The sequence below is a fragment of the Dermacentor andersoni genome, chromosome 1 (genome assembly GCF_023375885.2).
Source record: "Dermacentor andersoni chromosome 1, qqDerAnde1_hic_scaffold, whole genome shotgun sequence".
Taxonomy (NCBI): domain Eukaryota; kingdom Metazoa; phylum Arthropoda; class Arachnida; order Ixodida; family Ixodidae; genus Dermacentor; species Dermacentor andersoni.
Window position 1 is genome coordinate 356,232,759 of NC_092814.1, and position 142,075 is coordinate 356,374,833.

A 142,075-nucleotide genomic window follows, 5' to 3' on the forward strand; every position below is an offset into this window, starting at 1 on the left:
TCTGGAAGAAGGTCTCAGCCACCGCAATCAAAACCGAATGGGGGAACCCCGCCGCCACAAGTCGGCTGGCCTGATTCTCAAAACTTGTCTGCATCAGGTGCGGGCACGACTTCTGAAGGGACGATTCCAAACAGTGCGACGCTATAGCTCTTTTTACAGTTTTGGAATGCGCTGAATCATATGGCAGCAAGTCCTTTTTTGCGCGAGGGAAGTAGCCCCAGCAAACGTGCTCTTCATCAAAGGTTAGTCTCAGGTCTAAAAACTGTAAGGCGTTCGCATCAGGTAGTTCGTGGGTAAAATTTAGCCCAAGTGCATGCTTGTCAAATGCGTTTAAAACTTCACCTACTGTAGAGAGGTAGGTGAAGGCCGTCTGCTTTTTTAAAAGCACTAAAAAGTCATCTACGTATCTAAAAACCTTTAAAACGAACCCCCCCAAAAAAGATCTATCTAAAAATCTATCTACCTTTGCTAAAAAAAAAATGTCGCAAAGAATTGGAGCCACGCAGGACCCAATGCAGATACCGTTGCGCTGCAAAAAAGGCAGGTTGTCATAAACAATAAAAGTAGATTTGAGGTAAAACTGCAATAACGATATAAAATTATCTACTGACAAGCCTGTTGAATTCCGGAATGACACTTCGCCGTTTGCTTCTACGCATTCTCTAACAGCCAACAAAAGCTGATCTTGAGGCACAGAATAAAACAAGTCTTGTACATCTACGGAAAAACCAAAGCCAATGTTGTCTGTGCTCTCAAGAAACAGCGCGACATCCGTAGATTTCTTTGTTAAGAACGGATCATCCAAAGCAAGCGTTTTGAGATGCTTTTGCAGAAAGCGACTAACGTTTATTTGCCACGAACCTTCTTCACTAACGATAGTCCGGAATGGTATATCTGGTTTGTGGGTCTTGGCTGTAAAAAATGCGTTTAGGCTACTACCTCTGCTATTAGTAGTAGCCTAAACGCATTTATAGTAGCCTAAACGCATTTTTTACAGCCAAGACCCACAAACCAGATATATCATTCCGGACTATCGTTAGTGAAGAAGGTTCGTGGCAAATAAACGTTAGTCGCTTTCTGCAAAAGCATCTCAAAACGCTTGCTTTGGATGATCCGTTCTTAACAAAGAAATCTACGGATGTCGCGCTGTTTCTTGAGAGCACAGACAACATTGGCTTTGGGTTTTCCGTAGATGTACAAGACTTGTTTTATTCTGTGCCTCAAGATCATCTTTTGTTGGCTGTTAGAGAATGCGTAGAAGCAAACGGCGAAGTGTCATTCCGGAATTCAACAGGCTTGTCAGTAGATAATTTTATATCGTTATTGCAGTTTTACCTCAAATCTACTTTTATTGTTTATGACAACCTGCCTTTTTTGCAGCGCAACGGTATCTGCATTGGGTCCTGCGTGGCTCCAATTCTTTGCGATATTTTTTTTTTAGCAAAGGTAGATAGATTTTTAGATAGATCTTTTTTGGGGGGGTTCGTTTTAAAGGTTTTTAGATACGTAGATGACTTTTAGTGCTTATAAAAAAGCAGACGGCCTTCACCTACCTCTCTACAGTAGGTGAAGTTTTAAACGCATTTGACAAGCATGCACTTGGGCTAAATTTTACCCACGAACTACCTGACGCGAACGCCTTACAGTTTTTAGACCTGAGACTAACCTTTGATGAAGAGCACGTTTGCTGGGGCTACTTCCCTCGCGCAAAAAAGGACTTGCTGCCATATGATTCAGCCCATTCCAAAACTGTAAAAAGAGCTATAGCGTCGCACTGTTTGGAATCGTCTCTTCAGAAGTCGTGCCCGCACCTGATGCAGACAAGTTTTGAGAATCAGGCCAGCCGACTTGTGGCGGCGGGGTTCCCCCATTCGGTTTTGATTGCGGTGGCTGAGACCCTCTTCCAGAAGCTAAAACTGGGAACACGAGTAAAAGATGACCGTCGGAAGACCGACAAGCCTTTGGTTGTGCCGTACCTGCACAAGACTTCGCACAGTCTTAAGAAGGTAGCCAACAGGCATGGTGTTTCCGTTGTTTTTTCGGCACCCAACAAGCTGGCACAGTTATGCCCACGCATCTGCAACTCTAAAAAAAGAGGTTGCCAGCTAAAACACGACAAGCCGTTCATCAAGTGTGCCACAGGAGTGGTCTACGCCATTCCCTTGAAGTGTGGAAAGGCTTATGTCGGCCAAACCGGCCGCTGCATTAATGAACGCTTGGGGGAACATGCCCGAAATTTAAGCAACTTAAAGGACAAGCACGCACATTTGGTCGCGCATGTTATTGGATGCACAGGATGCGAGGCTCGTTTGGGAGAGACAAAGATTCTTGGCAAAAGTGCCGACGCGACGGCGCGCGTCAGTTTGGAAGCGTTCCACATACACAAATATGGCAGCAAGTGCGTAAGCACCCCTTCTGTATCGCTTTTTGCGGCAGAGCTTCATTTTTTGGAAGCGGCTGCTTACTGATTTCATTGTATCTTAGTATCCCTCGCCTTTTGTTAGTGTTTGTCTCCTTTTTTCGTTTTCTTGTTTCTTCGCGTCTGAATGCGTTGACTGCTGGCACGTTCGTTCATCGATGCGCATCGTCATTTTCCCCGATTGTATCACTCCCTTCCCCCTTCACTTCTGCCTTTCCCCTTATATAAGGCACCCGTCTTCCGTTAATAAAGGTTAGTTGACAGTCAGCGCTTGTGTCCTGTCCCTTATACTTTGTGGTTGCATGTGTTTGCGCTGTAAACAGTTTTCATGTCAAGTATGCACCAACTCGCCCAGATAGAAGTTTTAATGATGGTGCAAAGGTTCACGTATAACTACTATACGGTAGTGAGCCACGCCTTAGGGACTTGGTCAGGGTGCGTGCTGTTCGTGAGGAAGCTCCCTGGTCTTGTCATAGATGGTTACTTCTCCTGTACTTCTGGTCGACTTGTCTTTTGTGACTTCAGCTATTGTAATGTCCAATGGCGCGTGTTTTGCATTTATGCGCCTAATACTGTGCAAGAGAGGGCAAATTTCTTTTTGAGTTTAAAGCATCATTTACATGTTCAAAAAATGATAGCCTGTGTAGGCGACTTCAACTGCGTATTGAAAGCTGAGGATAGGTCTACGCGTCACGTGGTTTGTGACAAAAGTAGTGATATCCTGGCGCAGATTACACATGAATTCGAATTAGAAAATATCGCAGAGTGTTTTTGCGGTTACGGAGACGTAAGCTACACTCATTTTCAGGGCACAAGTCACGCACACTTAGACCGTATCTATCTTTCATATGATTTAGCTGAAAAATGCCAGTGCTACACAGTTACGGCCATATCATATTCTGACCACTGCCTGGTAAAATGCACGGTAGGCAGAAAGAAAGAACGAAACAAGTTCGTCTGGGAACTATGGAAATCGAATGCAGAGCTGTTACGGGATGAAACGTTTAACGAAAATGTAGTGGCTGCTCTGAATTCTTTTGGAACAGACAGTTCTATGAAATTTGGTGAGGAATGGGAGTTGCTGAAGCAAAGCATTAAATTGAAGGCAATCGAAAGAAGTAGCGTACTGCGATATGAACAAAAGGCCAGTGAAAAGGATTTAACAACATTGCTAGAAAAATTTGCGAAGCTTGAATGCATGCAACCTGGCGCCTATCAACAAGATATGCGCGCCGTTAAGAAGAAGCTCGAGGTATTCGACGAAGAGCGCTTCCGAGGTGCGCTAGTGCGCGCCAGAGCAGAAAGGTTATCATGCGGGGAAACGCCAACGAAAAGAGCACTGGGGCTAGAAAAAAAGCACTCGAGACGTAAGCAGATTGAGGCTATCGAATACGAAGGGGTGGTATTAACGGATAACAATAATATAGGACGTGCTTTGTTTGAGCATTACAAAGAACTTTTTGCATTCAGGCCTGTCAACATGCACGATTTCAAGAAATAATTTTTGCAACGAATCCCACAGCTGTCGAGTGAGGTTAAAGAAACCTTAGAACGACCATTAACAGAACATGAAGTGATGAAAGCCATCGAAGACCTTAATCCTGGTAAGCCGCCAGGTCCAGACGGTCTTTGTGCCGCTTACTACAAATCGTTCAAAAGCCACCTGGCTCCTATCTTAACAGCAGTTTTCAATGAAGCATATGAACTGAAAATACTTCCACCATCCTTTGGCCAGTCCCATACAGTACTAATACCGAAAACAGAAGAGACCGAAAAGCTCAAGCAACTTTCCTCCTACAGACCCATAGCGCTTACTAACTGCGACTACAAAATATTGATGAAGGTGTTGGCACGATGGGTCCAGTCAGTTATTCAGGAAGTAGTCGGCCCACGCTAGACGTGTGGTATTCGTGGAAGAACCATTTTCACTAACATCCATAAAATGAAGTGTGTGCTGGAGTGTTGTGACGCCATGTGCGATGCAGTAGCCATCCTCCAGCTAGACTTGGAGAAGGCGTTTGATTGTGTTTCTCACGACATATTGCTTACCATCCTTGAACACGTTAATTTTGGCCACATAATCGCTGAAGGGGTGACCATGGCGTACCGGAGCTGCTATACCAGACTTATAATTGATCAGATGTTGGGGGTCCCCATTAACGTGAAGCGCTCCGTTCGCCAGGGTTGTCCACTCAGTCCACTCCTGTTTTGTGTCTACATAGAAACGCTATGTCTGGCCATCATCGAAAATGAATGTATTAAGGGGTTTAGTCTTCAATCAGCAGAAGTGAAGCTACTGGCATACGCTGACGATGTGGCTGTGTGCTGTAAAGACAAACAGTCTATTGAATACTGTTAATATTGTCAAAAAGTTTGGTAACGCCACTAACAGCTACGTTAACTGGCAGAAATGTTTGGGGTTTTGACATCGAAGATGGGCGTCTACACCAGACCACTTTTCGAACGTAAACTGGGTCACGACGCCAGTTAAGTACCTTGGAGCACCCCTTGATGCCTACAGGGACAGTAGCGAGTACTGGAAGGAGCGGACAAAAGAACTAAAAGAAAAAGCCGACCGATGGAACGCCGTTCACTTGTCAATGTTCGCGAGAGCTACAGCGTGCAACATGTTTCTCGTGTCAAAGATCTGGTACGTAATGCAGGTACTACAGTGCTCTCGTATTAATGTGCAGAAACTGCACCGCGTGTTCGCTGTATTCGTGTGGGCATCGAGCTGGGAGCGATGCAACCGAGATAATCTCTTCCGACGTGTGAAGGATGGTGGTCTGAGGTTGGCGCACCTTTTCTTGCGTCAATTGGTGAATAGATTCTTCTTCTTTCGAGATACAAACGACCCATTTCTGTGCACGGTGATCCAAATGAGGCTGTCAAGATCACTTCCCGAATTCGTTGTAGGTACGGAAATAATGCCAGGACCAGTCCGTGGTTTCTTTCGGGAAATAGTTCAGCGCGTTTCTTTTTTGCGTGTTCATTTTTCAAGTGCATATTTGTGGAGTGTAAAACGGAAAAAGTTATATCGTGATTTATGTGACAGTGTTTTGCTGGTACCTATGTACAGAGCCCCGTACAGTGCCCCTAGATGTATTGAAAAGGGTGAAGAAGATGCCAGTTCAACCTGCCACTAAATCGTTCTTTTTTCAATTACACACCGGTACTCTACCTGTTAAAATCTTCCTTGAACAACGTGGGTTCTACATGCCATGGGGAACCCACTGCCTTATATGTAAAAAAAAACAGAAAGCATAGATCATGTCTTCATCCACTGTTGGGAAGGGGTCTTTTTCTGGGACGTGTTACAAAGGACTCTAAAAAAGGAGCTACCTATAGATCCCCACGGAATCAGGTTTCTGCCAGTATATGACAACGATGGTTTCCCGTACGACCTGATCATGCTTACGGGCCTCCACTGTTTATGGCGCGCAAGAATGGCGGGTTACCATTGTGACCCGGATGCCCGACCGGCGCGTCTGTACTTTTGTGAATCCATGCAACGGTATGTGGAAGTGATGAAGTTGCAGCAGCCTGTTCCTGAGTGGCTGTCGAGGGTTCAACCCCTTACAGCACTAAAGGAATTTTAATCCGACAACGCCGTGCCACAGTAGCGGACGGCAGCGAATGTAAATATTATTGTTCTTTGTTCCGTTTGTGTATTCATCCCTTTTTGCTTCTTTGGTCTTTGTTTATATCATTTAGGAATTTGTGGTGTGATATGTCGAGGACTGGCAATAGAAATAAAAAACTTGTGGCTGAGTGGTAGCGTCTCCGTCTCACACTCCGGAGACCCTGGTTCGATTCCCACCCAGCCCATCTTGCAAGTTGTTTTTTATTCATGAAGTGCCTGCCGGGATTTATCGCTCACGGCCAACGCCGCCGACACCGACACCGACGACACCGGCTTTTCTGCGACACGAGCTCCTTAACGCTGTCGCGTTAACAAGTGGGCCAGTCCTAATCTTCCATCTTTCACCCTTCTGAACATATTGTTGCGGCTGCATCTCTCCCATCCAGAACCCCACACAAAGACGGCAAAAACTCTGTACAATTTCTGTACATTGGCTCTGTTACAAAAAATGAATTGCATAACGTACCATAGCTTAGCTACGAAAAACAAGTTGCACACAGTAGCCCTGGCAAATACTGAAAGGTGTTTGGCTTTCCACGCCTCAGCCTTCTCTTTAACCCTTTTAAGTTTGCACTGGCAGTATTCGTCGCTCTGTTTATAAGCTTCAAGTGGTACACCCAGGTATTTTGCTGGCGTTGTCGACCACGTGACATTCGCAAAGATAGCGGGGGTCTTAGGCCACTCCCCATGCCAAATACCGTGGCACTTGCTCCAGTTTACTCTACTTCCAGTGATTTCGCCAAAATTTTTTAACAACATTTATCGTTTGCAAACGCCCTCCTTGTCTTTGCAACACACGGCTACGTCATCAGCATAGGCCAGGAGCTTAACTTCTGACGCTTGCATTGTAAACCCATGAATACATTTGTTCTCAATCACTGCCAAACACAGAGTCTCTAGATAAATACAGAACAGGAGTGGGCTGGCTGGGCAGCCCTGACGCACGGAACGTTGATTGCTGATGGGGGCCCCCAGTGACTTGTTAATTATAAGCTTAGTACTCCCGTTCCGGTACGCCATGGCCACCCCGTGAGTAATTATGGACCCGACATTTATATGCTTTAGAATTGCAATTAAAATAACATGAGCAACCCAGTCAAAAGCTTTCTCTAAATCAAGTTGGAGAATAGCAACTTTCAACCTTAAGGCGTCACAACATTCTAGAATTGATCTCATTATGTGTATGTTTGTGCTAATGGTACGTCCCTTGATGCCGCATGTTTGGTGACTACCTACTATGGTTTCCATTACTGATTGTAACCTGCCAGCGATTATCTTCATCAATACTTTGTAATCATTGTTGGTAAGTGATATTGGTCTGTACGACGTTACATGTTTCAGTTTCGTAGGCTCGCCAGTCTTAGGGATGAGCACAGTGTGCGCTTCCCCGAAAGAATATGACAATGAGTTTACTTCATACGCTTCGTTAAAGACGTCAGCGAGAAGAGGCGACAAGTCTGATTTAAACTGTTTATAAAAAGCGGCGCAAAGGCCATCCGGACCCGGCGATTTTCCAGTGTTTAAATTATCAATTGCCTTTTCCACTTCATGTGCTGATATCGGTGTCTCTAGCCTGTTCTTCGTGTCGTCGCTGAGTTGCGGCATGCGTCCCAAAAACGCGGCTCTCAAGGCATCTACGTCAAGAGGACTCGATGCAAAAAGCTGTTGAAAGTGCTGGAAAAACACTTGTGCTATGTGCTCACAGTCGGTTACTTCGTGATTATCTACTTCAAGTACATCGACGTGGTTACGTCGTGCATGCCTCTTTTCAAGACCGAGCGCGCGTTTAGTTGGAGCCTCATCTGCTGTCAATGCCTCTGCCCTTGCGCGTTTAATCGCTCCCCGATATCGCTCTTCATCGCATAGCTCCAATTTCGATTTGATGCTACGCAGATCGTCTTTGTATGCGCCCTGTTGGCTGCACTCTAAGGCCGTTAACTTTTCCAACACCACCCTTAGTTCTTTCTCTTTAACTCTTCGTACTTTATTTTGCAGGAGCGATCGATGGCGGCTAGTTTAATTCATTGTTTAAAATCTTCCCACCTTCCGGTGACTCGCAGCATGTTGTTATTTTCCACTCCTTTCAAATATTCCTGTACTTCGCTTATAAAAAGGTCGTCAGTTATCAATTTGGAATTCATTTTCCACATCTTCAACGTCAAAGTGTGGTGTTTTGCTTTGCGTCCAACATACGTCTTGATCAAACAGCGATCAGTGAATGAAAGAGGCGTGACACCATAGCTGTTACACAGGGGTATTACGTCTAGTGACACGTACATTCTGTCTAGACGAGCGTGACTATTGCCCTGGAAGTGTGTGTAATGAACCTCGCGTGTTCCAACCAGACAGTCAGCCACGTCGTCTAGGTCGAACTCGGCTAATAATTCAATAAGGACATGGCAGCTTTTGTCATTTGTTCTTCGGCCTGTTCTGTCCCGATCTCGGAGTACACAATTAAAATCCCCCAGAATTATCACTTTTCTGTTCGTGCAAATGTGCGTCCTCAAGGATGAAAAAAACAGAATGTGCTCTTCACAAACATTCGGTGCATATACACACAGAACACGCCACGATTCGTTACCAACATTAAAGTCAACGTACACTAATCTGCCTGAAGGGCATGAAAAATAATTTTCGATAGATAAGCCGGGAAGTTTCCTGAGAAATGAAATAACACCCGCCGACGCACCTTTAGCATGGCTCACTACCGCGTAATACAAAGACGTAAACCTTAGCACCATGCCCCGGGTCTCCTCCTCGCCCACAACCTTTGTCTCTTGCACGGCCAGAACGTCGAGGTCTTGGTCCACCATCATCCGGTACACTTGGCTTTGTTTACGCTTGGCGGCCAGACCTCTCACGTTTAGCGTGCCTAAGCTAAGCGTTGGGTTGGTTGCCATTGCTAATACTGGAAAGTGAGAGAGGCCCGGAGCACGGAGCTCACCACAACGTCTAGCCAGCGGCTAGACGCCCCTGGGGCCGTCCGGTGGTCTGGTGTGGTCCACGGACGGCTGTGGCTTGTCGCCGGCCTTCCTATCCCGATGAATGTTTGGAGAGGGTTTGAAGCTGCTCCTTCTCGTCAAAGTTGTCTTTGCAGGTGGCCCGTCGGCATGGTTCTTTGCAGCTGTTTTCCCGTCGGTAGCGTCTAGCGGCCTCTTAAAGGTAGCGTTGCCGCTCGTATCCATAGGGTCACTGGTTGGGGGCGGATCTCCACCTTCTGTCTCGCATGCGGCTTCATCAACTACAAGGCAGTTTTCCTTGCTTTTCTCCCGCTCTTCTGCAGGACCCGTTGTCGTCCCATCGTTCTTTTCGATGGTAACAAATACATCTTCCGTATCTTTCGCTGCCTTCGATGTCGCCTCTGCATTGCTGGCGCTCTCCTTGTCACCAGCCCCCTTGGCAGCGTCCTCGGCTTCAGCAGCATCCATCCTCATCTGCGCGACGACCTCGCTCGCTGGTGGCCCCACAGCTGCAGCGTACGTGCGCACACACTGATCTTCGGAGTGTCCAAAGCTGCGACATCGAGCGCAACGCGGTACCTTGCACTCGCGGCGGACGTGTCCGACACCCTTGCATCGTAGGCACTGCATTGGCCGTCCAGGCGCTACGACAAGGGCCAGTTCACTGGCAACTCGGATTTGGTGCGGCAGGTCATCGACTTTCATACCGCTCTTCAACTTCAACAGAACGGTCCGCGACGTTGAGTCCTTGTTGCCTACGCCTCTGACACGCCATCGTTCTCTCGTCACTTCCACGACCTTGCCAAAGGCTGCTAGCGCTGCCTTTATATCTACGTCCGCCACCCAATACAGCAGCCAATGAAGGCGGAGGCGTACCTGTTGGTCTTGAGGGTCGACGATTACGCAGCGACGCCCCTTCACGTTGAGCTCTTTCAACGCCAGCATCCTTTTCGTTGCCTCGTCACTCAAGCAGGTGACTGCCCATACGTGATTGATCTGGTAGGCTCCAAGGGCCATGACCTCCTGCAGCAATCCAGTCGGGGCGAATGTATCTCGGAAGTCTTCGACCGTATAGGGCCTTGCTCGCATGTCGCCATGCAAAAACACGCTGTTTTTCACGACAGGTGCCTTGGGCAGTGGTGGCAAAATAAACTGGCAGCTCGCTTCCTCGTTATCATCGATAAGCCTGTTATAAGCCTATGATTCACACGTCCGTACAGCTCGGCTGCCGGAAGCAGAATCTCCACTCGGCCACGACTGCGCATATGCACCGCAGCGCTACTGCGCCACATTGATACGCGTTTACGAAGGGCTGGCCAAAGCAAAAGAAACCGCTACGCAGCCGACAGGATTCAAACCTGTGCGGGGAAACCCCAATGTATTTCGAGTACATCGCCTTAACCACTCGGCCACGACTTTTTTTTTTAACTTTTATTCAGAAAAGGCATGTACATACATAAAACCCACCTTGGTCTGCTTAACCAGTGTGGTTAATTAAAAATTATTCATTCGTACCAACTCATCAAGTACCAAAATCCATTCTGGTGGCTCGGTTAAAGTACGATATACCTCGCGCATATAGGTTATGCTCTCTATAAAGTTTTCTCTGGCTGACTTTGCTTTGGGGTCTGCGTGCCTGACTCCCATTCTTGTGATCCAAAGGCTATGTAGCCCCAGTATCATGATCATGTCATAGGGGAAGCTGTTTTCATTCTGCGCTGAGATATATCGAATTCCGTGTGGTGTTATTAGTAACTCTTTCTTCAGGGTTCCTTGCAAAACATCCCAAAAAAAGACTGGATCCAAACAATCAATGAACGTGCGTTCGATTGTTTCTGGTTTCTTGCACAAGAGGTAGTTTGTTGTCCACGGTACAAATATTCCCTTTTCATCGAGCCATGTTTTTACAGGGAGTGTTTTTGTGTGTAATTTGAAAAAGAATGTTTTAACAGCTCCTCTAACAATAATTTTTCGAACTCTTTTTAATACATCTAGCCCTGGGCCTGCAATGTTTGGCGATCTGTATAATGGTACTGGCATCATTACATCGATTAAATCTTTATATAGTTTCTTTCTCGGTACAAGGCTTAGGTACTCGAATGAGAAGCGTGTTTTATGTATCCTAAACGACGTGACTGAAGTAACCTGATGTAACCTTTTACACCAGTCGATTGCAGCCGCACTAGACACAACAAATTCAGGCAATACATTCTTAAGGCGCATTTGCATCATCGCTCTCAAAAAGGGGTCTCTCTTGTCCCGCAGGAACATAAAACGCGACACAATTTGTCGGATGAACAGATGAGAAGGGCCGAGGCCTCCGTCTTTCACTGGGCGAAACAGATTAGTGCGGCTGATTCTCTCCCAATTTGAGCCCCAAATAAAAACCGCAAATATTTGGTGCAGTTTCTGCACGTTGACGCGTGACATTGACAAAAACTGCAGCACCTACCACACTTTGGCACTCAAAAAAAGCATTCCACGCACTGGCCCTAGCAAACATCGATGATTCGCGGCCTTGCCATCCTCCAACTTTTTCCTTCACCCTTGGCGTCAGGTCATCCCAGTAATCTGCAGTTTGTTTATATTGCTCGAGAGGCACGCCTAAATACGTAGAAGGACTTCTTGCCCACGTGATGGTCGCAAATCTTTCTGGTGTAAAGTCCCATATACTGTGCCAGAAACCGACACTTTTTTCCCAGTTTATCGCGGAACCTTTCTGTTTGCAAAAATCTTTGGTGACGCTTATGTCTTCTTCCATGCTACTGCGGTCAGTGCAAAAGATTCCTATATCATCAGCGTAGGCAAGGATTTTCACATGATGCGTCTGAGGCCTTAAACCATGTACTTTTTCATTAATAATAAGCCTGAGGCAGAAGGGTTCAAGATAAAGAGCGAAAAGCAGCGATGACAACGCACATACTTGTTTTATAGATGACCGGACGTCAATACTCTGGGTGAGGTTCTTGTTAACTATGATGCGTACAGTACACTCATTATAAGCCATGTTTAAACCTTCCAATAACACTTTGCCAATATTGACATGTTCAAGCACAGAGAAAAGAACATCGTGTGCGACACGGTCGAAAGCCTTGGCGAGATCGAGTTGTAACATAGCAACTCGTCCCGAGATGGCATCACAACATACTAGAACGCTGCGGGCTACATGCACATTTGTACATATCGAACGTCCTTTTATTCCACATGTCTGGTGCGGTCCAACGAGAAGCATAAGAACGCTTTGCAAACGTTTAGCTAAAATTTTGGTATAGATGTTATAGTCCACATTAGTAACAGTTACAGGGCGATAGGCCCCTACTGATAACAGTCTAGTTGGATCATCTGTCTTCGGTATCAAAACAATATGGGCAGCGTGGAAGGAAGGCGGTAACCGTTTTTCCTCATAGGCTTTGCTAGTAACGTTATGCGAAATTGGGCTGATTTCTTCATTGAATATTTTGTAAAAGGCTGCTCCTATTCCATCCGGCCCAGGTGTTTTTCCTGGAGTTAATTCTTTTATGGCACTTTTCACTTCCTCTATACTTATTGGCTGTTCTAATCGCGTCTTACATTCTTCATCGAGCTTAGGCATTAGATTAATAACCTCGGTCCTCAGCCCAGTTCTATCGCCTTTTTTATTCGCAAATAATTCGCTGTAATGTTCCGCAAATGCCTGCTCAATTTTACTCCTGTCTGATGCCTGTTCGTTAAGGCCGATCCACACGACGGACCAAATTGCTCTTTTGGACTGCGGTCCGCGCATCACGTGATAGGACGTCACCAGTTCTTGCGTACCGCCGTTGGCCCGCTCAAGACCGCGGCCCTCGCGGTCCAACAAATCGCCGAGGCTTTTCCCGCTTCAGTTTTGGCGGCGGACCGCATGCAAACAGCAGCGATTTTGGCTTAGCCAACGAATGTTGTCCGGCAACAAAGTGTCTTCAGCCAAATCCAATCTAGTTTTCGGCTCAGCAAAAGCCAGTCAAGCCAGTCGTTCAATGCCCGCCGTGCCGCCTACACGTGCGTGCAGCAGATATATTTTTTCAACGCCGTGTCTTCCTGGAGGGACGACGAGGTTTTTTCTTTTGTATCCATCGTTGAGCAGTTCCCGGCTTTGTGGGACTCGAGCCGGAATGATAACAATGATAACACTCTGGCCGAGAGTGTAGCTGGTTGGTCTGCTCTGCCGTCTGCTATGGCGGTCCGCCGTGTGGATGTGCTCTGCGCCGGACCGGACCGCGGCGGGCCGTGACGTCGCATCACGTGACTGATCGGCCCGCAGACTTGGTCCGTCGTGTGGATCGGCCTTTACGGTAGTTGATCTGTCGTATTTCGTTTTGAGCCGCGTATTTTCTTTCGTCACACATCGCTCGCTTGTTGGGCGTTTCACCCAACCATATCTTTTCGGCTCGCGCCCTCATCACTGCTGCTCTGTACTTTTCGGTTGCAATTACTTCTAGTTTGCTTTTCACTTCGCGAATTGCTTTTATATACATGCCGGGATTACCACTTTCCATACATATAAGAAAATCGAGTTGGCACTGGAGTTCTTTTAGAGCGCAGCTCTTTGGCGTCCGTTCCTGGGTTTCGCGTCGTCGTCGGCGTTGTCGTCGGCCTCGTAACCAGCTCCGCCCCCCTTTCATCCCCCCAGCGCTAGCAGCGACCGACTGATACCGCTGGATGCCGCTGACGCCGCTAGAGAGTCAAGATAACGTGACTGCATAGAACACCGTCGCCGCCATGCAGAAAGAGGAGGAAAGGGTCCCCCCCCCCTGTTCTTGTGTGGCGGATAGGGTGCTCTTCAGTTGCCGACGCGCCGGTTATTTCACGTAGGCCCCGGCACGTCGACGAATACGTGACCACCTTCCCACGGCTAGACCTGGTTCTTAGCGCTGCGGAAGCGAGGGTATCATATTGTTTGTGTCGGCATCGGCGGCGTTGTCCCTGAAACCAACTCCGCAGCTGGGGGTGACTCACTATCGGCGTCAGCGGCATCAGTCAGTCGCTGCTATCTCTTCCCTCCTCCCTTTATCGTGTTGTCCGCTTGCTGCGCGCGCTTCTGCCCCCATCGTTTGCCGCTGGGTGTACACGCCGCCCCCCTCCCCCCTCTTCCTGCGAGTCTCCGGTTGTCAAAGCGCCGGCTCGAACTTAATTCCTTTCTTCGCTCCTCCTCCAATGCAACCCCTGTGCGGTGGCAATCAGAGAGCCAGATCGGTGGCGGCGGATCTGTATATGTGCACCGCCCGAGCCGAAATTGCCGCTGCCGTTCGCCCTGTGCGGTGGCAATCAGAGAGCCAGATCGGTGGCGGCTTGACATAAAGACAAACAGCAATTTCCTAACACTTATGCGGGAGAACATCCCGTTCCTCTCGCTCGTAACGCGTCCCACGGCTGTGACAACCTCGCGAGGCACTTGTATAGATCTCGTCTTTGAGAATCAAGCATTGGTGTACCAAGTCGAACATATATCAGTCTATTTCTCCGACCACAAAGCTTCCTTCATGACTGTCAAGAACTGTTAGTGGAGTCTTTGTTAAAGGAATACGTGTGAAAAATAAAAAAAAAAATTCTGTGATAGCGCATACATGTGTTGCTCGATTTCTTTGCCTCAATCTATCGAAAAGGTGAAACAGCTTATTTCCTGCGCTCAAATTTCGCATTAGGAAGTAACGTAATCGTCGGTAATGTTTTTTCATTACACTTTTGCTTTTGACTAATAATGGTTCCCCTTTCAATCGCAATAATCTTGAGGTCCGTCATAAAGTTTTCCCACTCAGCTGCCCACCCATGTGGCCCTTTGGATGTCATTTGTTTAAGTCTTTTTGTTACACACTCCATAAATTTTTCATCTTGCAAAAGTCGAACGTTGAACTTCCACAAAGCCCAATTAAAACGGCTTTTTCTGAGGTTGCATCCTAGTGTAGTCATGACAAGGCTATGGTCGCTGAAAGACACATGTTTCACTTCCTAGTGGCCACAATCTCTTGCAAGGTCAACTGTGACATAGATTCTATCCAGCCGAGCACTCCTTCCGCGCAGGTAATGGGTATAGATAGGGCTACTTCCTCTTAACACAAAATGACCGAGGTCTTCTAAATAATATTCCTGGAGCAGTTAAACAAGCACTCGCGAACTTTTATCTCGCACAGGGGTGTTCTTGGCTCGATCTTCAGCCAAACATACGCAATTAAAATCACCAAGCACAATTAAGTATTTATCACTTTTTAAAAAATTTTCTAAGTCTTCAAACAAAACAACACGCTCATAATCGATGTTTGGCGCATATATACAGGTAACACGCCATTGCCTTGCGCACTACGAAAAGTCAACAACAAGCAACCGTCCCGCCTCTGACGCAACTACTTTTTCACCTTCAATGTCCACGTTGTTCCTTATATAAACTGCACAACCACCAGAGGTGCCTATCGCATGGCTAACACAAACATTGAAGTGCCTTCGAAAAGTTCCCACCATTCGATCCGTCTGCTCCCCACTATCTATCTTTGTTTCTTGCACGGCTACTATGTATAAGTTATTTTCCAGAAAAAGTCGGTTACGTTGATTTTGCCGTTTCTTAGTCGCCAATCCCCGTACATTCATAGTGGCAACACGTAAGGGAAGAGCGAGTTTTTCGTCCTTAATTTGTGAAGAGCACTCGGATCGGGCAGTGTTTACCCCAGAAGTCAAGGATGCAGTGGAGTCTTCACTCAGTTGTGGCAGTAGTGGGCCAGAATGAACTCGCTACCCGTCGCCTGCTTCCTCAACCGAAGTTCGGTAGCTGGACGGGACAGCATCGTCTAGGCGGCGTCGCTTATTCGGTCCCATCTTGCTCAGTCGCCAAGGGGAAGCGAATCCCCGCCTTTATTTCAGCGGTTTATCCACCGGGCGTCTATCAGGAGGAATGTTCTGTTTCGGCTTTAACGACGTTCGTCGCGTGAACGCCGTTTTCAAAGGCGGCGCCCCGCCACCTGCACCACCCAGATGGTCCGGTTCACCGACAGTGTCGCTGTGCATGCGCTTTGCCGACGCCTCTACAACGCCTTCCATTGTTTGACACTGCACTATCGGTGTTTCATTTGGCAACGTCACCATAGCTTCACTAGATTTCCCTTGACACTTTCCATTCGTTTTGTTGTGCACGTCGTCACTGTTTGCACCGGCCAGATTTTGTCCCACGTTATTGTTTCAATAGCTGGCTCACGTTGTTCTGCCGCTGCCAGAGGCGTTTCCACAGGTTTTTGTTCCTTCGTCACCGTGGCAGCTGCTTCTTCAGCTTCAGCCTCGTCCATCATATTATCCAATATGTCAGCGTCCGTTCTGTGGCCCATTATATTTGCGTACGTGGGCACGCACTCGCTTTCGTCATGGCCGAAGCGTCGGCACCGTGAGCAGCGCGGGATCCGGCAGTCGCGACGGATATGCCCTTTACCCTGGCAGCGCAAGCAAAGTGGGGCCTTGCCTGGAATAGCTACGAGAGAAGGCTCCCCAGCGACACGTACTTCATATGGAATATCTTCAGTCGTGACCCCGGCCTTCAGCTTGAGGTTCCGCACGCGCGTTGTCGTACCTTTTTCAGAAATGCCAAGGACACGCCAGCGCTCCTTTGTCGTTTCCATAACCTCGCCGTATGGCTCAAAGGCCACACGCATGTCGTCGTTCGTCACATTAGGGAGGACCCAGTGGATTTTCACTCGGACATCTTGGTTGTTCGGGTCTACTACCAGACATTTTCTGCCTTTCACAGTAATATTCCCCGCAGTCAACAACTTCTTCATGCTTTCATGGCTCTTGAACGCAACAGCCCACACATGATTCATCTGAAATGCTCCTAAGGCGTCAACCTCAGGCAGCTGTTCCAAACGTTCAAGGACATCCCGGTAGTCTTCAACTCTGTACGGCCTTGCTCGTAGGTCACCGTGCAAAAAAAGTGTATTCAAAACAATACGACCTTTTTGCAAATGAGGCAGGAGCACTTGGTAGTCCTGGTTGTCTTCCATGTCGTCCCTGGTTCCGCGGCTAAACTGGGCCGCTAACACCGCCCCGTTGGAGCACAAGAAAAACACGTCCGTAGGCTTTCGCGGCCGGAAGTGTAATCCAACCACTCGGCCACGACTGCGCATATGCACCGCGGCGCTACTGCGCCACATTGATACGCGTTCACGAAGGGCTGGCAGAAGCAAAAGAATCCGCTACGCAGCCGACAGGATTCGAACCTGTGCGGGGAAGCCCCAATTGATTTCAAGTCCATCGCCTTAACCACTCGGCCACGACTGCGCATACACCCAGCAGCGCTACTGCGCCACATTGATACGCGTTCACGAAGGGCTGGCAGAAGCAAAAGAATACGCCACGCAGCCGACAGGATTCGAACCTGTGCGGGGAAACCCCAATGGATTTCGAGTACATCGCCTTAACCACTCGGCCACGACTGCGCTTTTTTTTTTATTTATTGCCGGTCTTCGACATTGTACAGAGCACATAATACAGAACAAAATTACAATGCGCAATTAACAAATACAAAACATTTTGAAAGAACATACATGCCATCAGTCCTATAAGGACTGGCGTTGTCTAATTAAAATTCTTTCAGTGCTGTCAGAGGTTCTATCCTCGACAGCCATTCGGGTACACATTCTTGTATTTTCTTTATTTCAATGAAACGAGACATGCTTTCGCGGAAATACGTACGCGCAGGCCTAGCGTCCGGGTCGCAGTAGTACCCAGACATCCTTGCACGCCATAAACTATGAAGGCCCTTGAGCATTATTAGGTCGAAGGGAACCCCGTCGTCATTCGTTACCACTAAGTACCTGATGCCATGCGGATTTAACGGTAACTCCTTCTTCATTGTTCTTTGTAGGACATCCCAGAAGAACACTCCGGCCCAGCAATGCAAAAAGACATGGTCTATTGTTTCTGGTTGCTTGCAAATCAAGCAGTGGGAGCCCCAGGGTACAAGAAAGCCACGTTCTTCCATGAATGTCTTCACTGAGAGTGTTCCTGTGTGTAATTTAAAAAAGAATGTCTTTACCCCAGTAGGCACCTCCATATCTTTCACTCGCTTAAGGACATCCAGTCCTGATCTTCCACTGTATAGCGCTCTGTACAATGGCACTGGAAATACAATATCGCAAATATCTTTATACAATGTTTACCTTTTAACGTTACATAAATACTCAAAAGAAAAACGCGCAGAAAGAAAGCGCACACTATCTGCAACTTCTTTAAGATAGCCACGAAGCGTTCCGGGCATACTATCTGTACTAACAATAAGTGCCGGCAAAGCACCTCTCAACCTGAGTTGGCATACAGTGCGCAGAAACGGATCACGCACATCCCGAAAAAACAAAAACCTGTTCACAAGCTGGCGTACAAAAAGATGCGCCAAGCCCAGCCCCCCTTTCTTCACGTGCCGGAACAGATTGGTTCGGCTACTCCTTTCCCAGGTAGAGCCCCAGATAAAAACCGCGAACACTCTGTGCAACCTTTGCACGTTTACCCTTGAACAGTACAACGTTTGCATGACGTACCACAACTTCGTAATAAAAAACATGTTACACACAGTTGCTTTTGCGAAAATCGACAGGTTGATGCCTTTCCACCTGTCTGCTTTTTCTCTTGTTTCTTTTGCTTGGTTCGTCCAGTATTCGTCGCTATTTTTGTAACTGCCCATGGGGACACCTAAGTACTTGGTCGGGGTTTTTATCCAGCTCACATTTGCAAAATGGTCCGGGGCCGAAGACCACTCTCCGTGCCACAAACCGAGGGACTTTCCCCAGTTCACTCTACTGCCCGTCACATCACAAAAATTTTTCACTACCCTTATTGTTTCCGTCACACTTTCTTTGCTTGTACAACACACCGCGATGTCATCTGCATATGCCAAGAGCTTGATTTGTGTGGCTGCCAAGCTATACCCACGTATTTGCTCATTCTCAGTTATTGCCAAACACATAGTTTCTATGTAAATGTCAAACAAAAGAGGACTGAGAGGGCAGCCCTGACGCACAGAACGCATGACGTTAATGGGGGCCCCCAATGATTTATTCACAATTAAGCGTGTTGTGCAGTTCTGGTACGCCAACGCCACTCCCTCAGTGATGATGGAACCAACATTAACGTAATCCAAAATGGCAAACAAAATATCATGAGAGACACAATCAAACGCTTTCTCGAGGTCCAGCTGGAGCACCGCGACTCCACCCGAGGTGGCGTCACAGCACTCCAGCACGCACCGCATCGTGTGAATATTCGAAAAAATGGACCTTCCTTTGATACCACACGTTTGGTGATCTGCCACTATGTCATTTATGACGCTTTGAAGTCTGGCAGCCAAAACTTTCATAAAAACCTTATAATCAACATTGGTTAAAGATATTGGCCTGTAAGATGTTACTAGCCTAAGTTTCTCCACTTGGTCACTCTTAGGGATGAGTATGGTATGAGCTTTTCCAAAAGAAGGCGGCAAAGTTTTGTTATCATACGCATCAATAAACAGCTCTGTTAGTAACGGCGACAGTTCTTTCTTAAAAGCTTTATATAAACACGCGCCCAGACCGTCCGGTCCAGGTGATCTGCCTTGGTTCAAATCATCAATCGCTTTTTCAACTTCACGTTCTGTTATTTTCCATTCCAATCGTTGTTTTGTATCGTCACTCACTCGCGGCATCCGAGATAGAAAGGCCCTTCTGAACTCGTCTATATTCACTTCTTGAAACGCAAAGAGTGACTGATAATACTCTAGAAACGCTCGGCCTATGCTCTTACTATCGTCGGCAACTGTGCCGTTCCATAAAATTCTGTCGACATGATTCCGTCGAGCTTGCGCTTTTTCGAGTCCCAGCGCCCGTTAAGTGGGCGTCTCTCCAGCTACTAATGCATTTGCTCTTGCTCGCACAATCGCACCTTGATACCGTTCCTTGTCAAGCTGCTCGATTTTTTCTTTAATGGCTCCTACATCTTGCTTATACGTCCCAGGCTCTTCGCACTCCAGCGGTATCAGCTGCTTAAGTGTCTTTCGTAAGCCCCTTTCTTTCATTTCCTTCTCAAATCGTAAGCAGCTCGATCTTTCTAAAGCTTTCATTTTTACGTTTTGTTTGAAGTATTCCCATTTCTCTGCTATTGTTTCACTGTTTTCTTCACTTACTTTCCTGACGGCCTCACGTACTGCCTCTACAAATGGCTCGTCTTTTAGTAGTAAGGCATTCATTTTCCATAGTTCCCAATTAAAATCTTGTTTCTTCCTCTCCGTGCCTATATGACATTTCACAATGCAGTGATCTGAAAACGATACTGGTGCCACCGAATAACTATGGCACTTTGGAATTATGTCTTGCGATACGTATATGCGTTCTAACCGCGCATGACTACTACCTTGGAATCGTGTGTACATGACTTCCCGCTCCCCCTCCAGGCACTCACAGACATCGTCCAGTTCATTATCACTAATTAGCTTAGTCAAAACACTACTGCTTTTATCGCGAATACCAGCATTATTGACTCTATCCCGAGCCCTCAAAACACAATTGAAATCACCCAACAAAACCATGCACTTATCAGTGCTAATATACTGAAAAAGGTTCGCAAAAAATGAAGCGCGTTCTTCCACAGCATTCGGTGCATATATGCACATGACTCTGAATTCCAATTCACGAAAAACAAAATCACAAAAAACGATCCTTCCGGTTTGACATGAAAATACATTTTTAACAACAAGGCCAGGCAACTTCTTAACAAACAGGACACAACCGGCGGACGTCCCTACCTCATGGCTCACGACCGCATAATATCTAGTCATGAAACGCCGCACCATGCTCCCGGTCTCCTCCTCTCCGTCAACCTTTGTCTCCTGGACAGCTAGAACGTCTAGGTCTTGGTCAGCGGCCAACCGTAGGACTCTCGGCCACGACTGCGCATACACCCAGCAGCGCCACTGCGCCACATTGATACGCGTTCACAAAGGGCTGGCAGAAGCAAAAGAATCCGCTACGCAGCCGACAGGATTCGAACCTGTGCGGGGAAACCCCAATGGATTTCAAGTCCATCGCCTTAACCACTCGGCCACGACTGCGCATACACCCAGCAGCGCTACTGTGCCACATTGATACGCGTTCACGAAGGGCTGGCAGAAGCAAAAGAATCCGCTACGCAGCCGACAGGATTCGAACCTGTGCGGGGAAACCCCAATGGATTTCAAGTCCATCGCCTTAACCACTCGGCCACGACTGCGCATACAACCAGCAGCGCTACTGCGCCACATTGATACGCGTTAACGAAGGGCTGGCAGAAGCAAAAGAATCCGCTACGCAGCCGACAGGATTCGAACCTGTGCGGGGAAACCCCAATGGATTTCATGTCCATCGCCTTAACCACTCGGCCCCGACTGTTTTTTTTTTTTTTTTCTTTATTGCCTGTTTTATAACAAATACACGATTCACAGCTATTCTCCGCTGCGATTACAAAACAAAAAGGACAGTTCAATGTGCGGGTGTACCTTGTCGTTTAATTTTGGTTTAAAAAGGCTGAATGTTTGCAAGCTGTTCAAATGCTGTTAACCACTCAGGTGGTTCGCTGAGCGCTTTAAACGCTTCGCGAATGTACAATACATTTTCAGCAAAATATTCTTTGGCCGGTTTTGCGTCAACATCCTCATTACGCACCGCCATTCGTGTTTTCCACACGCTGTGCATGCAGAGTAACATCACCATATCACATGGCACGCCTTCTGTCTCTTCAAACGGTAAAAAACGGATTCCAAAAGGTGTTAAAGGAAATTCTTTTTTTAGTGTCCTTTGTAGAATGTCCCAAAGGAAGACTGAGTCCCTGCACTCCAGAAAAATATGCTCCATTGTCTCCGGTTTCTGACATATCTGGCAATTCACACTCCAGGGTACAAAGATCCCCTTCTCCTGCAGCCATGGCTTGACAGGAAGCGTGCCAGTGTGTAGCATGAAAAAAAAAAGTTTTTGTTGTTGCTCTTACAGGCATTTTCTTAACTCTTTTTAAGACATTCTGCTCACGCCCCAGTGCATATACTGCACGGTATATTGGTACTGGACACATGATATTAACTAAATCTCGGTATAATCGCTTTCTTGCGACTGTGTTCAGGTATTCCAAAGAAAAGTGTACTTTTAGAAAACGGAAAGAGCTTATAACTTCAAACAAAAAACCTCGGACAACCACTTGACGTATGCCATACGACGTCACAACATATTCTGGCAGTGCGTCACCTAATCGCGTCTGGATAACGCACCGCAAAAAACAATCGCTTTCGTCGCGCAAGAACATGAAACGCGACACTACTTGTTTCAAAAATAAATGCGACAAACCCAACCCTCCCTTCTGCACAGCGTGAAACAGATTCAGACGACTCGTGCGCTCCCATCCTGATCCCCACACGAACATAGCAAAAACCCTGTGCAACTTTTGTACACAAACTCGGGATATACATAAAACTTGCAACATATAAAACACTTTAGCGACAAGAAATAAATTGCAGACAGTGGCTCTCGTGAATATTGACAGATTCTTGCCTCCCCACTTCGTTGTTTGTGCTTTAGCCCGCTCAGTTTGTTCAGTCCATTGCGTCGTGGTATCGCGATAGTATTCCAAAGGAACACCAAGATAACTGGTTGGCGTATCTGTGAACGGTACTGTTTCTAACACTGTAGGCCGGCTGTCCCATTCACCGTGCCAGAAGCCTAAGCTTTTTGGCCAGCTTATGGCACTCCCCGTTAGACTGCAAAACTCTCTTGCATCCTTGACTGCCTCCCGAATGCTCTCTTGGTCAATGCAAAAAAGTGCGATGTCATCTGCGTAAGCTAGTATTTTTACTTCCTGAGTTAAAAGACGGTAGCCGCGAATGTTTTCGTTTTCTCGTACCTTCAAACAGAAAGGTTCAAGAAAAATCGCAAAAAGTAAGGGCGACAAAGGGCACCCCTGGCGCACACTGGATAATAATGGTATATTTTCGCTGAGCCTTTTATTGATTATAAGGTGAGCGGAACAGTTCTCATAAGCCATGGCTACTCCGTCCTGAATCACTTCGCCTACATTAATGTGTTTTAGCAGGGCAAAAAGTATGCTGTAAGCAACCCTGTCAAAAGCTTTTTCTAGGTCTAACTGAACCATTGCTACACATTCGAGGTTCGCATCACAGCATTCCAATATACTCCTAGCGATGTGAATATTCGACAATATTGTTCTATTCCTAATACCGCATGTTTGGTGTGGGCCTACTATGGATTTAATAACTGACTGCATCCTTTTTCCGAGCACCTTCATGTAGATTTTATAATCCGAATTCGTAAGACTTATGGGCCTGTATCCAGCGACAGATTTCAGCTTTACCGTATCGGTGGTTTTCGGTATAAGCACAACATGACTTTTTCTGAATGATGGCGGCAAGTGCTTAGTTTCATGAGCTTCTGATATTACACAGTGCAGTATCTCGCTTATTTCGGCCTTGAAAGTTTTATAGAAAGCTGCTCGTAGGCCGTCTGGTCCAGGCGCCTTTCCTTTACCCAAGTCTTCTATGGCTTCTGTAATTTCTTTCGCAGAGATCGGTCTCTCGAGTCCATCTTTTATTTCGTCTTGTAATTTTGGCAGAAGTGTTAGAAAGGTGTTCACAAACTCTTCTGTTACGGGCACCTGCCTACCGAGCAACGCTCGGTAGTGTTCAACGAAAGCTTTTTCAATTACTTCTGGGTCTTTTGACATTGTGTTGTTAAAACAAATTTCTTTTATTATGTTTTTGGATGCGTAACCCTTTTCGTCACTGAGCGCGCGCTTAGTTGGCGCCTCTCCCAGCCACAGCCTCTCGGATCGTGCTCTTATCGCGGCTCCTTGGTAAATTTGAGCGTCCACCCTTTCAAGTTCGCGTTTAATTTCTCTAATCTGTTTCGAAAACAATCCCGGTATTGTGCACTCCGCGTTTAGAAAATAATCGAGCATGCTTTGCAGTTCTTTCTCTCTTTGTTTAGCTTTATGACGCATCACACAAGCCCTCTCGATCGCACTCATTTTCACTTCAATTTTAAACTGCTCCCACAGCTCAGCCCAATTTGTTGTAGCATCTATTTGCATTACGTCCATTTTTCCTTTTACCGTTTTGACAAACCATTCATCACTTAAGATCGTTTCGTTCATTTTCCACAGTTCCCAGTTAAAGTGAGACCCTCTATGTTTCGTGCCCAATGTACACGTTACTAGGCTGTGATCACTGAAGCTCACGTGCTTTACTGCGTAGCTATTGACCGTTCGCGCAAGGTTTGCTGATACGTACAAACGATCTAGTCGAGCGTGACTCTGCCCTTGGAAATGAGTAAAAACAACACTGTTACCGCTTAATATGCTTCCAACGTCTACTAAATCATAGTCTGCCACGATTGCGCAGAGTTGATGCGCACTTGTATCCCGTATTATTTTACTGGGCACCCTATCTTCGGACATGCAAACACAATTGAAGTCACCAAGAAGAACAACATTTCTTTCACACGTCAGGTGTGACTCAACAAAGTTAAAAAAAGATTTCCTATCACTAATTTTGTTTGGAGCGTACACACAGACAACTCGCCAATCAATATTATTGAAAGAGAAATCACATAGGACCAATCGCCCATCTTGGGCCGACGTTACACTCTGCGCAACAATACCTATTGAATTACGCAAAAATAAAAGACAGCCACCGGCCTTACCTACTCCATGACAAACACAAGTGTTGTAACGGGATTTAAAAACCTGAACCATTTTGTCCGTTTGCTCTTCGCTTTCAATTTTAGTTTCTTGAACAGCAAGAATATCTATGTCGTTTTCCAGCATCAGGCGACTTAATTGTGCTTGTCGCCGTCTAGCCGTTAGCCCTCGTACGTTAAGCGTGCCAATACGTATTGCTATTCCATGATTATTTGCCATTGAAAGAGAAGAGCAAGCACAAACTACAATACATTTCGGAGATCAAAGACCGCCAAACTTACAAAAAACAAAACCCTACACCATCATAAGCTCCGTCTCGTACGGCGAAGGCATGACGTTACCAAATGCGCTACTCATCATTCACTTAAAGGTTCCGCAGCACCTAGTCCTTACTGAGCCTTCTACTGAACAGAACCCCGCTACCGCGGGGGAACTGTCGGCGTTGTCCGCTTATCTGGTGGGACAGTCGGCGTCTGTCGCCCGTCTGGTGGGACGGTCGGCGTCTGCCGACCACCTGGCGGATTGGTCGGCGTCTGGCGCCCCTCAGGTGGATGTTCTCGCGTCGGCCTCCTCTCGAGCGGAACGTTCGGCTTGGGTTTGAGTGTAGACCGCCGGAAAGAGGAAGCCTTCGTGGGTGGCCCTTCGCTGCTGTCACCGTCGTCTTGCTCAAGTCTGACATCTTGATCGGGTATTTCGCGAGGTCTCTTTGAGACGGCGCTGGCCTGGTCCATTCTCTCGCCGGATTCTTCGATGAAGGCAGCGCCAGAGTTGCCCTGTCGCAGAACGCCCTCGGCAGCCTCCGCGTCCCCCTCACTTTCACGCACCGTAGAATTTTCTGCAGACGGTTCACTTTGCACTTCATTCTTGGCCACTGCCTCGCTACTGCCCTTTCTGGGTTGGCACTTGACGCTTGCCATGACCACTGGCTTCTCTTCCGTGCCTCGTGGGTCTCCGCCCGCTCCAGCAGTCTCTTCCGCGTCCGCTTGATCCATCAAGTGCTCGTCTAACGCGTCGCTCCGGCCAGACCCGGTCACGTTAGCGTAGCTTTTCACGCACTGGGTCTCGTCGTGGCCGAAACGACGACAGAGTCCACAGCGTGGCACACGGCACTCGCGCCGTATATGGCCGGTGCCGCGGCACCGGAGGCAGAGCGGAGCTCTGCCTGGAACAATCACGAGCGCATGGTCCTCTGATACTCGTAGCTGATGCGGGATGTCTTCCATGGTCATACCAGCCTTCAGCCGTAACGATACCAGACGCGTGTGAGAACCTTTGTCGCCGCACCCTGGTACTCGCCACCGCTCCCTGGAAATTTCGGTCACCGTTCCGAACGGCGCCAAGGCTGCTCTGACGTCCTCGTCGGGAGTCGTGTGAAGCAGCCAGAACAGCTTCATTCTAATATCCTGGTTGCAAGGGTCAATGGCGACGCAGCGGTGTTCTTTGACACTAAAGGCCTTCGCTGACAGCAGCTTCTTTTTTCCGACTTCGTCCTTGAATGTTATAGCCCAGACATGGTTCATCTGGTAGGCCCCGAAGGCCGCCACCTCCGGCAACAGCTTATGACGGTCAAGCGCATCGCGAAAATGTTCGACTCGATAGGGCCTGGCCTTCAAATCACCGTGCAAAAACACGGTATTACACACGGTCATACCTGATGGCAGATGCGGCAAAACAAGCTGGTAATCCTGTGAAGACGTTTCCGCAAGCCTGATACCGCGGCCCGGCTGGGCCGCATGAACCGCCCCTACGGAGCACAACATTCCGTGACCGTCCGCTGTGGTGGCCGGAAGTGGAATCCCCACTCGGCCCCGACTGCGCATACACCCAGCAGCGCTACTGCGCCACATTGATACGCGTTCACGAAGGGCTGGCAGAAGCAAAAGAATCCGCTACGCAGCCGACAGGATTCGAACCTGTGCGGGGAAACAACAATGGATTTCAAGTCCATCGCCTTAACCACTCGGCCACGACTGCGCAACACCCAGCAGCGCTACTGCGCCACATTGATACGCGTTCACGAAGGGCTGGCAGAAGCAAAAGAATCCGCTACGCAGCCGACAGGATTCGAACCTGTGCGGGGAAACCCCAATGGATTTCAAGTCCATCGCCTTAACCACTCGGCCACGACTGCGCTTTTTTTTGCTTATTGCCGCCCTTCGACGTTACTAAGACCATACAGTTAGCAGACACTAATGTATCACAAATTCGAACCACTGGAGGAGAAAAAAACAACAACGGAAGGTACGTAAAGAAAGAAACCGTACAATAGAGCCGTCTGTCCATATTGGACAGGCGTTGTCAAACTAAATTTCCTTCATGGCTGTCAGGGGTTCCAGCCTCGACAGCCAATCCGGTACACATTCTTCTATTTTCTGAATTTCAATAAATCGCGAGATACATTCTTTGAAATAAGCACGAGCTGGCCTAGCGTCAGGATCGCAATGGTACCCTGCCATACGAGCCCGCCATATACAGTGGAGAGCATTCAACATAACAAAGTCATAGGGAACCTCGTCCTCATCTTTAATGGCCAGATACCTGATACCTTGGGGGTCCACCGATAGCTCTTTCTTCAGGGTTCGCTTTAAGACGTCCCAGAAGAAAACTGCCGCCCAGCAATGTAGGAAAACGTGATCTATATGTTCGGGCTTCTTGCATATCAAGCAGTGCGACCCCCAAGGTACGAGACAGCCCCTTTCCTCTAGAAACGTCTTCACGGAGAGCGTTCCGGTGTGTAGCTTAAAGAAGAAGGTCTTTACCCCTGGTGGCACCTGCATGTGTTTTACTCGTTTAAGTACGTCCTGTCCTGGCCCTCCACTGTATATGGCTCTGTATAAGGGCACTGGGAATACAATGTCGCATACGTCTTTATAAAATGTTTCTTTTCACTTCACAAAGGTAATCATTTGTAAAACGAAGAGAAAGGAAGTGTACACTGTCGACCATTTCCTTGAAATAACCACGCAGCGTTCCCGTCATGCTTGCCGTGCTAACAACATGTGCCGGCAAAGCATTACTCAACCTTAGCTGACATACGGTGCGCAGAAAAAGATCGCGCACATCGCGAAAAAACAAAAATTGGTTGGCAACTTGAACAAAAAGATGCGCCAGGCCCACACCCCCATCCTTCACTCTTTTGAACAAATTTGTTCGGCTGCACCGTTCCCATGTTGATCCCCAGATGAAAACCGCAAACACTCGGTGCAGCATTTGCACATTTACTCTAGAACAGTACAGTGTTTGCAAAACGTAATATAACTTAGTAATAAAAAACACGTTACAAACTTTCGCTCTTGCAAAAATGGACAGGTTATTACCTTTCCATTTATCTACTTTTTCTTTCAGTTCTTTGGTTTGGTTCCTCCAGTATTCGTCGCTGCTATTGTACCTGTCTAGGGGAACACCCAGATACCTTGTCGGAGTTTTCACCCAGTTCACGTTCGCGAAATAGTCGGGTGCAGAAAACCAGTCCCCGTGCCACAGCCCTAGCGATTTGCCCCAGTTTACTCTGCTACGCGTTACGGCACAGAAATGCTTTACTACAGATGTTGTTTCCGTTACACTCGGTTTGTCAGTGCAACACACTGCGATGCCATCTGCATATGCAAGCAACTTCACTTCTGTCGCTGCCGATCTGAAACCCCGTATTCCGTCATTTTCATTAATTGCTACACACATTGCTTCTACGTAGATAGCAAATAACAGCAGGCGGAGGGGGCAGCCTTGGCGCACTGAACGCATGATGTTAATGGGGGCCCCCAGAGACTTATTAATAATTAATTTTGTTGTGCAATTCTGGTACGCCAAGGCCACGGCCTCAGTGATGATGGAACCGACATTAACATGATCCAAGATGGCAAACAAAATAACGTGAGCGACGTAATTGAACGCTTTCTCGAGATCGAGCTGAAGAACTGCAACTCCGCCACCTGTGACGTCACAACACTCGAGCACACATCGCATCTTATGGATGTTCGAAAAAATAGATCGCCCTTTGATGCCACACGTCTGATGGTCTGCGACTATTTCCTTGATGACACCTTGAAGCCTGCTAGCTAAAATCTTCATAAATATTTTATAATCGACGTGTGTTAGTGAAATTGGCCTGTAGGATGACACGAATCTGAGTTTGTGTGCGTGATCGCTCTTCGGTATTAGAATGGTGTGCGTTTTTCCGAAGGAAGGTGGTAATGATTTGTTCTCGTATGCGTCATTAAATACGTGTGCTAGCAAAGGCGCCAGCTCTCTTTTAAAAGCTTTATATAGACCTGCGCTGAGTCCATCAGGTCCCGGTGATTTACCCAAGTTCAAATCGTCGATTGCTTTTTCGACTTCCCTCTCCATTATTTTTTCTTCTAATCGCTTTTTAACATCATCACTCAAACGAGGCATGCGATGCAGAAAACCTGCTTTAAAACCGTCAACATTCGCTTCCTGGAATGCAAAAAGCGACTGGTAGTACTCAAAGAAGGCTTCACGAATGCTATCACTGTCTTCAACGACATTCCCGTTCACTAAGATCTGGTCGACATGGTTTCTTCGTCCATCCGCCTTCTCTAAACCGAGCGCCCTTTTCGTGGGCGTGTCCCCTGCCGCTAGTGCATCTGCTCGTGCTCGCACGATGGCACCTTAATAGCGTTCCTTGTCAAACAGGTGAAGTTTTTCTTTGACGTTTCGCACATCGTCTTTGTACGCATCAGGCGCTCTGCACTCAAGCGTTAGCAGCTGCTCAAGCAGTGTTCGTAAACCCTTTTCTTTCATTTCCCTCTCAAATTTTTTACAACTGGATCTTTCTATCGCTTTCATTTTAACCTTTTGTTTAAAACATTCCCACTTCTCGACGACTGTTCCCGCTGCATCACATTGAACTTCATGTGATGCAGCGGGAACAGTCGTCGAGAAGTGGGAATGTTTTAAACAAAAGGTTAAAATGAAAGCGATTGAAGCGATCCCGTACTACCTGTAAAAAGGGCTGGTCGTTTAGTAACAAGGCATTCATTTTCCGCATATCCCAGTTAAATACACGTCTCCTTTTCACTATACCTACGTTAAATTTCACCAGGCAGTGATCTGAAAACGACACTGGTACTACACAATAACCGTGGCATCTTCGAATTGTATACAAAGAAATGTACATTCGGTCCAAACGCGCATGGCTGCTGCCCTCAAAACGTGTAAAAGTCACTTGACGCCCCCCTTCCAGACATTCAAAAACATAATTGAGTTCATTTTCATTAATTAAATTTGATAACACTTCACTGCTTCGGTCACGCACACCTGCATTATCGTCTTCAGCACTCAACACAATTAAAGTCACCTAACAGCATCACGCGCATATTACAACAAACATATTGTGTAAGGTTTGAAAAAAAAAAAAACGGACGCACTCATCTACTGAATTCGGCGCATATACGCATATCACGCGGAACTCAGCATCACACATAACAATATCACAAACAACAGTCCTTCCTGACCGACACAAAAAAATACTTTGAATCTGCAGTCTATGCAGCTTTTTCACAAGAAGAACGCACCCTCCAGCCGTGCCTAACGCATGGCTAACCACCCCAAAATACCTAGTCGTGAAACGTCGCACCATGCTCCCGGTCTCCTCCTCTCCTTCAAACTTAGTTTCCTGGACGGCTAGTACGTCTATGTCGTGGTCAGTGACCAACCGTAGGACCTGACTTTGCCTACGACTAGCCTCCAGTCCTCTCATGTTTAATGTGGCAATCCTAAGGGACGTTATTTGAGCCATCTTGATCTAAAGGAAAAGTAGGCCCGGAGCATGGTGCTTACCGCTCACGACTAGCCATCGGCTAGCCGCCTCCGGGACCTCTCAGCTTGTTGGTGTCCTTAGGCGGTGGCGCTTTGTCGACAGGCTTGTTTTCAGGCGGTACGTTGGGCTTTGGCTTATATCCCATCCGCCTCCCATGAGGCACCTTCGTCGGCGGTCCCTCGCTGGTGCTGGTTGCCCGATCCTGGCGGTGCTTCGTCTGGTCGTGGGTGCGCTTGACGGAAGCAGCAAGAGCCCCAGTACGGTCGTCGTCGGTGACGCCCTCGTCCTGCTGCATTGCGGTCGCGTCGTCAGGTGCGTCTTCACTGACGCTTCCCGTTGCCTGCCCCTCAGCCATAGCGACCTGTTCCGCCCTACTCGGTTTCTGAGTAGCCTCAGCCGCCTTTCCGTCTCCCTCCAAAGTCGTCGTCCCACTACTTGTCGCTGTCGACACCATGTAACCGGTTCCTTTAGCCGCGTCCTCCGCCTCGGCCACGTCCATCACGTGCTCTGCCGACACGTCAATAGCTGGTGGGCCTGCCACAGCGGCATAAGACTTGACGCCGTCAGCGTCGACATGGCCGAAACGTCTGCACCGGGAACAGCGGGGGACTCTGCACTCTCGGCGGACGTGTCCTGTGCCATGACAGCGCAGGCACTGCATCGGTCGACCAGGAACGACGACAAAGGCCAACTCACCGTCAACGCGGATCTGATGAGGAAGGTCCTCCACCTTCACGCTGGCCTTCAGTTTGAGAAGGACGGTCCTGGTCGTTGATGTCTTGGTCCCCATGCCTCTTGGTCCCCACGCCCACCTCCTCCACCTTGCCGAAAGCCGCGAACGCCGTCCGGACATCCTCGTCGGCAACGCCGTACAGCAACCAGTAAAGCCTAATCTTCACCTGCTGGTCCTGCGGGTCAACGATGACGCACCGTCGTCCCTTAACTTGTAGTTCCTTAAGGTCCAGCATCCTTTTTGTTGCAGTCGCATCGCTGAGGGTCACTGCCCAGACGTGGTTGATCTGGCACGCCCCTATGCATACCACGTCAGGCAACAGTCCCGTCGGCAGTAGGGCGTCTCTAAAATCTTCGACCTCTTAAGGTCTGGCGCGAACATCACCGAGCAAAAAGACGGTGTTAATTACCACTTGTCCTTTTGGCAGTTGCGGCAGGATAAATGCATATTCCTTATCGTCACTTAGCCTGTTGCCGCGGCCAAAAGTGGCCGCTGTCGCTGCTCCACTGGAGCCCATGATTCTGCTGACCGCTCAGCTCGGCTGCCGGAAGCAGAATGGCCACGACTGCGCATATGCACCGATGCGCTACTCCGCCACATTGATACGCGTTCACGAAGGGCTGGCAGAAGCAAAAGAAACCGCTACGCAGCCGACAGGATTCGAACCTGTGCGGGGAAACCCCAATGGATTTCAAGTCCATCGCCTTAACCACTCGGCCACGACTGCGCATATGCACCGCAGCGCTACTGCGCCACATTGATACGCGTTCACGAAGGGCTGGCAGAAGCAAAAGAAACCGCTACGCAGCCAACAGGATTCGAACCTGTGCGGGGAAACCCCAATGGATTTCAAGTCCATCGCCTTAACCACTCGGCCACGACTGCGCATATGCACCGCAGCGCTACTGCGCCACATTGATACGCGTTCACGAAGGGCTGGCAGAAGCAAAAGAAACCGCTACGCAGCCAACAGGATTCGAACCTGTGCGGGGAAACCCCAATGGATTTCAAGTCCATCGCCTTAACCACTCGGCCACGACTGCGCATATGCACCGCAGCGCTACTGCGCCACATTGATACGCGTTCACGAAGGGCTGGCAGAAGCAAAAGAAACCGCTACGCAGCCGACAGGATTCGAACCTGTGCGGGGAAACCCCAATAGATTTCAAGTCCATCGCCTTAACCACTCGGCCACGACTGCGCTTTTTTTTATGGGAGGTCTTCGACACAGTATACGACAAAAGTACACAAAATATATATATAGTGCGCCAGAAGGCACAAGTGGCCTAACTGCCACTGAGGCCTGGCGTTGTCATCTTTGAAATTCCCGGAGCTCTACCAAAGGCTCCAGCCTTGACAGCCACTCAGGAACATCTGTTTGCGCTTTCAAAGTCTCCAAGAATCTGTGTACGCCTTCGCGAAAATACATACGTGTTGGTCGCGCGTCCGGATCACAAAAATAGCCAGCCATTCGAGAGCGCCATATACTGTGGAGGCCCAGCAGCATAATCTGGTCAAAGGGGACGCCATCCTCATTATCCGTTGGCAGGTACCGGATCCCGTGAGAGTCTAGCGGTAATTCTTTTTGAATGGTTCTTTGGAGCACGTCGCAGAAAAATACCCCTTGCCAGCAATGAAGAAAAACGTGGTCTATTCTCTCAAGCTGCTTGCATATAAGGCATTGGGAACCCCCCGGTAGATATAAACCCGTTTCCTCTAGAAAGGACTTAACAGTTAAAGTTCCAGTGTGTAACTTGAAAAAGAAAGATTTGGCTCCCGGCGATACCTGCATTTTTTTAACTCTTTTTAAAACATTGCCACCTGGGCCTCCAGAGTGTATGGTCCTGTACAAGGGCACTGGAAACAGCGCGTCACAAACATCTTTATACAATGTTTTCCTTTCAACGCTACTGAAATACTGCATCGAAAAACGTACACTTAGAAATTTGACACTTTGAACAATTTCTCTAAAGAAACCACAAACACTTCTTGAACTACATTGCGTTGTAACAACATACTCAGGCAAAACATACCCGAGTCTTTGTTGACACACGGTGCGCAGGAATGGGTCTCTAACATCACGGAAAAATAAAAACCTGTTTACGATCTGTCGCACAAACAAATGTCCCAGTCCTACACCACCGGCCTTCACCTGCCGAAACAAGTTCGTGCGGCTGCACCTCTCCCATGTGGACGCCCAAACAAAGACAGCAAATACACGGTGCAGCTTCTGCACGTTTACTCGGGAACAATGTAGCACTTGCATTGCATACCACAACTTACTAATAAAAAAAAGATTGCACACCGTAGCTCTTGCGAAGACAGATAGATGAGCGCTTGTCCATCTGTCCGCTTTTTCTCGCGTCTCTTGCAGCTGCGCTCGCCAGTACGGATCAGTGTCTCTATAAAATTGCAGCGGCAGCCCCAAGTACTTCGGAGGCGTTGTCACCCAAGCCACGTTGGCAAAAGTGTCTGGGGTTGAAGGCCATTCTCCGTGCCAAAATCCCAGGCACTTATCCCAATTCACCCGACTTCCGGTTAGCTCACTGAAGCACTGCACCCTTTCATCTGTTCTACTAACACTTTCCTTGTCCCTGTCAAAGAACTGCAACATCGTCTGCATACGCAAGCAATTTCACTTCGGTTGCTTGTAGTCTAAATCCATGAATTTCATCGCTTTGTATTATGTTCAGACACAGTGCTTCAATATATATATCAAACAACAGAGGGCTGAGGGGGAAAACCTTGGCGCACCGAACGTCGTACGTTGATGGGGGCCCCCAGCAACTTATTAACAAGTAGCCTCGTAGTGCAGTTTCGGTACGCCAAGCTCACTCCCTCCCGGATGACCAAACCTATATTGATGTAGTCCAGGATGCAAAACAAAATACAATGTGGTACACAATCAAATGCTTTTCCAAATCTAATTGTAATAGTGCGACACGTGCATATGTGGCGTCACAGCATTCAAGTACACACCTCGCCTTGTGAATGTTGTAAACGATGGAACGGCCTTTGATCCCACACGTTTGATGAGGGCCAACTATCTCGCCTATAACACTCTGTAATCTGCTGGCAAGAACCTTCATGTAGATTTTGTAGTCTACGTTTGTCAGAGCGATAGGTCTGTATGACGATACCTGCTTAAGTTTATCTACTTTGTCGGTTTTTGGAATAAGTAGAGTATGTGACGTTCCAAACAACACAGGTAAAACATTTATTTCACATGCCTCATTGAATAAAGAAGTCAGCACTGGAGCTAGTTGTTGCTTGAAAATTTTCTAGAACGCTGCACTCAAGCCATCAGGCCCAGGCAATTTACCAGGGTTTAAATTATCTATTGCACGCTCTACTTCCTGCTCGCTAATGGCCGTGTCCAGTCTTGCTTTTTGTTCCTCGTCTAGTCGTGGCATCGCCCGCAGATACGATTCTTTAAACCGGTCCAGGTCGACATTACGCAAATCAAACAATGCCTGGTAATACTCAAAGAAAGCTTGCCCGATTTCTCTATTCTCTGTTGCGGTGCGACCCGCCCACTGTACCTCAGTGACATGGCTCCTTCTTTTGTTGCGCCTTTTCCATCCCTAGCGCCCGTTTTCTGGGCGTCTCCGCCACGGCTAGTTGTTCGGCTCTCGCGCGCACAAGCGCTCCACGATAGCGTTCCTCTTCATTAATTTCTAGTTTTTGTTTTATTTTCCTAACGTCGTCCATATATAATCCCGGTGCTTCGCACTCCAGAGCTAATAATTTTTCTCGCATAGACTTTAACTGCGTTTCATTTAATTTTTATTGGTACCGTATGCAGCTCGCCCTTTCGATTCCTTTTATTTTGATCTGCTGCTTGCACAGTTCCCATTCCTGGCACAATTCATGTATTCCCCCTCCAGTGACTTTACTAATTTCTTCCTCCGCTCCCTTAGCGAATTCTTGATCACTGAGAAGTTTGTTGTTTAACTTCCAAAGATCCCACTGAAAACAGCTGCTTCGCTTTTTTGCACCAATCAAACATTGAACCATGCAGTGATCCGAGAAGGGCGCGGGCACTACGCCATAGCCATGACACTGTGGGACCAAACATGCAGACACGTAAATCCTGTCGAGTCGGGCGTGGCTGGTACCTTGAAAATGAGTGTACTTAACTGGACACCTGCTCACCAGGCATTCTCCCACGTCCTCTAAAGCAAATTCATCAATTAATCGAATAAGAACGGCAGTACTACTATCCCTGAAAGTACGCGCACTAGTTTTTTCATAGGCGCTCAGAACACAATTGAAGTCACCCAACAGAATGAGCTGCCTTTCCGTGTTCAGGTGCTGCTTAATAAATTCAAAAAAGACAGTCCTCTCCTCAACTGCGGTGGGTGCATATATACAGACAGCGCGCCATTCAGTAGCACAAAAAACGAAATCACAGACAACTCCTCGTCCTGAAGGAAGTGAAACATGCGACTGAATAACTAGACCAGGCAGTTTTTTGACAAACATGACACACCCGGCAGAAGTACCAACTGCGTGACTGACAATGGCGTAAAACCTAGACGTGAAACGCTGCACCATGCTCTCAGTCTCTTCTTCCCCTTCGACCTTTGTTTCTTGTAGACAAGCATATCGATATCTTGGTCAGTTAGAAGGCGCAGCACATGACTCTGCTTTTTCTTTGTGGCTAAGCCTCGTACATTTAGACTGGCAACTTTAAGCGTGAGTACAGAAGCCATTTTGCTGCGGTGATAAGAGGCCGAGAGCATGGTGCTTACCTTTCGCGTCCAGCACGTCGCTAGACGCTTTTGTTGGTGCCGGGGTCACCTGTTTGGCCAGGTAGGCCTAGCTGCAAGGCCTGCTTTTCGGCGACTCTCGTTTCCGACCTTACATTTGGCTTTGTTTCGAAGAGTGGTCATCTCCCTTGTGTCGTTTTCGTCGGTGGCTCCTCGCTGCTAGCGGCCGCCGCCTGGTCCTTTTCGTTGCCGCGTTCGGTGTGCGTGCGTTTCGCTGTGCCGGTGACACTCAACTCTCAGCCGCCGCTCTTGTCGAGCGGCTCCTGTCTGTTCCCTAGTTCAGACACGTCCGGCTCTGGTGCTCCCTCGGCACCAGTCGCCCTCCTGTCTTCTTTTCCTTCGCAGCGTATCGTTGCCGTTTGTTTGCTTTCTTTGGTTATCGTTTCTTTTCCTTCTCCCTCAGACACCGAAGACCTTGCAGTCACCGCAGGCTTCTCGTCTTCCCCGGCTCCTTTTGCAGCTGCTTCCGCTTCGTCAACGTCCATGATGTGGTCCGCCGAATCTACCGCCGACGCAGTTCCTGTAGCAACTGCGTACGTCCGTACGCACTCCTCCTCACCGTGGCCGAAACGTCTACATTTCGAACACCTTGGTATCTTGCATTCTCGGCGTACGTGGCCCGTGCCGCGACAGCGCAAGCACTGCATCGGCCGTCCAGGCACGACTACGAGGGCCAGCTCTCCTGCAACTCTTATCTGATGCGGCAGGTCCTCGATCTTCATACCAGGCTTCATCTTTAGGAGCACAGTTCTCGTGGTTGAACCCTTTCGTGGGCGCCTTGAACACGCCAGCGCTCACGGGTCACTTCATTGACCTTCCCAAACGCCGCAAGCGCCGTCCGAATGTCGTCGTCGGCCACGCCATGAAGCATCCAGTGGAGTCGAAGCTTCACCTGTTGGTCCTCTGGGTCCAGGACAAGGCACCGGTGCCCCTTCACGTACAGCTCCTTGAAGGCGAAAACCCGCTTCGTTGCTTCCGCGTTGCCTAAAGTCACCGCCCAGACGTGGTTGATTTGGTACGCCCCCAAAGCCACCACGTCAGGGAGCGTACCGGTCTTGGTCAGCGCGTCTTGGAAATCTTCGACTCTAAACGGTCGCACTCGTGGGTCTCCATGCAAAAAAAAAACCGTGTTCAAAACAATACGTCCGGTGGGCAGAGTTGGTAAAATCATCTGATACTCGCTATCTTGAACTTCTTCAGGCCTGTTTCCACGGCCGCCATCGCCGCTCCGCTGGAGCTCATGATTCGCCGTCCGTCCCGCTCGGTGGCCGAAAGTAGAATGTTCGGCCACGACTGCGCATATGCGCCGCAGCGCTACTGCGCCACATTGATACGCGTTCACGAAGGGCTGGCAGAAGCAAAAGAATCCGCTACGCAGCCGACAGGATTCGAAGCTCTGCGGGGAAACCCCAATGGATTTCAAGTCCATCGCCTTAACCACTCGGCCACGACTGCGCTTCTTTTTTTCTTTATTGCCAGTTCTCAACGTTTTCACATACTCGTACATCTTATGAGCAACACAACCAAAACCAACAAAATAAAAAAAATATTCCACGCTTCATGTAGAAAATGAAACATTCTTTAATAAAGCGGCCAGCACAACTTGGCTCCCTTTGTCTATTCAAATTCTTTGAGGAATGCCAACGCTTCAATCCTAGGTAGCCACTCAGGTACAACAAATTCTCCTTTTTTTTACTTCAATAAAGCCTGACATGTGTTCACGGAAATGCAGGCGCGCAGGCCGTGCGTCTGGGTCACAATAGAAGCCCTCCTTTCGGGCTCGCCATATACAGTAGAGGCCTGTGAGCATGATGAGTTCAAAAGGGATCTGATGCCGTACGGATCCAACGGGAAATCTTTCTTTACGGTTCTTTGGAGGACATCCCAAAAGAACACCCCCTCCCAACAATGCAGGAGCACATGGTCTACTGTTTCTCGTTTTTTGCAAATCAGACAGTTGGAACCCGACGGCATGTAAAAACCGCGTTCTTCCAAAAACGTTCTCACTGTCAGAGTGCCCGTGTGAAGCTTGAAGAAAAAAGATTTCACTCCTGGCTGCACGTCCATTCTTTTTACGCGTTATAAAACATTGTTACCTTGACCTCTACTGTATATGGATCTGTACATCGGCACGGGAAAAATAACATCACACAGGTCACTCTAAAATTTCTTTCTTTTTACACTGAACAGATAGTCATTCGAGAACCGTACTGACAAAAAACGGACACTCGCTACTATCTCTTTAAAAAAACCGAATACAGTATCAGGCATTATTGGACTGCTGATAACAAACCCTGGTAACGCATAACAAAGTCTCACTTGACATACCGCTCTTAAGAACGGGTCATTGACGTCACGAAAGAAAAAAATCTATTTACAAGCTGTCGCACGAAAAGGTGTGCCAGACCCAAGCCCCCATCTTTCACTCGCCGATAAAGATTCGTACGGCTGCAGCGTTCCCAGCTGTACGCCCAAATAAAGACAGCAAAAACTCGATGCAACTTCTGCACATACACTCGCGAACAATACAACAGTTGCACAATATACCATAATTTACTAACAAAAAATAAATTGCACACTGTCGCTCTGGCGAAAATTGAGAGATGAGCACCTTTCCACCTGTCCGCCTTTTCTCGTGTTTCTTTCACGTTTTCTAGCCATAAATCATCAGTTTTCTTATAATTTTCAAGTGGAACGCCGAGGTACTTTACTGGTGTTTCAATCCATTTCACGTTAGCAAATCTGTTGGGGGCTGACTGCCACTCGCCATGCCAAAACCCCAGGCACTTTCCCCAATTCACAGGCTCCCCGTCACTTCCCCAAACCTTCTTACTACCGCAAGTGTCCAGGAGACTCTCTTTTTCCGTACAACACACAGCTATATCATCAGCATACGCCAAGAGCTTTACCTCCGACGCCTGAAATCGGAAACCATGAACCCGGTCATTTTCAATAATTGCTAGACATAACGCTTCAATATAAATACAATATAAGAGCGGACTCGCTGGGCACCCTTGACGCACCCTCCGCTGAACCTCAACAGGGTCCCCCAATCTGTTGTTGACTATGAGGCACGTTTTGCAGTTTCGATACGCTATGGATATACCGTCCGTGATGATTGAGCCTAAATTGACATGCTCTAGTATGGCAAACAAAATGGCATGAGGTACACAATCAAATGCCTTGTCTAGGTCAAGCTGAAGGATTGCGACAGCCGGCCGATAGGCATCACAACACTCAAGCACACACCTCATAGAATGAATATTAGTAAAAATGGAGCCACCCTTTATACCACAGGTTTGATGGTATCCTACAATCTGCGTTATAACTGTCTGAAGTCTGCCAGCCAATATTTTCATAAATATTTTATAATCACAGTTAGTTAATGAAATCGGTCTGTATGAGGTCACAAGTCTTAACTTATCCTTTAGCTCTGTTTTTGGAATGAGCACAGTATGTGCTTGGGAGAATGACAGGGGCAACATTCCCAACTCAAATGACCCATCAAAGACATCTTTCAACTCAGAGGAAAGGTCATGTTTGAATGCTTTGTAATATGCCGCGCTCAGACCATCCGGCTTGGGCGACTTGCCAGGGTTAAGATCATCTATCGCCTTTTCTATTTCTGCTATTGATATCGGTGCTTCGAGAACTGCTTTTCTTTCTTCTGACAGCCGTGGCATGCGTTCGAAGAATGTTGTTTTAAAACCTTCCACATCTACTGATTTATAGGCAATCAGCCTTTCATAGAATCGAAAAAACGCTTGGCCTATGCCCTCTGTATCGGTTATCTCAACACCGTTTTCTTCTATCACGTCGATGTGCTTGCGGCGAGCATGGGCCTTTTCGATTCCCAGCGCTCGCTTTGTGGGCGTCTCCCCGGCAGCCCAAGCCTCGGCTCTGGCCCGCACGAGCGCTTCCCGATAGCGTTCTTCGTCCATTACTTCGAGTTTCTGTTTTATGCTATGGATGTCGTCTTTAAACTTGCCCGGCTCTCGACACTCAAGCTCAACGAGCCTTTCGAGCATCGTTCTTAAATTTCTTTCTTGGACTTTTTCCTCATACTTAAGACAGCTAGATCGCTCTATGGCTTTCATTTTGACATGTTGCTTTAATTAGTCCCATTGTGCGCCAACACTGGGCATCCTTTCTGTTTTCATGTCGTTTATCGCCTCTTTGACAGCTTGAATAAAGCATTCGTCGCTCAGGAGCTTTACGTTTATTTTCCACAAATCCCATGAAAATGTGTTTTGTTTTTCCTTGCTTCCCATCAGACATTTAACTAGACAGTGGTCCGAGAACGACACGGGTTCTACATGATACTGGGTGCACAAAGGTAATATCTCGATCGACGCATAAATAAGGTCAAGGCGAGCGTGACTCAGTCCTTGAAAATGCGTAAACTGCACTTCTCTCACTCCTTCAAGGCATTCTGCTACATCATCTACATCATGTTCTGCAATTAACCGTGACAATAGCTGGCTACTTCTATCTTTATACCCGTGCTCGTTGCCTCGGTCTCGAGTGTTCAAAACGCAGTTAAAATCTCCTAGCATAAGAACATGTTTGTCTTTACTCAGACACTGCGCAGTGCTAGGAAAAAATCTGTGAATCTCATCTGTACCATTCGGTGCGTAAACACATATTACTCTCCAGTTAACCTCACTATAATCAAAATCAACAACGATCAATCTGCCACTTTGGCATGAATGAACATTATCTACAACAAGGCCCGCTAACTTTTTCAAAAATAGTAGGCATTCCGCTGACTTGCCTACCGTGTGACTCACTGCCACATAATAATGAGACGTAAAGCGAAGCATCATGCTTCGGGTCTGCTCCTCCCCTTCAACTTTTGTTTCTTGCACCGCCAACATGGCGAGGTCGTGGTCCGCCAACAATCTATACACTTGGTTCTGCTTTTTCTTTGCGGCCAGGCCTCGAGCATTTAAAGTGGCCAAACTAAACGACAGATTGTGTGCCATGTTTTTTCATTCGAGGTTGTAGGACCCGAACCATGACGCTTACCTCGCACGTCTAGCAGTCTAACGCCTTCGGATACACCCGGTTGCCCAGTGTCTTTGTGCTGCCTCAGCAGCTCGGGAGTAGTCTTCCTCTCCGTTTTGACATTTCGCCGTGGTTTAAGGCTGGGGCGTGCGCGGCTGCTGGTCGGCAGTTCCTTCAAGTGGCCGTTGGACGGCCGGGCTAATTCTGGGGTTGGAGGCCTGGCTGTTTGGCATACCCGTCTTCGTTGACTCAGCGTCGAAGCCTTCTGTTTGACTGCTTTCCATTGTGTCGTCGTCCGCGGGCGCAGGTGTCGTTGCGGGAACGGTCTCTGCTGCTGGCGGCTTGGCTGTGGCCTCCGTTGTCGACTGGCTTTGCTTGACTTCCGGTGTCTTTTCGCTGGTCTGCTCCTTATGGGCTTCCAGGTCTCCGCTTCCTTTCGCTGCCTCCTCGGCTTCGGTCACATCCATTAGATGCTTCTTGGTGTACTGGTTCACACCTTGCCCAGTAGCTGTGGCGTAGGACCGCGTGCACTGACGGTCTTCGTGTCCATATCGCCGGCATATCGTGCACCGGGGCACTTTGCAGTCTCGCCGGACATGTCCAGAGCCCTGACAGCGAAGGCACTGCATTGGTCGACCCGGAGCAACCACTAGTGCAAGTCCTCCAGCGACCCATACCTGGTGGGGTAGGTCATCCAACTTCAACCCAGTTTTCAACTTCAACAGCACCGTCCGGGTGGTCGAGTTCTTGTCGTGGACTCCCGGAACGCGCCAACGCTCACGCTGCACGTCTACCACCTTTCCAAAAGCGGCAAGCGCTGTACGCACGTCATCATCAGCTACACCGTGAATAAGCCAATGAAGGCGTAACTTCACTTGCCGATCCTGTGGGTCCCCTACGACGCAGCCACGCCCCTTAACTGTCATTTCCTTCAAGGCTAGTAGCTTCTTGGTAGCGTCTGCATTGGACATGGTAACCGCCCAGACATGGTTAATCTGATAGGCACTGAGTGCAACAACTTCCGGCAACATCCCGGCAAGAGCGAGAGCGTCCCTGAAATCTTTGACTCTGTAAGGCCGTGCTGGCACGTGGCCATGCAGAAATACCGTATTGGTGACGATGCGTCCTGTTGGCAGTTGTGGCAGAACAAAAGAGTAATTTTCTCCTTCTTGGTTCCTGTTACCGCGGCTAGCAAGGGCCGCAATCGCCGCTCCAGCGGAGCTCATGATTCACCGTCCGTCACGCTCGGTGGCCGGAAGTAGAATGCATGGTATGGCCGATGGCCCTCGGCCACGACTGCACATATGCGCCGCAGCGCTACTGCGCCACATTGATACGCGTTCACGAAGGGCTGGCAGAAGCAAAAGAAACCGCTACGCAGCCGACAGCATTCAAACCTGTGCCGGGAAATCCCAATGGATTTCGAGTCCATCGCCTTAACCACTAGGCCACAACTGCGCATATACACCGCAGCACAACTGCGCCACATTGATACGCGTTCACGAAGGGCTGGCAGAAGCAAAAGAAACCGCTACGCAGCCGACAGCATTCAAACCTGTGCCGGCAAACCCCAATGGATTTCGAGTCCATCGCCTTAACCACTCGGCCACAACTGCGCATATACACCGCAGCACTACTGCGCCACATTGATACGCGTTCACGAAGGGCTTGCAGAAGCAAAAGAAACCGCTACGCAGCCGACAGCATTCAAACCTGTGCCGGGAAACCCCAATGGATTTCGAGTCCATCGCCTTAACCACTCGGCCACAACTGCGCATATACACCGCAGCACTACTGCGCCACATTGATACGCGTTCACGAAGGGCTGGCAGAAGCAAAAGAAACCGCTACGCAGCCGACAGCATTCAAACCTGTGCCGGGAAACCCCAATGGATTTCGAGTCCATCGCCTTAACCACTCGGCCAAGACTGCGCATATGCACCGCAGCGCTACAGCGCCACACTCATACGCGTTCACGAAGGGCTGGCAGAAGCAAAAGAAACCGCTACGCAGCCGACAGCATTCAAACCTGTTCCTGGAAACCCCAATGGATTTCGAGTCCATCGCCTTAACCACTCGGCCACAACTGCGCATATACACCGCAGCACTACTGCGCCACATTGATACGCGTTCACGAAGGGCTGGCAGAAGCAAAAGAAACCGCTACGCAGCCGACAGCATTCAAACCTGTGCCGGGAAACCCCAATGGATTTCGAGTCCATCGCCTTAACCACTCGGCCACAACTGCGCATATACACCGCAGCACTACTGCGCCACATTGATACGCGTTCACGAAGGGCTGGCAGAAGCAAAAGAAACCGCTACGCAGCCGACAGCATTCAAGCCTGTGCCTGGAAACCCCAATGGATTTCGAGTCCATCGCCTTAACCACTCGGCCACAACTGCGCATATACACCGCAGCACTACTGCGCCACATTGATACGCGTTCACGAAGGGCTGGCAGAAGCAAAAGAAACCGCTACGCAGCCGACAGCATTCAAACCTGTGCCGGGAAACCCCAATGGATTTTGAGTCCATCGCCTTAACCACTCGGCCAAGACTGCGCATATGCACCGCAGCGCTACAGCGCCACATTCATACGCGTTCACGAAGGGCTGGCAGAACCAAAAGAAACCGCTACGCAGCCGACAGGATTCGAACCTGCGCGGGGAAACCCCAATGGACTTCGAGTCCATCGCCTTAACCACTCGGCCACGACTGCGCTTTTTTTTTCTTTATTTCCAATGTGACAAAACAAAACAGAGAAACCAACACAAAAATGTTAAAAGCGCCAACCAGTAGCTTGTTGACGCGACACTGCTAAAAACGTTTTAATGACACTAGGTCATTAAGTACAGGGTACCATGTTGGCTGTTCGTCCTGGGATTGGTACACATCTCGGATATAGGCAATACTTTCAATGAAGTTTTCTCTTACCGATCTTACAATAGGATCTGCATGTCTGACAGCCATTCTTGTTTTCCACATGCTATGCATGCTTAATACCATAAACATGTCATAGGGCACACCCCCGTCATTGTTAACCGCAAGAAAGTTAATTCCATATGGTGTGAGGGGCAAATCTTTTTTCAGCGTTCTCTGGAGGACGTCCCAATGAAAAATTGAATCTAAACAGCCTAGGAATATATGTGTTACGGTTTCTGGCTTGCGGCATAAAATGCAGTCAACTGACTAGGGAAGAAAAAAGCCCTTTTCCTGCAACCAGGGTTTGACTGGGAGCGTGCCACTGTGGAGTTGAAAAAAGAAAGTTTTCACAGACGACCGAACCGGCATTTTTTTAACTCTCTTTAAAACATCCTTACCCGGACCGGCAGAAAAAATGGCTCGATATAAAGGTACTGGAAGCATCACATCACGGAGATCTTTGTACAATTGTTTCTTTGATACTATAATGAGATAATCAAACGAGAAACGTACTTGAAGAATCTTGAAAGCACTTACAACTTCGCGTAGATACCCGCACAAGCCGCTTCCAGTAACGCCACACGATGACACAATAAACTCAGGGAGAGCATTCTGCAGTCTCACTTGAAGCATTGCTCGCAAAAATGGGTCATGCTGGTCCCGCAGGAAGATAAACCTTGAGACAATCTGCCTCAGAAAAAGATGAGCTAAGCCAAGCCCTCCTGCTTTCAGTGAGTGAAATAAGTTGAGACGACTTGTGCGTTCCCATGTTGAATTCCATAAAAACGATGCAAGAATTCTATGCAATTTCTGCGCACTAGTTCGTGACATAGCGAGCACCTGCAACACATACCAAATTCGCGCAACAAGGAACGTATTGCAAATAGTTGACCTGGTAAATATGGATAAATTTTTTCCTCCCCATTTCGTAGTTTTCTGGCGCATTTTCTCACCTTCTTCTATCCAGTATTCTGAAGGCTCATCATACCAGTTTAAAGGTGCTCCTAGATATTTTGTAGGAGAGACTGTCCACTGTAAATTTTCAAAGACATTGGGCTTCTCATCCCAGCTGCCATGCCAAAAACCGGCGCACTTCTCCCAGTTAACAGCGCTTCCAGACATTTTGCAATACGTTCGAGCTTGTTTAACAGTTTCACGAACACTTTCTTTATCCCCACAAAAGACGGCTATATCATCCGCATACGAGAGAATTTTGACTTCACTGGCCATTAAACGAAAACCGCGTATTTTCTCATTGTGTATAACTTTCAAGCAAAAAGGCTCCAAGTAAATTGCGAAGAGAAGTGACGAAGCCGGGCATCCTTGTTTTATGCTTCTACATAAGTTAATATTACCAGAGAGTTGTTTATTCACTAATAAGTTCGTGCTACACCCTTCGTAAGACAGTTTTATGCCTTCTAATATAATGTTTCCAACATTCACGTGCTCTAGAATAGAAAAGAGCACACTGTGCACAACACGGTCGAAGGCCTTCTCCATGTCTAGTTGAATCATAGCAACTCTTCCTTCCCAGGCAACGCAACACTCCAGAATACTTTTTGCCACATGTATGTTATTAAGTATCGACCGGCCTCTTATGCCACAAGTTTGGTGTGGGCCTACTATTGATGTCATCACTGATTGCAACCTTCTTGCTAACACCTTCATGAATATCTTATAATCTACATTGGATAAAGTTAATGGGCGATACGACCGCACTGAGACCAGCTTTACAGGGTCATCGCATTTCGGGATCAGCACTGTATGGGTTTTTCGGAAAGAAGGCGGCATGTATTTTACTTTATAAGCCTCCGCTAGAACACGGTGTAAAATGGCTGCTAGTTCATGCTTAAATGTCTTGTAGAAAGCTGCGCCTAGGCCATCAGGTCCGGGCGTCTTTCCAGGTTTGAGTTCATCAATTGCGGTTTCGATTTCATTCAACGTAATGGGTTCCTTGAGGACTGTCTTGACGTCATCATCTAGCCTCGGCATTAAAGGCAAGTATTCGCTATTAAAGCCAGCTTCTACCGGTCCTTTGCAGCTTAAAAACTCTCTGTAGTGTTCGCAGAAGGCACGCTGTATTGTATTACTATCGCTACTACGCACGTTGCCGTATTCAATTTCTTTTATTTCATTTTGCGATGCGTATCTTTTCTCTTCGCTCAAAGCGCGTCTTGTGGGCGTTTCCCCGAGCCACAAATGCTCTGAGTGCGCACGTATCACTGACCCCCTATATCTCTTGACATCAATGATTTCAAGCTCATTTTTTATATTCCTTATCTCTGTTGACAAATCTTCTGGCTGTGTGCATTTTATTGAGAACAATACGTTAAGCTTATTTCGTAATTCATTTTCTTTTCTTTTTTCATTGTAGCGTAACACAGAGGCTCATTCAATGGCTGTTATTTTAAATTCCTGTTTAAACTCTTCCCACATCGCTATAAACCCCGCCGATTCACTAGCAAGCATCTCTCGTATACGTTCTTTTATAAACGCGAGAAAGGTTGTGTCGTCCAGAAGTTTGACGTTGAATTTCCATAAGTACCAATTAAAAGGGCGGTTTTCTTTTCTCTTGCCGAGCGAGAACATTACAAGACTGTGGTCGCTGAAGGATACGTGCCTCACGTCATAGCTTCTACACAATGGAACCAGTCTCGCTGATATATAAGCTCGATCTAATCTCGCGTGACTGCCCCGTTGGAAATGCGTAAACACAGTATGCTTTCCACTGCAAAACACCGCACCAGCATCTTCTAATTCACGCTCTCGGGTTGCTGCGAGCAAGAAACCTGCACTTTGATCGCGTACAAGCAAGTTGTTATTCCGGTCGTCAGAAAAACCAACACAATTGAAGTCTCCCAGCAAGATAACACAGCGCTCAGATTTCATATAGACATCAAGTTTTCCAAAAAAGTCACGGCGTTCTCTTTCATTATTTTGGGCGTATATGCAAATTACCCGCCACTCCGAATCCCAGAGCGAAAAGTCACACACAATCATTCGACCTTCATCACAAACAAATACAGATTGCGGAACAATTTCTAAAGATTTCCGCAACAACAAAACACACCCACCGGAACTGCCGACAGCATGGGAAACGCACGCACTGTACCGCGCACTAAATGTTTGAACCATTCGGTCGGTGCGCTCTTCACTTTCAATTTTTGTTTCCTGTAGAGCGACAATGTCTAAATCATTTTCTTGCAATAACCGGCTGACCTGGTACTGCCGCCTTTTCGCGCCCAGGCCTCGGACATTCAGCGTACCAATGCGTAGAGCTATCACAGATTTTGAAGCCATTTCCTTTTTTTTTTTAGAAGAAAAACAAGCATACTAGTTCAAGCGAACCCATACATCCTGCCATTTCTCGGATCGCGCACAATTCTTTCCTAGGCAAAAGCGACCGAACTTTACAATTGTACTCTGCAGCCCGTCCCTCACCTCGCACACAGGCATTGCTGGGCGACGCCCTCGTTATTACGGGGGCGCCTTCGGTACCGTCGGACTGGAATCCGGCGGAATGTGAGGCTTTGGTTTGAAAGAAGGACGGCGGTACGAACTTTCTTTCCTGGGCGGCTCCTGTGCCTTCCCGCGGCCCCCTTCGTCACCTTCGGAAACTTGCGTGTGTGGGCGTTTCGCAGACGAGCTGCTCGCGACGTCCATGTCTTCTTGGTCGCTACTCGGCGAGGCTTGAGTGGTGTCAGAGACGTCTTTGACGGCGCACGTTGGCGTAGCGGTAACCTGTCGTACAGGTGCCACGTCACCGTTGTCGCTTCCAACACTTTTCGCAATTTCCTTCTCGGTCGTTTCAACAGCTGTCGACTGTCGACATAGGTTGTCTGTCCTTGATTCCCGCAGCCTCCGCCGCGTCCGCCTCATCCATGATGTGCTCGGTGGGGTCCTCCCGGCTCCTTTGGCTTGCTACGCTTGCGTAGGGTTTAGCGCACTGGCTATCGTCATGTCCGAACCGCCGACAGCGCTTGCACCGTGGAACGCGGCAGTCTCGGCGAATGTGCCCTGTTCGCTGACACCGCAGGCAAAGCGGCGGTCTCCCCGGTACCACCACAAGGGCCGTAATGCCAGACACTCGTAGCTGGTGTGGCAGGTCGTCCAAAGTCACGCCACCCTTCAGCTGCAGATTAACCGTCCGTGTCGAAGAGCCCTTATCGCCGAGTCCTGGTACACGCCATTGCTCTCTGCAAACGTCCGTAACTTTGCCGTACGGTGCAAGAGCAGCGCGCACGCCTTCATCTTGTATGTGGTAAAGCAGCCAATAGAGCCTTAGGCGGACAGTATGGGTGCTCGGATCTATCACGAGGCAGCGGTGATTCTTCACAGTCACATCAGTTTCGGCGAGCAACTTTTTCATTCCTTCCGCGCTCTTGAAGGTCACCGCCCACACGTCGTTCATCTGAAACGCCCCCAAGGCAACTACCTCGGGGAGCAGTTCCAGACGATCCAATGTATCTCGGAAGTCCACAGCTCGAAACGGCCTGGCTTTAACGCTGCCGTGAAGAAAAACAGTATTTAAAACAGACGAACCTGAAGGCAGTTGTGGCAAAATAACGTCATAGTCCGTAGAATCCTGTGCATCTGTCCTGTACGCAGCCGACAGGATTCGAACCTGTGCGGGGAACCCCAATGGATTTCGAGTCCATCGCCTTAACCACTCGGCCACGACTGCGCATATACCCAGCAGCGCTACTGCGCCATTTGATACGCGTTCACGAAGGGCTGGTAGAAGCAAAAGAAACCGCTACGCAGCCGACGGGATTCGAACCTGTGCGGGGGAAACCCCAATGGATTTCAAGTCCATCGCCTTAACCACTCGGCCACGACTTTTTTTCTTTATTGCCAGTCCTCGACATGTCACAACACAAATTCCTTAAATAATATACACAAAGACCAAACAAGTAAAAAGGAATAAATACAAAAACCGAAGACTGTACAGTTATATTTACATTCGTTGCCGTCCGCTACCATGGCACGGCTTTGTCGTATTAAAATTCCTTGTGTGCTGTCAGGGGTTCAACCCTCTACAGCCTCGCAGGAACAGGCTGTTTCAACTTCGGTACTTTTACATACCGCTGAATGCATTCACGGAAGTGCAAACGAGCCGGTCGGGCATCCGGGTCACAATGGTAGCCCGCCATTCTTGCGCGCCATAAACAGTGGAGGCCCGTAAGCATGATCAGGTCGTACGGGAAACCTTCGTCGTCGTATACAGGCAGAAACCTGATTCCTTGTGGATCTATAGGTACCTCTTTTTTTAGGGTCCTTTGCAACACGTCCCAGAAAAAGACCGCTTCCAAACAGTGGATGAAGACATGATCTATGCGTTCTGGTTTTTTACATATAAGACAGTGGGTTCCCCATGGCATGTAGAACCTACGTTGTTCCAGAACTATTTTAACGGGTAGTCTGGTATAGCAACTCCGGTACGCTATGGTCACCCCCTCAGTGATTATGTGGCAAAATTAACATATTCAAGGATGATGGACAATATCTCGTGAGAAACGCAATCAAACGCTTTCTAAGCTGGAGGATCGCTACTGCATCACACACGGCGTCACAACACTCGCTTCATCTTATGGATGTTAGTGAAAATGGTTCTACTGCGAATGCCACACGTCTGGTGTGGGCCGACTACATCCTTAATTACTGACTGCACCCGCCATGCCAGCACCTTCATCAATATCTTGTAGTCGCAGTTAGTAAGAGCTATGGGTCTGTAGGAGGAAAGTTGCTTGAGCGTTTCGGTCTCTTCTGTTTTAGGTATTAATACTGTATGGGACTGGCCAAAGGATGGTGGAAATATTTTCAGTTCATATGCTTCATGGAAAACTGCGGTAAAGATACAAGCTAGCAGGCCTTTAAACGATTTGTACCAAGCGGCACAAAGACCGTCTGGACCTGGTGACTTGCCAGGGTTCAGGTCTTCGATGGCCTTCATCACTTCATGTTCTGTGATTGGCCCTTGTAACATTTCTTTAACTTCATTAGAAAGCTGTGGCATTCGCTGCAAAAATAGATGCTTGAAATCATGCGTGTTCGCATGCCTGAATGCAAAAAGCTTTTGGTATTGTTCAAAGAACGCACGCGCTATGTTATTGTTATCGGTTAATACCACCCCTTCATATTCAATGGCCTCAATTTGCTTACGTCTGGAATGTTTTTTTTTTCTAGCCCCAGTGCTCTTTTCGTTGGCGTTTCCCCGCATGTTAGTCTTTCTGCTCTAGCACGCAAGAGCGCCCCTCGATAGCGCTCTTCGTCGAACACTTCGAGCTTTTTCTTAACAGCGCGCATATCGTCTTGATAAGCACCCGGTTGCATGCATTCCAGCGTCGCCAATTTTTCCAGCAATGTTTTTAAATCCTGTTCTCTGGCCTTCTCTTCATATCGCAGTACGGTGCTTCTTTCAATTGCCTTCATTTTTATTGTTTGCTTCAGCAACTCCCAATCCTCGCCAAATTTCATAAAACTGTCTTTTCCAAAAGAATTAATAGCAGTCACTACCTTTTCGTTAAAAGTCTCGTCCCGTAGCAGCTCAGTATTCATTTTCCACAGTTACCAGACGAATTCCTTTCGTTCTTTTTTGCGGCCCACCCTGCATTTTACCAGGCAGTGGTCAGAAAAGGATACGGCACTAACTGCATAGCACTGGCATTTTTCTAAAAAATCATATGACAGATAAATACAGTCCAATCGAGCGTGACTTGTGCCCTGGAAATGAGTATATCTGACTTCTCCGTCAGCCCGAAAACACTCAGCGACATCTTCTAATTTGAATTCATGTATAGTCTGCGCCAGGATATCGCTGCTTTTGTCACACACTACGCGTCGCGTAGACCTATCCTCGATGTTCAATACGCAGTTAAAACCCCCTACACAGGTTATCATTTTGTGCACACGGTAATGATGCTTTAAACTCAAAAAGAAATTTGCCCTCTCTTGCACAGTATTAGGCGCATCAACGCAAAACACGCGCCATGGGACATTGCAATAGCTGAAGTCACAAAAGACAAGTCTACCACTAGTGCACGAGAAGTAACACTATGACAAGACCAGGGAGCTTCCAAACAAACAACACACACTCCACCGAAGTCCCTAAGGCGTGGCTCACTACGGTATAGTAGTTATACGTGAACCTTTGCACCATGCTCCCGGTCTCCTCCTCGCCGTCTACCTTGGTTTCTTGCACGGCTAAAACGTCGAGGTCGTGGTCCACTAGTAATCTGTAAACCTGATTCTGTTTCCTTTTGGCGGCCAGACCTCGAACGTTTGGCGTGCCGAGGTTAAGTGACGGGTTGGTAGCCATTACTTATGTAACCCGGAGGGGGGAAGGCCCGGAGCATGGTGCTCACCTTAACGTCTACCTGACCGCAAGACACCTCCGTGGCCATCCGGTGGCCGTCACACGACTTCGTCTTTGGTCGGCTTCACGGTGGGCCTACGGTCGGCCTCCAGGTTCGGCTTAAGCTTGAGGGTGGAGCGCCTTCCAGAATGCGTCTTGGCGGGCGGTGGCTCCGAGTCACCGCTGGCTTTTCCGTCGACTTTCCTCGTGCTACAGGGATCTCTTGACCGGTGCCGAGACGCCTTCGACGTGGACGCTAGCAGGGGTCGCGTTTTCGTCCCCCTCTGCCTGCGTTGCATCCGTAGCTGGCTGGTGGCTCTCATTTTCTTGCGGGGCCGTCCTCAAGCTCTCGACTGTAGCTGCTGGTTCCTTGGGAGGAGGGATATAATTCCGTCCTCTTTCGGCCTGCTTGGTCGTCCCACCGGTTTCTGCCGCCACTTTGCCGTTTCCAGCTCCCGTCGCCGCTTCCTCCGCCTCGGTCACGTCCACCACGTGGTCTAACGTCGACGGCTCGCTCTCCGCCGAACCCGCGGCTACTGCGTATGAACGCACACAGTCCGCGTCGTTGTGTCCAAAAAGCCTGCACCGCCGCGAGCAACGGGGAACCTTGCATTTACGAAAAACGTGACCTGAGTCCCGGCAGCGCAGGCACTGCATGGGACGTCCTGGGGCTACCACCAGCGCAAACCCACCGGCGACGCGGATCTGGTGGGGCAGGTCGTCGACTTTCATTCCAGCCTTCAGCTGCAGCAGCACTGCTCGGGTCGTCGAGCCCTTGTCGGAAACGCCATCCACTCGCCAGCGCTCCCGGGTCACTTCCGTCACTTTGCCGAAGGAGGCCAGCGCGGTCTTCATGTCTTCGTCGTCCACCCCATGCAGAAGCCAGTGGATACGAAGCTTCACCTGTTGTTCCTTGGGGTCGATGACCAGGCAGCGATGCCCCTTCACCTGAAGCTCCTTTAGTACCGCCAGCTTTTGAGCAGCCTCGGGTGTCTTCATCGTTACCGCCCATACATGGTTGATCTGGTACGCTCCAAGGGCGACGACGCCAGTGAGCATACCAACAGCTTGAAGTGCGTCCCGGAAATCTTCTACATGGAACGGGCGAACACGAGCGTCACCGTGCAAGAAAACTATGTTTAAAACGATGCGTCCTGTAGGTAGCCGAGGCAAAATAATCTGGTAGTCCTTATCATCCTCCGTCGAAAGCCCGTTGCCGCGGCTAACAGCCGCATATGGCTCTCCATTGGAGCTCATGATCCTACGATCCGTTCAGCTCGGGAGCCGGAAGCAGAATGGCCACTCGGCCACGACTGCGCATATACACCGCAGCGCTACTGTGCCACATGGATACGCGTTCACGAAGGGCTGGCAGAAGCAAAAGAAACCGCAACGCAGCCGACAGAATTCGAACCTGTGCGGGGAAACTCCAATGGATTTCGAGTCCATCGCCTTAACCACTCGGCCACGACTTTTTCTTTAACTTTTATTCAGAAAAGGCATGTACATACATAAAACCCACCTTGGTCTGCTTGACCAGTGTGGTTAATTAAAAATTTTTCATTCGTACCAACTCATCAAGTACCAAAATCCAATCTGGTGGCTCGGTTAAAGTACGATATACCTCGCGCATGTAGGTTATGCTCTCTATAAAGTTTTCTCTGGCTGACTTTGCTTTGGGGTCTGCGTGCCTGACTCCCATTCTTGTGATCCAAAGGCTGTGTAGCCCCAGTATCATAATCATGTCATAGGGGAAGCTGTTTTCATTCTGTACTGAGAGATATCGAATTCCGTGTGGTGTAATCGGTAACTCTTTCTTCGGGGTTCGTTGCAAAACATCCCAAAAAAGACTGGATCTAAACAATCAATGCACGTGTGTTCGATTGTTTCTGGTTTCTTGCAAAAGAGGCAGTTTGTTGTCCACGGTACAAATATTCCCTTTTCATCGAGCCATGTTTTTACAGGGAGTGTGTTTGTGTGCAATTTGAAAAAGAATGTTTTAACAGCTCCTCTAACAGTCATTTTTCGAACTCTTTTTAATACATCTTGCGCTGGGCCTGCAATGTTTGGCGATCTGTATAATGGTACTGGCATCATTACATCGATTAAATCTTTATATAGTTTCTTTCTCGGTACAAGGCTCAGGTACTTGAATGAGAAGCGTGTTTTATGTATCCTAAACGACGTGACTGAAGTAACCTGAAGTAACCTTTTACACCAGTCGATTGCAGCCGCACTAGACAACAAATTCAGGCAATACATTCTTATGGCGCATTTGCATCATCGCTCTCAAAAAGGGGTCTCTCGTGTCCCGCAGGAAAATAAAACGCGACACAATTTGTCGGATGAATAGATGAGAAGGGCCGAGGCCTCCGTCTTTCACTGGGCGAAACAGATTAGTGCGGCTGATTCTCTCCCAATTGGAGCCCCAAATAAAAACCGCAAATATTCGGTGCAGTTTCTGCACGTTGAAGCGTGACATTGACAAAAACTGCAGCACATACCACACTTTGGCAATCAAAAAAACATTCCACGTACTGGCCCTAGCAAACATCGATGATTCGCAGCCTTGCCATCCTCCAACTTTTTCCTTCACCCTTGGCGTCAGGTCATCCCAGTAATCTGCAGTTTGTTTATATTGCTCGAGAGGCACGCCTAAATACGTAGAAGGACTTCTTGCCCACGTGATGGTCGCAAATCTTTCTGGTGTAAAGTCCCATATACTGTGCCAGAAACCGACACTTTTTTCCCAGTTTATCGCGGAACCTTTCTGTTTGCAAAAATCTTTGGTGACGCTTATGTCTTCTTCCATGCTACTGCGGTCAGTGCAAAAGATTCCTACATCATCAGCGTAGGCAAGGATTTTCACATGATGCGTCTGAAGCCTTAAACCATGTACTTTTTCATTAATAATAAGCCTGAGGCAGAAGGGTTCAAGATAAAGAGCGAAAAGCAGCGATGACAACGCACATACTTGTTTTATAGATGACCGGACGTCAATACTCTGGGTGAGGTTCTTGTTAACTACGATGCGTACAGTACACTCATTATAAGCCATGTTTAAACCTTCTAATAACACTTTGCCAATATTGACATGTTCAAGCACAGAGAAAAGAACATCGTGTGCGACACGGTCGAAAGCCTTGGCGAGATCGAGTTGTAACATAGCAACTCGTCCCGAGATGGCATCACAACACACTAGAACGCTGCGGCCTACATGCACATTTGTACATATCGAGCGTCCTTTTATTCCACATGTCTGGTGCGGTCCAACGAGAAGCATAATAACGCTTTGCAAACGTTTAGCTAAAATTTTGGTATAGATGTTATAGTCCACATTTGTAAGAGTTACTGGGCGATAGGCCCCTACTGATAACAGTCTAGTTGGATCATCTGTCTTCGGTACCAAAACAATATGGGCAGCGCGGAAGGAAGGCGGTAACCGTTTTTCCTCATAGGCTACGCTAATAACGTTATGCAAAATTGGGCTGATTTGTTCATTGAATATTTTGTAAAAGGCTGCTCCTATTCCATCCGGCCCAGGTGTTTTTCCTGGAGTTAATTCTTTTATGGCACTTTTCACTTCGTCTATACTTATTGGCTGTTCTAATCGCGTCTTACATTCTTCATCGAGCTTAGGCATTAGATTAATAACCTCGGTTCTCATCCCAGTTCTATCGCCTTTTTTTATTCGCAAATAATTCGCTGTAATTTTCGCCAAATGCCTGCTCAATTTTACTCCTGTCTGATGTCTGTTCGTTACGGTAGTTGATCTGTCGTATTTCGTTTTGAGCCGCGTATTTTCTTTCGTCACATATCGCTCGCTTGTTGGGCGTTTCACCCAACCATATCTTTTTGGCTCGCGCCCTTATCACTGCTGCTCTGTACTTTTCGGTTGCAATTACTTCTAGTTTGCTTTTCACTTCGCGAATTGCTTTTATATACATGCCGGGATTACCGCTTTCCATACATATAAGAAAACCGAGTTGGCACTGGAGTTCTTTTTCATTACACTTTTGCTTTTGACTAATAATGGTTCCCCTTTCAATCGCAATAATCTTGAGGTCCGTCATAAAGTTTTCCCACTCAGCTGCCCACCCATGTGGCCCTTCGGATGTCATTTGTTTAAGTCTTTTTGTTACACACTCCATAAATTTTTCATCTTGCAAAAGTCTCACGTTGAACTTCCACAAAGCCCAATTAAAACGGCTTTTTCTGAGGTTGCTTCCTTGTGTAGTCATGACAAGGCTATGGTCGCTGAAAGACACATGTTTCACTTCATAGTGGCCACAATCCCTTGCAAGGTCAGCTGTGACATAGATTCTATCCAGCCTAGCACAGCTTCCGTGCTGGTAATGGGTATAGATAGGGCTACTTCCTCTAAACAATAAATAACCGAGGTCTTCTAAATAATATTCCTGGAGCAGTGAAACAAGCACTCGCGAACTTTTATCTCGCACAGGGGTGTTCTTGGCTCGATCTTCAGCCAAACATACACAATTAAAATCACCGAGCACAATTAGGTATTTATCACTTTTTAAAAATTGTTCTAAGTCTTCAAACAAAACAACACGCTCATAATCGATGTTTGGCGCATATATACTGATAACACGCCAATGCCTTGCGCAGTACGAAAAGTCAACAACAAGCAGCCATCCCGCCTCTGACGCAACTACTTTTTCACTTTCAATGCCCACGTTGTTCCTTATATAAACTGCACAACCACCAGAGGTGCCTATCGCATGGCTAACACAAACATTGAAGTGCCTTCGAAAAGTTCCCACCATTCGATCCGTCTGCTCCTCACTATCTATCTTTGTTTCTTGCACGGTAACTATGTATAAGTTATTTTCCAGAAAAAGTCGGTTACGTTGATTTTGCCGTTTCTTAGTCGCCAATCCCCGTACCTGCACCGTACCGCCCCCGCCACCTGCACCACCCATATGGTCCGGTTCACCGACACTGTCGCTGTGCATGCGCTTTGCCGACGCCTCTACAACGCCTTTCATTGTTTGACACGGCACTGTTGTTGTTTCATTTGGTGACGTCACCATAGCTTCACTAGAAGATTTCCCTTGATAACATTTTCCATTCATGTTGTTGTGCACGTCGTCACTGCTTGTACCGGCCAGATTTTTCTCCCTCGTTATTGTTTCAATAGCTGGCTCACGTTGTTGTACCGCTGCCGGAGGCGTTTCCACAGGTTTTTGTTCCTTCGTCACCGTGGCAGCTGCTTCTTCAGCTTCAGCCACGTGCATGATATTATGCACTATGCCAGCGTCCTTTCTGCGGCCCGTTATATTTGCGTACGTGGGCACGCACTCGCTTTCGTCATGGCCGAAGCGTCGGCACCGTGAGCATCGCAGGATCCGGCAGTCGCGACGGATATGCCCTTTACCCTGGCAGCGCAAGCAAAGTGGCGCCTTGCCTGGAATAGCTGCGAGAGAAGGCTCCCCAGCGACACGTACTTCATATGGAATATCTTCAGTCGTGACCCCGGCCTTCAGCTTGAGGTTCAGCACGCGCGTTGTCGTACCTCTTTCAGAAATGCCAAGGACACGCCACCGCTCCTTTGTCGTTTCCATAACCTCGCCGTATGGCTCAAAGGCCACGCCCATGTCGTCGTTCGTCACATTAGGGAGGACCCAGTGGATTTTCACTCGGACATCTTGGTTGTTCGGGTCTACTACCAGACATTTTCTGCCTTTCACAGTAATATTCCCCGCAGTCAACAACTTCTTCATGCTTTCATGGCTCTTGAACGCAACAGCCCACACATGATTCATCTGAAATGCTCCTCAGGCAGCAGTTCCAAGCGTCCAAGGGCATCCCGGTAGTCTTCAACTCCGTATGGCCTTGCTCGTAGGTCACCGCGCAAAAAGAGTGTATTCAAAACAATACGACCTTTTGGCAAATGAGGCAGGAACACTTCGTCGTCCTGGCTGTCTTCCATGTCGTCCCTGTTCCCGCGGCTAAACTGCGCCGCTCACACCGCCCCGTTGGAGCACACGAAAAACACGTCCGTAGGCTTTCGCGGCCGGAAGTGTAATCCACTCGGTCACGAGTGCGCATATGCACCGCAGCGCTACTGCGCCACATTGATACGCGTTCACGAAGGGCTGGCAGAAGCGAAAGAATCCGCTACGCAGCCGACAGGATTCGAACCTCTGCGGGGAAACCCCAATGGATTTCGAGTCCATCGCCTTAACCACTCGGCCACGACTGCGCATATGCACCGCCGCGCTACTGCGCCACATTGATACGCGGTCATGAAGGGCTGGCAGAAGCAAAAGAAACCGCAACACAGTCGACAGGATTCGAACCTGTGCGGGGAAACCCCAATGGATTCCGTGGCCGCTCCCGTGGCCGCTTCCTCCGCCTCGGTCACGTCCATTACATGGTCTAACGTCGACGGCTCGCTCTCCGCCGAACCCGCGGCTACAGCGTATGAACGCACACAGTCCGCGTCGTTGTATCCAAAAAGCCTGCACCGCGAGCAACGGGGAACCTTGCATTCACGACGAACGTGGCCAGAGCCCCGGCAGCGTAGGCACTGCATGGGACGTCCTGGGGCTACCACCAGCGCAAGCTCGCCGGCGACGCGGATCTGGTGGGGCAGGTCGTCGACTTTCATTCCTGCCTTCAGCTGCAGCAGCACTGCTCGGGTCGTCGAGCCCTTGTCGGAAACGCCATCCACTCGCCAGCGCTCCCGGGTCACTTCCGTCACTTTGCCGAAGGAGGCCAGCGCGGTCTTGACGTCTTCGTCGTCCACCCCATGCAGAAGCCTGTGGATACGAAGCTTCACCTGTTGTTCCTTGGGGTCGATGACCAGGCAGCGACGCCCCTTCACCTGCAGCTCCTTCAGGGCCGCCAGCTTTTCGGCAGCCTCGGCTGTCTTCATCGTCACCGCCCAGACATGGTTGATTTGGTATGCTCCAAGGGCGACGACGCCAGAGAGCATACCAACAGCTTGAAGCGCGTCTCGAAAATCTTCTACACGAAACGGGCGAACACGAGCGTCGCCGTGCAAAAAACCTGTGTTTAAAACAATACGTCCTGTAGGTAGCCGAGGCAAAATAATCTGGACATCCTTATCTTCTTCCGTCGAAAGCCTGTTGCCGCGGCTAACAGCCGCATATGCCGCTCCATTGGAGCCCATGATCCCGCGATCCGTTCAGCTCGGGAGCCGGAAGCAGAATGGCCACGACTGCGCATATGCACCGCAGCGCTACTGCGCCACATTGATACGCGTTCATGAAGGGCTGGCAGAAGCAAAAGAAACTGCAACGCAGCCGACAGGATTCGAACCTCTGCGGGGAAACCCCAATGGATTTCGAGTCCATCGCCTTAACCACTCGGCCACGACTGCGCATATGCACCGCCGCGCTACTGCGCCACATTGATACGCATTCATGAAGGGCTGGCAGAAGCAAAAGAAACCGCAACGCAGCCGACAGGATTCGAACCTGTGCGGGGAAACCCCAATGGATTTCGAGTCCATCGCCTTAACCACTCGGCCACGACTGCGCATATGCACCGCCGCGCTACTGCGCCAAATTGATACGCGTTCATGAAGGGCTGGCAGAAGCAAAAGAAATCGCAACGCAGCAGACAGGATTCGAACCTGTGCGGGGAAACTCCAATGGATTTCGAGTCCATCGCCTTAACCACCCGGCCACGACTGCGCATATGCACCGCAGCGCTACTGCGCCACATTGATACGCGTTCACGAAGGGCTGGCAGAAGCAAAAGAATCCGCTACGCAGCCGACAGGATTCGAACCTGTGCGGGGAAACCCCAATGGATTTCGAGTCCATCGCCTTAACCACTCGGCCACGACTGCGCATATGCACCGCCGCGCTACCGCGCCACATTGATACGTGTTCATGAAGGGCTGGCAGAAGCAAACGAAACCGCAACGCAGCCGACAGGATTGGAACCTGTGCGGGTAAACCCCAATGGATTTCGAGTCCATCGCCTTAACCACTCGGCCACGACTGCGCATATGCACCGCTCCGCTACTGCGCCACATTGATACGCGTTCATGAAGGGCTGGCAGAAGCAAAAGAAACCGCAACACAGCCGACAGGATTCGAACCTGTGCGGGGAAACCCCAATGGATTTCGAGTCCATCGCCTTAACCACTCGGCCACGACTGCGCATATGCACCGCCGCGCTACTGCGCCACATTGATACGCGTCCATGAAGGGCTAGCAGAAGCAAAAGAAACCGCAACGCAGCCGACAGGATTCGAACCTGTGCGGGGAAACCACAATGGATTTCGAGTCCATCGCCTTAACCACTCGGCCACGACTGCGCATATGCACCGCCGCGCTACTGCGCCACATTGATACGCGTTCATGAAGGGCTGGCAGAAGCAAAAGAAACCGCAACGCAGCCGACAGGATTCCAACCTGTGCGGGGAAACCCCAATGGATTTCGAGTCCATCGCCTTAACCACTCGGCCACGACTGCGCATATGCACCGCCGCGCTACTGCGCCACATTGATACGCGTTCATGAAGGGCTGGCAGAAGCAAAAGAAATCGCAACGCAGCAGACAGGATTCGAACCTGTGCGGGGAAACTCCAATGGATTTCGAGTCCATCGCCTTAACCACCCGGCCACGACTGCGCATATGCACCGCAGCGCTACTGCGCCACATTGATACGCGTTCACGAAGGGCTGGCAGAAGCAAAAGAATCCGCTACGCAGCCGACAGGATTCGAACCTGTGCGGGGAAACCCCAATGGATTTCGAGTCCATCGCCTTAACCACTCGGCCACGACTGCGCATATGCACCGCCGCGCTACCGCGCCACATTGATACGTGTTCATGAAGGGCTGGCAGAAGCAAACGAAACCGCAACGCAGCCGACAGGATTGGAACCTGTGCGGGTAAACCCCAATGGATTTCGAGTCCATCGCCTTAACCACTCGGCCACGACTGCGCATATGCACCGCTCCGCTACTGCGCCACATTGATACGCGTTCATGAAGGGCTGGCAGAAGCAAAAGAAACCGCAACACAGCCGACAGGATTCGAACCTGTGCGGGGAAACCCCAATGGATTTCGAGTCCATCGCCTTAACCACTCGGCCACGACTGCGCATATGCACCGCCGCGCTACTGCGCCACATTGATACGCGTCCATGAAGGGCTAGCAGAAGCAAAAGAAACCGCAACGCAGCCGACAGGATTCGAACCTGTGCGGGGAAACCACAATGGATTTCGAGTCCATCGCCTTAACCACTCGGCCACGACTGCGCATATGCACCGCCGCGCTACTGCGCCACATTGATACGCGTTCATGAAGGGCTGGCAGAAGCAAAAGAAACCGCAACGCAGCCGACAGGATTCCAACCTGTGCGGGGAAACCCCAATGGATTTCGAGTCCATCGCCTTAACCACTCGGCCACGACTGCGCATATGCACCGCCGCGCTACTGCGCCACATTGATACGCGTTCATGAAGGGCTGGCAGAAGCAAAAGAAACCGCAACGCAGCCGACAGGATTCGAACCTGTGCGGGGAAACCCCAATGAATTTCGAGTCCATCGCCTTAACCACTCGGCCACGACTGCACTTTTTTTTTATTTATTGCCGGTCTTCGACATTGTACAGAGCACAAAATACAGAACAAAATTACAATACACAATTAACAAATACAAAACATTTTAAAAGAACATACATGCCATCAGTCCTATAACGACTGGCGTTGACTAATTAAATTTCTTTCAGTGCTGTCAGGGATTCTATCCTCGACAGCCATTCGGGTACACATTCTTGTATTTTCTTTATTTCAATGAAACGAGACATGCTTTCTCGGAAATACGTACGCGCAGGCCTAGCGTCCGGGTCGCAGTAGTACCCAGACATCCTTGCACGCCATAAACTATGAAGGCCCTTGAGCATTATTAGGTCGAAGGGAACCCCGTCGTCATTCGTTACCGCTAAGTACCTGATGCCATGCGGATTTAACGGTAACTCCTTCTTCATTGTTGTTTGTAGGACATCCCAGAAGAACACTCCGGCCCAGCAATGCAAAAAGACATGGTCTATTGTTTCTGGTTGCTTGCAAATCAAGCAGTCGGAGCCCCAGGGTACAAGAAAGCCACGTTCTTCCATGAATGTCTTCACTGAGAGTGTTCCTGTGTGTAATTTAAAAAAGAATGTCTTTACCCCAGTAGGCACCTCCATATCTTTCACTCGCTTAAGAAGATCCAGTCCTGATCTTCCACTGTATAGCGCTTTGTACAATGGCACTGGAAATACAATGTCGCAAATATCTTTATACAATGCTTTCCTTTTAACGTCACATAAATACTCAAGAGAAAAATGCACAGAAAGAAAGCGCACACTATCTGCAACTTCTTTAAGATAGCCACGAAGCGTTCCGAGCATACTATCTGTGCTAGCAATAAGTGCCGGCAAAGCGCCTCTCAACCTGAGCTGGCATACAGTGCGCAGAAACGGATCACGCACATCCCGAAAAAAACAAAAATCTGTTGACAAGCTGGCGTACAAAAAGATGCGCCAATCCCAGCCCCCCTTCCTTCACGTCCCTGAACAGATTGGTTCGGCTACACCTCTCCCAGGTAGAGCCCCAGATAAATATGGCGAACACATTTGCAGCTTTTGCACGTTTACTCTTCAACAGTACAACGTCTGCCTGACGTACCACAACTTCGTAATAAAAAACATATTACACACAGTTGCTTTTGCGAAAATCGACAGGTTGATGACTTTCCTCCTGTCTGCTTTTTCTCTTGTTTCTTTTGCTTGGTTCGTCCAGTATTCATCGCTATTTTTGTAACTGTCCATGGGGACACCTAAGTACTTGGTCGGGGTTTTCATCCAGCTCACATTTGCAAAATTGTCCGGGGCCGAAGACCACTCTCCGTGCCACAAACCGAGGGACTTTCCCCAGTTCACTCTACTGCCCGTCACATCACAAAAATTTTTCACTACCCTTATTGTTTCCGTCACACTTTCTTTGCTTGTACAACACACCGCGATGTCATCTGCATATGCCAAGAGCTTGATTCCCGCGTATTTGCTCATTCTCAGTTATTGTCAAACATATAGTTTCTATGTAAATGTCAAACAAAAGAGGACTGAGAGGGCAGCCCTGACGCACAGAACGCATGACGATAATGGGGGCCCCCAATGATTTATTCACAATTAAGCGTGTTGTGCAGTTCTGGTACGCCAACGCCACTCCCTCAGTGATAATGGAACCAACATTAACGTAATCCAAAATGGCAAACAAAATATCAAGAGAGACACAATCAAACGCTTTCTCGAGGTCCAGCTGGAGCACCGCGACTCCGCCCGAGGTGACGTCACAGCACTCCAGCACGCACCGCATCGTGTGAATATTCGAAAAAATGGACCTTCCTTTGATACCACACGTTTGGTGATCTGCGACTATGTCATTTATGACGCTTTGAAGTCTGGCAGCCTAAACTTTCATAAAAATCTTATAATCAACATTGGTTAAAGATATTGGCCTGTAAGATGTTACTAGCCTAAGTTTCTCCACTTGGTCACTCTTAGGGATGAGCATGGTATGAGCTTTTCCAAAAGAAGGCGGCAAAGTTTTGTTATCAAACGCATCATTAAACAGCTCTGTTAGCAACGGCGATAGTTCTTTCTTAAAAGCTTTATATAAACACGCGCCCAGACCGTCCGGTCCAGGTGATTTGCCTTGGTTCAAATCATCAATCGCTTTTTCAACTTCACGTACTGTTATTTTCCATTCCAATCGTTCTTTCGTATCGTCACGCAATCACGGCTTCACGACCAGCCCTCGGCCAGCCACCTCCGGGACCGCCGGTCTTCCCGGTGGTGTTCGTCTGCTGCACTTTGTCACCAGGCCTTCTCTCGAGCGGAACATTTGGTTTAGGCTTGAAGCCGACCGCCTCCCTAGAGGCGTCTTCGCCGGCGGCCCGTCACTAGTGCTGGATGCCGCGTTGTTCTTGTCTCCGGCCTCGTCACGGGGGCGCTTGGATGTGGCACCGAGACCAGCGGCCCGGTCCCCATCGTTAGCGGAGTCGCCCTGTTGCATCGCTGACTCGTCGTCGTCCCGTTCAGCTTCACTAGCGCCTGCCTTCGCAGGATCTTTGTCCTTGTCGACCCTTGCAGGCCCAGTAACCTGCTCGGAGACTTGGACGACTTTGGCGTCAGCGACCTCCGGCACCGTCATTGTACTTGTTTTCGCTGGGGGCACTTGTTCTCCTGCTCCCTTAGCAGCGTCTTCGGTCTCGACTGCATCCATGACGTGTACTGCTGCCTCTTCACTCGCGACTGGGCTAGTCGCAGTAGCGTAAGTCTTGACGCAGTTGGCGTCGACGTGCCCGAAACGTCTGCAACGCGAGCAGCGCGGCACCTTACAGTCCCGCCTGACGTGTTCCATACCTTGGCAGCGTAGGCATTGCATCGGACGACCGGGTACCACCACCAAGGCCAACTCCCCGGCAACGCGTATCTGGTGAGGAATATCTTCCACTTTCAGTCCGCCCTTCAGCTTGACAAGAACAGTCCTCGTGGTCGAACATTTCTCCGCAATGCCTTGAACACGCCACTTCTCCCAGCTCACCTCAACCACCTTGCCGAAGGCCGCCAACGCAGTCCGCACATCTTCATCTTCCACGCCGTGTAGCAGCCAGTGAAGCCGGAGCTTCACCTGCTGGTCCTGAGGGTCGACGATAACACATCGCTGCTCCTTAACCTGAATTTCTTTCAAGGCCAACAGTCCCTTTGTTGCAGCAGCATCACCGACGGTCACTGCCCAGACATGATTCACTTGGTACGCCTCAAGGCACACAGCTTCCGGTAGCAGGCCCGTGGGCGTAAGAGCATCCCTCAAGTCCTCGACCTTATAAGGCCTCGCTCGTACATCACCATGTAGAAACACGGTGTTATTAACAATTCGTCCTTTTGGCACCTGAGGCAAAATAAACTGGTTGTCCGTTTCTTCGTCGTTGCTAAACCTGTTTCCACGGCCAAAAGTGGCCGCTGTCGCTGCTCCACTGGAGCCCAAGATTCCGCTGACCGCTCAGCTCGGCTGCCGGAAGCAGAATGATCGGCCACGACTGCGCATATACACCGCAGCGATACTGCGCCACATTGATACGCGTTCACGAAGGGCTGGCAGAAACAAAAGAAACCATTACGCAGCCGACAGGATTCGAACCTGTGCGGGGAAACCCCAATGGATTTCGAGGCCCTCGCCTTAACCACTCGGCCATGACTTTTTTTTTTTATTGCCGGTCATCGACACAGTATTCGACAAAAGTACACAAAATATATTGTGCGCCAGAAGGCACAAGTGGCCTAACTGCCACTGAGGACTGGCGTTGTCATCTTTAATATTCCCGGAGCTCTACCAAAGGCTCCAGCCTTGACAGCCACTCAGGAACATGTGCTTGCGCTTTCAAAGTCTCCAGGAATCTATGTACGTCTTCGCGAAAATACATACGTGTTGGTCGCGCGTCCGGATCACAAAAATAGCCAGCCATTCGGGAGCGCCATTTACTGTGCAGGCCCATCAGCATAATCTGGTGAAAGGGGACGCCACCCTCATTATCGGTTGGCAGGTACCGGATCCCGTGAGAGTCTAGCGGTAATTCTTTTTTAATGGTTCTTTGGAGCACGTCCCAGAAAAATACCCCTTGCCAGCAATGAAGAAAAACGTGGTCTATTGTCTCAAGCTGCTTGCATATAAGGCAGTGGGAACCCCACGGTAGAAATAAACCCCTTTCCTCTAGAAAGGACTTAACAGTTAAAGTTCCAGTGTGTAACTTGAAAAAGAAAGATTTGGCTCCCGGCGACACCTGCATTTCTTTAACCCTTTTTAAAACATTGCCACCTGGGCGTCCAGAGTGTATGGTCCTGTACAAGGGCACTGGAAACAGCGCGTCACAAACATCCCCATACAATGTTTTCCTTTTAACGCTACTCTCACGCTTTCATTTTTGTCACGCTCTTCTTTCCGTCTTTACATCCCCTTTCCCTTCCCCTAGTGCAGGGTAGCAAACCGGACGTTTTAAGTCTGGTTAACCTCCCTGCCTTCCTCTCATTTGCATCTCTCCCCCAACGCTGCTCAAATACTGCATCGAAAAACGTACACTTAGAAATTTGACACTTTGAACAATTTCTCTAAAGAAACCACAAACACTTCTTGAACTACATTGCGTTGTAACAACATACTCAGGCAAAACATCCCCGAGTCTTTGTTGACACACGGTGCGCAGGAATGGGTCTCTAACATCACGGAAAAATAAAAACCTGTTTACGATCTGTCGCACAAACAAATGTCCCAGTCCTAAACCACCGGCCTTCACCTGCCGAAACAAGTTCGTGCGGCTTCACCTCTCCCATGTGGACGCCCAAACAAAGACAGCAAATACACGGTGCAGCTTCTGCACGTTTACTCGGGAACAATGTAGCAATTGCATTGCATACCACAACTTACTAATAAAAAAAAAGATTGCACACCGTAGCTCTTGCGAAGACAGATAGATGAGCGCTTGTCGATCTGTCCGCTTTTTCTCGCGTCTCTTGCAGCTGCGCTCGCCAGTACGGATCAGTGTCTCTATAAAATTGCAGCGGCAGCCCCAAGTACTTCGGAGGCGTTGTCACCCAAGCCACGTTGGCAAAAGTGTCTGGGGTTGAAGGCCATTCTCCGTGCCAAAATCCCAGGCACTTATCCCAATTCACCCGACTTCCGGTTACCTCACTGAAGCACTGCATTCTTTCAACTGTTTTACTAACACTTTCCTTGTCCCTGCAAAATACTGCAACGTCGTCTGCATACGCAAGCAATTTCACTTCGGTTGCTTGTAGTCTAAATTCATGAATTTGATCGCTTTGTATTATGTTCAGACACAGTGCTTCAATATATATATCAAACAACAGAGGGCTGAGGGGGAAAACCTTGGCGCACCGAACGTCGTACGTTTATGGGGGCCCCCAGCAACTTATTAACAAGTAGCCTCGTAGTGCAGTTACGGTAGGCCAAGCTCACTCCCTCCCGGATGACAACCTATATTGATGTAGTCCAGAATGCAAAACAAAATACAATGTGGCGCACAATCAAAGGCCTTTTCCAAATCTAATTGTAGTAGTGCGACACGTGCAAATGTGGCGTCACAGCATTCAAGTACACACCTCGTCTTGTGAATGTTGTAAACGATGGAAAGGCCTTTGATCCCACACGTTTGATGAGGGCCAACTATTTCGCCTATAACACTCTGTAATCTGCTGGCAAGAACCTTCATGTAGATTTTGTAGTCTACGTTTGTCAGAGCAGTAGGTCTGTATGACGATACCTGCTTAAGTTTATCTGCTTTGTCGGTTTTCGGAATAAGTACAGTATGTGACGTTTCAAACGACACAGGTAAAACATTTATTTCATATGCCTCATTGAATACCGCAGTCAGCACTGGAGCTAGTTGTTGCTTGAAAATTTTGTAGAACGCTGCACTCAAGCCATCAGGCCCAGGCAATTTACCAGGGTTAAAATTATCTATTGCACGCTCTACTTCCTGCTCGCTAATGGCCGTGTCCAGTTTTGCTTTTTGTTCCCCGTCTAGTCGTGGCATCGCCCGCAGATACGATTCTTTAAACCGGTCCAGGTCGACATTACGCAAATCAAACAATGCCTGGTAATACTCAAAGAAAGCTTGCCCGATTTCTCTATTATCTGTTGCGGTGCGACCCGCCCATTGTACCGCAGTGACATGGTTCCTTCTTTTGTTGCGCCTTTTCCATCCCTAGCGCCCGTTTTGTGGGCGTCTCCGCCACGGCTAGTTGTTCAGCTCTCGCGCGCACAAGCGCTCCACGATAGCGTTCTTCTTCATTAATTTCTAGTTTTTGTTTTATTTTCCTAACGTCGTACATGTATAATCCCGGTCCTTGCACTCCAGTGCTAATAATTTTTCTAGCATTGACTTTAACTGCGTTTCATTTAGTTTTTCTTGGTACCGCGTATGCAGGTCGCCCTTTCAATTCCTTTTATTTTGATCTGCTGCTGGCACAGTTCCCATTCCAGGCCCAATTCATGTATTCCCCCTCCAGTGACTTTACTAATTTCTTCCTCTGCTCCCTTAGTGAATTCTTTATCATTGAGCAGTTTGTTGTTTAACTTCCAAAGATCCCACTGAAAACAGCTGCTTCACTTTTTTGCACCAATGAAACATTGAACCATGGAGTGATCCGAGAAGGGCGCGGGCACTACGCCATAGCCATGACACTGTGGGACCAAACATGCAGACACGTAAATCCTGTCGAGTCGGGCGTGGCTGGTACCTTGAAAATGAGTGTACTTAACTGGACACCTGCTCACCAGGCATTCTCCCACGTCCTCTAAAGCAAATTCATCAATTAATCGAATAAGAACGGCAGTACTACTATCCCTGAAAGTACGCGCACTAGTTTTTTCATCCGCGCTCAGAACACAATTGAAGTCACCCAACAGAATGAGCTGCCTTTCCGTGTTCACGTGTTGCTTAATAAATTCAAAAAAGACAGTCCTCTCGTCAACTGCGGTGGGTGCATATATACAGACAGCGCGCCATTCAGTAGCACAAAAACGAAATCAGACAACTCCTCGTCCTGAAGGAAGTGAAACATGCGACTGAATAACTAGACCAGGCAGTTTTCTGACAAACATGACACACCCGGCAGAAGTACCAATTGCGTGACTGACAACGGCGTAAAACCTAGACGTCACCTGTTTAGCCAGGTGGGCCTAGCTGCAAGGCCTGCGTTTCGGCGACTCATTTCCGACCTTACATTTGGCTTTGTTTTGAAGAGTGGTCGTCTCCCTTGTGTCGTTTTCGTCGGTGGCTCCTCGCTGCTAGCGGCCGCCGCCTGGTCCTTTTCGTTGCCGCGTTCGGTGTGCGTGCGTTTCGCTGTGCCGGTGACACTCAAAGCTCGGCCGCCACTCTTGTCGAGGGGCTCCTGGCTGTTCCCTGGTTCAGATACGTCCAGCTCTGGTGCTCCCTCTGCACCAGTCGCCCTTCCGTCTTCTTTTCCTTCGCAGCGTATCGTTGCCGTTTCTTTGCTTTCTTTGGTAATCGTTTCTTTTCCTTCTCCCTCAGTCACCGAAGACTTTGGAGTCACTGCAGGCTTCTCGCATTCCCCGGCTCCTTTTGCAGCTGCTTCCGCGTCATCAACGTCCATGATGTGGTCCGCCGAATCTACCGCCGACGCAGTTCCTGTAGCCACTGCGTACGTCCGTACGCACTCCTCCTCACCGTGGCCGAAACGTCTACATTTCGAACACCTTGGTATCTTGCATTCTCAGCGTACGTGGCCCGTGCCGCAGCAGCGCAAGCACTGCATCGGCCGTCCAGGCACGACTACGAGGGCCAGCTCTCCTGCAACTCTTATCTGATGCGGCAGGTCCTCGATCTTCATACCAGGCTTCATCTTTAGGAGCACGGTTCTCGTGGTTGAACCCTTTTCGTGGACGCCTTGAACACGCCAGTGCTCACGAGTCACTTCAGTGACTTTCCCAAACGCCGCAAGCGCCGTCCGAATGTCGTCGTCAGCCACGCCATGAAGCATTCAGTGGAGTCGAAGCTTCACCTGTTGGTCCTCTGGGTCGAGGACAAGGCACCGGCGCCCCTTGACGTTCAGCTCCTTGAAGGCGAGAAGCCGCTTCGTTGCTACCGCGCAGCCTAAAGTCACCGCCCAGACGTGGTTGATTTGGTACGCCCCCAAAGCCACCACGTCAGGGAGCGTACCGGTCTTGGTCAGCACGTGTCGGAAATCTTCGACTCTAAACGGTCGCACTCGTGGGTCTTCGTGCAAAAAAACCGTGTTCAAAACAACACGTCCGGTGGGCAGAGTTGGCAAAATCATCTGATACTCGCTATCTTGAACTTCTTCAGGCCTGTTTCCGCGGCCGCCGAAGGCCGCAGTCGGCGCTCCGCTGGAGCTCATGATTCCCGTCCGTCACGCTCGGTGGCCGGAAGTAGAATCTTCACAGTCGACAACACAGCGCTACTGGCACCAGCCCCGAAGGATTCAAACCTTTCGTACGCATAGAAAAGAAAAAAAAAGAAGTTACAGTGACGCCCGAGCAGGGGCTCGAACCCTGGACCGTTCGGTTAAAAAGCCTAACGCTCTACCGACTCAGCTACTCGGGCTTGGAAGGAATGTTCCCGAAACTTTTCTCTCCATAGAAAAAGCACTATTGGGAAAGAAAGAGAAGCTAAGCTGTTAGGTTCAAAGCCTAACAGTTCACGAATCTGAGCTACTCGCAGCAGCTCAGGATTCAAAACTTTCGTACACATAGAAAAAGGAAACTCTCAGTGCTCTTCCACTTTGTGAAGAGGGATTACTAGCCAAGCTGTGTATGAAGGCCCCTTAATGGCAAACTCCATCTCCGCCGCGGGTCGTCTCGGCATTGCAATATCTTTGGGATCGGAGCATGTATGGGGACTGCTTAACGTCTTTTTCATCTCCGCCGCGGGTCGGGCCGGCATTGCACTAACTTCGGGATCGGCGCACCTATGGGGACTGCTTAACGTCTGCTTCATCTCCACCGCATGTCGGCGGGGGGGGGGAGGTATTGTACTATTATCTCCGCGATCGGCCCACGTATGGAATGTGCTTAACGCCTGCTTCCACTCCGCCGCGGCTTGGCCCGACATAGCACTATCTCCGTGATCGGCCCACGTATGGGGAGTTTTTTGCTTACCACGCCAACGGCGGGAAAATTTCCATGGGCGCGGTAGAGGTATACAGCTTCACTGTAAAATTTAGTCTCCCGCCAGCAGGGGCACAAGCCCTGGACTGTTAGGATAAAAGCCTAGCGCTCTAAAGAGTGAGTTTCTCGGGCTTGTAAGGAACGCTGCCCAAACTTTCGTCTGCTTAGAAAAAGAACTATTTGGAAAGAAAAACACACTAAGCCATCGTCCAGGGCCGTTGCGTTAAAAGCTTAGCAGTCCACGACAGAGTGCTATTTGCACCAGCCCCGAAAGATTCAAATCTTTCGTACGCATAGAAAAGGAAAAAAAGTTACGGTATCAACCGAACAGGGGCTTGAACCCTTGGACCGTTAGGTTAAAAGCATAACGCTCTACCGACTGAGCTACTCAGGCTTCTTTTTTTCTTTATTACCGGTTTTGCAACAACAATACACTTACGACGCATGAAAAGTCAAGATGGGGTTATAATACAATTTGTCAACACATTGAGCGAAAAGCTATCAGTCGTGTTGTGATTGACGTTGTCAGTTAAAATTCCCGTAGTGTGACTAAGGGTTCTACCCTGCCTACCATGGCGAAAGATATTCTTTTGTTTTTTCAACTTCTATTAGCCCAGCAATGCTCTTTCGAAAGTACAGCTTTGCTGGTCTTCCGTCCGGTTCACAGTAGAAGCCAGCCATTCGTGAGCGCCATATACTGTGCAGGCCTTTCAGCATGATTAGATCGAAAGGTACTCCTTCTTCATTGTCTATCGCAAGGTACCTAATTCCAAGCGTGTCTAGTGGGAATTCTTTTTTGATTGTCCTCTGCAACACATCGCAGCAGAACACCGCTTCCCGACAGTGAAGGAAAACCTGGTCGATCGTTTCCGGCTTTTTGCAAATAATGCAGTGAGACCCCATGGCATATAAAACCCACGCTCCTCTCAGAAGTTTCTTACAGGGAGAGTTCCGGTATGCAGTTTGAAAAAGAAAGTTTTTGCACTTGGTGCTACTTGCATTCTTTTAACCCGTATGAGTACGTTCTGACCCAGGCCTGCACAACGTGTTGCCAATACCTGTACAACGGTATTGGCAACACTATATCACATAAGTCTTTATACAGTTTCCTCTTTTTAACAGAATATAAATAATCATTAGAAAAACGCACACTCAAAAATCGCACACTCGCTAGCGCTTCCGGAAAATAACCTTGTACCGTCCCCGTCAGGACTTGCGTGCTAATAACATATTCCGGTAGCAGTCGCCCGAATCTGGCCTGGCACACCGTTTGCAGAAATGGGTCGCTGACCTCGCGAAAAAAGAAAAATCTATTAACTAATTGTTTGAGAAAAAGGTGTGCCAGTCCAAGTCCCCCACACTTTACACTCCTGAAAAAATTTGTGCGACTGCACCTTTCCCACGTAGATTCCCACACAAAGGTCGCAAAAACCCTATGTAGTTTCTGCACGTTTGCCCTAGAACAGTGCATCACTTGTATCACATACCATAGTTTGGCCACAAAAAACATGTTACACACGGTTGCCCTCGCAAACATGGAGAGATAATTCGCCCTCCAAGCATTCGCCTTTTCGCGTACGAGTTGTGCTTGTTGCTGCCAGTAGTCATTATTATGTTTGTAGGACTCAAGTGGCACACCAAGGTACTTCACAAGCGTTTTCTGCCATACAACATTGGCAAAAATGTGCGGGGTGAATGACCACACGCCGCGCCAAAACCCCAGACACTTTCCCCAGTTTACTCTGCTTCCTGTAACGTCGCTGAAAAATTTAACACTTCGAATGGTTTCTTCAATGCCTTCGTAGTCAATACAACTTACCGCCACATCATCGGCATATGCGGGCAGTTTGACCTCTGAAGATTGTAAGCGAAAACCATGGATAGAATTATTTTCAATTATTGACAAACATAAGGTTTTAATATATATACTAAACAAAAGTGGACTGATGGGACAACCCTGACGCACGGAACGCTGCACTTTAATGGGGGCCCCCAATTACTTGTTAATAATTGGTCTGGTAGAGCAGTTCCGATACGCCAGAGCAACACCGTCCGTGATGATGGATCCGACATTAATGTGTTCCAATATTGCAAACAAAATAGCATGCGCTACGCAATCAAATACCTTCTCCAGATCCAACTGGAGTATGGTCACACATGCTTCAAGGGAGTCACAACATTCAAGAACTGAGCGCATCTTGGGAACATACGTCGCTATAGTGCGACCCTTAATTCCACACGTTTGGTGCGGGCCGACTATGTCTTTAACAACCGACGGAAGTCTAGCTGCTAAGACTTTCATTAGTATCTTATAGTCTACATTTGTGAGTGCTATTGGTCTGTATGATGTTACACTTTTCAACTCATCTACATCCTCTGTCTTCGGAATCAACACCGCGTGTGATTGACCGAAAGATGGCGGTAACGCCTTACCATCGTGCGCTTCGTTAAAAATTGCTGCAAGTACTGCTGACAATTCCTTTTTAAACCGCTTGTACCACAGAGCGCAAAGCCCATCAGTGCCCGGTGACTTGCCAGGATTCATTGTCAATTGCACGTTCCACTTCAAAATCAGTTATCGGCATCTCTAACGCAACTTTTCTTCATTCAATTGAGGCGTGCTTTTCAAGAAGTTCGTCTTAAACCGTTCTAGGTCAACCTGCCTAAATGCGAACAGATTTTTGTAGCGTTCAAAGAACGCACGTGCGATACTATCACTATCTGTAACTTCGTTACCACCCACCTCGATCACGTCAATATGGTTACGTCGAGCGTGCGATTTTTCCAGTCCGAGCGCCCTTTTTGTGGGCGCCTCCCCTATCGCTAAGGATTCGGCTCGAGCACGAACTATCGCTCCGCGATAGCGTTCCTCATCATGCAGTTCAAGTTTCTGTTTAATAATACGTATGTCACTTTTGTATGCTCCCGGTTCTTGGCACTCCAGTTCTGTCAGCTTTTCCAAGATTATTCGCAGTTCCTTCTCTTTCTTTTTTGTTTCATGCATTATTGCGACGGAACGATCGATGGCTTTCATTTTAATGCACTGTTTAAACTCTCCCCATCGATCTGTTAATTCACCCTCGCCGCTCATTAGAATTTTTTTGATGCAGTCCGATACATATTCTCCGACACTTTCGTCATTAGTTAAGTTTGAATTCATTTTTCACAGCTCCCAAGAGAAGCTGCCGCCTTTTTTCTTCCTTCCTATGTCACATTTAACAAGACAATGATCAGTGAAGGAAATAGGATATGCACTGTAACTATTACACATTGGTATTGCTTGAAGCGACAAGTAAATGCGATCTAAGCGCGCATGGCTATTTCCTTGAAAGTGCGTGAAACACACATCTCGCGTCCCTATCATACATTCAGTCACATCCGCTAATTCGCATTCAGTAATTATCTCGTTCAAGACATCCCAACTTTTATCGCTCCTTAATCCATATTATACCGATCTCGGGCACTGAGAACACGATTAAAATCACCTAACAACACCATCTGCTTTTGAGAAGATATATACTCTTTTAACATGAAAAAAAAAAACAAAGCCCGTTCCTCTAACGCATTTGGTGCATAAATACATACCACACGTCATTCAATTCCACGCAAAGCAAAATCACATAAAACTAATCTACCACATGGACATGAAAAAAAACCTTGCACCGTGATACCGGATAATTTTCTAACAAACAGCATGCAGCCCGCCGACGTCCCTAAAGGCCAGAATACATGGAGCGAACTTTCACGACGAAGTTCGGGCGGTAGAAAAACTGCCGCGGCGCGACGCCGTATGATCGTCGGGCTGCGCTACATGGAGCGATGACAGGCCGGCCGCCGCCGGCGAGTCACTGCGTTGTGATCAGTGTGGCTAGACGAGGCAAATGCGCTGTCGTGAAACACATGACAAAAAAGAAACATTAACGACAATTATTATCGCTTTTGAATTACGGAACACTCTAAAAACGCGTAAAATTTGGTTTAGAAATGATTTCTAGTCTTTTTTATGTGTTTGAGACATTCATGTGCCGATGTAGTTTAAAGAAAGCGGCGATGCTATGCATTGTGGCAACACTGGGCGGGTAAACAACTTTCGGCTCCTCCAACTCGGCTGCTCTGTTCTGTGGCTCAACGCGCGCGCGGCCGAAGCAAGCAGACCCGAAAGTAGCGCACGTGAGCTTGTCTAACCATGGCTGTTATTAACTTGTTAAATTCCAGCCGCGCCGCTTTGGATGCCATGAATACGAAAAGCGGGAGACCGGCGTGAACGATAGAGCGGGATCGGGATACACGGACAAGCGGGGAAGCCTAGCCGGAAGTCGGGGCGGATAGTGAGACCTGATTGGCTCGCTTTGGGGCGCCGCTCGTTTGCCGCTTCCGGTATCGTCGCCGCCCGACGAACTTTTCTGCGCCAGCTGGATCGGCGGCGAACGACGTTTTCTCCGCCGCCGCGCGTCGCGCGTACGCCGCCGGGCGTCGAACGCCGACTATTCGTCGCATATTCGCTCCATGTATTCTGGCCTTAAGGCGTGGCTCACTACCGCGTAGTACCATGGCGTAAACCGCTGCACCATGCTGCGGGTCTCTTCGTCACCATCTACTTTTGTCTCTTGCACGGCTAACACGTCAAGGTCATAGCCCACCAGCAGCCTACCCACTTGGCTCTGGTTTCGCTTGGCGGCCAGACCTCGAACGTTTAGCGTGGCCAATCTAAGCGACGGGTTGGGAGCCATGATTATAGGTCTAGTGAAAAGATTTGGCCCGGAGCATGGTGTTTACCTGTAGCGCCTAGCACACAGCTAGGCGCCCCCGGAGCCGCCCGGTGGACCGGTACCACTGGAGAGCGGTGGCGGCTTCTTGGACTTCTTGTCTGCGTTAGCTGTGTTCGGTCGTGGCTTGTAGCTGCTGCGCCTGCCCGTTGGCGTCATCGAAGGCGTCATCGAAGGCGTCTTCGTCTTCCCCACTTCCTTGGTTCGCTGCGCTGCTGTCTGCAACCTTCTCAAGAGGCCGTTTGACTGAGGCTCCGACATTGCTGCTCATAGGGTCGTTCTTCGCCGACTGATCCTCAGCTGTCTCCATTTGCTCGCTGGCTTCCGTTAGGCTGCTCTTGCTTTCTTCCTTGGTGTCTTCTGCTGGCTCTTTTGCCGCACCTTCCGTAGCGTTTTCCCTGTCTTGTGGTGTCCCCGCGCCCACATCAGGTGCAATCGCACCGCCTACAGCACATGGGGTTGCCTGGTCTCCTGCCCCTTTCGCCGCGTCTTCAGCCTCAGCTGCATCCATTACCAACCTTGCTGTGTCGTTGCCTTCGGCTGGCCCAGTCATAGAGGCGTATGTACGTACGCATTGGTTCTCGGCGTGTACAAACTGACGGCATTGAGAGCCCCGGGGAACCTTGCAGTCTCGTCGTGCATTGGCACTGCATTGGCCTGTCAGGAACGACGACTAGGGCCAGCTCACCGGCGACCCTAATTTGGTGCGGGAGATCTTCCACCTTCACGCCGCTGTTGAGCTTGAACAAGACGGACCGGGTAGTCGTCCCCTTGTCGTTGATACCCTGAACGCGCCATCGTTCTCGGGTGACGTGTACGGCTTTACCGAAAGCCGTTCTTACATCCTCATGGGCCACACCATGTATTAACCGATGAAGACGCAGCCGCACCTGCTGGTCCTGAGGGTCGACCAGGATGCAGCGCCGCCCCTTTATCTTCAGCTTTTTGACTTCCAGCATCCTTTTCGTGGCGTCCGCGGTGTTCCTGGTCACAGCCCCGACGTGGTTAATCTGGTAAGCCATCGTGCAGGACCGTCACCTTAAAAGGTTAACAGTCCACGACGCACCGCTACCAGGGGGGGGGGGGGGGACACTCCCCGGTTTCGGTGGCACTAAAGTCCCTTGATAATTTGAAAGTACCGACACTCTTTGAACTCTGCCGCCGCCGCGCGACCTCCTCGCCTCATCCTCACCCCTTGCGCGTTCCCCCGCGGCAACCAGTTTTGCCCCCCGTTCTTCTGCACGACGATTGGTCTCCCTGCCGTTGCCCTTGGAAACGCGCGGATCTTGAGTTTTGCTAGTGTTTTTCTTTTTCGTTCGCGCCATTTTCCTCCTGAGCACGGCTGGCTCGGCGCTTTAGCTCGACGTAGCGAACGTTGTACGCTATGTTTCCTGCTCTATGTGCTAGGGCTATGCCGGGCTGTTGCGCATGTAACTGCAGCAAGAAGCCTGAAGATGGTTATGCCTTTTTTATGATACCACAAGGAAAGCGTGACGGCTTGCGCAGGAAGCAGTGGCTGCATGACATTGGCTGAAAGATCTTTGTTCCGACAAAGAACAGCGTTGTTTGCGAGCTGAGGCGTCTTTCTTATAGCTCGTAGCAAAGCATTCCGTAATGCTGCATTTTTTTTTCATTCTGCCGGCCTGCTCACCAGCGTTTTTGTTGCGGGGCCTCAGTGTGCTCAATATTCTGCGACAGCTCCATCACCTCGCACGTCGCTAACTGTTGCTATTCAGTCGGAAACGCAGCATTATAGATTTTGCTTTGCGCTCTGAAAAAATTTGTCGAAAGTATACCCGTAGTATTGCAGGTGATGAGCGTTAGCTAGTCAACATCGAGTTTTTTTTTATGTTTTAATGCGAAAGCCTTTAGATCTGTGTTTCAAGGTCGCATTGTAAACTGGAAATATCACGTGACCCAAGGGAGGCCAGAGGTGACCCAAAGCATGTCCACCCCTGTATAAGAAAATGATTACCCAAGTTAATTCTTGAATCGTTAGTGATTGACATAAGGTGGATTGCATTAAGAAGGATTAAGATGCATGGATAAAGATTAAGGTGGGTGGAGGAGGAGTAAGGCGGATTATGGTGGATTAAGGTGAAGGGTTAATGAAAAGGTATTCAGACCGACTAGGGTGGATTAGGGTGCATGAACATGGATTAGGGAGGATTAAGGTTGAAAAACAATGATTAAGGTCGATTATTGTGGATTAAGGTGAATTCGAGTTGACAAAGGGGGATTAAAACCGATTAGGATGGATTAGGGTAGTATAAGGTGGATTAGGAACCATGGAGCTGAATTAGGTTTGATAGAGGTGGATTAGGGTTTATTAAGGTAGATTGGGACTATTCAGCAGGATTAAGTTGGATTAAGGTGCATAAATAAGGATTAAGGCAGATGAAGGACGATTAAAGCAGATTATGATGTATTAGGGTTGATAAAGGAGGATTAAGACCGTATAGGGTAGGCTAAGTGCATTAGGGGCGATGTAGATTGATTAGGTTGTATTAAGGTGGATTGGGGGTATTAAGCTGGATTAAGTTGAATTAGGGTTCATTGAGTATTAAGACCGATTAGTCTACTATGATCCTCCTAATGCACATTAATCCACCGAATCCACATTCATCGACCTTAATCCTCCTTCATTCACTTCAATCCACCGTAATCCACGAAAGTCCTCCTTAATGCACCCTAATCCACCTTCGTCGACCTTTATCTACTCTAACCCTCCTTAACGCACTTTAATCCTCCTTAATCAACCCTAATGCTTCCTCATTCACTTTTCTCCACTATAATCATCCTTAATTCACCTTAATCCACCCGAATCCACAGTCATCTACCTTAGTCCATCCTAGTTCTCCTTAATCCGACCCTAATCCTCCTTGATTCACTTTAATTCACCCTAGCGCACCATAATCCTCCTTAATGCACATTAATCCTTCTTCATCGACCCTTATCCTTCTTCATGCGCTTTAATCCACTATAATCGTCCTTAACGCACCTCAACGCACCTTCATCCACCCTAATTCACTTTCATCTACCTTAATCCAAACTAGTCCTCCTTTATGCACCTTAATCCACCTTCATTCACCCTAATCCACCTTCATCGACTTTAATTCCCCTTAATCCTCCTTAATAGACCCCAATTCATTTTAATCCGATCACTAATCAATCATTACTTTGCTAATCATTAATCATCTCTTATACGCGGCTACACATGCTTTGGTTTGCTTCCCGCCTTCCTTCGGTCACGTGATATTTTCTGTAGCTCACAACGGGACCTTGAAACAGAGGTCTGAGGCTTTCGCTTAATAAGCCACACACAAAGGGATGTGTCACAAGCAACACTAGTTCAGACGCACGAAGTAAAGCATCTGATCATGTGGCAGAAAAAGTGTCTGGAGTCTGGAACTCGCCTCAAAGCTCCCTTTACATCGGTATACCTCGTTCATACGGCTTTAAGAAAAAAAAACAACCTCCTCATAAACGTTGCCTCCAGCATTATCGATGCTGTTATTAGCATTTCTCAAAATTTTCAACCCCACTGGGGCGCGCAACTGGCCCAAAATAACACGCCTCGATAGAATCCTACGGCCCACGGAGGAAGGAAACTAAGGAGAGGCCCTGACGTCACTCTTTGTGAAGCAAAAGTGAAGCCGGAAGTTGGCGTTGCTCATGGCGATGCTCCGCCTTTTGTGCCACCCTCCTCTCTTGTTTACATCTTTCGCGAAACCACGCCGCGCTGCGCGTGGTTTCGCACGCGGAGCGCGCGCGCTCGCGCAACATCCGGCAGAGCACGGTGCAGGTAACACAGCGCAACAAGACACGGTGACTAACGCAAACCCGCCCACACAGCGCCTTTGCCACGGCACGAAACCTACCAGAGCAACACGTGTGCGCGCTCAAAAAATCAGAACAACGCCGCCATTGTGGCCCAAAAGGCGTGGCCATGCAGCAAAAAAAATAAAAAAGCAGCAAAAGAAATGAGAACCTATACGTCATTTCCGCCACACTTTTCTCCTAGCGCGCGGAGGGGGTAGGGCCTCTCCTTAGTTTCCTTCCTCCGTGCTACGGCCCATCCGCGGGAGCCCAGGAGGGAAAGCGTGCCGTGCGCAGCCGGTGGGCGAGGAGAATCGAGGAGGAAAGCGCCGTGACGAGGAGAGTGTCGCTACTTTCAAATTATCAAGGGGTTTTAGGTGGCACTAGGGTGCCTCGATGTCCTCCTCGCGGCGGGCGAGGAGGACATCGAGGCACCCTAGGTGGCACAGGAAATTGGCGCCATCTCTGTAATGGGCGAACGCAAAAATCCGTTTCCCTTGCATGGCCTCGTAGATCGTCGCGCGCACGCGCGCCGATCCAGGTGGCCGAGTCCTTCCCCCTCCGCGACTCCTCTCCAATCGCCCTCCCTCGTTGCTACCCTCGCAACTCCCTCACCTTCGACTGTCTCCGCGCGCACGCCGTGCGGCCCCGCCGGCCCTGAGCCAGCTCAGCCCGCTGCATGACGTTTCATGTTTCGTTATCTGCTGTTATCGCGAAGGGCGTGCGTTGACCGGCGTGGCTAATTTCGTCAGTTTCGTGGTCCTCGGTAGCTGTGTGCTTGTGCTCCGCCATGTTTCACCCGTTTCACGACTCGTACTGCTCGTACCGCAAACAAATACCTCAAAAACAAGCCCTGCAGGGTTGTTCCAGGTGCCTAAAGACAACAGGTGAGCGCTCAGACCCAAGGACATCAGAAGGCGCATGTACACGAACACAGCCCTGTCCATTTGTGTGCTCCATGAGGCTCCGGACGTCGTTGCGCCTTGATTGTGCCACACTTGCCTCTTCCCGGTAGAGAAAGCTGACAAATAGATGTTCCTCCACATTGTCACCTGGTCTGTGACTTGTGTTTTTCTGTGCCAAGTCTCATTCTGCAACTTAAGTAACTTGCCCAGCTTTCCATACCGCCCTCACTGCTTTTTCTGTGTGTCACGTTCTGCAAACCTACTAAGAGCTGAAAAATTACTGTTAGTGTTTGTGTACTATCTCAGTAACCCCCGATGGGAAAACCGCGCGAACAACCTTCCTGTGTAGGCATGATACGCTTTTTTTTCTTCTGGAAAGCATGAGCATTGCAAGAGTCCTACATGCACATTTTTGCAGTTCGTGTTTATTATACAAAGGAGAGCCCAGTAGGTACGACTTAGTGCCTTAAGTGACGTAATTTTATTGCTAAGCATTGCATTCGGGTGGAAAGAAAAGTTGTGTTGTTGGCTTATTTTACCTGGTCTTTGATTGAGGAATAAGCCTTTCTTTCTGCGAATGTTTTCTATGTGCTGCTGCAAAAGCCGACTACCTTCTGTTCCCCTTGCCACCGTTACTCAAGCTGTGGCCAAGTGCAAAATAATGTGATAATGTGTGTTTCAGTTTTTAGTACAATGTTATTTTTGTTCTGCCATGTCTTTTTCAATTTGTTCAGCAGTAATGAACATGTCACGCATTTCATATGCTTTCGTGCAGATTTATAAGTAAGCTTTCTTTTGGTATGGCTCTCAATCAAAGAATGCTAGCATTTTATTCTATTTTTCAGGTATTTCGCGTGTCATTGTTTTTGCCATTACCAGTGAGTTTTCCCTTCTTATAGTTGTCATGACTATGTCATACACGTCGTCCAATTTCGTGCAATATCTTAGTGCATATATCAGGAGCTCGTATACATTTCGGTCTTGAGGACGTTATATAAAAATGTTTTTTTGTGTGTGTGCATGAAACGGCCTTCGCCTTTTCTAGCGCTTTCTTTTGTTATTTCACCATCTGTGAACTTCTGTCTTTAGTACTCTTGTATATGTCATGCACCTTTCACCTTTGCTCATTTTTTGAGCGTGTATCACACCACATTGTAAGAGAAATCGGTTTTCGGAAACGAAGTCAATAAAGCGAGACTAAACATCTGTCGTGTTGGAAGTGTAATTTTTTTTATCCCCCGGCACATGCTGGTATGGGCAAGACTGCGTGCATGCCAACGCATAGCCCACGACGCACCACGCGCCAGCTCGCAAGCAATGCCAATGCGCTGCGTAGCGCGCGCATTGCTTGCGAGCTGGCGCGTGGCGCGCCGTAACAAGCGCGCTATAAAAAAAAAAGCGCGCCGCTTACGGGTAAAAACAAAAAAAAAGTGAGCGGTGCGCGCGTCATGGGGGAAAGGGGGATAGGGAGTGGAGCGGGTCGGCATAATAAAAACAAAAAGGAAAGGAAAACGTTTGGGAGAGGAGGTGCCGCGTTCTGCTGTTGCTGTTGCCATGACAACGTAAACAATCATGTGCGCCGCCATTTTGCTTCTGCGTCGCCCATTGGCTAGGGCCGTAACTGAAGGGGACCTTGGCGCTAGCGTCGAAAGAGCGTCTGCTCGAAAACGGCCAATGGGAGCCATACGGAGTGTCCCCCCCCCCCCTGGCGCTACTTGCACCAGCCGCGAAAGATTCAAATCTTTCGCACTCATAGTATAGGAAAAAAAATTACGGTGTCGCCCGAGCAGGGGCTCGAACCCTGGACCGTTAGGTTAAAAGCCTAACGCTCTACCGACTGAGCTACTCGGGCTGGCATGGACCGCTGCCCAAACATTTATCTGCATAGAAAAAGCATTAATGGGGAAAGAAGGAGGAGGTAAGCTATTATCCAGGGCTTTTAGGTTAAAAGCCTAACAGTCCACGAATCAGAGCTACTCGCAACAGCTCACAAGGATTCAAAACTTTCGTACACATAGTAAAAGGAAACTCTCAGTGCGCTTCCACTGTGTGAAGAAGGATGACCAGCGAAGCTGTGTATGTGGGCCCCTTAATACAAACTGCATCCCCGCCGCGGGTCGTCCAGGCATTGCACTATCTTCGGGAACGGCCCACGTATGGGGTCTGCTTAACTTCCACTTCATCTCCGCTGCGGGTAGAGCCGGTAGTGCACTATCTCCGGGATCGGCCCACGTATGAGAAGGGCTTAACAGCTGCTTCCACTCTGCCGCGGGTCATCCCGGCATTGCACTATCTCCGGGATCGGCCCACGTATGAGAAGGGCTTAACAGCTGCTTCCACTCTGCCGCGGGTCGTCCCGGCATTGCACTATCTTCGGGATAGGCCCACCTATGGGGACTGCTTAACACCTGCTTCAACTCTGCCGCGGATCGGCCCGACATTGTACCATCTCTGCGCTCGACCCACGCATGGGGAGTTTTTTTGCTTCCCACGCCGACACGAAAATTTTCTTCGATGGTAGAGGTATACAGCTTCGCTGTAAAAACTAGTCTTGGCCGAGCAGTGGCACAAGCTCTGCACCGTTGGGTTAAAAGCCTAACGGTCTAAGTATTGAGCTACTCGGGCGTGCAAGGAACGGTATCTAAACTTTCCTCTGCATTGAAAAGTAGTATTTGAAAGAAAAAGAAGCTAATCCATCATCCAGGGCAGTTAGGTTAAAAGCCTAATAGTCCACGAGACACAGCTAGTCATACCAACTCAGAACTATTGAAAACTTTCGCAAGCATAAAAACAAAAAAGGCCACGGCCTCGCCCGAGCTCGGACCCTGGACCGTTAAGTTATAAGCCTAACGCCCTACCATTTGAGCTACTCGGGGTTTCTGTTTTCTTCATTGCTGTTCTTTGACAACTGAAACAGACATACAGATGGCGTAAGGATGATATGTACAGTGGTCTGGTGATATAACCGCCTGCTGTCAATTGACGGGCGTTCACTGTTAAAACCGCTTTAGACAGACGAGTTCATTTAACAAGGTAGTCCATTCAGGCTTATCTAGTAGTGCATTGCAAGCCTCGCGCAAAAAAAAAAAAACTCAGTAAAACGCTCTCTAGCTGGGCGAACAACCAGTCTTTCATGCCTGACACCCATGCGGGTTTTCCACAGGCTGTGTAGAATCAGGGCCATAAGCATATCGTAAGGAACAACATCTTCACTGGCAATTGGAAGGAAATGGATGCCGTACGGTGTGATAGGTAATTCCTTTTTCAGTGTACGTTCCAGATTGTCCCGCAAAAAACGTGCGTCCGAGCAATCCAAAAATATATGTTCGATCGTCTCTGGTTTCCTACACCTACTGCACTTGATCGAGCATGCGACAAAGAGGCCTTTTTCCTGTAGCTTAGGTTTGATGGGAAGAGTTCCAGTATGCAACTGGAAGAAAAAAGTTTTAACCCCAGATCGCCACTGGCATCCGTTTCACTCGCTTCAATATGTCTGCTCCTGTGCTCGGTAAATACATTGATCGGTAGAAAGGAACAGGCATACAAACGTCAACTAGGTCCTTATACAATTTTTCCTTCGAAGAATAGCAAGGTTCTCAAATGAAAAGCGAGCATGCAAGAATTCTAAAGACCAAGCTACTTCCCGTAAAAAGCCGCGGAGACTTGCGCCATTTGCCGTTCTTGAGGATACGATAAACTGAGGTAACACATTGCGTAAACGTACTTGGCACACTGTTCGCAAAAAGGGATCCTTCTGATCTCACAGGAAAACAAATCTCGAGACAACTTGCCTCAAAAACAAACAGACCAAGGCCTCCTGATTTCACCGACCGAAATAAATTAGTACGGCTCGTTCTCTCCCATGCGGATCCCCATATAGAAACGGTGCATGCTCTGTCTATCTTTTGGATGGTCATTCTTTCAGCGCACAGTGCTTGCAGCACGTACCAGATTTTTGCAAAAACAAGAAGATTGTATACGGTTGATCGCGCGCAAATCGATAAATTCTACCTCCGAACTTTGTTGTTTTAACTCTAACTTGCTCTACTTCCTCTTGCCAATAGTCTTTTGTATCATGATGCAGAGGTACCCCAAGGTACTGCGCAGGGGTCGTGGTCCATTGCATATTTACAAAAATTTGTGTTATTGTGCCATCTACCATGCCAGATGCCCAATGACTTGCTCCACTTTATCGCACTTCCTGTGACCTTGCATAATCTGTTCGCCACTTCTACTGCATCAAAGATGCTTTGCTTGTCTCGACAGAATACGGCGATATCGTCCGCGTACGCCAAAATTTTAACTTCTCTGGAGGCCATTGCAAATCTCCTTATGCTATTACTACTAATAACCTTTAAGCAAAATGGTTCAACGTACAATGCAAAAAGTAGAGACGATAAGGTGCATCCTTGGCGGAGTGCTGACTTTACTTCTTTCCTAGCCGTAGGCTGTTTGTTAATTATTAGTTTCGTAGATACGCCAGCATAGCACATTTTAACTCCTTGCAAAAGACCAGTACCAAATCTTGGCATGTTTTAAAACAAGAAAGAGGATTTCGTGTGACACTCTGTCAAACGCTTTTTCAAGGTCAAGTTGAAACAGTGCTAATTTTCTGAGAAGGCGTCACAACTTTCCAATATTGTTCTCGCTACGTGTATATTGGTGACAATAGATCGTCCTCTTATGCCACATGTCTGGTGCGACCCTAGTAATTGCTGTATCACATTTTGGAGTCTCCGTGCGAGAACCTTCGTGTATATTTTATAATTTGTGTTTGTGATACTTATCGGGCGGTACGCCCTTATCGACAGCAGTACATGAGGGTCTTCGGACTTCGTTAACAGCACTGTGTGACTCTAACGAAAAGAAGGAGGTAGCAAGCCGTTCTCATACGCTTCCGCAATTACTTGATGTAGGGCAGTGGCTATGTCTTGCTTAAAAGCTTGGTAGAAGGCGACGCTGAGACCGTCGGGCCCTGGCGTTTTTCCGCAACTTAATGCGTCGATCGCCCATTTTATTTCTTCTAAAGTGATTGGTTCTTCAAGCCTTTCAGTTACTTCACTTTCAAGGCTTGGCAATAGCGGCAGGAATTCCGTATCGAATCTTTTATCGAGAATGCGTTCTTGCCCTAGTAGTTCGCAGTAATGCTAATAAAAAAGCCTGCCTTATTGTTTCTTCATCTCGTACAATCACAAAGCCGTATGTTACGACTGTTATCTCGTTCCGCGAGGCATAAGCTCGCTCGTCACCGAGTGAGCGCTTCGTCGGCTGTTCGCCGCGCCATAACTTTTCTGCGCGTGCGCGTACGACCGCCCTTTGTATCTTTCAGCTTCGAACTCAAGGAACGCTGGCGCGTGCAGGGCATCACCGATAAAGGTTCGTCAACCCGCATCGTATCGATCAAGCTGAAAGCCGGAGTTACCATAGACGACCTGCTGCATCAACTTCGGGTCGCCGGCATCATGACACTGCTGGTTGCGCCTGGGCGCGCCCCACTCTGCCTGAGGTGTAACCGCACAGGTCATATCGGGCGAGAGTGTCGCGTGCCGCGCTGTGCTTTATGTCGACGTTTCCGGCACGACGAAAGCTCGTGCGTGCGAACGTATGCCAATGTGGCGAGACCATCCAAAAGTGAAGAAGCCATCCAGGAGCATACAATGGACGCATTCGATGCTGAAGAGACGGCTGGAGAAGGTGGCGTGGTGCAAAGTCCTGAACCAAAGAAAGGCACCTGTGAACCAGCGAAGAAAGCGGACACCAAAGAATTAGAGAAGCCCGCTCGAGCTGAAGAAAAAGAGCACCTCGCGGAGAAGAATGACAAAAACAAGACAAGCAACGAGCCTGTGGAATCGGTCGGACACTCTCCAAGTCCCATGGACACGACGGAGCCGCTTCAAGGAGCGGGTCCGGTAAAACGTCCGCTCGAAGCTACCGAGAAAAGGGACGAACGATCAAGTGGAGCAAGCCACGAGGAACCGCTTGCGAAAACACCGAGTGGCCGCCGGACGAGCTTCAAGCCGACGCCTAATATCCCAACGGGCCCACAGCAAGTGTTCGCAGTATGTGTGAGTACTGCGGTGGGGGAGGGGAGGGCAGAGGGGACTGTAAAGCTGGTTTCGACTGAGGCGGACAAAGAAGTGTTCGATACGACGACGGAGGATGCAACGACGGACGTCACATGCGAACGAAGTGAGTGTCAGTTCTGGCCTGTAGTCTGTTTAAGAAGGACTTTGGTCTCAACCGCCTTCTCACATTACCATGAAAATACATCCAGACACAGCCTTACGATTTCACACAATTAATGTTCGGGGCCTTGCATGAAGGCGCAAGCAATATCAGCTTTGTCGCCTGTTCATGAAGAAGAACCTTGATATAATCGCTGTACAAGAAACAAAAGTCGATAGTGAACAAAGGACAGATCAAATGTTGCATCCATTTAGGACACGTTTCTACGTGTGTGTTTCGCACGCACGCGGTACTTCAGGTGGTTGTGCGCTATTTCTGAGGAGCGCTTTAGGCCTCTTCGTAGAAACTGTGTACACAGACGATAGTGGTCGGTTTATTGTTTGCGATTTATGTTTTTGTGATTTTAAGTGGCGGGTTATTTGCTTGTATGCGCCTAACAAGGTGAACGACCGCAAGACTTTCTTTGAAAGTGTTGAAAACCATTTGCAGTGTGATCGAATTGTTGTGGTGATGGGTGATTTCAACTGCATCTGTAATGTAAAAGATAGAGTTGGAAGCCCACCTATTCATGGTGCAAGTGTGCAGTCTTTGAACGTAGCGATAGAAAAATACAATTTAGAGGATGTTGGCGATGTGATGTCCAATGCAGAGACGCCACCATTCACCTACTATCAGCGCAATAGTCATGCCAGGTTGGATCACGCCTACGTTTCAGCGGATCTAATACCATTGTGTTATCTATATGAAGTGAATCATGTTTCCTTTACCGACCACAGCTCAGTCAGCTTTGTAGTTGGTCCGTAAAAGCCGACCGGTTTTAACTGGGACTATTGGGAATTTAACGTTAAGCTTTTAGAAGATGAATTATTTTTGATGGGTGGTAATGATAGCCTTCACGGATGGTTCGAGACAGAACGCAAAACTTATGCAGAAGCGTGGGAGCATTTCAAACAAGATGTTAAAACGTTGGCCATAGAGAGGTCCAGTGCCTTGCGCCGAGAGGAAAAGAAAAAAGAATTACAAATGCAAAAGAATTAAAATTTTTATTTAAGTGTAGGAAATGTCAGCCCCGGAAAGTATACGAAGGAAATAAAAGGAATGAAATCAGAGTTAGAATTCAGCTACTCGGGCGTACAAGGTACGCTACCCAAACTTTCGTCTCAATAGAAAAAGCACTATTTGGAAAGAAAAAGAAGCTAAGCCATGGTCCAGGACCGTTTGGTTAAAATTCTAACAGTACACGAGACAGAGCTACTCGCACCAGCCCCGAAGGATTCAAATCTTTCGTACGCATAGAAAAGGGAAAAAGTTACTGTCTCGCCCGAGCAGGGGCTAGAACCATGGACCGCTAGGTTAAAACCCTAACGCTCTACCGACTGAGTTTTTTTTTTCTTCTTTATTGCCTGCTTCATAACAAGTACAAGATTCACAGCAATTCTCCGCTGCGATTACAGAACAAAAAAGACAGTTCCACGTGCACGTGTACCTTGTCGATTTATTTTAGTTTAAAAATGCTTAATGTTTGCAAGCTGTTCAAATGTTGGTAACCACTCTGGTGGTTCGCTGATCGCTTTATACACTTCGCGAATGAACAATGCATTTTCATCAAAATATTCTCTCGTCGGTTTTGCGTCAACATCCTCATTACGCACCGCCATTCATGTTTTCCACACGCTGTGCATGCAGAGTAACATTACCATATCACATGGCACGCCTCCTCTTCAAAAGGTAAAAATCGGATTCCAAAACGTGTTAATGGAAATACTTTCTTTCGAGTTCTTTGTAGAATGTCCCAAAGGAAGACTGAGTCCCTGCACTCCAGGAATATGTGCTCCATTGACTCCGGTTTCTGACAGATGTGGCGATTAACACTCCAGGGTACAAAGATCCCGTTCTCCTGCAGCCATGGCTTGACAGGAAGCGCCCCAGTGTGCAGCATGAAAAAAAAAAAAAAAAAACATTTTTGTTGTTGCTCTTACTGGCACTTTTTTACTCTCTTTACCACATTCTGCTCACGCCCCAGTGCATATATTACACGGCATATTGGTACTGGACACCTGATATCAACTAAATCTCGGTATTATCGCTTTCTTGTAGCAGTGTTCAGGCATTCCAAAGAAAAGTGTGCTTTTCCAAAACGGAAAGAACTTATCACTTCAAATAAAAAACCTCGGACGACAACTTGAGGTATGCCATATGACGTCATTACATATTCTGGCAGCGCGTCACCTAATCGTGTCTGGACAATGCACCGCAAAAAACAATCGCTTTCGTCGCGCAAGAACATGAAACGCGACACTACCTGTTTCAAAAACAAATGCGACAAACCCAAGCCTCCTTCCTGCACAGCATGAAGCAGATTCAGACGATTCGTGCGCTCCCATCCTGATCCCCACACGAACATAGCGAAAACCCGGTGCAACTTCTGTACACACACTCGGGATATACATAAAACTTGTAGCATATAAAACACTCTGGCGCCAAGAAACAAATTGCAGACCATGGCTCTCGCGAATATTGAGAGATTCTTGCCTCCCCATTTCGTTGTTTGTTCTTTAGCCCACTCAGTTTGTTCGGTCCATTGCGTCGTGGTATCGCGATAGTATACCGAAGGAACACCAAGATAACTAGTTGGCGTACCTGTGAACGGTACTGTTTCGAACGCTGCAGGCCGGCTGTCCCATTCATCGTGCCAGAAGCCTAAGCTTTTTTGCCATCTTATGGTACTCCCAGTCAGACGGCAAAACTTTTTTTTGCATCCTTGAAAAAAAGTGTGATGTCATCTGCGTAAGCTAGTATTTCTACTTCCCGAGTTAAAAGACGGTAGCCGCGAATGTTTTCGTTTTCTCGTACCTTCAAACAGATAGGTTCAAGAAAAATCGCAAAAAGTAAGTGCGACAAAGGGCACCCCTGACGCACACTGGATAACACTGGTATATTTTCACTAAGTTTTTTGTTGATTATGAGGTGAGCAGAACAGTTATCACAAGCCATGGCAACTCCGTCCTGAATCACTTTGCCTACATTAATGTGTTTTAACAGGGCAAGAAGTATGCTGTGAGCAACCCTGTCAAAAGCTTTTTCTAGGTCTAACTGAACCATTCTACACATTCGAGGTTCGCGTCACAACATTCCAATATACTCCTAGCGGTGTGAACATTCGACAATATTGTTCTTTTCTTTATACCGCGTTTTTGGTGGTGGCCTACTATGGATTTAATGACTGAGTGCAGCCTTTTTTCGAGCACCATCATGTAATTTTTTAATCCACGTTCGTGAGACATATGGGCCTGTATCCACTGACAGATTTCAGCTTTACCGTATCGCTGGTTTTCGGTATAAGCACAACATGGATTTTCCTGAATGATGGCAGCAAGTGCTTAGTTTTATGAGCTTCTGATATTACATAGTCCAGTATCTCGCTTATTTCTGCCTTGAAAAATTTATAGAAAGCTGCTCTTAGGCCATCTGGTCCAGGCGCCTTTCCTTTGCCCAAGTGTTCCATGGCTTTATTAATTTCTTTCGCAGGGATTGGCCTCTCGAGTCACTCTTTTAGTTCATCTTCAAATTTTGGCAGAAGCGTTAGAAAGGTGTTTACAAACCCTTCTGTTACGGGCATCTGCTTTCCCAGCAACGCTCGGTCGTGTTCAACGAAAGCCTTTCAATTACTTCTAGGCCTTTTGACATTGTGTTGTTCAAACAAATTTCTTTAGTTATGTTCTTGGAGGCATAACCCTTTTCGTCACTGAGCGCGCTCTTAGTTGGCGCCTCTCCCAGCCACAGTCTCTCGGCTCGTGCTCTTATCGCAGCTCCTTGATAAATTTCAGCATCCACCCTTTCAAGTTCGCGTTTAATTTCTCTAATCTGTTTCGAAAACAATCCCGGTATTGTGCACTCCGCGTTTAGAAAATAATCGAGCATGCTTTGCAGTTCTTTCTTGCTTTGTTTAGCTTTATGACGCATCACACCTCGATCGCACTCATTTTCATTTCAATTATAATTGCTCCCACAGCTCAACCCAGTTTGATGTCGCATCTATTTGCATTCCGTCAATTTTTCCTTTTACAGTTTTTACAAACCATTCATCACTTAAGATCGTTTCATTCATTTTCCACAGTTCTCAGTTAAAGTTAGACCCCCTATGCTTCATGCCCAATCTACACGTTACTAGGCTGTGGTCACTGAAGCTCACGTGCTTTACTGCGTAGCTAGTGACCGTTCGCGCAAGGTTTGCTGATACGTACAAACGATCTAGTCGAGTGTGACTCTACCCTTGAAAATGAGTAATGAGAACGCTGTTGCCGCTTAAAATGCTTCCAACGTCTACTAATTCATAGTCTGCCACGATTGCGCAGACTTGATGCGCACTTCTATTACATATTATTCTACTGGGCACCCTATCTTCGGACATGCAAACACAATTGAAGTCTCCAGGAAGAAGAACATTTCTTTCACACACCAAGTGGGACTCAACATAGTTAAAAAAAATTTTCCTATCACCAATGTTGTTTGGAGCGTACACAAAGATAATTCGCCAACACACATCATTCAAAGAGAAATCACATAGGACCAATCGCCCATTTTGGGCCTTCATTACACTTTGCGCAACAATACCAATTGAATTACGTAAAAATAAAAGACTGCCACCGGCCTTACCTACTCCGTAACAAACACAAGTGTTGTAACGCGATTTAAAAACCTGAACCATCTTGTCCGTTTGCTCTTCGCTTTCAATTTTAGTTTCTTGAACGGCAAGAATGTCCATGTCGTTATCCAGCATCAGGCGACATAATTGTGCTTGTCGTCGTCTAGCCGTTAACCCGCGTACGTTAAGCGTGCCAATACGTATTGCTATTCCAATGTTAGTTGCCATTGAAAGAAAAGAGCAAGCGCAAACTACAACACATTTTTTTGGAATCAAAGACCGTGAAACTTACAAAAACATTTCTGCACTATCATAAGCTCCGTCTCATACGGCGAAGTCATGACGTCTCCCACTGCGCTACTCATCATCACTTAAAAGGTTCCGCAGCACCTAGTCCCTACTAAGCCTTCTACTGAACAGCACCCCGCTACTGCGGGGGAACTGACGGCGTCGTCCGCTTATCTGGTGGAACAGTCGGCGTCTGTCGCCCGTCTGGTGGAATGGTCGGCGTCTGCCGACCATCTGGTGGAATTTTCGGCGTCTGCCGCCCCTCAGGTGGAAGTTCTGGCGTCGGCATCCTCTCAAGCGGAACGTTCGGCTTGGGCTTAAACGTAGACCGCCGGAGAGAGGAAGCTTTCGTGGGTGGCCCTTCGTGCTACCACCGTCGTCTTCCTCAAGCCTGGTCGCTTTTCTCGCATGATTCTTTAATGAAGGCAGCGCCAGGGTTGCCCTGTCGCAGAACGCCCTCGGTAGCCACCGCGTTGCCCGCACTTTCACACACCGTAGAATTTTCCCCAGCCTGTTGACCTTGCACTTCATTCTTGGCCTCGGCCTCGCTACTGCCCTTGCTAGGTTGGCACTTGTCGGTCGCCATGACCACTGGCTTCTCTTTCGTGCCTCCTGGGTCCCCGCCCACTCCGGCAGCCTCTTCCGCGTCCGCTTGGTCCATCAAGTGCTCGTCTTTAGCGTCGCTCCGGCCAGACCCGGTCACGTTAGCGTAGCTTCTCACGCATTGGGTCTCATCGTGGCCGAAACGACGAAAGAGCCCACCGCGTGGCACACGGCACTCGCACCGTATATGGCCGGTTCCGCGGCATCGGAGGCAGAGCGGGGCTCTGCCTGGCATGGTCGCTGATATTCGAGCGCATGGTCCTCTGATATTCGTAGCTGATGCGCGATATCTTCCATGCTCATACCATCATTCAAGCGTAACGATACCAGCCGTGTGTGAGAAACTTTGTCACCGCAACCGGGTAATCGCCACCGCTCCCTGGAAATTTCGGTCACCGTACCGAATCCCGCCAAGGCTGCTCTCACGTCCTCCTCGGGGGTCGTGTGAAGCAACCAGTACAGCTTCATTCTGATATCCTGGTTGCAGGGGTCAATCGCAACGCAGTGGTGTTCCTTCACGCTAAAGGCCTACGCCGACAGCAGCTTCATTTTTTCCGACATCGTTCTTGAATGTTATAGCCCACACATGGTTCAATTGGTAGGCCCCGAGGGCCACCACCTCCGACAACAGCTTATGACGGTCAAGCGCATCGCAAAAATGTTCAACTCGATAGGCCCTGGCCTTAACATCACTGTGAAAAGACATGGTATCATACACGGTCATACCTGATGGCAGATGCATCAAAACAAGCTGATAATCTTGTGAGGACGTTTCCATAAGCCTGATACCGCAGCCCGCCTGGGCCGCACGAACCACCCCTTCGGAGCACAACATTCCATGACCGCCCACTCTGGTGGCCGGAAGTGGAGTCACTCTACCGACTGAGCTACTCGGGCTTGCAAGGAATGCCGCCCAAACTTTCGTCTGCATAGAAAAAGCACTATTGGCAAAGAAAGAGAAGCTAAGCCATTATCCAGGGTTCTTAGGTTAGAAGCCTAACAGTCCACGAAACAGAGCTACTCGCACCGGCTGAGAAGGATTCCAATCTTTCGTACGCATAGAAAAAGGAAAAAAACTCGAAGCTCCCTGCCATTGCGTGAAGAAGGATGACCAGCGCAGCTGTGTGTGCGGGCCCCTTAATGGCAAACTGCATGACCGCCGCGGGTCGTTCCGGCATTCCACTATCTGCGGAATCGGCCCACGTATGGGGACTGCTTAACACCTGCTTCACCTCCGCCGCGGGTGGGCGCGGCATTGCACTATCTCCGGGATCGGCCCACATACGGGGAGTGCTTAACGCCTGCTTCACCTCCGCCGCAGGTCTGCCCGGCATTGCACTATCTCCGCGAACGGCCCACGTATGGGGAGTTTTTTCGCTTACCACGCCAACGACACGAAAATTTCCTTGTATGGTAGAGGTATACAGGTTCGCTGTAAAAATTAGTCTCGGCCGAGCAGGGGCACAAACACTGGACCGTTAGGTTAAAATCCTAACGGTCTAAGGATTGAGCTACTCGGGCGTACAAGGAACGGTACCTAAACTTTCGTTTGCACAGAAAAAGCACTACCGGGAAAGAAAAAGGAGCAAGGCCATTAACCAGGGCTGTCAGGTTAAATACCTAATAGACCACGGGACAGCGCTACTGGCACCAGCTCAGAAGGATTGAAAACTTTCGTACGCATAAAAAAGAAAAAGGACAAGGCCACGCCCGAGCTCGAACCCTGGACCGCTAGGTTAAAAGCCTAAAGCTCTACCGACTGAGCTACTCGAACCAGCAAGAAACGCAACCCAAACTTTCGCCTGCCTAGAAAACGCACAATTGGGAAAGAAAAAGAAGCTAAGCCATCATCCAGAACCGTTAGGCTAGAAACCTAACAGTACACGAGACAAAGCTACTCGAACCACCTCAGAAGGATTCAAAACTTTCGTACGCATAAAAAAAAGGAAAAAAAATCTCATTTCCCTTCCCCTCAGTGAAGAAGGATGACCGACGAAGCTGTGTATGTGGGCCCCTTTATAGCAAACTGTTATCACCGCCGCGGGTCGTCCCGGCATTGCACAATTTTCGGGATCGGCCATCGTATGGGGAGGGCTTAATGCCTGCTTCACCTACGTCGCGGGTCGGCCCGGTATTGCACAATCTTCGGGATCGGCCCACGTATGGCGAGTGCTTACCGCCTGCTTCAACTCTACCGGCACATTACAGTCGCGGCGTACGTGACCGTTTCCTTTGCAGCGCAAACACTGCATCTTCAGGGCAGGGGCGACGACGAAGGCCAGCTCACCGGCGACACGGATCTGATCGGGCAGGTCATCCACGGTGACACCGCTCTTGAAATTCAACAGCACGATCCTCGTCGTGGAGCCTTTGTCACTGAGGAGTTCGACGCGCCAGCGCTATCAGCTGAACTCCAGCACCTTGCCAAAGGCCGCAAATGCAGTATTCACTTTTTCGTCGTCAACACCGTGAAGTCATTAAGTAGCCAGTGCAGCAGCAATTTCAACGTCCGCTCCTGGGGTTCGATGATGAGGTAGCGCCGCCCCTGCAGCTGAAGCTCCTTGAATGCCTGCAGCGTCTTTGTTGCATCAGCGCCACACCTGGTGACCGTCCAGACATGATTTATCTGGTACGCCCCCAGCGCAATGACTTCAGGCAGCAGACGGGTTAGGCGCAGGCCGTCACGAAAATCTTCAACCTTAAAGGGCCTCACCCGGATGTCGCCGTGAAGAAACACGGTGTTCAACGCGACACCACCCGTAGGCAGCTGCGGCAAAACAATCTGATAGTCGCTATCGTCGTTCTCGTTGAGTCTGTGACCGCGGGCAAGCCCGCCTGAGCCGCTCCTTAGGAGCACATGATTCCACGTCCCTTCGCTGTGGTGGCCGGAAGTGGAATGAGCTACTCGGGTTTGTAAAGAACGCTGCCCAAACTATCGTCTGCTTAGAAAAAGCACTATTGGGAAAGAAAAACAAGGTAATCCATCGTCCACGACCGTTAGGTTAAATCCTAACAGTCCAGGAGAAAGAACTACTGGCACCAGCCCAGAAGGATTCAAATCTCACGTAGGCATATAAAACGAAAAAAAAACTGCGGTGTCGCCCGAGTAGGGGCTCGAACCCTGGACCGTTAGGTTAAAAGCCTAACGCTCTACCGACTGAGCTACTCGGGCTTTTTCTTTTCTTTATTGCATGGAAATAATGGTAGTGTCAAATCAATGCAGTTACATTACATATGAACATACACGCACACAAAACAAATTCACACACAGTATGCAGTCCAATGACAGTTCAAAATTCTGGCAAACAAACACAAGCGTCCAGACGCGAAATCCATTCAGGTACGGGATCATATGTAGCAACCACACTACGGACTTGAGCAGTCTCTTCACGGAAGATAGACCTTGTCGAGCGAGGTGGCTCGGCATGTCTGTCGATCATTCGACTTCTCCATAATGAATAAAGTCCTAATAACATAAACAAATCGTATGGTGTATTACTGGCTGTCTTTTTGAAAGGAAGGAACCGGATACCATAACATGTGAGAGGAAAGTCTTTTTTGAGAGTTCTTTGTAGAATGTCCCAAAAATTAAATGCGTCACGACAAAGTATAAAGCAATGCTCTATTGTCTCGGGTTGATTGCAAAGTCTACAATTTGTATTCCAGGGTACGAACAGTCCTTTTTCCTGAAGCCACGTTTTAACTGGCAGTGTGGAGGTGTGCAGCTTAAAGAAAAACGTTTTCGCTGCAGGCGCAATGCACATTCTACGGACACGGCAAAGAACATCTTGAGCAAATAGAGACAGATACGGCTTTCGGTACAGAGGTTCAGGGAAAAGGTTATCTATAAGTGCTACATTTAGCGACGTGCGATTAACGGTAAACAAATATTCAAGGGTGAATCTGGCTTTTAAGAAGGAAATAGTGTCGACAAGTTCCTTTAGGAAGCCCCATACCGGTAGTTCTTGAGCAAAGTTTGTCGTGACATAAAGAAAAGGGAGGTGTGACGCAAGACGTGCTCGATTAACTGCGAGCAGGAATGGATGACGGACATTTTTAAGGTAAAATAAGCGCATGACCAATTGTCGCACAAACAAATGCACAAGACCCAGGCCTCCCTTTTCAAGCGGGAGAAAAAGGTTGTCCCTTCTCATGGCTTCCCATGGTGAATGCCAAATAAAACATGCAAATATTCTATGAAATGCCTGGACATGGACACGTGAGCAGTGTAAGACCTGCAGAACATAAAGAAGCTTCGAAGCGAGAAATGTATTGCATGCCTTAGATCTCGCAAAAATGGAGAGGTCACGTCCCTGCCAGGTTGTCACCTTTCGACGAATAGTGGTTATCGTGGACGTCTAATGAGGTCCACTATTACGGAAGTTATCGAGAGGTACTCCAAGATATCGCAACGGAGACTGATTCCAATGAATATTCGCGAATATAGAGGGAGTGAGTGCCCACATGCCTAGCCAAAAGCCTCTACTTTTTTCAAAATTTACAGTAGCTCCTGCAGTCTCACAGTCTCACTCGGGCTTGCAAGGAGGCAGCCGAAACTTTTCTCTGCATAGAAAAAGCACTATTGGCAAAGAAAGAGAAGCTAAGCCATTATCCAAGGCTGTTAGGTTAAAAGCCTAACAGTCCACGAATCAGAGCTACTCGCTGCAGCTCAGAAAGATTCAAAACTTTCGTACGCATAGAAAACGGAAACTCCCAGTGCCCTTCCATTGTGTGAAGAAGGATGACCAGCGAAGCAGTCTATGTGGGCCCCTTAATGGCAAACTACATCTCCGCCACTGCTCGTACCGGCATTTCACTATCTTCGGAATCGGCCCATGTATGGGGATTGCTTAACGCCTGCTTCACCTCCGCCGCGGGTGGGGCGGGTATTGCAATATCTTCGGGATGGGCCCACGTTTGGGGAAGGCTTAACGCTTGCTTCACCTCCGCCGCTGGCCTACCCGACATTGCACAATTTCCGGGATCCGCGCACGTATGGGGAGTGCTTAATTGCTGCTTCACCTCCGCCGCGGGTCCGTCCGACATTTCACTATCTCCGCGATTGGCCCATGTGCGGGGAGTTTTTAGCTTACCACACCAACGACACGAAAATTTCCTTGGATGGTAGAGGTATACAGCTTCACTGTAAAATTTAGTCTCGCCCGAGCAGGAGCACAAATCCTGGACCGTTTGGTTAAAAGCCTAATCCTCTCAAGAACGAGTTTCTCGGGGTAGTGAGGAACGCTGCCCAAACATTTGTCTGTTTAAAAAAGCACTATTGGGAAATAAAAATGAGCTAAGCCATCGTCCAGGACCGTTATGTTAGAAGCCTAATGGTCCACGAGACAGTTCAACAAATAAAGCAACGTTAAAAATACATGGTTCTAGATGAGATTGTAATACCTATGCTGTTCAGTCACCAGGCCTCTCGGGACCGAACACGGTAGGTCTTATAATCGCATCTTGCACAGTGTTTTCTAAGTCGTCTTTTGTTGTTGTTGAACAGCTTGGCTAACGTTAGCTGGCACACATGGTATAGGGTGTACCAGCTATCATGTACGAAGCTTGAAAAAGAAAGGAAGCATTTTATGCGCACGAACACCAATGCCTATCGCTGGTAGCAACCCGAAGAAGCGTCTCGCATTTATTTGTCCTTCCTTAATTATTTATGCTTAATAATTAACTTTTTAATTATTATACATGCGGCAGTCGTAAGAAAACATCATTTTCTGTTTTTTTGCGTCGCGGCATATTTAGTAAAATAGATGTTTTCGAAGGCGCGTAGCGCCTTCGGAAACATCAATGCACGTCACACGCAAGAGGGCGCCACTCAAACTTCTCGGGTGTAAAAGGAGACCCCATCCGAAACAGCCACATGCTCAAGGCAGTGGCTGTTTCGGATGGGATCTAAACAAAGAGCTTTGCGAATCGTTTATATAACCCCCTGGTACAGGACCACACATGTCCCACGAGCCGGCTGTTCTCTACGGAATTCCTCAAAGAAACAGCAGGCGGCACCTGCATAACCTCACGGTAACAAATAACTATCTTTAAGAGCATAATTCTTTTATTGCAACGAAGCTGTTAAGGGCTTCTTTCCCCACTATCTTGTCCATGACTAGAAAAATATCCCGGATCCTGGAGGTAGTGCAAAACCGAGCCGACCCGCTGCGGAAGTGAAGCAAGCGTTAAGCGCCCCCCCCCCCCCCCCCCATACGTGGGCCGATCCCGGAGATAGTGCAATGCCGGGCCAGCCCGCGCCGAAGCGCAGTTGGCCATTAAGGGGCCTACATACAGAACTTCGCTGGTCATCCTTCTTCACAGAGTGGAAGGGCACTGAGTTTTTTAAGCAAAGCTTTATTTGAAAAATTTTTTTTTCGAGTTTGGCGCATCTGCTCTGTTGCATTCCCGCCGAATGAATTGGGCCGACCTCGGCGACAGAGTAGCAGTAGAGTGGTCAATCCTGGAGATACTAAAATAAAAACAAATGGGTCGATCACGAAGATGGCGCCGCGAGAGTAGGGTCGATCCCGGCTAGAGTGTTACCCGCGGGAGTCACGTTGGCCTTCTGGTGCGGTGGGTTTCCGCCTATAGCCGTTTTGCCGGAACCGTAGGTACGTATATGCTATTATGGAAAATACGGATCAGCATAGCACAATACTTCTGTCAGAGAAAATCAATATGCTTGAGCCATTACATATTCGTCGTTCAATCGCTCTTTTATGCTTATTTTATAAATATCACCACTGCACCAGGCAATCTGCATTACCTCTAGAAGTGCCGTCACGCACTTCGAGCCGTTTACGTAATCAGTACAGCATCAAGCGCATATACGGAAGAACACAAGCCTTCAATTCATCAGCCCTTCCACGTGCCATCGTTCTTTGGAATGATCTTCCCGATAATATTGCATCCATATGCAACCATCAATCATTCCATGATCAGCTGCGCGAATACTTTCAAGTGACATCGTGACGTTAAACCTTCTCTTGTATAAAATATCACACTTTTTGGCTATTGTGTCTTTGTGAACCCCTGCTTTATTTTTATTTTCTTGAGTTATGTGTCAGACATTTGTGCTATATTTATATACTTCAGTTATTTCTTGTACTTTGCTCTTATGTTTGTTGCTGCTTTTTAGTACTAGCCCTGTGCAATGCTTTCGCTTTCCCTTTATTTGACCTGTATATTTTGCATTTCTTATAATATCCTTGTTCGTCCTCCTTACTCAATGGCCTCTGGGCCCTGTAAGGTATTGTAAATAAATAAATAAATAAAATAATGCCGATAATTGCTTGCGCATATTGCCAAATAAAACTGCACATATTGTGTTTACCTTTTCATAGATACAAACTGACACGAGCGAAGGTAGTGTCGCAAAAAGTTAAATCGAACAAATGCATCAGATGTATGGTGATTTTTTACTGTAAGACTATTTTATCGCAATTTTTTTTCTTGATGCAATGAAATGATTGAAGCTCGCTGTGCCCCTTTCCCGTGGGTCATTCCGGCATTGCACTCGTGCCCGGATAAAAGTGGCTCGTAAAGAATTGGAAAAGAATTCTGGCACAAATGCAATCAGCATTGAAGCAATGTTAGCTTCAATGGAGAGGCTTGTCATGTTTGAGGCATGCAGCACCCAAAGCCTGCCTCCTCTCTCGCACTTCCTTCTGGGTAGACTGCGCCATCTAGCGCCGCGAATGCTAATTCTGCGCGTGGCGCATGTGTAAATACAGACCGGAATTCCCAGCGCCTGTATGCAGCCGCCATGCTTTTGTTATGATGATGGTGAGGGAACGGCGTTTGTTGCAGCGGCCCACACCGCGTTTGCGGTTGTCAGCCGCCTGCGATGCCGGCTTCCGAAAGCGCTGCAGCCTTAGCGTCTGTAAATTCCGGTAGGCCTGTCTTCGTTATCGTGATCCTATTTCAGAGTACAGAAATGTAGCCCGGAAGTAATTTAGCGAGGACACCCTGTAGCACCCTTTACTAACGGAGCTTCAGCGTCGTCGGCTTCACTGCAGTTGCAGCATCGTGCAGTTGGCCCAGCTTTTTTCGGCGAGATCTGCTTAAGTATGCAAGTGCTTTTGGGAGCTTGAGGCACTGTATGAACGATACCAGACGACATCTCGTACGCTATACTTTGTTTTGTTTTCTAGAGCGCATCTCTTAGGCACCCAGTCCTGCGGCGAGCGTTGTCGGCGGCGTAACCGAGCGAATGAGCACAGTGAGAGAGCGAACGTGGATCGGGAGATGAAAGCCGCGAACAGCGGAGACCAATGAGAGCGGCCACTTCTGCGACATGCGCGCGGGCAACTGATGTCGTGTGAACTCAGCCGACCACTCGATGCGTACTTTCAGCCAGATCACTCGTTCCGTACAATTGTCTGATCGCGTAAGCTCTCGCAGCTTGGATTGGTCTCGATCGCGCATGATTCATTGCCATGGTTTGCGATTATTTTAGAGCGCAGCTCTTAAGTGCTCGCTCCTACAGCGAGCGCCCTAAACGAGCGAACGAACAAGCGGACATGAGGGTTAGATGATGGCTAGGAGAGGGCCCCAGAGCCCAGCGCGCATCGTCTGGCAGATATGTGGGATGCGGCTCCTGTGAATCGTGCCCACGCGTCGCCCACGCGCTGGCTCTCGTGATCTCCAGTCTAGTGAGGCACAGTCGCGGCACATTTCGCTCCTTTTGCAACATGCCCCATGAGACATGTTGTCCGCGCCAGCCAATATATCGCGAAATAAAGAACACCTATACAGGAGCGCAAATTTCGCTTCAGTATCAATTTCAAAGTATCATATTTGTGCCACACGCAACCGCCGTACATTGTACTGCATCTGTACCCCGCTTTGTCATCTCGATCGTCATGTGCATTTAGCATATCACGATCGATATGAGTACCTGTCACGGCTTGTCACCCGTTGGCCGTCGGCGCCCGTTCGCCGTCGATCGTTCTGTAATCAAGCGAACACAGCGAAGGAATCAGAGTCGGGAGAAATACAGAAAAAAATATTGATCGACTGACAATGGCACAAAGATTACAAGAAACACAAAAGGCACAAGAACACTAACACACATGCACTTAATCTATATCAATGAGGAATACAAAAAATACAATGAACAGTAAACAGTAAATATAGAAATTAACACTACACAAAACACGCTTAACGGTGGTCAACTAAACAGAGTTCAAAAGGAAGCAAATGATGGCATACGCATGGTCGGGCAGTTGCAGCAAGTCCATAGAGCGTGCAATCGACGGCAGACCTTTCCCCAAGAACGCTGGCAAGCCGATCTTGTTGTGGTGTACGCAATTGATGGGCTGGGTTTCCCGGGAGTCTAGGTCTGACATCTTCCCACGACTAGGTTGAGCTAAGTTGAGGGGAACTACCGTTAGCTTCGTTGCAGACGTTGGTTTGTCGTCTCTTACGCCAACAAGTAACTCACACTTCAGACACGGCTAGGCGGCCCAGGTGATACTGGACGGCACTAGCTCTTTGACGCTTTTCAGCAGATTGTAGGCTCAGCTTCTGGACTCTAGACTGCATAGCTCGGTCTAAAACCTGCGCTCAAATAACTTGCCCTTTCCCTAGTGCCCTGGATTGGAGAACGGCAGATATCGGTGACGATCCAATCAAGTTCACCCAATTGTATAGTGGCTCCTCCCAAGGTCTCGGCAGCGCCCCTTTTATTTAGGGGCGAGGTAACGGGTGCTTCCCCCCTACTGATAGAGTTCGCGCACTCGTATTGCACCACACACGCACACCCTTGAGTCCGTGGCGGGCCTCTATTGTTCGTTCATAAACATAGGAGAAACGACGGCAGCCGGCCATACGGCGCTGTCGCCACACATACACTGACAGCAATTCGTGAACACGGGACCGCACACAGGAACCGGAACTCAACTGGAAAGATATGGGAGCGCCTTCAATCCGAACCAAAGCGGTATTTTTTTTCCCCTTTGACATCCTAGTTTCATTATCAGTAAGGGATGATTAGTGTGAATGGACGTCATTATGACCGTGAACGCTCGAGCACGTGTGAGCAGAAGAGTGCGCAAGTGAGTGTGTGGCAGTGCGGATTCGTAGATGTGAGTGTCAACGTGACTTTGAAGCGAGCTCTGATATTGATCTGTATCAATGATCCTTTTAGTTGGCTGGTAATTCAGATGAGGTAATTGCTTAGGAGTTCTATTCAAACGAGTAAGTAAGCGATTCCGTGAGATTTAATTAAGTCTGGTCCCATGATTCCGTTAGTATCACTGTTCCTGTAATTGCGTGAATCCGAAAGGGCCCGATTGTGTGCAAGACTGTGACTCCTTTGGTGAGCCCGTGTGTCAGAGAACCGGATTTAGCCTGATCTTGGTGAGTTAGAGTGTGAGTGGGCTCGACTTAGTACAATTTTTGTTTGCCGAAGTCCAAGTGATCCCTAAGCAACAAAATACATTTTTGAGTTAGTCTGAGTGAGTTCCGTTGGATTTTCCCACCTATACATGTGATAAGATGGCCTAGTTAAAAGCGTGCAGGTTAATAAGGCGCTTAGAGAAATTACTAAGCCTATTTTCTCCCTTTTAAAATTCCGTGTGCGTAGTAAGTAGAGTGTTCGAGCGCTGTTCTGAGGAAAATAAATGCGTCGGCGAGTTTCCATACTACAGGGAATGGGAGGCACGTTATGGGTTAGGTTATAAGCAAATAATACAGTGCGTGAGGTATTTGCCGGCTTTGGAAAAAAATTATTATATGCACGCTTGATAACTATAGCTTAGCTTGGAATCGGACTGTTATTCCAAGATCGCACAAGACTGCTGTGTACCTTTAAACGCGAAGCTTTTCTTTTGCGAACCTCGCTGGGTTTTCGTGACCGTAGATACTGCGTGGAAGTTCTCTTGCCGAACAGGCTAACCTGCCACAGCGGAGGATGGGCCTAACGTCACCTCTGCCGGCTTCCATGCACCACCACCAGATGGGGCTCGCCTCCACGCATCTGCGAAGAGGTCAAGAAAGTTGGCAACCAAGCACAGCCTAATTGAAAGTTTAAATCGGCAACCAGGAGTCACCAGAAAGAAAGTGAAAGAAACAGAGACAGTGAATTGGATGCAAAGAATGCAAACACAAAAGACAATTGAGATTCAAAAGAATGAGAATAAAGAAATTAGAAGGAAAATTTATAGGATAACACAACGGGAAGTGCATTGCTATTTGAGGCTGGAGCTGGTTGCCTAAGGACAAAAACATACTGGAGCAAATATTCGCAACTAGATGAGGCAGGCGTATGCCGCAGCGAAAATGTCGAGACAAACCAGTACATCCTAAAAGAATGCCTAGGGACTCATCCAGAGCCCTAGCTGTTGTTGCGGATCGAGCGATGGACAGAGACGGCGTGGGTATCACTCAACATGGAGAAGAGTTTCTGCGTCCTTTTCTCTGGTGACGGCTAAAAGTGTTCGCGCAGGACAACGACCCCGCAGCCAAGACAGCCTAGCTAGCAGTGGCGGTCTACTGCGAGGCGAGGTAATTCAAGTTTACCTTTATTACTCTCTACGCACCACCGCACCGATCTATGGACGCGATGTTGGAGGCGGTAGAGCAATCGATGGCGTTGTCAAGAACCGTGAACATCATCATAGTGGGGGACTTCAACGCCAGATACCCGCTTTCGGGTCCCAGTGCAGGTAACGCGATAAGGCAAAATCACCCACGAAGATGTACACTACCCGTAGGTAACGTACGCCTTCCAGAAGCTCTTGGATTTAAAGTGATGCTGAAGCATAAACCGGTCAGCAGTCGAGATAGGCGAGAGACATTCATAGTATTTTTGGGAAAGAAACGACCGGATCTGTCACAAGCATAGATGGCGGTAGAAAGTTGTGTTGCGGCTAGGGTCGCGTGCAGGGCAGGGAATCCACCAAGCCCGTCGATTACGTCAGCTTGTAGAAAATAAAGGAAAAATTGTTTATTTAGCTTAGTTACACGGCTCCAGTACGGAAGCCCACACCATGCAGGAGCAAGTTAAACGTCTCTGTCCTACTCTCGAGCCTCTCGAGCCTCTCGAGCCTCTGTCCTACTTTCAAAAAGTCTCCGCTTTTAATACCGTCGTCTTTCATAAGCGAGTCGACCAGGGGAAACTGAAAATTGTCCAGCAGCAAATCATAATCGCTGACTCTGTTCCGATACCACCCCATGCTCGCAATAACCCGCAGTAACTCTGCCTCCCAAGAGATTGGTTTGGAATATGTGGCAAGAAAGCAATCTGCGACACCCGGTTTGTCGTCGTTGTGATCCTTTGCTCAGGCTTCTAGGTAATGGTCGGGTGAGCCCCTTACGTGGGACCCTTCAACAGCCGGCGTCTACGCTGCGTCGACGTCTGGATAGGAGGGGTGGTGGTTTGACACGTGGCAAACGGCCAATTATTGCCTTTGTGGTGTTGAGACGTAACAAATACCTCCGACGCCAAGAGATTCGACCTGGGGGGGTGACCACATGTCAGTTTGCCTGAAGCGTCGATGTTCGGCATTCTAATTGTGATGGCTGATATCACACGGCAGCTCGAGGGCCCAGTCCTCGCTTCGTTGTAGCCACCACCCTGAGAACACACACATACGCGCGCGCGCGCGCACGCACGCGCACGCACACACACACATATATCGGCATGCAAGTGCGACACGCCTACCGGACGTTATGACCCCCGTATCGCTTTACTATGTTTTACCCCTCTCCCTGTCTTCCTCCTTTCTAGTCGTGGTCAGCTCTCGACAAGACAGAAATAGGTTGTCTAACTCAATCACATCACTACCGATAGGTACAATCACGTTCCAAAAAAAATTACTGAATTCGTTTCTTAAAATCCCCGGCTCAGACCTTCTACATTGTTAGTCTGGCTTCTCCAAGGTGCGAAACGCTTCTTCTCGCGGTGTCAGTTTTCGACTGAGGTACAGCACAGGATGCTCTTCTCCGCGTTCATTCAGTTGGGCAAGAACAACAGTTTGAACATGGTGGCTGACTTAACATTGGAGAAAGAATTCTCTGCAAAAGTCTGGCGAGACAAGTACAGGCAGTGAAGACAAAGCTTTCTTGAGATTCTGGAAAGCCTCTTTCCTATAGGCGCTCGATGTGACCCCTTCTGATTGACGCTTCCGGAGGCTGTCAGTTAGCGGATTGGCAAGCTCCGAATAATTTGGAATATAGTGCTGGTAATATAGAGCCATTGCCGGAAATGAGCGCACATCCTTTTTTGTTACGTGCCTCAGAAAGTTAACTATGGTCGCCACTTTGGCTTTCATAGGTTTGAGCTTCCCGTGTCCGATTTCGTGCCCTAAATACGTCACACGAGCCTGGACGAACTGACACTTCTCGGCTTTGATTGTTAAGCTCGCCCCTCGGATTCTTTCAGGCACTGTTCAGGTATGTTGCAAGTGAGACTCCCACTCATTAGAAAACACCGCTTCATCATCCAGATAGGGCAGCGTGAGTTCTTCTAGTCCTTCAAGCACCTGATCCATAAGCCTTGAAAAACAGAACGGCGCGTTCTTCGAGCTAAAGCTAATGGTAAGTGGCTGGTAAACCCCGAAAGGGATTACAAAGGCGGCGTATCGACTGGCTCGTTCTGATAAGGGCACCTGCCAATATCCCCTCACTAAGTCTAGGGTTGAAATAGATACAGCTCTGCTTACGAGTTCTACTCTCGCCTCTATATTCGGTAAGGGGTAGATTTGGTCTTTCGTCATGGCATTTACCTTCGATAATTCATGCATGGCCGTGGATCTTTCCCTGGTACCTCAACTAGCATTAAAGAGGAGCACTATTCACTATGTGCTTCCTTGATCAACCCTAGACGAAGCACCCTTTTTACTTTTGCCTTCGTTATGTCTAGCTGTCGCACTGGTAGGCGGTACGCTTTGGATTTAAAAGGAACATCCGTCGTTAGTTCGATGTGATGTAGCAAATGATTCCTTCCTAGCTTCTACCCAAAACAATCCACATCTTTCTCAATAAGACTCCTTAAATCTTCCTCTTTCTCGGTTCCTAGCTGCTCCTTTTTAACAGCCTACGTTATTACTTCTTCAACAGTATATAGGGTCCGTTTTCCCGCAAGAACAAGGTAGCTCTAGAGGAACGTCCTCTGAAACATTCATAGCTATGCTAACAATAGCTGTTCGCTTCAAGAAGGGTTTCATTAAGTTTACATGATAAACCCGTTCCTCACCCCCCTCCCCCGTCTACGTCCGAGTAATTTCACGCTGTAATTAACCTCTGAAATGCGATCTCGGCGGTTCCATCCCAGTAGACTTCCAGCTTATTTTGGCGATTTCACCGCTAGATGATCACTTTGTCGTAAGTGCCAAATGATCGCTTCCTCGCATTTCTGTGGCAATATCGCTTCGACGCGTCCTGCGCTGCCTCTAAGTTACACTTCACGATCTCACGAAACTCATGTAACCTTTTCATCAGGTCCAGCACATACTCCACCACACTTGTGGGTAGCCGGTCGTCCTCCCATCTCACGAACAAGCCTCAGGGGACTTCGAAGATTTCGGCAATTATCGAGCTCTACCGGGGCAAACCCTGTCCACTCTTGTGGCACCATGCATAACGCAAAGAGTGCCCGGTAGGCAACAGTCCCAGTCGCGCTTCCTCTCATGTCAAATCTATTTCAAGACTTTCTTGAGGACGGAATGCCATCTCTCTACGTTGTTGCTCTGAGGATGATAGATCGAGCTATGCAACGTTCTAACGCCACATTTCTCGAGAAACGTTGTCATCAGTGCGCTCGTGAAAACTGTTCCCTGGTCTAATTGTATTTCTGCCGGGAAACCGAGGCGTCAAAATACAAAAAGCAGAGCATCGATCACCTCGACCGAAGTTGCCTCCTTTAAAGGAACCGCCTCAGGAAACTTTGGGGCCTTGGCACAAGATGAAAATGTATCTATTTCTCGCGTTTGTTTCTGGCGACGATCCCACCAAATCCACAACAAATCTGCGGAAGGGCTCGGAAATAATGGGCACCTTTATCATGGGTGCTTTCGATTTGTCGTTAGGCATGCATGCTCTCTGACAAGTCTCACAAGTGCACACGAAATATTGCGCTTCTCTGAAACAACCCGGATAAAAAACTTCCTGCTGCAGTCTTTTCTTCGTCTTATTTAGGTGTCCTGCCCAGGAGTGGTCATTAGAAAGGCGCAGCAAGTGCTTGCGATACGGAGCCAACACCACCTGTTGATCGTAAAACTGTCCTCGCCTATCTTGGTACTTACGGTATAGGACGCCGCTTCTCACTTAGAAACAAATGTTTTTCGATGACACACCTTCACTTGTCCCGCTGTTCAGAATCACTACCGTCGGGTCATTTTGCTGTGCCAACCGTGCCGTTTCCCTATCAACACCTAGCATACGTTCGTAGCTGTGCGTTATCGGTGCTGTTTCTATCGGTGCTGTTTGTGTTTATAAGCTGTTTTCCTTTCGAGGGCCCTTTTCTTTCTTTTCTTTTTTCTAATAGCGTTTTCTCGGCATGACACTTCTCCCGATTTTCCTTCGGGAAACTCGAAAAGATTTTCCTGCGTCTCCGGAGCTCGGAGCTAGCTGGTTCCTCATCCGTTTTTGTACTTTGTTCCTCGTGGTAACACAGCTGCTGAGCTAGTTCGCGTGCTTCCGACCTTGTCAAAGCCATGGCCTGGGTTTCAGCAAATGTGCACCCCCTTTTTTTTAATAGCGACTCCGAGCAGTTTGAGAAAAGCAACGGTAGCCTTCCGGTAGCCCATCGGAGACTGCTGCTACAGTCTAGATATCTCGGAAAGTCCCTTATTTTGTACCTTTGCCATAGGTAAGTTTACTGAGTCTTCGCTCACTGCCTGCCTTATCCATGCGCATTCTGACACGTAGTCATCACTTTTCACATACTTTGGATGGGCGACTTCCATGGAGGCCGCGGAGTCCCGAAGTACCCCACACTCTTGGCCATTTACAATTAGGTCCGTCATGTATGGCTTTAGAAGACAGCTTTTACTCTGATCATTGTTTATGCAGGCGAATACGGGCAGTTTCGGGCGAAGTGATCCGCTTCCCCTGCAGTGATAGCATGCCAACGGAACTCTCGATTCGAGCGCTTCAGAATGATTAGTAGGTTGCTTTCTACCCATTTCAGATGGTTTCGCTATGCCTTCTGGGCGCACCGAACTGCGACTGGTGTCGTGTCGTTCCGTTTCGGTGGTTTCCTGCCGTCGAGGGTAAGATTGTGGATGTGGGCAAGGCTTTTGATAGTAGCGTGTGGTACTGATCTGTGGCCTGAAGCCACGGCTTGTCATGTACACATCGGCCAGCTGTGCTGCGTTCCTTCCATACACACTTTCCTGCTTGTCCTTCACCCACAGGCGTACGTTACCCGGCAGGGTCTCGCAAAGCTGCTCTAAGCAGACTAATATGACAATTTACTGACGTTATCCGCCCCTTCTGTAAAATTGTCCTTCATGTTACTTGCAAATTCAACAAAGCTTTCATTAGGCTTCTTTCATGCCTGCCGAAATCTCCTCCGAAATGTCGCGGTGGAAAGCTTGTATCTTGAGGGCAAACTCGACTTCACGGAACTGTACGCGCCCGACCCAGCTGTGCTCAGTCGCGCTACGACTTACGAGGCTGCTCCCGGCAACATCGCCAGCAACAGCTCCGACCTTCTGTCTCGGTGAAATTATTGTTTCTCACAAATTTGTTCGAAATTAATCGGGTTGAGACCGATGTCATTGCCTGTTTTGTACGGCTGAAGCAAATTCGTTATTTTCACGCTTTCCGTTTGTTCCGTGCCACTTTCCGCTCTTCATTTGTTCCGCACTGCTTGCTATTCTCGCTTCCTCTAGCTTCATTTTCCCGAGCTCAACTTCATGCTGCCTCTTCTTCTCTTGCACCTCGCGCTCATTCTCTTCCGCTCTTTATTTCCTCTCGCGCTCCTTCTTTTCCTCCTTTTCTTTCCTCTCGCGCTCCTTTTCTTCCTTTTCGCGACATATCTTTTCCCAGGCCTCTGTGACCTCGCCTTCATCGAAACGCACTTCGTCAATCACAATATGAATTTCGGGTTTCCTCAACGTATGATTAATTTTCATACCGAGCTTTGCTGCCAAGAGATACAGCTCCTCTTTCTTTACCGCTGTAATTCCCATGTTTTTGGAGAACTGACTACAACTAACCCCTGTTTTGCCCGCACACCCGGTGGCGATCAATCACAGCTAATTGCTCGATAGCACCCTGTCCTCATCTTCCGGCAAAACGTAGTCGCTCAGGCACTCCCCCAAACTCGAGCTTGCGAAGGTCGTGTCTCCCGGAGTCACGTTTCCAGGTCCGCCGATCCTAGATGGTGAAACTGCGCCTTCTGCTGCTCATCCTTCCAGATTCCTCGAGTCGTCCAAGACTCCACGCCGTTACTGCGAAGGTTGTGCCTCCCTGAGCCACGAAAAGGAGGACTGCTGATCCCGGATTGGCAGAAGTCGCTATTCCATACGTAGTCTCCCTCGATCTTGCGAAGTTTGTGTCTCCCGGAGGCATGTACACAGGTCTACCGATCCCAGATCGTGAGGACTGCGTACTTCATCCCACCGCTGCCACCAGTTGTTGCGGCTAGGGTGGCGTTCAGGGTAAGGAATCTACCAAGCCCATGCACTACTTCGTCAGGTTGTAGAAAATAAAGGAAAAAGGCTTTATTTAGCTTAGTTACATGGCTCCAGTACGGAAGCCATGCAGGAGCAAATTAGACGTCTCAGTTCACATCACGACGCTCTGTCCCACTGTCTAAAAGTATCCGCTTTTAATACCGTTGTCTTCCCTCGGTGAGTCGACTAGAGAATCTGAAGACTATCCAGCACCAAATCATAATCGTTGACTTCGTTGCGATACCATGCCCATGCTCGCAATAACCCGCAGTAACTCCACCTCCGAAGAGACTGGTTTGGAATCTGTGGCAAGAAAGGAACCTGCGACACCAAGTTTGTCGTCGTTGTCCCCCTCCTTTTCATCCTTTTCTCAGGCTTCCAGATAATAGTGTGGTGGGCGCCTTTCGCGGGACCCTTCAACAGTCGGTGTCCACGCTGCGTTCACGTCTGTATAGAAGGGGTGGGGGTTTCACTCGTCGCAAAAGTCTAATTAACTGCGCCTCTCAGTTCGCCGTCGTGGTTCCCCCCTTTTCATCCTTGTCTCGGGTTTCTAGGCAATGGTGGGGTGAGCGCCTTTCGGGGCACCTTTCAACAGCCGGTGTCCACGCTGCGTTGACGTCTGGATAAGACGGATGGTCGTTTGACACGTGATAAACGTCCAATTATCGCTTTTGTGGTGTTCAGATATAACAATTGATACATAAGTTTTGAAGAAGAGGAAAGATTCAAGAGAGGTATACAAAAATCCTAGAATGAAAAGCATGTATAGCATACCTTTGTAACTCAAGCGGACTAGGTGACTACTTGTAACCACCCCTTTCAAAGGGGCTACCAGTAAATCATCATCATCGTCATCATCATCATTGTGATGAATTGGTAAAAATCCGATACCATAAGGGTGTAGTGGTAACTGTTTCTTGATAGTTCTCTACAGGACGTCCCAGCGTAATATTGCGTCCCAGCAGTCCAGAAAAACATGTTCGATTGTCTCTGGCTTATTACATAACAGACAGTTCGTTGTCCAAGGGACAAAGATTCCTTTTTCTGAAGCCAAGTTTTGACAGGTAGTGTATTAGAGTGTAACATGATGAAGAATTTTTTCACTCCTGGCCTAAGTGGCATCTTCTTCACTTGTTTTAATATATTCTGCCATGGGTCTCCACAGTAAGGCGCACGCTACAAAGGCACCGGCGGCATGATGTCCACACGATCTTTATAAAGCTTTTTCTTGTGAACACTCTACAAGTAGTCTAGGGAAAAAACGCACTTCTGACAACTTATAAGAAAGCACAACCTCGCGCAAAATACCGGTTACAGCACCGCACAAGTTTTCACCAGACGACACTATGCTTCTTGGGAGTAGCCTTTGCAACAGGACATGCATAACCGTTCTTAAGGAGATGTCATTTTGATCACGAAAGAAAGTAAAGCGTGATACCACTTGAAACAAAAACAAGTGAACAGTCCAATGCTCTTCTTTCAAATGAAAGAAAAAAGTTTGTTCTCGTTTTAACCCAGGTCGACGTCCAAAGAAACACGGCAAATACACGATGCAATTTTTTAATAGCGATCCACGACGCACACAGCACATTCATGACGTACCATATTTTTGAAATAAGAAAAAGGTTGCAGACAAAGGCACATGAAAAGATTAATAGGTGCCTTCCTTTCCATGCTCCCACTTTCTCTCGCCCTTGACGTCTCGTCGTTCCAGAGTGGGTTGGGACCGCGATAACATTCTAGGGGCACGCCAAGGTATCGCGTTGGCATGGGAAACCATTGCAGTTGTGAGAAAAATTCCGGTGTAATATCCAATTCACCGTGCGAAAATCCAAAGCTTCTTTCGCAGTTCACCTGACATCCAGCCTCGTCACAAAACCTTTTCGCAATGTCCCTAACTTCACAACTGCTATCTCTGTTTGTGCAAAATACCGCTATGTCGTCCGCATACGCAAGTAGTTTCACTTCAGCGATTGCAGCTTGAAACCCGTGGCCTAATCGCTGTTTAGAATGACCAGACATAAAGGCTATAGATATGCTGCAAAAAGCTGGGGGGAGAGCGGACCACCCTGCCTCACCGAAGAGCGCACTGTGAGACTGCCAGTAAGGTCACCATTAACTACAAAACGCGCCGTACAATTGGCGTACCCCATTTTTACTCCTTCCGCTATTACACTACCCAGCTTGGCACGCTATAGAATGGAGAAAAGATTGTCACGTGAAACGCGGTCGAATGCTTTTGCCAAGTCCAGCTTTATCATAGCCACCTGACTTCCCAAGCGCGTCAAAACATCTCAATATGGTCCTTGCCACATGTATATTTGTTTAAATGCTGCGACCTCTAATATTACAGATTTCGTGCAGCTCTACTAATTTTTCGATTACATTCTGAAGTCGTCTGGCTAGTACCTTATTGTACGCCTGGTAGTCGGCGTTAGTGAGGCTGATAGGTCTATAGGAACCCACCAACATTCGTTTCTCCTGGTATCAGATTTGGGAATAAGTACGATGTGTGAAATACCAAAAGACAATGGGACCTTTTTACGATCATAGACTTCTGTTATCAGTTGTAACAAAAACTGAGAAACATACGGTTTAAATGTTTTATAGAAGGTAGCGTTCAGCCCACTTGGCCCCGGAGCTTTTATAGACGGAACATCATCTATTGCTTTCTCGATATCTTCCAAAGTAATAGGCAGTTCCGGACGCTCCCTTACGATCTACCGACTGAGCTACTCGCGCCTGAAAGGAACGCTACCCAAACTTTCGTCTGCATAGAAAAAGTACTATTGGGAAAGAAAAAAAAAGCTAAGCCATCATTCAGGACCTTTAAGTTAAAAGCCTAAGAGTCCATGAGACAGAGCTACTCGCGCCAGCTCAGAAGGATTAAAAACTTTAGTACGCATAGAAAAGGAAAGAAATTACTGACTCGCGCGAGCAGGGCCTCGAACCCTGGACCGTTAAGTTAAAAGCCTAACGCTCTACCGACTGAGCTACTCGGGCTTTTTCTTCCTTTATTGCCGGATTTCTCCACGTACAATGGACAGGAATTCATGTTGGAATTGGACATACATGCACTTGATTACGTTGTTTTAAAAACGAGCCTGGTATTTTATCTCATGTATTTAGGTTAGTAAGGCTCTTGTGTTAGTAACTGATCACACACAGGTAGTCATTCTGGAGCATCGGTAAGCGTCCTGTAAACGTCGCGGACGTACATAATGCCCTCTCTGAAGTGCACTTTTGAGGGCTATGGTTTAACATGCTCGTGTCTTATATCCGTTCGCGTCTTCCATACACTGTGCATTGTCAACATCACGATATCACATGGCACGTCCCCTGCCTTATCAAAGGGCAAGAATCTTATCCCGTGAGGCGTAAGAGGAAATTGCTTTTCCTGTGCCCTCTACAAAATGTCCCACAGAAAAACAGAGTCTGTGCAGTCCAAATATATGTGTTCGATGTTTGAGCTCATTGCATATTACACAATTAGAACTCCAGCGGACAAAACACTTTTTTTCTTTCAGCCAGGGTTTTATAGTGAGCGTGCAGGTGTGAATAAGGAAGAAAAACGTCTTGGTCGACGCTGTAACAGGAATCTTCTTAACGCGCTTCAGAACATCATGTTCTGGTCCTAGTACATATATTGAGCGATAGACAGGCATCGGACATATCACATCAAGCAAATCTCATACAATGTTTTCTTGGGGACAGCCGAGAGATATTCAATCGAAACAGGTTTTTCAGTAAACGAAACGCATCAGCAACTTCTTTCATTAACCCTTTCACTGGAGCATGATGGGTAGAATAAGATAAGACTATGTACTCGGGTAATGCCTTGCTCAAGAACACTTGAGAAATACTCTGAAGGAAACCATCGTTTTGGTGCTTCAAGCAAAAGAACCGCGTAACAACTTGTCTAAGAAATAAATGCGATAAGCCCAGCTCTTCGTTTTGAACCAACTGAAATAAGTCGAGACGACTGGTACGCTCCCCATTCAACCCCCAAATAAAACAGCAGTCTGTGTAAGTTTTGCACCGACATCCTTGCCATGCAAAGCACTTGCATCATATCGTAAACTTTTGTTACGATGAACATATTAAACACAGTTTCACGTGTAAAGATCGAAAGATTGCGTCCGCCCCATTTTGTTGTGTGATCTAACACGCTCGATTTCACCCGTCCATTCTTGTTTGTTTCCGCCATAGGGTTCCATCGGAACGCCAAGGTATCTGCCTGGCGTATCAATAAACGTTATACCTTCGTATTGCGCCGGCCGCTCTTCCCATTCACCGTGCCAAATTCTAGGCATTTTTGCCAACTAATGGCACTTCCAGTTAAGCTGCAAAACGTTTTTGCGTCCACGGCAAAACCACAGGTGAGGAAGTGCAAGGGGTTACGGGATGGGCTTCGTTTGAAGTCGGAGAAGAGCAGATGGATGGATGGATGGATGCAAAACTTTAATAAGGTCCTGAGGTACGCGACTCAACGCGCTGTGGGCCGCTCCCACGTTGGGACAGTCAGGCCTTGCCCGACCGCCGCATTGTGGGCCCTCTGGACAGCCCATAGTTGCGCCCCGGCATCGGGGCTCTTGATAGCGGAGAACCACTTGTCCTCATTGCTTTGTTCTGTGCCTCGTAACGAGGGGCAACGCCAGAGCATATGGTCTAGGCTAGCGATGTCATTGCAGTGCCTGCAAGAACTAGTGGCATAGGTGTCGGGATAAATTTTGTGGAATAAAGCCGGGTTGGGATATGAGCCTGTTTGCAATATTCTGAGGGTCAATGCCTGCGCTCTATTTAACTTCTTGTGTGGAAGGGGAAAGTCTCTCCTGCCGAGATAGAAGTGCTGCGCAATTTCGTTGTATGTGGTCGGTTGATCTCTGTTCTCCACCACGGCGGGCCGGCGTTGGAGTTCTCCATGGTCGCGGAAAGCGAGACCTCGCGCCTTGGAGTGGGCCAGCTCGTTGAGGTTTGTGGGGCCTCCCATGATGGATCCCATGTGAGCAGGGAACCACGTGAGAGTGTGGGTGGCGATGCTTTTGCCGTCGAGGATGCGACAGGCTTCCTTACACACGGCGCCAACGCTGAAGGCGCGAATGGCTGCCCTGGAGTCGCTAAAGATATTGGCATGTCCGTCGTCCAGGAGGGCCAAGGCAATGGCCACTTGTTCGGCCGCACGCGACGACGTGCTTCGTACCGAAGCGGCGTTAATGGTCGAACCCCTGTGGTTGATTGACACCACTGTGAAATTGTTGCTGTTGCCATACTGGGCCGCGTCAACGAAGCAGCTGCCGCCAGGGAGTTCTGTTGCGCGGCGTAGGAGCGCCACCGCTCTGGCCTTCCTTCTTTCTACGTTGCGCTGGGGATGCATATTGCGCGGGGCGGGCGATATGATGATGTTATCTTTCTGCTCTTTCGGAAGGCCCTGGTAGGCGTCTTCGACAGTGGCCGGGGGGACGCCCATCTCAGTTAGGAGTCGTCTGCCCGCCCTGGTGCCGGAGAGCCTGAGAATCTGCGCCCTTTCTTGTGCTTCTGCAATCTCTTCCAGGGTATTATGAATACCCAACTGCAGGAGTCGGTCGGTGCGTGTGTAGTTTGGTAGTCCGAGCGCGCTCTTGATCCCCCTCCTTATCATGGCATTTAGCTTGTCTCGCTCGGCCCTCTTCCAGACGTGCATGGCCGCTACGTACGTAAAATGACACAACAAGACAGCGTGGACTAGCCTTAACAGATTCTCTTCGCTCAGGCCTCTCCTTCTGTTAGCTACCCGCCTGATTAGACCGATGACGCTATCCGTCTTTTTTGCTAGCTTGTGAATGGTGATGCTATTCGTGCCCGCCCCTTCGAGTGTCATTCCCAAGATTCGAATGGACGCGACTTTGGGAATGGGATCTCCGCAATTGGTGTAGAGATTGATGTTAATTTCAGTGGGGGGTTTCCAGTTCTGTGGCTTGCGGCCCTTTCTACTTGGGCTGTAGAGAAGGAGCTCCGATTTCTTTGGGGAGCACCGGAGTCCCGTGTCGGTTAGAAAGCGCTCTGTAGTGTCGACAGCTTCCTGGAGAGCGGCTTCGACTTGTCCGTCACTGCCACCCACGCACCAGACAGTGATGTCGTCCGCGTAGATCGTGTGACCGATGCCCTGGACCTTGCCTAGATACCTTGAGAGGTCGACCATTGCGATGTTGAAGAGGAGTGGTGAGATGACTGACCCCTGGGGGGTGCCTCTTCTGCTCAGCTCCATTTTCTCCGATTCCAAATCTCCAGCCTTGAGGATGGCGCATCGTTTGCTCAAGAAAGACCTGACGAAGGCATGGAAGGACGAGCCCAGGTTGAGCTTGGAGATGGCGTCGAGGACGAACTCGTGACGGATGTTATCAAAGGCCTTCTCCAGGTCCAAACCAAGGATGGCTCTCGTGTCCCGAGTGCAGCGTTCCAGGATTTGTATCTTGATAAGCTTCATGGCGTCCTGGGTGGAGAGGCCTGGCCTGAAACCTATGATGTTGTGAGGGAAAAGGTCGTTGGTCTCGATATACTCGGCAATTCTGTTATGGATGGCGTGCTCGGCCACCTTCCCTACGCATGACGTCAGTGAGATTGGGCGGAGGTTGTCCAGGCTCGGCGGTTTACCGGGCTTTGGGATTAGTATGACCTTCGCCAACTTCCATTCTTCAGGTACAATTCCCTGCTCCCAAATCCGATTTATCTCATCTGTAAGAAACTCGATCGAAGCGTCCTCTAGGTTTCTGAGAGCCTTATTGTTAATGTGATCCGGGCCGGGTGCTGACCTACCATTGAGGTCGTGTAGGGCGCGGCGGATTTCACTGATATTGAAAGGCTCGTCCAGCGCGGAGTTCGGCCTCCCTTTGTATACTGGGTATGCCGCCTCATCGGCCATAGTTTTGAGCGGCAGGTACTTCTTAGCCAACATCTCCAGCATGTCCTTTTCCGAAGACGACTTCTTGGCTTCGTGGAGCGCTTTAGCGAGGACACTTCTCTGGTTTGACTTGGTGCCGGAGTCGTCGAGCAAGTGTTTGAGAAGATTCCACTTCCCTCCCGTGCGCATCTGCCCGTCGATTGAATTGCAAATGTCGTCCCATTGCTGCCTAGACAGGGCTTGGCAGTGCTCGTCGATGTGCTTGTTGATCTCGGCTATCTTTTTTCTGAGCTTGCGATTCAAGCGTTGGCTTTTCCACCTCTCGAGAAGTGATTGCTTAGCCTCGAGAAGGTGTGCTAGCCTGCTATCCATTTTGTCTGTCTGTAGATCCGTCTCTATGGTTTTGGTGGTGGAGCAGACATCTTGCAGAATTAGTGCGCACCACTGGACGAGACTCTCCGGCTTTTCTCCACGGGCGGCGCGGGCCTTGCGAACCTCACGGAATTTGTCCCAGTCAGGCACCAAGAACGCCTTCTTTCTTTTCTGCTCCACTTGTAAGCTGGTGACCGTGATGTAGTGATCACTACCGAGGTCTATGAGCAGATTCGACCACATGGCTGAGCCAGCGTTTTTAACAAAGGCGAGATCCGGGACAGAGTCCCTGGTCGAGGTGGTGCCCCGTCTGGTGGGAAAGGCTGGGTCCGTCAATAGAGAGAGTCCCGCATCTCCCGTCTCCTGCGACAGGCTTCTGCCCTTGACCGTGTCGTGCGTGTAGTTCCACGCGTGAAAGGGGGCGTTGAAATCGCCGGCCACAACCAGGGGAGAGTTTCCGGCGAGTTTCGTTGCCCTAGTGATGATGGTTTTGAAACGTTGTCTATGATCGCTCGGGCTGCTATATACGTTAAGTATAAAAATGCTAGAGATATTGGATTGGCTTGGGATGACTTCTACTAGGGAGGTCTCCGTCTTGCTAGGCCGGACCCCTAGATCGTGTGCAACGAAAGTGAACTTGCTGCTGACTAATGTGCAGATTCCTCTGCCATCCCCACGGAGAGCAAGAGCTTTGTATCCCGGGAGTGAAACCTGATCAGTCATCGTTTCTTGCAATAATATAACATGTGGCTTTTCTTTGTGAGTGCGAACAAACTGCTGCAGGGTGCATCTTTTATGGCGGAGTCCCCTGCAGTTCCACTGCCAAATCCTAAATTGGGTGTGTGGCGCCATCCTTGCTGTATAGAGCGCCTTCCGGCGTTGCTACTAGGGTCTCGAGGGAGGTGGTTCTATTAATCGGTCCGGGAATGTGCAGTGGTGGCGGCGTAGGTACCAACGCGCCATCCGTGAAGTAAACGGGACGTACGTGGTTTGACGTCCTGATGTCCATTTCCTGCACCTTGGACTCTATCTCTGGCATTCTGTTTTCTAAGCATTGAATTTTGACATTTTGCGCGTCTAACTTCTGATCCACGACCAAGAGTCGCTGATCCACTGCAGATAGTCGTTCGGTAATCTTCTTGATCTCGTAGCAGATTGAATTCAACATTTCTCTGACTTCGGACTTGGCTTTAGCCGATACATTTTCGGGCATGCTGGGAACGGCCTTTCTTTTGGCTGGGTTGCCCGAGTGGCTCGCATCCACGACCATGGGAACGTCTGCGGTTTGGGGAGAGGGGGTCCCCGAGGGGGATGAACTAGGGACTGGAACGGCGTGAGGTCCCCGAGGGGTTTGGGGAGAGGGGGTCGCCGAAGGGATTCCTGAGGGGGTTGAACTAGGGACTGGGACGTGGTGAGGTTGATTAGCCTTTCTGAGCTCTGCTATTTCGGCTCGCATTAACTCGATTATGCTGCGCATCTCGGCATTTTCTTTCCTAAGCTGAGCTATTTCAGACGAACCATGCTCTGGCGCCGCACCCCCAGTTACCTTTACGGCAGTTCTCCCTCCACTCCGCACCCTGTCTGCCCAAGTGGCGCCTTGTTTCCCAGCACCGGCTGGCTCCTCGAACCGGACCCTGTTTTGTGGGCCCCGGGAGTGGCTTCCCGATCTGGAGCGGCCCCGGGACCTGGACCTGGAACGGCTCCTGGACCTAGACCGGGAACAGCTCCTGGACCTCGAGCGGCTTCTCAAGCGGGAGCGCCTGCTCGAAGGTCTAGCCGGTTCGCTGTCGGCGCTCATCTGCGCTGGTGACGGGTCTCGCTTTCTGGATTCCGCATTTCTTTCCCTTCTCCTCCGCCGAACGATGTACGGGAGTTGGAATCTTTGCTTGCAAATCTTGTCCGCTGTGGCGTGCGGGCCCCCGCAGAGGCTGCAAGTAGGCGAGCAGGTGTGGTTGTCGTCGGGGTTGTTGGCCCCACATTTCCTGCATAGCTTGTCCTCCGGCGCTGGGCAGACGTCGGCTCTGTGGCCTAGTCTACCACAGGCATAGCAGCAGTCGTGCTGCCTGAGGTACAAGGAGCACTTGACTAGCGCCGAGCCGTAGAATACGAAGTTGGGGACCTTGTAGCCGTCGAAAACGATGACTACCGTTTCGCTATTCTTGATTCGCTTGGCTCCCAGGGCTAACGGATTTCTCTCGTTGAGAATGCTTCTGTCCAGGTCGGCCTGGCTCTCCGACACATCAATTTGACGTATGACGCCCTTACACGTGGCGTGCGGCGCGGCTTCGTAAGTGCTGAGTTCGAACTGTTTGATGCCCAGGGTGATGCAATTCATTTTTAGATAAGCATCTGCGTTATCGCGAGACGCGGTGCTGAGGACGATAATATTTTGTGTTGCGTTGGGGCAGACGATGTCATGGCTAGCTTGCTCGGACGTGAGTCCTGCCGCGGCGGCGACGGCCCGACCAAGCCGAGCGGAGCCCGTTTTCTGAACATCCAGACCACCCCTGGGGCGGGCGATAATCTTCCAGTGTTCCTTCGGGAGCTGAGGCATTCGCGACGACTTGATGATCTTGTGCTTGAGGCTAATGGGCTTTCTGCTGCCATTGAGACGCTCGCGGTGCCCATGGCTGCTTGCCGCTTCACGGGTGCTGTCGCGACGAGAGACGCGCAGGGCGTTTTTCTTGACAGCAGCGGAGCGCCAGCCGTGCTCCTCACCAAATTCTTCCGGCGGAAGATCGTCTCCATCCATTACAACAACCATTCCCTCTGCCATGACGAGGCGGGACTAACCCTGCCCGGTGAGCGCTGGTTAGGCCTTGCCGTCAGACTGAGGGGAGCGCGGCGTCACGGAAGAGCAGCAGCTCGAAAAACCAACGAAAAGGCCACCCACCGTAGAAAAGTTGGTATCCGTGGGTTCCTCTTTTCCTTATGCATCCGTTGGTGCAGAAATCAAAGAGATTGAGATGAATTTCGCAACGAAAATATCGAAGAAAGCAGGAGCCGGTGTGGGCACGACCGTACTACTCGGCGTCTTCCGGAGAAGAGCAGAGCAAAATTAGTTTTGAAGGGAGAATCAGGCACATGCATCAAAATAAATGGGCGGTTGAAGCGCACAAGCTTCTGTACATGAAAAGCGTGGACACAGATAAGAGGTCAAGAAAGTTGGCAACCAAGTACAGGGTAATAGAAAGTGTTAATAGACAACCAGGAGTCATCCTAAAGGAAGTAAGAGAAAGAGACAGCGAATAGGATGCAAAGAATGGAAACAAAAAAGAACATGGAAATTTGCAAGAATGGGAAGAAATAAATTAAAGGTGAAAAATTGTACGCCAACGCAAAGGACTGTGCCTTCCCGTTTGAGGCTCGATGTGTTTGTCTAAAGACAAAAACATACCGAAGAAAACATTCGCAACAAGATGAGGCATGTGTATGCTGCAGCAAAAATCTGGACACAACTCGGCACATCCTAATGGAATGAGCAGGGATTCACCCAGTGTGACCTATCAGTAACGTACACAGTGCAACAAGTGGAAAGAAGCATCAGCCGGTCAGCAGTCGAAATAAGCAAGAAACGCTTAGAGTATTGGTGCAAAAAAGCAGAGAAACACTTGAGAGAACCGGATCTATTACAGCATAGGTACCCGTACAAGGTAAATAGAGAGGCTAAGAGGGGAAAAAAGATGTAGGATGTGTATACAAATATGCTAGACTGAAAAGTATGTCAAGCATACCTGATTAAATCAAGCAGGCTAGGAGACTGTTTGTCACCGCTCCGTTTCATAGGGGATGCCAATAAGGCATTATCAAATCATCATCATTGGCAATACCCTTTGGAAAAGTTCGTGTCTCCAGAAGCGATGGGATTCAAAGATTAACTAGTCAGCTGCAGCCTAGATGACCAAGAGATGGTTAAAGTATTGGTGGCAAAAGAAGGAGTGAAAAGATTGATAGAACCATAGTCGTCACAGGCACAGTTAAAAGCACATTATACAATAAAAGATTTAATGGGGATAGAATAGTTCAAAGAAAGACTGGCAAAATGCTAGACTGCGACAGAAGTAAAGCCTGACTATATGATGCAGGCTAGCTTACTACTTGTCGCAGCACCGTCTCAAGAGAACACCAATCAAAACCCTAATCGTCATCATTAGGGAGCGTTCCAAAAAACGTGCATGCGAGTCTCTCAATCCTCCTCTCTCTTTGATACTGTCTGCCACGTTGAAAGCGGCATCGACGCAACTTTAGAGGTCTTGCAGCAAATTCGAATTGAACCTGGCCCATTCAGTGTTACAACGTGCCATCTGAAGGATCCCCTCTTCTCAAGAAGACATTTCGCCAGTTTTCGTATAGAGCAAAGTAAGCCAGAAAAAAAAAACGCTGACAAACGGGCTAAACACCACCGCGACGATGCTCGAAGACAGCCTGGCTACAAGTATGGAGCGTATTAGTACTCTAGTACCTCGCTTTCATGTGTATATTGGAGCTTATTATCTTTATTCTTGTTTTTCTCGAAACGCAAATTACTTCATTTTCATGCTGCGCCATTACTGATGAACAAAAACGCGATGAAGATCTTCGCTTGAAACTTTTCAGGCTGTTTTATTATATGCCAAGGCGTACAATGGAGTAGGATTATTAGATTACATGCGTACAATTTCTGATATTGCCCAGTTGTAGCAGAAATATGCTTGCTCAAACGCAGCTTCCTTGTGTGTATTTAATTTTTGATGGATAATTCCATAAACACGCATCACCTACTTTTTATTCTATAGTTGATTCCACAGTTCAAAGATAGGCCTATACAAGAACATCAAAGCATTATGAGATAAAGCGATTGGTTTCAAAGGTATATGACTGTTCGCATAAGGGGGAAATTTCGCACTATTTAAATAATAAGAATGAATTTTAAAGAATTCCAGCAGAAGCCATACCTGCCGACGGTAATGTGTTAGCATTGAATCAATATGGCGCCGTAACGTATTGCCATCGTCGACACGAGTTATGTCGGAGGCGCATACTGCAGCGTGACTCCTAATTCTAGAGGGACGTACATAGTTACCTAAGTTGGCGTCAAATACGTACATGGAAAAGCGGCAAACACCTATTGAAACGTGGCCATTAACCCAAGTTGGCATCAAAGAGATTCATTGGAGACAAGCACAGATCAACGCTTCAAACTCAAAATCATATTAAACCAGTTTTTCTTAACATGGGACAGCGATACCATGATTTCACCACCTAAAATAAAATTGTTTGTCGGCTTAGAGGCACCCTACCTGTTCACTGCTTTAAGTTACGTCGTACCAGCCTATAGAGGAAGACGCTCACCTTACCGACGTGTTGAGACGAACTCAAGCTGTTCTTGTTTGCTAGACCGCGATATTTTAAATGCTCCGTTTCAATGTTTTCAGCTTTTTAATAGTGGTTTCATATACAAGAGTACCTCTCTGCTTAGTGATGAATGTTGCGTCTACACAATCCGCATGCCTTAAAACAGCGTTTCTTACTCACCATTGGTTAGGAGAACGAATTCCCAAACTCCACGCCGAAGCGCTGCTAGCACCGAACTTGTAAAGGGAACGCCAGACATTTCGTGGTACGTATTGTGTATATAGCGTTAGCTAAGCAGTGTTCAACAAATAAAGCAACGTTAACAATACATGGCGCTAGGCAAGATTGTAATACCTGTGCTGTTCAGTCGCCAGGCCTCTCGGGACCGAACACGGTAGGTCTTATAATCGCATCTTGCACAGTGTTTTCTAAGTCGTCTTTTGTTGTTGTTGAACAGCTTGGCTAACGTTAGCTGGCACACATGGTATAGGGTGTACCAGCTATCATGTACGAAGCTTGAAAAAGAAAGGAAGCATTTTATGCGCATGAACACCAATGGCTGTCGCTGGCAGCAACCCGAAGAAGCGTCTCGCATTTATTTGTCCTTCCTTAATTATTTATACTTAATAATGAACTTTTTAATTATTATATATGTGTCACCTGTAAGAAAACATCATTTTCTGTTTTTTTTGCGTCGCGGCATTTTTAGTAAAATAGATGTTTTCGAAGGCGCTGAGCGCCTTCGAAAACATCACTCCACGTCACACGCAAGAGGGCGCCACTCAAACTTCTCGGGTGTAAAAGGAGACCCCATCCGAAACAGCCACATGCCCAAGGCAGTGGCTGTTTCGGATGGGATCTAAACAAAGAGCTTTGCGAATCGTATAAATAAGCACCTGTTACAGGACCACACATGTCCCACGCGCCGGCTGCTCTCTACGGAATTCCTCAAAGAAACAGCAGGCGGCACCTGCATAACCTCACTGTAACAAATAACTATCTTTAAGAGCATAATTCTTTTATTGACGCGAAGCTGTTAAGGGCTTCTTTCCCCACTATCTTGTCCATGACTAGAAAAATATCCCGGATCCTGGAGGTAGTGCAAAACCGAGCCGACCCGCTGCGGAAGTGAAGCAAGCGTTAAGCGCCCCCCATACGTGGGCCGATCCCGGAGATAGTGCAACGCCGGGCCAGCCCGCGGCGAGGTGCAGTTGGCCATTAAGGGGCCTACATACAGAGCTTCGCTGGTCATCCTTCTTCACAGAGTGGAAGGGCACTGAGTTTTTTAAGCAAGGCTTTATTTGCAATATCTTTTTTTCGAGTTTGGCGCATCTGCTCTGTTGCATTCCCGCCGAATGAATTGGGCCGACCTCGGCGACAGAGTAGCAGTAGAGTGGTCAATCCTGGAGATACTAAAATAAAAACAAATGGGTCGATCACGAAGATGGCGCCGCGAGAGTAGGGTCGATCCCGGCTAGAGTGTTACCCGCGGGAGTCACGTTGGCCTTCTGGTGCGGTGGGTTTCCGCCTATAGCCGTTTTGCCGGAACCATAGGTACGTATATGCTATTATGGAAAATACGGATCAGCATAGCACAATACTTCTGTCAGAGAAAATCAATATGCTTGAGCCATTACATATTCGTCGTTCAATCGCTCTTTTATGCTTATTTTATAAATATCACCACTGCACCAGGCAATCTGCATTACCTCTAGAAGTGCCGTCACGCACTTCGAGCCGTTTACGTAATCAGTACAGCATCAAGCGCATATACGGAAGAACACAAGCCTTCAATTCATCAGCCCTTCCACGTGCCATCGTTCTTTGGAATGATCTTCCCGATAATATTGCATCCATATGCAACCATCAATCATTCCATGATCAGCTGCGCGAATACTTTCAAGTGACATCGTGACGTTAAATCTTCTCTTGTGTAAAATATCGCACTTTTTCCGAGAATACGCCAGGATCACGGGGAGCGGGGAGAGTGATGTAGGTCGTCGAAGTGGCAGCAGGTGTCGGAGCCGGCGGAGTCGAGTTATCGTTGCCGGGAGCCATGAAGGAAGGCTCGACGTACCGTCCACTGCGAAGCTCCGTGACGAGGTACAGAGAACGTCCACCTCCACCAGATATGTTACGTAGCAAGGAGCAAATGAAAAGTTATATAGAAGTATATTTACAAGAAAATACGCCGCGCTTGGCCAAGAGGCAACAGCCCGCGCTAGCCTCTAATCGTCGTCGTTGTCTTCAAACTGCTCGCCTCTTCGTGATCGCAAATACTGTTCCGTAGCAATAGTCTGAAAGTTGGGGGGCAGTTGTCACGGTGCGGCATTATTCGATTCGGCGAAGCACCGATTAACGGGCGCCAAAAGGGTCGTAGTAACAGGAACCGCCGAGCAAGAGGGTCATTGCCGGCCACTCGGGCAAGCGGCCGAAAGAAGTCGAAGGCTGATTTAGAGATAATTGTCTTTTTGTCGTTGGCGCGACTGTGAATCCCCGAGAGCTTTTCGTAGAAACCCCTGTCTATTCTCTGCTCCACGCGTGCATTGAGAAGCTTACTAAGAAGGCCGGGGTGCGAATACTCTGAAGTATGTGGTGTCTGTGCAATCCCATGTCCACGAAGTGCTGACAGTGTGCCATCCCGTGTCCACGAATTGCTGTCAGTGTATGTGTGCCGACAGCACCGTATGGCCGGCTGCCGTCGTTTCTCCTATGTTTATGAGCGAATAGAGGCACGCCACGGACTCAAGGGTGTGCGCGTGTGGTGCAATACGAGTGCGCGAACTCTATCAGCAGGAGGGGAAGCACCGTTCCCTCGCCCCTAATTGAAAGGGGCGCGGTCAAGATCTTGGGAGGAGCGAGTATAAAATTGAGTGAACTTGACTGGATCGTCAGCAAATCTTCCGTCCTCCAACCCAGGGCACTAGAGAAAGGAGAAGTTATTTAAGCGCAGGATTTAGACCGAGCTAGGCAGTCTAGAGTCTAGAAGCTGAGCCTACAATCTGCTGAAAAGCGTCAAAGAGCTAGTGCCGTCCAGTATCGCCTGGGCCGCCTAGCCGCGTATGAAGTGTGAGATAAGCGGGAGACACACGGTCCGATTCGGTGTCCGATCCAGCGTCCGACGCGCCGGAATGGCAGCCGGAATCGAGGTGTTTTGCCGTGCCGAAGCGCCAGATCGGACGTCCGGCGTGCGACAAACCGGGCAGATTTTCATCGTCCGACGCGTCCGCCAACCGCCTGGTCCTTTGGCCGCAGACAATGACAGCGCGGCTGGCATGTGACGTTCTCTGACGTTCCCTCCACGGAGGCGGCGCTGGCTGGCCGGTTTCTCTGTCTTTTTTTTTCCTTGCCTGCTAAAGTTTGTTTCCGACACGAAATAGTTACCATTTCAGTAAAATTATCTCGAACGCGTGCCTGTTATGTTAAGCAGCGCCTAGTACACTAGCACTAAGCTACTGGCGAGATCGGGAGCTGAAGTTGTGGTACGTCATGCAGGCGTTGTATTGCTCAAGGGTAAACGAGCAAATTCTGCCCCGATTGTTCGCGGTATCTACAACGTCAATCCAAATAGGTCGCGAAGCTTCGGGCGAATAGCGGTTCAGAACAAATTGTCATTGACACCAGCAAGGGTTGTTATGGGAGCAGCAATTGAAGCGCGACTATGTGAGGAGGGAACAAACATTGGGAAAGAAAAAGGTTTTTAATAACTAAAATGAGATACAGATTAATTCAAGGCCAATAAAATTTCTAGTTAATCTTGAAAGCGCGTGACCATAAAAGACAAGACAGCTCTATTTTACTTTATTTTATCATTATCAATAAATACCTTTTCTCGGCGCGTACCGTAAGAGGGAGGGTTGACACCGCTATCACTTGCAATGCATCTCTTGAAGTTTGCAGAAAGGCGCGCTCATAAAGTTCAGCTGTAACAATACGCCCCCTTCACACGTTGTGTTGTTGCTTGTCGACGTTTGTTTCAATCTGATGGCGCTGGTAGTTTAAAAAATTTTGAATTAGACGGCTTTACGTGCCAAAACCACGATCTGATTATGAGGCACGCTGTAGTGGGTGACTCTGGAAATTTGGACGACCTGGATTTCTCTAACGTGCACCAAAACCTAAGCGCACGCGTGTTTTCGCGTTCCGCCCCCATCGAAATGCGGCCGCCGTGGCCGGAATTCGATCCCGCGACCTCTTGGTCAGCAGCCCAACACCATATCCACTAAGCAAACACGGCGGGTCGCGGGTACTTTCATCGTTTCTTAACCTCTTCAACCAGAAGTACTGAGTTACGACCGCCAGATAAATTGTGTTCGTCCCTGTTGCGTCTTACAGTACTTGGCGCAATAAAAATGAATAGATCGTGTGTTTTTGCATTGCTGGGAAGGGTGTACCTCTAGGATGTCCTAAAACGAACAATCAAGAAGGAGTTTTAGTTGAATCCGCATGGGATCAGGTACCTAGCGGTAAAGATTGGGGACGGGGTTCCATTCGACTGAATAATGTTCAATCGCCTTCACTATTTATGGTGGTCGGGCTCGGATGGCTGGGTTACATTGTCACCCGGACGCCAGGTCGGCACGTATTTGTTTCGAGAAAGTGCGTCTGGCTTTATTGAAATAAAAAAATAAAGGTTCTTTTTAAATTATGGGGTTTTACGTGATAAAACCACGATCTGATTATGAGGCACGCCGTAGTGGAGGACTCAAGAAATTTTGACTACCCGGGGTTCTTTAACGTGCACCTAAATCTAAGTACACTGGTGTTTTCGCATTTCGCCCCCATCGCAATGCGGCCGCCGTGGTCGGTATTCAATACCGCGATCTCGTGATTAGCAAAATACAAGATTGTGTACCCGAGTGGCTGTCGAGGATAGAACCTCTGACAGCATTGAAATAATTTTAATTAGACAACGCCGGTCCATATAGGACTGATGGCTTTCATGGTTTTCAAAATGTTTTGTAGAAGTGTTTTGTAATTTTGTTCTATATCGTGTGCACTGTACCGTGTCGAAGACAGGCAATAAATTTTAGAAATAAAGCAGTAAGGTCCTCGGTTCGACTCCGGGTGCCCCTTGTCATCATTATTTTTAATTTCTTTAAGGAAATTTATGAGTGGGAATTGAGAGCGGCGGTATAACAGAAGCAAGAGCCCCAGCACGAGCAGCAAAGCCGTGCCTAGCGCTGGTAATGATAATTGGCCAGCGCTCGTCGTCTTCACTGCAATTACCCCAGGGAACGAGAATGAGCCGTCCTGGCGACTTAGAAGCTCGCCATGATGAACGGTTAGTAGCATGACTTGAGGCGCTGCACATGTACAATATCTTGTCCCCGGCGGGGCAGGTCCGACGACGGCGCGACGGGTTCAATGACGTACGTAGTTCGCGGGAGATGTGTGCTAGATGATGCGGTAGGGGTCTTCGTACACGAGTAATAGTTTCGAAGAGAGACAAGTTGCATTGTAACGAACTGACAGCCACCCAAGCAGGCCAGGAAAGAAAGTGCACGCGTCGGTGTTTTCCGGTGAGGCATCTCTCCTGGCGCACCTGCTCAGCCATTCCTGAATGGGTTTTTCCTTCTCCTCACATCACATTTACTGTGATAAACCAGTAAAGAACCAATCAATCAATCAAGTTAAGGCCTGTGCGAGTTCGCTGCACTCCTCAGCATGTCTCGCAGCGGCAGGAGCGGGCGCACACTCGTATGCATCCAGCCAGCACGGGAGAATTGCATCGGTATAGTGTGCGACAGGTGGTGGCCATACAATAGGAAAAAGGACGAAAAGCCAGTGGCGCTCTGGAGGGCGGTGTTGCATGTGTAGGCGACAAAGGGTAGAATGAGGTGTCAATTTGTGCGGCCAGCTGCGACATACATTGCACGCATGTCGTCCAGCGTCGGTTGAAGCGTTCAGTGAGCCCGTTGGTTTGAGGGTGGCACACAGTAAGCTTGGTGAACAACATGGCCTGAACAACTTTGGACAAAAAGACGCGCCCGCGATCACTGAGCAGTTCCTGGGTGGTCCGTGATGGAAGATAAAACTTTGAAGAAGGAACGAGGCAATGTCAGGCGATGTAGCTTCCGGGAGGGCGGCGGTTTCGGTGTATCGCGTGAGATGGTAAACTGCGACGATGACCCAGATGTTACCAGCAATTGTCACAGGAAGTAGCCCATACAAATCAATGCCGACATGTCCAAACGGCCGGGCAGGGCAGGGTACAGGCTGCAGGCCACCTGACGACTGGGGGGCTAAAGATTTGCGGCGTTGGCAATCGGGGCAACAGCGAACAAACTTTTGAATATAGCTGTACATCCCTCGCCAGTAGTAGCGATGTCGAAGACGTTGGTAAGTTTTCGAAACTTCTGAGTGCGCACATTGTGGATCAGCATGGAAGGATGCACAGATTTCGAAACGCAGGCTTCATGGTAATACCGGTAATCACTCGTAATACCGAGTTGGTAGCCATTACTGATGTGAAAAGGATGGGAGGAGGGCCGGAGCATGATGCTCACCTTAACGTCTCGCCGACCGCTAGACATCTCCCTGGCCATCCGGTGACCGTCGCTCAAGTTCGTCCGGGATCAGCTTCGCGGCGAGCCTACGGTCGGCCTCGAGGTTCGGGTTAGGCTTGAGGGTCGAGCGCCTTCCGGAAAGCGTCTTCGCGGGCGGAGCCTCAGAGTCACCGCCAACCATTCCGTCGACTTCCACATCATCCTACAGGGATCGCTTCACCGCAGCCGAGCCGTCTTCGAAGCGTGCGACGAGGGGGTAGTCCTGTTGTCTTCGTGCGTCTGCGTTGCATCAGTCGCCAGCTGGAAGCTGTTGTTTTCTTCCAGGGCCTCCGTCGCGCTCTTTAATGTTACTGCGAGCTCCTTCCGTCGGGGTAGTCGTCCCGCTGGCTTCTGCGGTCGCTTTGCCATTTGCAGCTCCTGGGCCGCGTCCCCCTCCTCGATAACGCCATCATATATGGTCTAATGTCGACGGCTCGCTCTCCCCTGATCGAGTGGCTACTGAGTCAGAGCATACACAGTCCGCGTGGCCGTGGCCACGCGGACTGTGTATGCAGCGGGAACAAGGGAGAATCTTAGATTCTCGTCGAATGTGACGAGAACCTCGACAGCACACGCACTACATGGGGCGATCTTAGGCGACCACCAGCGCGAGCTCGCCGGCGACGCGGATATGGTGGGGTAGCTTGTCGACCTTCACCCCAGTCTTGAGCTGCAGTATAGCACTACACGGGTCGTCGAACCCTTGTCGGAAACGCGATCCACTCACCAGCGCTCGCGGGTCACTTTGGTCATTTTGCCAAAGGAAGCCAGGGTTGTGTTTACGTCGTCGTCTTCCACCCCGTGCAGAAGCCAGTGGAGACGAAGTTTCACCGATTGTTCATTCGGGTCAATGATCAGGCAACGACGCCTCTTGACCTGCAGCTCCTTCCGCGCAGCCAGATTTTTGGCAGCCTCGGCTGTGTTCAGCGTCAACGCCCACACATGACTGATCTGGTACACTCCCAAAACGACGACGACGCGCGAGAGCTTACCAAAAGCTAAAAGCGCGTCCCGAGAATCCTCTACATCGAACGGGCGAACACGAGCGTCCCCGTGCAAAAACACAGTATTTAAATCGATGCGTCCTTTTCGTAGTCGAGGCAAAATAATCTTCATTCAAAAGCCGCACCTGAAAGCCGCATATGCCGCTCCACTGGAGCGCATGTTTCCGCGTTCCCTTCAGCTCGGAAGCCACAAGCGGAATGACGCTGAACCATGCGCCCAACGTCGGAGTTGGCAGGGAGGTTCATTCTTATGAGTTTCACAAACAAAGAAATACTGTTAATAAAGAAAATGATAACGCGGGGACACCGGGTTTGAACCGGCGACCTCGCGATCTGCAGTCAAATGCTCTACCACTGAGCTACGCCCCCCTCTTTTTTTTTTTCTCTTTATTACATGGAAAACAAAACTGAAGGTGTATTACAAAGTGGACATAACTACACACTTAAAATTCAGGCAAACACACACACGCATCCAACAAGTGCATCCAGTCTGGCGAAGGTTCCTGCGCAGCGTACACACTTCTTACATAAGCAGCACTTTCGCGAAAGAAGGACTTTGTAGATCGCGGGCTTTCGGCATGGCGATCACACAGTCTACTTCTCCATAGGCTATGTAAACCAAGTACTATGAACATGTCATAGGGAGGCCCACCCGTAACCTTAAACGGTAGAAACGTAATTGAATATGGAGTTATGTCAATGTCCTTTTTAAGCGTCCGTTGGAGAATGTCCCCAAAAAATAGAGCGTCCCTACAGTCTATGAAGCAGTGATCTATGGTTTCGGCACGTGGACAGAGCCGACAGTTTGTTGATGACGGCACAAAGCAACCCCTCGAATTCAACCAAGTTTTAACAGGGAGTGTTTCCGAATGTAATTTAAAGAAAAATGTTTTTACTCCAGGAGGTATACACATTTTTCGGACGCGCTTAAGTACATCCTGATAAGGTCGGCTTAAATAAGGTACATGATACAAAGGATGTGGGAAAATAGAGTCCACCAGTGCCGCAGAAATTGTTTTTCGACTCGCAGTGAACACACACTCCAGGCTGAATCTAACTTTCAAGAAAAGAAATGTGTCAACAACTTCCTTGAGAAAGCCCCAGGGAGCCTGTGGGACATCTTTGGCATTTGATGACACAACTATATTAGGAAGATAATTAACTAAACGGAGTTGCAACATTTCACGCGAAAATGGATGGTCATTGTCTCGAAAGAAAAACAGGCGTGAAACAATTTGCCTGACGAAGAGGTGGACAAATCCTAGACCACCACGTTCAAGGGGGAGGAACAGATTGTCGCGCCGCATCGATTCACAACTCGAACTCCAAATAAATGTTGCAAATACGCGATGCAGTGCCTGAAGGTGAAGTCGTGAGCAGTGCAGTACTTGCAGCACGTACATAAGACGGGAAGCTAAGAAAACGTTACACCCTTCAGCACAAAAGAACATTGACAAATTCCACCCTCGCCATGAATTCATTTTACGTTGAATTTTGCCAACTTCTCCCGACCAATGAGCGTTGCTATTTCTATACTGTGAGAGAGGCACATCTAAATAACGAAGATCTTCTTTCCATTGAATGCCTGCGTAATGTGACGGCATTGTGGCCCATAATCCAAACCAAAAACCTGAACTTTTTTCAAAGTTAACGCTTGCACCAGAAGCCGCACCAAATTCTTCTGTAATTGCAAGAGCAGTCTTTACACTCTTTTTATCTGTACAAAAAAAGGCCACGTCGTCTGCATGCGCAAGAACCCGAACCTCATTAGTCAGTAATTTAAACCCTTGCAAACTTTGTTCTTTAAGAATGCTCATACATAGTGGCACTAAATACAAGCAGAACAGAAGCGGTGACAAAGGGCATCCTTGTCGTACTGATGATGCAAGCCTAATCAAACCGGAGAGAGAGCCATTCACTATCAGCCTCGTTGAACCATTAGTATAACATATCCTGACGCCTCTAAGGAGCAGGGATCTGATATTTATATGCTCTGGTACAGTAAACAGGAATGAGTGATTCACCCTGTCGAACGCCTTAGCCAGACCTAGCTGCACCATTGCCACCTGTCCAATCCCCTCAGCTACACACTCTAGCACCGATCTCGCAACATGAATGTTCGTCTGAATGGACCGGCCCCTGATGCCACATGTTTGATGATCACCGACCACAGATCTTATTACAACTTACAAACGGTTAGCTAATACCTTAGCAAAAATTTTGTAATCCACATTGCATAAGGAGATAGGCCGATATCCGTCAACTTTTTGCAATTTAGTCTCATCATCGCTTTTGGCTATGAGAACGGTGTGTCCTTCGTACATTGTGGCGGTTAGGTACCCTGCTTCCAAGGCCTCTCGGTACACCTGAAGTAGTAATGGCGATAAGAGGGAACGAAAACACTGATAAAATTCGGCAGTAAGGCCATCTGGGCCGGGCGTCTTGCCCTTCGCTAACGAATCGATGCATGCAGTTACCTCATTAATATCAATGTTTTCATTTGTATAATCGTAATCACCCTGATTTAACTGGGGCAGCAACGATACAATTTTTTGGCAGCATCTGTATCCAATGGCTTATGGTCTCGAAATAGTTTTTCATAATGTTCAAAAAACGCTTTAGTTATTATAGTAGGCTCATTAACAATGATTCCACCATACTCTATCTCTAGTATTTGTTTAGACAGCGCGTGTCACCGCTCATCACCAAGGGCCCTACTGCAAGGCTGTTCTTCCAGGAAACGCTGCTCTCGCGCACGCACAAGTGCACCTCTGTATTTTTCTGCGTTCAAAGTTTGTAACTGTGCATTGACCTTATGAATATCATCAATATATTGACCCGGATGTAGGCATTCAAGCTCATGCAATTCACTCAGAAGTCTATACAATGCTTTGTAATTATTGATTTTTTCAAAGGCCAATATTGATGATTCTTTGATAGCTATCATTTTAGCTTCCTGTTTGAATAATTTCCACACAGCAAAGAGTGGCAAGTCCTTGCGGCATGACACATGAGCTATAAGCTCAGTAACACGATTTAAGAAACACTCGCGCGAAAGTAATTGGTTATTAAACTTCCACAGTTTCCAGCACATACGCCGACTTTGGGACCGACGGCTGCCAAACGATGCTGAGACTAGGCAGTGGTCACTAAAAAATACAGGGTGCACAGTGTAACCATAAATAAGAGGTAGCAATCTAAGTGAAACGTAAATTCTATCAAGACTTGCATGCGAGGTACCCTGGAAGTGCGTATATCGACATCCCGCCTTTTCATTTTCCCCAATGTCCACAAGCTGATAATTATATCAGCCGTTGCAACGTATCACTACTTGGATCATGTCTCAGCTTCAGTGACGTACGATCTTGCGCGTTACATACACAATTAAAGTCTCCGAAGAGGACCAATGCTCAATCAGTACAGAAATGATGTTCTAGAGATAAGAAGAAACACTCGAGTTCACGTAACGTGTTCGGGGCATAAACATACACAAATCTAAAGCTCGTACCACTGATATCAATATCGCGACAGATTAGGCGCCCTTCCCTATCTGTAAACAAATGTATGCTATGCCCCTTTCGTCCGAGAAGGAGGGGAGACCTGTTCGCATGAGCTTCACACACATTAAAAAAAAAAAAAAGATATTGCACAGAACAACATGATGACAAGGGGGCACCCGGGTTTCGAACTGGGACCTCTTGATCAGCGGCACGAATTATAGGCCACACTTTCATAACAAATACCACACTCAGGTAGCATACTTGCCTTAAAAAAATTTGCGCAGAATTGCTAGAGTGAAAACTGATTGACCATATCTGCCCCATTTCGTATTCTCATATTTATTGTTTCTGTTTCGTCTTTCCATTATTGTTCTAGGTTCTTTTAAAGCTGTAGCGGAACGCATAAATACTTGGCTGGTGTGACTCCTATTGAAGGTATGCGTTGTTATCCGGTGTGCTGCTTTCGCTCCAATTGGTCTTGCATCTGGTGCTCTTACAAAATGACACATGACATATCATTCAATGCCCCTGTAATGCTTTCTTTGTCGTTACTGAATAGGGCCATATTGTCAGCCTAACAAAGGATCTTTACTTCTGACGTCATGAGTCGAAAGCCGTGCATGTTTTGGTTATCAATAACTCTCAAACAGAAAGGCTCTAGGTGCATAGAAAAAGCAATGATCAGGCGGGACATACCCGTCTTAGGGTTGAAACAATATGTATGATCTCACTCGCTTGTTTATTAACTATAACTGACACCGAACAACCTCTGTTTCCACACTTTGTCGAAGTACACTCCTCAGGTTTACGTGTTCTAAAGTGAAAAACGAATGTCTGGATTAACAAGATCCAATGCTTTTTTAGGGCATTTTGCCACATTACTACTCGATGGATAAATGCATCGCACGTCTCGAGGATGGTTCTTGCAAAATATTTTTTTTTTCGTTATTCTACCTTTTATTCCGTTTGGTGTGGACCAGCTATTGTTTTATTTATCCCCTGAAACGTCCTTGCTGAGATCTTCATGCACATGTTTTAATTTCGTTCTGGATTAGGCATTCGCCAATGTCTGTTGTGTAAACAGCGGCTTTCCTTCGTGGCGCATGCTGGCTGACGCATAGCCTGTCTCAGCGCCGACACTATCTACGAGTAGAAGCCTATCAGCTCGCACGTGTGTGGGCCGCCAACGCCGAGCTCGGACGCCGCGGGGTCTGCAATATAAGGCCACCGAAAATGTGTAAACCACGTACTGAATTTCGCATGGTCCAGCGGTGCCGTCCTTTCACGCGAAGCAGACTACGTCTTTTTGCTACGAGGCTCTCGTGTCCACGCAGGTCAGTTAGTACTTCTGCTATTGCTTTCAAGGTGACCTACAAAGAAAAGCTGCGGTTGGAGCTGACCAGTGCTATAGGCGAGAGTGGATGAGTTTGGGCGCTAAAAGAAGAGAGAGGTGTACATGCAGCTTTCCCGTTCGTGCGTTTGTCGATATAGCAGCGCATTGCACTCACATGAGTTGGAACTGGCGTCTTTGTATCCAATGTCCCATTGTAGCTTTGCACTGTGCTACAAGACATTTAATCGCGTTGTTATGGCATCTACACGCTTTGTGTCGGCTCTACTAAGGCAGTGTTGAAAATCTAATAAATGCGCACACGTTTGCTGCACGCATCGTAGTCATCAAAATTAACGCCCTTCGGACGTGAATTGTCCAGTGCGAGAAGTAATTACCCCACGCTGCAGTGAACACTGTTGTGGCAACGTCTAGTATACGTGCCAGGTCCACAGAACGATTATGAGTTAGCAGGAGCTGCACTTAACCAAAAAGTAAAAAAAAAAATAAACACAGGATTAATGTATATCTTGCCTCAAAACTCCGTAAAACATGCAAGAATTAAATCAAATGTCTCACTTTTATTTACGTGCTTAGTATAAACAGAGAGTAAAGATACAAACAAACGTTCGGATATCACAGGCGCAAGCAATTTTTAAATGTACCAGCGGAGCGGTACTTAGGAATGCGGACAAAAATAAATAAATAAATAAATAAACAGCAGTCTTGTGCGACTGAAATAACAGCCAGATCCTCAGCGAAGCTATAGTTTTCATGCGTGCATACAATTATTTTTTTTCGAAAGCCTGCAAATACCTCACGCACTACATTATGTGCTTATTACATAACCCATAACATGCTTCCAATTGCCTGTAGAATTGAAACTCGCCGACTAACCTATTTCCCACGGAACAGCACGCGAACGTTCTGCGCACTACGCACACGGCATTTAAAAAGGGAGAAAATCGGGTTTAGTAATTTCCCCAAGCCCGTTATTAACCTGCACACTTCTAACTTGGCCATTTTATCACATCCATAGGTCAGAAAATAAACTAAACTCACTCATACTCACTCCCAAAATACATTTTTTGATTAGTGATCACTCGGACTCAGACTCACCAAAATTCTATTCAGCCTGACTCACTTAGACTTATGGGTCAGTGTCAGTATGAGCGAGTGTGCGTAGGAAGACTCATGAGTGAGCTTGCCGACCTATGATTATGTCTTATATGCCATCCAATTATTTTGCAATTCAACTTATTGCTACTTTTAGTTTTCCAAAACACCTGGAAAGCGGGCGTTTCATTCCTTTTTACTATTCGCACCCACAGCTTCGCGGTAAACAACCAAGAAAAATAAAAGAGAGCACAATTTGTGGTTGCGTCTATCTATAAGGTGTCCTGACTGCCATGCATCAAGATTTCAAAATATGTGAATGCCACGTAGCTGGATAGAACCAAGGTAATGTTGTTTGCTGTCGCATGGAGATACTAAGATTATTTTTTGCATTCCACCTGTTGACATAATTAGCCTGAAATAATTAATCAACTGCCCAAATATTATCATTTCATGAAAAGTGTCAATGATGAAAAAATTGTAGAGTAACATGAAAAACTCCCGATACAGCTTTCTGTTGCTCGATACGTGCTACATAGAGGTGTTTTCCCGAGCGTGAAAAAAGCTCGCGAATATACGCAGTGTGCCTCGAGCTGCCAGTCGCGCAGCCATTTTGCGTGTATTCGGGGGTTCCTCTCACGCTCGGAAAAACTTTTATGTAGCCCGTATCGGGCCGCAGAAAGCAGTACCGGGATTTTTTTATGTCGCTCTACAATATTCTTTTTAACACTTTTAATTTAATTATAACACTAAATAATTATTTGTGTAATTAATTAATTATAATTAATATATATATATATATATATATATATATATATTTATATATATATATATAAGTACTTAAGTAGTCAGACGGAACGCAAAACATAATCTCAGTATCTCCAAGCGGCGGCAAGCAAAATTACCTTTGTTCTGTCCAGCTACGTGGCAATTGTATATCTTTAAAGCTTGCCTAAAATTACGTGGGACACCCTGTACAGTACAGTCGTTATATCAATTGCTATGCCTAAGGACAGCCTCCCTCCAATGAAAACGACACATGTGGGCCATGTGGTTGAAAGCCTTTGTAGCGTTGGTGCTCATTCATAAAGCGAGGCACCGACATCGTACCTATCATATACAACGCGCCACATTCGGCCACTTGCGCATGAACACTAGCCGACGAGCCAGCCGACGGACCCGATATCGCCAACCTGAAGCGTCGTCTACTTGCAACCAATCCTGTCGACTCAGCCAACAGTGGTGTCCATGCCGATGCGTAATGTTTGCAGGCATACCTGGAAATTTCCTCCCACGCACTAGTGCAATTTCAGGGGCCACAGCCCGTATATAACAGTAGCAAAAGGAGCCGCTGCAGTCGCCCTTATAGTTTTGTCGGTGGGGTCGCCCAAGTGCGCCAAGCCTTTCGCTAGGAAACGCTCTCCAGTTATAACTTAACTTTCTCTCGCTCTCTCTCGAACCTGATCGCCGACCACTCTATACAGCATCTCTTAGCGATCGCATGAAACAGAAAATCAGTTCTCGAACGCACCAAAGAAGCCCTGCGTGGCCTTGCCGAGGTGATGTTATTGAGTGAATTATTTATTTAAAGAAGATAGCACAGCCAAATTGGGTAAAGGGGAGGAAGAGGGCGAGTTAATGTAAAAGCCGCTTGTGTTATAACAACCGTCAACAGGACGCCTTCTCTCTTGCAGACGTTGAAACTCTGCTGCTACGCCATGAAGTACGGTGCGGTGCTCGCCTTCGCGGCTTTTGGCTTCCTCCTGACCATGGTTTCGTTCTTCTGCAGCGAACACGGTGAGTAAATCTTCTGGGGCGTGTTTAGGCTACACTCTGCGAAAGTGTAAACGGACGATAAATAGCTGCTATCGCATTCTATAAGTTAATGACGTCGACTCTCGCTTACAGCCTAGGGACCGAAACTAGGGTTGAGGTACCGGACTTTCAATGAAAACAAAAGCACCACAGTTTCACCCAACAGGCGAAGCATTGATTGCGATACCAAATTTTTAGACAGACATACGAAGTAAGGTTAGCAGTTTTGTCAGCTGCATAAACTGCTGTAAAGATTCGCTTACGAACTAAATAAACAAGCACGTCGCCACGCGCGCACAGGCAAATACAAACTCTTCTCACTCGACGACCGCAGGCACTCGCTGTCTGAACGCTGCCGTGATGAAAAGCGGCAGCAGCGGCGAGCGAATTCCCCTTCTTGCTGCTTCTTGCTTTAATGCGAACTAGGCAACCGAGAACACAGCGCACACAAAGCCACCAACTTTTCGGGTCGCCTATACTTCGAACCCACCGCACATTACCTAGGAGAAAAGGCGCGCGCAGCCGCGCTCAGCCGCCGCTGCCCGATTAGATGAGGACATGCGCACCAACCCGACCACCTACCTCTCCTTGCGCATATATTCCCAATGCCCCCTTCCCCCCCCCCCCCCCCCGCTTGCTCGCGTGAAAAGACGGCGCGAACCCTCCCCGAATTTCTCCCTTGCGCGCACGAGATGCTGCCTCCATCAAGCTACCTTCCTTCTACGCGAGCTTATTTATCGTATTTGCGCGACCCAAGAACTCTCCAGAGAGAAATGTGGTCACTTTCCACAAAGGAATCTTCCCTCTGTAGCGCCTCAAAATGTGATTTTGCGTAAATACTATGGAAGACGACGCGCTTTGCTTCGCCTGCCGAATAACTTTCCCTTTCATAGCGGATCATATCGACCGATACAGAACCTAGCTGCAATGGCTAAGCGTAAGTTTTGTTGCCTCGGTGATTGGCCCGTGTCACTGGGGCGCACGTAACATTAATGTTGCCGTTTCGCATTGAGTGTTCGGCGCTCTGCCAGTACCACGGCCCTTGGCGACGGGAATATCCCTCTGCGTATGCGCCGGCCAGATAAGAACATCAGCATAATACGTAAGTGACCATTTTACAATAAGCTCGCAGTAACAGGGTCTCATAACGCATTGGTCTGGCGCCACTAAAGCGGCATGTACGTAATCGTTACACTTTCCCGCTCTTCCCCCGCACTTTGCGCCCGGTAACTTCGCTCCCCTTTACAGGAACCTTCCATGTCACGCTTGGTGGTGAAGCCTAGGTACCAAACAAGTACTGCAGCAGTCAAGGGGGAAAAACTATCATTATGCAAAAAAAAAGAAGAAAACAAGCAATCGTGCACGCGATTCTCACTACAGGCCTCCCAAGCACCAGCGAGGCTCTTGGGAATCCTGTAGGCACCCAAGCGGTATACGGAAATCTACTGTCCGTCCCAAGCAAATACGGCAGGACAGTAGATTTATGCCGGAGTACTTATGTGTTGTCGCGTAGTGCAGCTCAGCTAGGGACAAACGGATCAAAGCATGCTTTCCTCTGTGGTACTTTAGTACCTAAGGAAAGCCAGATTCGGAAAAGCGGAAGTCCCCAGATGTGTCTCTCGCATCTCACGCATGGCCTTGACGCTCGGGCAAATATGGGAAACAAAGTCTTCGCCATCCGTCTCGTTCAACCTTGGCAAGCTTTTTCTCACACCTATAGCATACGGCGTGTGGCTGCGATTTTATCGCAGTTGAACTTTGTACGGAACATCACGGCGACAACGACGACGGAAATTCGATTGGAGTCTCTGTGTATGTGCTATCGAAATAGAAAGCATACTCGAAAATATCGCGTAAGTACCTATGCGATTATCAAAAGCGGCATTTACCGTGAAGTATACACCGCCAACTAGTCTCGTTTATAGCCTTGTTTGTGGCATTTCGACCCAACGTGATTATAGAGTGAAAGAAGCGATCATACGTTTGGTCAGACATATCGCCCTCAGCATCAAATGCTTCATCGCTGCTCTTTAAGCGGTTAAAGAGTCGGACTTCCTGCGATAGAGATTGCGAATATGGGCATTTTTATAACTGTTCCAAGCGATTGTTCTGAAGAATAAGACTTTCATCGCGCTGCCATCGAGATTCGAACCCAAACGTGTGCGGCGCAGTGCAGTTATTAAGCGGGTGCACTAAAAAGCCGGCTGTCGTTCGTCTTGTTTTTTCTTTCTCTTCGATGACAACGCCTAGAATTTCACGTGGCCCGCACGTATGCTTATTTTGTCGTACTCCTTCCTGAATTAAACCAGTTGCAAGTGCAGCGTTTCTTCTGTAATATTTATTGGCACTGTCGTATTAATTAACGCTACCTTTATTTCTCTAACTGTGCCCGAAAAAGTTTTGTTAAAAATTACAGCACGTTTCGTCACTCATGTTGCACCTCTTTGACATTCTTCCGTGCAGCCACAGCAGAAACTATCGTGACAACAATTTGCTACGTCGTCAGAGACAACGAAAACTGCAGCCTTTACGAACACGACGGCAAATCATGTCGCAGCCTGAGATGCGAGGATAGCGGAATGATCTGCTGTTTGCGCAACTGCAACACGACGCACTTCTGCTACCGAGAGTCTGGTTGATACGGCGGTGTACTCAACAAAGAAACCTATCAAAAGTGGTTGCATGAATAAAACTTCACCGGCACTTGTCACGTTGAACATTTGCATATACTGGGTGTTCCAGCTATTGTACATCAACTTAAAAAGAAAAAGGAAGCCTTCCATGCGGACGAAACCAACTGCATGTCGTTCGCAGCAACCTGAAGAAGAGTCTCATATTTCTTGTTCTCTGCATACTTCATCATCATCATCATCATCATCATCATCATCATCATCAGCCTGGTTACGCCCACTGCAGGGCAAAGGCCTCTCCCATACTTCTCCAACTACCCCGGTCATGTACTAATTGTGGCCATGTTGTTCCTGCAAACTTCTTAATCTCATCCGCCCACCTAACTTTCTACCGCCCCCTGCTACGCTTCCCTTCCCTTGGAATCCAGTCCGCAACCCTTAATGACCATCGGTTATCTTCCCTCCTCATTACATGTCCTGCCCATGCCCATTTCTTTTTCTGAATTTCAACTAAGATGTCATTAGCTCGCGTTTGTTCCCTCACCCAATCTGCTCTTTTCTTATCCCTTAACGTTACATTTATCATTCCTCTTTCCATAGCTCGTTGCGTCGTCCTCAATTTAAGTAGAACCCTTTTCGTAAGCCTCCAGGTTTCTGTCCCGTACCTGAGTACTGGTAAGACCCAGCTGTTATACACTTGTCTCTTGAGGGATAATGGCAACCTGCTGTTCATGATCTGGGAATGCCTGTCAAACGCACCCCAGCCCATTCTTATTCCTCTGATTATTTCAGTCTCATGATCCGGATCCGCGGTCACTACCTGTCCTAAGTAGATGTATTCCCTTACCACTTCCAGTTCCTCGCTACCTATCGTAAACTGCTCTTCTCTTCCGAGACTGTTAAACATTACTTTAGTTTCCTGCAGGTTAATTTTTAGACCCACCATTCTGCTCTGCCTCTCCAGGTCAGTGAGCATGCATTGCATTTGGTCCCCTGAGTTACTAAGCAAGGCAATATCATCAGCGAATCGCAAGTTACTAAAGTATTCTCCATTAACTCTTATCCCCAATTATTCCCAATCCAGGTCTCTGAATACCTCTTTAGTTCATTTCAAATGAATCAATGCATAACTTTTTTCATTATTACAGTTGCGGCAGACACGTCAACATTACTTGTTACAGCGACTGCGAAAACATCAATTTTAAATGTTTGTGGCACGCTACATCTTGCATGGCTCTTTTTTTCGACGGTTAACGGAGTGCAGACACCAAATTAAGAAGGTAAATTATCTGCACCATAAGCTTTGAATGCTTACGAGGAACGCTTTCGCGAAGAATGATTCACACTAGACAAATAACAGGCAATTTATTTCAATTTTAAGGAGTAGAAGCGAAATACTACTCACATCTCCAGACTTGTTGCGATAGCCATCATGAAAACGTCGTTGTTGAGAGGGAAACAGTGACGGGTGGAGACGTGCTTTCCGAGCGGCTGCAGCGTTCCGCAAAGCACGGCCGGGAAACGCAAGTGCGCGTCTCCCACCTAGCTCCGGCGTCGACGAACGTTGGCGCAAGAGTGAAATTGGAGAGACGACAAATCAGTTTGGGGTCGCGGCAACGCTGTGGTGGTTCACGGGACCTCCGTGAGTCGGGTACTGAAAATTTTCGTTACGCAAAGGTTATTCACCCCTGATGCCGAGGATGTTGAAACGGGCAACTGTGCGGTAGATATTGCGTAGTATTTCAATATTAGGGACGAGATGTTGTAAATGTGGGGCGTTATTAACGCGAAAACATTAAATGGCTCATGAAGCGGAAAATCCGGCGGCGTGGTCGGAGATCGTACGAAAAGTCACGTGGTCACAGAGACGCGCTTGTGCCACCGTCGTCGTCTCCTTCCCAAGCTGGCTCCGATGGCGCTCATCATGCCAACATTCCCATACTACCCCTCCCTCTGCAAAGGCGCTGACGGCACTGCCCTACTGCCACTCGGTGCGGTGATTTGGGTGGATGGATGAACCTTCGAATTCGACTTCTCAGTGAGTACTTGCGCCCGACTCCTTTGGATGTCCACGCAAGTACACGAACGCGGCAGATGCACGTGACGCGAGAAATGATACAAGGCAAGATGGAAACAATACAGTTACTTTCCGTAGAACGAGTAGCCATCAGGAAGACGTCGCTATGGTTCCGCATTTATCCACGTAGGGATGCATACGTGCCCCTGACGTTTGTGTACTCCAACGGCGGCTGCGTATGGCACGGCTGAGCGAGGCTGCGAAGGCCCTATCTTGAAAGCGATCTGCGATCAGTACAGAGTCGGTGCGCGGCCGAGTACTGATAGCTTCGTGTACGCTGTGTTGCCGCCGCTTAATTCGCGTTGAAGCGAGAAGCAGCACGAAGGTCAATTCGCTCGCTGCTGTTGCCGCTCTACCTCGCGCTAGCATTTTGTCAGCGAATGTCCGCGCTCTTCGAGTGAGATGTGTCTATGTTTGCTTGTGTGCGCGTGACACCACGCTTGGTAATTTAGTTGGTACGAGAATGTTTACAAGTTTATACGGCTGATAAAGCTACTATTCTTACCTTGAATAGCTGTCTACTAATGTCTTATCGCAATTGTCGCCTTACCCTCAAAACTTCGACTTTTTTATTAGTCTCTGTGCGCGCGGATCATCCTGAATTTGTAAGTTGATCCGAAGGAC

General features: G+C 48.4%; 32 non-coding genes across 32 annotated transcripts; all 32 read right to left on the reverse strand.

Moving 5' to 3' along the window:
• Positions 1-17,211: 17,211 nt before the first annotated feature.
• On the reverse strand, positions 17,212-17,293 carry TRNAS-UGA (transfer RNA serine (anticodon UGA)). Its single transcript has one exon. It is a non-coding gene; the product is annotated as a tRNA-Ser (tRNA).
• A 76-nt stretch (positions 17,294-17,369) lies between these two features.
• On the reverse strand, positions 17,370-17,451 carry TRNAS-CGA (transfer RNA serine (anticodon CGA)). Its single transcript has one exon. It is a non-coding gene; the product is annotated as a tRNA-Ser (tRNA).
• Positions 17,452-21,007: 3,556 nt separating this feature from the next.
• TRNAS-UGA (transfer RNA serine (anticodon UGA)) lies at positions 21,008-21,089 on the reverse strand. The gene has a single exon. It is a non-coding gene; the product is annotated as a tRNA-Ser (tRNA).
• A 76-nt stretch (positions 21,090-21,165) lies between these two features.
• TRNAS-UGA (transfer RNA serine (anticodon UGA)) lies at positions 21,166-21,247 on the reverse strand. Its single transcript has one exon. It is a non-coding gene; the product is annotated as a tRNA-Ser (tRNA).
• A 76-nt stretch (positions 21,248-21,323) lies between these two features.
• TRNAS-UGA (transfer RNA serine (anticodon UGA)) lies at positions 21,324-21,405 on the reverse strand. Its single transcript has one exon. It is a non-coding gene; the product is annotated as a tRNA-Ser (tRNA).
• A 5,202-nt stretch (positions 21,406-26,607) lies between these two features.
• TRNAS-UGA (transfer RNA serine (anticodon UGA)) lies at positions 26,608-26,689 on the reverse strand. Its single transcript has one exon. It is a non-coding gene; the product is annotated as a tRNA-Ser (tRNA).
• Positions 26,690-26,764: 75 nt separating this feature from the next.
• TRNAS-UGA (transfer RNA serine (anticodon UGA)) lies at positions 26,765-26,846 on the reverse strand. Its single transcript has one exon. It is a non-coding gene; the product is annotated as a tRNA-Ser (tRNA).
• A 5,026-nt stretch (positions 26,847-31,872) lies between these two features.
• TRNAS-UGA (transfer RNA serine (anticodon UGA)) lies at positions 31,873-31,954 on the reverse strand. The gene has a single exon. It is a non-coding gene; the product is annotated as a tRNA-Ser (tRNA).
• A 76-nt stretch (positions 31,955-32,030) lies between these two features.
• On the reverse strand, positions 32,031-32,112 carry TRNAS-UGA (transfer RNA serine (anticodon UGA)). The gene has a single exon. It is a non-coding gene; the product is annotated as a tRNA-Ser (tRNA).
• A 76-nt stretch (positions 32,113-32,188) lies between these two features.
• On the reverse strand, positions 32,189-32,270 carry TRNAS-UGA (transfer RNA serine (anticodon UGA)). Its single transcript has one exon. It is a non-coding gene; the product is annotated as a tRNA-Ser (tRNA).
• A 76-nt stretch (positions 32,271-32,346) lies between these two features.
• On the reverse strand, positions 32,347-32,428 carry TRNAS-UGA (transfer RNA serine (anticodon UGA)). The gene has a single exon. It is a non-coding gene; the product is annotated as a tRNA-Ser (tRNA).
• A 4,944-nt stretch (positions 32,429-37,372) lies between these two features.
• On the reverse strand, positions 37,373-37,454 carry TRNAS-UGA (transfer RNA serine (anticodon UGA)). Its single transcript has one exon. It is a non-coding gene; the product is annotated as a tRNA-Ser (tRNA).
• A 6,034-nt stretch (positions 37,455-43,488) lies between these two features.
• TRNAL-CAA (transfer RNA leucine (anticodon CAA)) lies at positions 43,489-43,570 on the reverse strand. Its single transcript has one exon. It is a non-coding gene; the product is annotated as a tRNA-Leu (tRNA).
• A 76-nt stretch (positions 43,571-43,646) lies between these two features.
• Positions 43,647-43,728, reverse strand: TRNAS-CGA (transfer RNA serine (anticodon CGA)). Its single transcript has one exon. It is a non-coding gene; the product is annotated as a tRNA-Ser (tRNA).
• A 4,806-nt stretch (positions 43,729-48,534) lies between these two features.
• Positions 48,535-48,615, reverse strand: TRNAS-CGA (transfer RNA serine (anticodon CGA)). The gene has a single exon. It is a non-coding gene; the product is annotated as a tRNA-Ser (tRNA).
• An 8,814-nt stretch (positions 48,616-57,429) lies between these two features.
• Positions 57,430-57,511, reverse strand: TRNAS-CGA (transfer RNA serine (anticodon CGA)). Its single transcript has one exon. It is a non-coding gene; the product is annotated as a tRNA-Ser (tRNA).
• Positions 57,512-58,572: 1,061 nt separating this feature from the next.
• Positions 58,573-58,654, reverse strand: TRNAS-CGA (transfer RNA serine (anticodon CGA)). The gene has a single exon. It is a non-coding gene; the product is annotated as a tRNA-Ser (tRNA).
• Positions 58,655-58,730: 76 nt separating this feature from the next.
• Positions 58,731-58,812, reverse strand: TRNAS-CGA (transfer RNA serine (anticodon CGA)). Its single transcript has one exon. It is a non-coding gene; the product is annotated as a tRNA-Ser (tRNA).
• Positions 58,813-59,046: 234 nt separating this feature from the next.
• On the reverse strand, positions 59,047-59,128 carry TRNAS-CGA (transfer RNA serine (anticodon CGA)). The gene has a single exon. It is a non-coding gene; the product is annotated as a tRNA-Ser (tRNA).
• Positions 59,129-59,204: 76 nt separating this feature from the next.
• TRNAS-CGA (transfer RNA serine (anticodon CGA)) lies at positions 59,205-59,286 on the reverse strand. The gene has a single exon. It is a non-coding gene; the product is annotated as a tRNA-Ser (tRNA).
• A 76-nt stretch (positions 59,287-59,362) lies between these two features.
• On the reverse strand, positions 59,363-59,444 carry TRNAS-CGA (transfer RNA serine (anticodon CGA)). The gene has a single exon. It is a non-coding gene; the product is annotated as a tRNA-Ser (tRNA).
• A 76-nt stretch (positions 59,445-59,520) lies between these two features.
• Positions 59,521-59,602, reverse strand: TRNAS-CGA (transfer RNA serine (anticodon CGA)). The gene has a single exon. It is a non-coding gene; the product is annotated as a tRNA-Ser (tRNA).
• A 76-nt stretch (positions 59,603-59,678) lies between these two features.
• Positions 59,679-59,760, reverse strand: TRNAS-CGA (transfer RNA serine (anticodon CGA)). The gene has a single exon. It is a non-coding gene; the product is annotated as a tRNA-Ser (tRNA).
• Positions 59,761-59,994: 234 nt separating this feature from the next.
• TRNAS-CGA (transfer RNA serine (anticodon CGA)) lies at positions 59,995-60,076 on the reverse strand. The gene has a single exon. It is a non-coding gene; the product is annotated as a tRNA-Ser (tRNA).
• Positions 60,077-60,152: 76 nt separating this feature from the next.
• TRNAS-CGA (transfer RNA serine (anticodon CGA)) lies at positions 60,153-60,234 on the reverse strand. The gene has a single exon. It is a non-coding gene; the product is annotated as a tRNA-Ser (tRNA).
• Positions 60,235-60,310: 76 nt separating this feature from the next.
• Positions 60,311-60,392, reverse strand: TRNAS-CGA (transfer RNA serine (anticodon CGA)). Its single transcript has one exon. It is a non-coding gene; the product is annotated as a tRNA-Ser (tRNA).
• Positions 60,393-60,468: 76 nt separating this feature from the next.
• TRNAS-CGA (transfer RNA serine (anticodon CGA)) lies at positions 60,469-60,550 on the reverse strand. Its single transcript has one exon. It is a non-coding gene; the product is annotated as a tRNA-Ser (tRNA).
• A 76-nt stretch (positions 60,551-60,626) lies between these two features.
• On the reverse strand, positions 60,627-60,708 carry TRNAS-CGA (transfer RNA serine (anticodon CGA)). Its single transcript has one exon. It is a non-coding gene; the product is annotated as a tRNA-Ser (tRNA).
• A 76-nt stretch (positions 60,709-60,784) lies between these two features.
• TRNAS-CGA (transfer RNA serine (anticodon CGA)) lies at positions 60,785-60,866 on the reverse strand. Its single transcript has one exon. It is a non-coding gene; the product is annotated as a tRNA-Ser (tRNA).
• Positions 60,867-81,275: 20,409 nt separating this feature from the next.
• TRNAK-UUU (transfer RNA lysine (anticodon UUU)) lies at positions 81,276-81,348 on the reverse strand. The gene has a single exon. It is a non-coding gene; the product is annotated as a tRNA-Lys (tRNA).
• Positions 81,349-94,317: 12,969 nt separating this feature from the next.
• On the reverse strand, positions 94,318-94,390 carry TRNAK-UUU (transfer RNA lysine (anticodon UUU)). The gene has a single exon. It is a non-coding gene; the product is annotated as a tRNA-Lys (tRNA).
• A 17,388-nt stretch (positions 94,391-111,778) lies between these two features.
• On the reverse strand, positions 111,779-111,851 carry TRNAK-UUU (transfer RNA lysine (anticodon UUU)). Its single transcript has one exon. It is a non-coding gene; the product is annotated as a tRNA-Lys (tRNA).
• Between the last annotated feature and the right edge of the window lie 30,224 nt (positions 111,852-142,075).